The sequence below is a fragment of the Erpetoichthys calabaricus genome, chromosome 4 (genome assembly GCF_900747795.2).
Source record: "Erpetoichthys calabaricus chromosome 4, fErpCal1.3, whole genome shotgun sequence".
Lineage (NCBI taxonomy): Eukaryota > Metazoa > Chordata > Cladistia > Polypteriformes > Polypteridae > Erpetoichthys > Erpetoichthys calabaricus.
The window spans coordinates 265,588,228-265,708,087 of record NC_041397.2 but is presented as its reverse complement, the minus strand read 5'-3'; the positions used below and the strand labels follow the sequence as shown (position 1 = coordinate 265,708,087).

Sequence of the window (119,860 nt, the reverse complement as noted above, 5' to 3'; positions counted from 1 at the left end):
AATAAAACCAGAGTGCCTGGAAAACCCCTGTACACTTGTGGAGACTGTACATGGAATTCAAACTCTGGACACAGAATTTCATTAAGATTGTTACAGTATGACAATCTATTTACCCATACACTGTATATCCTATTAGACAGTTGCCTATTCAGACACAACCCTGGGAAAATTAGAACATATCTCAAATAGGATTTCAGTCACAGGACAATAATACACAAACAAAAAAAGCGGAGTCAAGTGTTGTACTTAATTATGGAACTAGCTGCGTCTCTGTTGCCACAATATGCACAAAAAAAGGTACTGCAGCAAAAACATCAGAATGGTTTCACAAGTTATTCTCTAGCCTCTGCAGAACTGTAGTTAGTAGTTATTTTCATTCTAAGCACCTGCTTAATCAGAAGTTGATCTCCACTTTTAATTTAAGCTATCATTAAATTAGATTCACTGTTTTCCTTATTTCTGCACTCAAACTAAAGATTACCATGACAAGTATAGAATAGCATAGTTCAAAAAGGGGGCAGTGGGAAGCTGTTTAGTCCAGACGTGTCTTGCAACTGTGGCTAGCCCAGTTGTTGGCAGACTTAGAGCAGAGATTCCAAATATCTATTTGGAGGTCATGCACTTTTCTGTTGATTTAAGCATGAATCACTTTGCCAGATTACCTGCTGCTACAGATGGTGCACTGCCATTACATGCTATCAACACATAATCAGATATATGTTACTAGGGATGTCATAAGAACAGATGTTTCAGTTCTAACTCAATATTAAAAAGTACTGAAAACATAATGGCACCTGCTTATTTATAGTACTGATACTGCTGAGAAAGTTGATACTGCTGACATGCGTGACTCCAAGTAGACAAATTACTCTGGAAGTTACAATAATACATGATAAAACTGTGAGTAAAAGCTACATATGAAAATGTCTCATGTTGGTGATGCTACAGCACCACATCAACTCATGTTAAAAAAAACAGCAGAAGTCATGTTTGGAAATGTTTTGTGTTTGCACAGGAGAATTCCTTGTGTGCAAGTGCAGGAATCATACTTGTTATTTAAAAGAAAAAAAGCAAAAACACACAACGCAGGCTGACGGTACTGCCACTTTTATCCCATTGTGGAATTAGTTCAGAAACAGGTTTGTGCAGTCTTTCAGAGTGAAATAATGTTCCCAGTTAGATGAGGTAAAATTGTTTAACTTGTATTGTCACACATTTGTAAGAGGAGATAAAAAGTTAAGACTAACCACTTTTAAATAGTGTCCTATACAGTCCAGATAAATGAATGGAGGCTTCACATTTATTCTGACTATAATGATCACCTCTACAGATGTCCATCAGTCCAAGCATCCATCCATTCTCTAATCTGTATATACAAATCAGGGTCGTGGAGGGGGGACCTCACATGCATCCACAGTTACACATACTGTATAGTACTGTGGGATGTGGGAGGACTGGCAGCACTAACAGCAGTTGCAGCAAGTAAACCCATACATTATTTGGCTTCTCTACACCAGTGATGGCATCAGTTGCTTTTGTTAATAACAAAAAATATGTATTTAGTGTTTCAATGCTTTGAACGACATTGTACATCTCCCTATTAATACAACATGTACTGTGTTGACAGACACATGTAAACACAGAATCACGCAGTTAGCAGGAGAAGTATACTTCATTGCTAAATATGAATCTGCTAACACTGAATTTGTTTAATTATTTTAGATTTGGACAAACTGATGTTCTTTAGTATAACCCATAATTACAAAACACATATTTAAATTACATTGAAGAAAGTAATGCTTTCTCACATTTATAAATTTATTGAGAATAGGGAACAACAGCCCAAGTAATTTTCTAATTCTGGATTTGTATACAGAATTAGGAAATATAGTCTAATCACTCATGCAAGAAACCTTGAAAACAGCAAAAAAAAAAAAAAAAAAAAAAAAAAAAAAGGCTGTTTAACAGGAGTTCTGAAATGATGGATTATAACGAACAAGTATGATTTCAAGGAGGAAGTTCTACAGTTGGAGCAAATGTAAAAAAATGGGGGTCAGATCTAGAAAATTGAAGCATCATGAGTCTGTCACATTTAAAATTATAATTGTTTGAGTCATCCCTTAAATATTACACTTTAACATTTTTTACGAGCTAATGATACAAATATAAATCTTATAATAGCATATGTACAAACCTAACACACTGGTTCTCTGACAACCAGACTTTAAAAGCCTATTGTTACAAAATGTTTGCAAAAATGGAAATATCCCAAATTATCTTGGAATTCACTAATTTAACAGTACATACAGTATAGAATAATGTTTGATTTGTTATATTTAGTGTGGGTTTTGAGTAATATTTTTCAGTTGCTAGACTGAAAATGTCAGAATAAAATTAGAATGTGCACATAATAAGATAAATCAGGTAGTTCATGATACATCATTCTTTATAAATTCTATGCTGAAATCTCCCCAAGATTATAAACCACTGACTTGTTGTTACACTAGGGGGATTCCCATCTCTGCCACACACTAAAAGTCAAGCTTTGCATTATATTTTGAAATTAATGAATGCCAAGATATATATACAGTGATCCCTCGCTATATCGCGCTTCGCCTTTCGCGGCTTCACTCCATCGCGGATTTTATATGTAAGCATATTTAAATATATATCGCGGATTTTTCGCTGCTTCGCGGGTTTCTGCGGACAATAGGTCTTTTAATTTCTGGTACATGCTTCCTCAGTTGGTTTGCCCAGTTGATTTCATACAAGGGACGATATTGGCAGATGGCTGAGAAGCTACCCAGCTTACTTTCTCTCTCTCTCTCTCTCTCTCTCTCTTGCGCTGACTAGGGGGGTGTGAGCAGGGGGGCTGTGTGCAGCTGCTTCCTGAAAGGACATGCTGCACGGAGCTTCGCATACTTAAAAGCTCAAAGGGCACGTATTGATTTTTTATCTCTCTCTCTATCTCTCTCTAACTCTCTCTCTGCTCCTGACAGAGGGGGTGTGAGCTGCCGCCTTCAACAGCTTTGTACCGGCGGTGCTTCGCATATTTAAAAGCCAAAAAGCCCTATTGATTTTTTTTTTTGACTGCTTGCTTTGCACTCCTTTGAAAAGGAAGATATGTTTGCATTCTTTTAATTGTGAGACAGAACTGTCATCTCTGTCTTGTCATGGAGCACAGTTTAAACTTTTGAAAAAGAGACAAATGTTTGTTTGCAGTGTTTGAATAACGTTCCTGTCTCTCTACAACCTCCTGTGTTTCTGCGCAAATCTGTGACCCAAGCATGACATTCTAAAAATAACCATATAAACATATGGTTTCTACTTCGCGGATTTTCCTACTTCGCGGGTGGCTCTGGAACGCAACCCCCGCGATGGAGGAGGGATTACTGTAGTGTACAAAATACTAAAAAGGCAAAGGTATTGAGTATGACAAAATTTCACCGGTATTGGAACACAAAAATTCGTATAGTGACATGCCCAAATGGCTCTAATTTCACTGTTGCAATTTCACAAACTTCCATTATATGTAGAATGTTGAACCATGCTGTCTACCATGATCACCTTATACTATGATTTTCAAAATACTGGGAGGTATTTTCTGCATCCCTTCATACAGCAGGTCATTTTGCAGCTGTCTATCACTGAGTTAGCAGGCTAAAGGCTAGTTGTATTGATTACTCTTTCTATGTGAGTGTAAAACAAAGTGTTATGTTGACTTATAGAGGAGCTGTCTTCAATACTTTTATTTATATTACAGTCTGTCTACTTTGATTTGAATTTGTTACCCCTTATCCATGAAGCACAGCCTGTAACAGAGGAAAACTAAAACATCTATCAGTCATGTTAGGATGCATCTGAGCCACATCTAGCTAAATGCGTTTTTTGTTTTAGGGTAAAGCTTGATCCAATAGTTAGAGAATACAGTCCATGAAAAAACATTTGCTAAATCCAAGTAATGTCATGTGTGTTAAATTTAAGCCACATAAAATTCTACGCCATGTCTAAGAATTTTATAGGAGGACTGCTAGCTTAATGCCCTGTCTGAACAGTTGTTAAAAATGCTGTAAAGTGACATCTATCTCTATATATAAAATCCCTATGTGCGTCCAGGTGTCCGTGTGTGGGTGTCTTCTGGTGAAGTGCGCATGCACGGGGCACGGTGCGATGCGCGATATTACTGTCAGAGAAAGTTAGAGGCGTTTTACGGAAATACAAACCAGTATTACTGCGAGATGAAATTAAAGGTACACAATACAGTGACGCATATTACAGCCACATACAAACCAGTATTACTGTCAGAGGAGATTAAAGGCATATTACCGACGGGCACGCCTGTATTACCGCCAGAGAAAATTAAAGGTATATTATGGACGTACAAGCCAGCGGACTTACAAGACGGTATCCTTCAATAAGGGTGCGCACAAAAAGGCGAGCCTCAAAAGGGCGACCTCAATTGGGCGCAGTGAATAAAGGCGCGTGTAAATAAAGATCTGCACCTTTGTTGCTCTTCACATATTCCAGAGCCATTTGAACTAAATTATCTACGAACGCCTTTATTTGCCGCGCTCAATTGAGGTCGCCCTTTTGAAGCTCGCCTTTTTGTGCACGCCCTTATTGAATAGAGCCGTACAAGACAGTATTACTGTCACAGAAAATTAAAGACACACAATACACGGCGGCAGCCCACGAAGAACGGTCAGCTCAGCAAGTAAACATCAACAAGAGAAAGGCTGAAAGAAAGAAAAATACGACCAACAAAAAGAATGAGGTCAAAGTCCCTTGCCATTTAATATAGACTGTTCCTACTAAAGTTTATGCACTACTGTTCTAGCGCCGTTATTGTAACGGGCTAAATGACTAGTCTATATATAAAATAAAATCCTGGAATGGAAAGCAAATGCAAGGCTACGATACGTGATAATCTCGAAAGACATTTTAAAGACCTGCGAGACCAAGGAGACTTGTCACAGTGCCTCTCGCGGGGACCGAAAACATGAGACTTGGTGCCAAGAGACTGTCCCAGGGCCGTAGCAAAAAGGACAGCGGCTGTACAGGCTTTAAAAAGATCGAAGGGCAGCGCGACAGCAGCTACCCCAACTGAACGCGAGCAGCGTTATACATCCTGCAAGAAAGAATTCAACCACGCCCGGGGCCAGTAATAAAAGACAGGTATTGCTTTTACAATGTCACGTGAGACCAGGCAGTGAGCCGTCATTTAAAACAAGTCAACAGACCTCTAAGCTAGCAGTTGCTGGATTGCTTTTTGCAGGCAAGCATCATGTGCTCTGAGCTCTTAAAACAACGACATGCAACAGGCAGAAGAGGCAGCTAGCAAGCAGCAAAAAGACAGCAAGTGATCCAAAGGCATATCCTTAGCGTACGTTCAGCCGCAACACCCTTCACAACACAAGCAGTATTCTGTGTCTGGGAAGAAAGAGATGTAACCTCACGCGGGGCAAGAAATAAAGAAACAAGTATTGTTTTTACAAAAGTTTTTAAAGTAAAAGTGAAAATGATGCATATGTAACAATTCACAAGAAAATAATCTCTTTAAATTGTAGATTGCCTGCCTAAGGTAAAATCATCCCTGATGAATGGGGACGTGGGAATGAGGGGTCCTTTCATCGGATTAGCGCTATTTCAGATGTGGAATGGCAAAATGGGGGAGGCAGCTTGATGAATGATGTCTCCAGGACTTAAAACAAATCCAAATCATATTATGTGATATCATCTAATGTGAAATTGTACTCCGTACTTCTAGAATTTTTATACTGTATTGAGGATTTATTCTGTTCTATGTATTGTACTGTATTGTATTAACCCCCTTCTTTTTGACACCTACTGCATGCCCAACCTACCTGGAAAGGGATCTCTCTTTGAACTGCCTTTCCCTAGGTTTCTTCCATTTTTTCCCTACAAGAGTTTTTTTTTGGGAGTTTTTTCTGGTCTTCTTAGAGGGTCAAGGCTGGGGGGCTGTCAAGAGGCAGGGCCTGTTAAAGCCCATTGCGGCACTTCTTGTGTGATTTTGGGCTATACAAAAAATAAATTGTATTGTATATCCGGTAAACCAAACACAGGGGTTGGCGAGCGAAGCGAGCAGGGGGCGGAGCCCCCTAGTCTTTTAAAAATAAAAGAAGGATTCCCTTAGATTAAATGTCACCACAAAATATACCTTTTTATAACTTTAACATAAAAGTTCATTATATCACGCTCAGCATAGTAAAACAGAAAAAAAACAATTCACCTAAGTCAATCCATACCCCAGAATTAGCATTTACACTGTAGCTATGAAATAGTCAGTAGTGAAGCAAAAAAAAATAAAAAAATAAAAAAGGTTTACCTGTACATGCTGGCCTTTAACACACACTGACACTGTATAGGTACCCACTTCCTGTGGTGTGAGGGTAATGCAGTATGAACCATCATTATTGTCCAAGATGGAAGGCTTTATGTGACTAAAATTAAAAGTAAGCATGTCAGCACAGAGGTAACATCAAATGTCAGTACAGTTAAATGTTATTTTTCTTGAAGAAATGCAAGTATATTTTACATTGAATAAATAAGGATTCTTTTTTAATTTATGATGAAACAATATCTGTTCCTCTATACCTGAGAAAGACAAATTCAAAAAACAAGAAAAAATGTCTCTACTGAAGTAAGAGTTCTAATGACAAAAATGAAGAAAAATATTTTGAGTTTGTAACAGGAAATTTACACATATGACACTAACAGAATCTAATAGAAAACAAATTTCAACAATATGTGGATCTCCTAAACAGACAGGGGCTTTATAAAAAGTTTCTGACCTCTCTTTTTTCTCCTTGTGAACTACGCCAACTCTGACATTCTCTCCTCCTCTTTCCATTTGTTCCCCAGATGAATCGATGCAGATCAGTGTGAACTCAGTGAGATGATCTTGCCGTCCCATCTGAAAACCTATAAAATAAGTGGGTATATTAACAACATGACACTTTGGGATTTGCACTTGATACATATGCACTACTGAAATGTAGGAACGTCACTAGTTACCTTTTATTGGTACATAGTTTTGTTCACATATACAATCCACGTTGTATAAAAAAAAAAAAAAAAAAAACATACTGAAAACAGCATTTCATATTAACTTCTTTTTATTAAGAAACCTTCTGTTTGCTGTATAAGTTGCACAAGGTCCTTGGTGATACCATACTTGATATTAATCTCTTAGCCATAACTTGAGATACCACAATGGTTTGACTGGTACCCTTTTATTTGTCTCTCTTAATTTGTGTTTTGCTTCATATCCCACAATGCCCATGAGGGTAACGAATTACAAAATAAATAAAATATTTTTTATATTTTGTCTTGTTCCTGTTTATAGAAATGCATATATGCAACGTATATAGACAGACAAATAGATAATGAATCAACTTGTTTTTATTCCTCAGCTTTCAACATCTATCAGGTATCATCATCAAAGGAAAATGATTAGACATATCATCTATATAATGTTACTGTATATATGATATATATACAAATATATATACATACATATACACACACAGACATATCAGAGACAGAGTAATTGAGCCTCACAAATCGCAGTCTCGCAGACAGATAGTTCATTAATGAGGGCACCATACGGTCATCCACCTGAATACATCTGTGCTTTCCCCTTAACAGGGATAGGGGGATGGTACTGAGAGCACTAGGGAAATCAAAAAACATAATCCTCACAGTGCTGCCACTTTGTCAGGGTGAGGATAAGCCTTGTGGAGCAGAAAGACAATTGCATCCACAACTCCAATCTTTGCCTGGCAGATAAACTGCAGTGGATCCAGGTAGTCTACAACAAGAAGACGCATATAGTCCAGGACGAGCATCTCAAAGGTCTTCATGATGTGCGACCTAATTATAACTGGTCTATAGTCATTAGGTGTAGTGGCACCTGCCCTCTTTGGAAAAGGAGTAATGATGGATGTTTTCCAAAGCAGCAGCAATTTCTGGAGCTTTAGGCACAGACTGAAGAGATGACATAGGATACCACAAAGTTAGTCACCACAGGCCTTAAGAACTTGAGGACTGACTCAGTTTGGTCCTGTGGCTTTTCCAGTGTGTGGCTTCCTGGGTTGTCTCCTCACTTGGTCTTCAGTTATGGACAGCCCATGCTGATGGTCAAAGGTGGACTTGTCACTAGCCATTCCAGTTAAAGTGGTAGGAGTTGCTGATGTGGTAGGGATGGTGTAGAGAGACTAGTCATTGGAATAAGGTGGCAGTAGAAGGGAAAATCTGTTTAAAAACTGTTTCAGGGTGTTAGAAGGGGATGCGGACAAAGCTATCACTTGAGCCCTGGATAGCTGGAGTCCAGTAATTATGCCCAGTCAATTCCAGGTACCTTTAATGTTATTCTGAATTAGTTTTTTCTGTATTACATATTTATCAGGCATTTTTTAATTTAATATAACAATGCTAAACTATTGCTATTCTATGAACATAAAGATGTTGAACAATGGATTGGGCAATGTCTGTCCATGAGAATGAATGCATCAAAGCATGGTAATATGTTTATGAATATTTCAAACTTGCGTTCTTTATGATGAACGACTCACATGCATACTCCTTATTTAGTTATAAAAAGTGCTGTATAGCACTTAACTATTTTAGATATGCAAAATTTGTATTGTGATTTACTATAAAAACCACTACATACACATATATAAATAAATACTAATTTTATTAAAGTACACTATCTCCAAAACTCATTTAGTATAGACATGAATTTGTATCCAGAGGGAGTTGAAGATACTGCCTACATTATGTTTATGGATAGACATTAAACTATATATGTATGAAATTGTGCAGAATTCTGGATCACCCTTATTGTGAAGTGTGGTACATAATAAATATAGGAATTATAATGATTTTAGCCATAAATGTGTTAAATATTTACATAACAAGAAAATGGTGAAGAATCCAAATTAGTTATCTAATCCTTTACTAGAGTGTTATGTTTGAAGCTGCTGAAGTTTTAACAAGGCTTCAATCATGAGACATCAAACGCGGCTTGAAGCTGTGCTCAGATTCACAAGGAAAGATTTACATTATTGTACTCATTCTTCATTTTAAAAATAATTAATCATCCAAGGCTCACTGTCTGGAATCTAAAAAGGAAAAGTAACCCAATTATTCCACTATACATGTACCAAGCACTTAACTAGTAATGAGTTCCTGTCGACTGTCAAAGTCCTGGGTGCTTCATAAAGTAAAAAACAAAGGAAAAACATCAAAGCATAATGCAAGTAGCTTCATCTGACTTACACCTATTTGTTTAAGTCTTCAATAGATGTCAGTAACAACAAAATTTTGCTCATAAAATTTTAAGGGACAGAGTGACTGGGGCTGATATTTTTTTTTTAATATTACACGAATACATATTTATTGGAAGTTATGCAGTTAATTCTAATCCAGTATCAAAGAATGGTTCATAAGGACTAACTATACCAGCTGACTTTAGACCAATCATTGTTTAATGCCTAATGACTTAGTAGCTTAATTTTATTTTATATATTTTAATTAATATTTATATTTACAGTGTATAGGATAATGAATTAAACATAATAAATCTTGCCTAACATATTGTAGCGTATGGCCAGGTGTCTTGCCTGGCCTGGATACCAGCTGGATGGAAGGACCAAGGGAGAGAAAGCGTGGTTAGGGCATTATCTCCCCCAGGACGCTAGAGAGCAGCACCCTTGGCAGTTCAGATCATTAAGACCCTAGAAAAACAACTTATAGCTCATACTGTTTATGTAAACATAAACTGCAGGCTAGAATGACATATGAACAGGTTACTAAAATTTCTATAACTCCTCAGGAATATGCTAGATTCCAAATTGGACCCTTCATAGGAAAAGGTCTCTACAATTGAATTGTAATCTTTTGACTACAAAAGAAACAGAACAATTTATCTTTAAGTTCTCCCCACCACCACTATGAACTTGGAGTAAAGGCCTATAAGCAAATAACACATTTAAGGAGTAGTAAAAGCCTTTATATTCCATAAATAAGGTGAGGCTCACATCAACAACTTCTTTGATTTTATATTATATTTATATATTTATATTTTATATCCAAAGACATGCTGATTAGGTGGACTGGTGATTCTAAATTGGCCCTAGTGTGTGCTTGGTGTGTGGGTGTGTTTGTGTGTGTCCTGCGGTGGGTTGGCACCCCGCCCAGGATTGGTTCCTGCCTTGTGCCCGGTGTTGGCTGGGATTGGCTCCAGCAGACCCCCGTGACCCTGTGTTCGGATTCAGCGGGTTGGAAAATGGATGGATATTACCATAGCTCGACACTCTGAGCATAAGAGCTTGATAAATATCTCAGGCTCTCTGAAATTCAAGATACCATTAACACATGGCAAAGTAGGGCAGTTGCAGGCCATTTAATTTTATATAAAGCTTCAAAATGTGTCATTGTTACCAATGCTTAATGAAGCTAGGGATAGAACAACTCTACCAAAAACATTATGTAAACCAACAATTACTCTCTTTCCAAAGATAAGGAATTGCAACAATGTCTATCAGTGTATCATATTAAGAAGTTCACTTCAAAATGATAATGTTCTAAATGATAATGTTCACTTCTCCTATATAATTTGAATTTCCAGAGGTTTTTCTATATTTCGATTAATTCCACCAAAGCCTTTGTTCAAAGGTGATATCTATTTACCATATTGTGCAAATCTGGGTGTGGCCCCAGTGTATCTGCATGGACCAAATTACTTTATACTCCTTCAAAAGGATCAGTCCTTAGTAATGCACAAAACCCACTGAATTTGCTTTTCTGTAAGTTCAGCAAAATCTTGGAAATGTTCAAGAACTTTGTGAAACTTGGCAAAATGCACTGAAGTCAATTGGGAAAAAGAAACTGAACTAGTTTTGACAGGATTATAATGGTACAATTGTCTTTCAAATGTCCCTAAGGACTAGAGAAGCATCTGTCAACTATGCTGGACAGATTATGGAGGTCAAAAATGTGACCTGACCTGTGATGCAGCAGTGCTAACTACTGTTCCAACCTGCCTCAAACAGCAAAAGTACAGATAGAACGAATACAACAAACAAAACATAAAGGCCATACTAGCAATAAGCAAAAAAAAATTATATAATATAATTTGGTAATTGTCCATGCCACTAAGTGTGTAGTGGAATCCAACCTTTGAGTTTCGCACCCCTTTCTCCTATATGAACCTAGTGTGTGATTGGCAAATAGACTGTGGCTCCAGCCACCAGAATTCAAAGATCACTATGTGCTGCTCCACACTGGCACTTCCCTGTTTGAGTTTCGGAGTACCGCCAGATAACGTTTGTGTAACAGTGAGTATTAACACACGCAGAGTGTCAGAAAGGCAAAGGGATCAGCGTTAACAGTAAACTTGGGTAAGGTTGTGTCAGGCACTACCACATCTGAACTACATATTAAGGAGCAAAACTTACTCAATTCAGCAGTAAAGATACAACATACAAAGAATCTATGAAAAACAAAAGTATTTTCATTATTTTCTCATTATACTTGGATAATGTACCCCCGTAACATGAAAATACAGCAAGTTTTTTTTTTTTTTTTTTAATAAATACGTGGAGTAGAGACATCACACATGCACAAAGCAGATCAGGCAATGGCATAAAATGTGAAGTAGAGTACACTCAAAGTGTATATGTGAAAATATCTGCTACAACTCTGTCGTCACACTGGCCTTGGCAGCTGGGAATAGAAACCATCTGTCTGAACCACACATCAAATTTCCAGGAAGACAGTAAGTGAATGAGGTCACTGACAAACGCAATACTTTTGTTGCGAAAAACACTTTAGTGAATTTTGCAGAGGAACGCCACTAATGCTATAAACCCACATTATTTTAAATAAAACTGTGGAACCAACCAAGAGACTCCATTACCATCAAAATTTCTTCCAATTGCTATTGAAAAACCAGATACTGTATTTATCTCTAGAAGCAGCGAGAGATAAAGGTGGTTATAAAGAAAGGAGAAGGAGAAGGAGAACGTTAGGAGCACATGCTGATACCAGGCATTGCGCACCCACCACATGGCAAATCAACTTCGGATCCCAGATTAGGACCCGAGTGCAGCCATGCAACGGGTGACACCTCAGCACCACACCAGTTCAGATGGAATGGAACCAGTGTTAGGTTTTTTTTATGGTGGCTGGAGTGCCATTCCTGCCACCAACCCCCAAGTTTTTCCCTGCAGGTTGGAGGACCTACATTCAGGGTTGGATGCAGATTAACGTCATATCCAGGACGGAGCAATTGCAGGTTAAGGTCCTTGCTCAAGAGCCCATAAGGAAACGGCTTGAAAATATCTTTTTATGCTGATGATATGGCACTTTATATCTCAAGACACAGATACATCTGTTAAATCAATATGAAATGTGCCTAGCATAGCGAAAAGCCCTCTTATTAAAACGGGCTTAATGATACAATGGTAAGTATCTGTTTCAATCATCCCCTGCATTTATGAACCTCTGTTCACCAGATATGCCAACATTTACATCCCTCTTTCTATCTGGTTCTTATTGCCTTTCATCTTTGGACATTCCAGCCCCATTTTGGATGGAGTGATGCCCGGACACATGAATGTTTGCTGCATGGTTTACTATCTTACATTGGTTACTTGCCTTTGTTCATCATACATTCCTGCCCTGCCCTCTTGTGGACACCAGAGAGACAGACAGACGTATTATCACTTTAATTTAAATAAAAGATTGTTTTTTTTCAGTGAATTCTCATGCATGCCAGATCACTTTGCACAGATTTTAGCAGAGCAGTTCAGATACCTTGGAATTATTGTTACAAGGAAATCAAAAATGGTCCTTAAAAGCGATTTTGACAACAAAAGGGAAAACATCAAACAAGATATTAATAGATGGTTCTCACTCCATCTTACTTTAGCTGTGGGAATGAATATTGTCAAAGTTAATATTATCCTAAAGATCCTATCTCTCTCTAAGTCCATATATACAGTATGTACAAGTTCTTCTTTAAGAAGTTAGGCCCAATTGTAACATCAGTTATCTGGAACTTCAGTTGTAGTACTGGGCTACAGATACTTGTACAATAAAATACTGGAAACTGGTGCAACTCACTACTGTTTGGTCACATCCTCACGTTCTCAAAGAATGCACAAATCACGTATTTGTATTACCAAAGTACTTACATTTTTTGGCCATGAAAGCAGTAGGAGTTTCCTGTTATGTTAAGTTAAACCATGCAGGATTTTTAAATAATTGGCAGAAGTTCCAAAATACCACAGTGAAATTAAAGCCCTGATGAATGCTCAATATAATATACAGTACTCTTCTGCAGCCACAGAGTTTTCGCAGATCATGCGATCTCTTGATGCAGAAAATGCACAAGAAGGAGTCGGATAAAAAGATCTATTTACTGTACTAATACACATAAATTTGTATTTGGATTAAATTTATGAGCATGGATTAGACTGTTTATTATTATTATTATGATGCCTAGAAGCATCAAATTGTGTGAATAATATAAACTCTGAAAACTTTACTTCAAAGTGCAGAACCAGACAGGGCTGCTCTTGGTTGCCAGTGCCATAGCTACTGAATTTCTCACTCCCCATTGTATTTTAAATTAATGATCTATATTTATTATTCCTAAATGTATTAGGCATGTCAGAGGAATTCTATTGAATTTTCTGGTTTACGAAAAACTTTAAAAAGAGCATATTATTCTGAATGCCCATGCAATTCATGCTATAGTTGAGAAATTTTCTCGAACTATTTCACAGCAGTTAAAATATCTTTAAATCCTAATTAAATCTCACTTATGCAAACTATTACAAAGTGTTAAATTGATATTATTAAATAATTATCTAGCCACCTTAAACTATTTGGGAGAATTAATAATGTCAAATCAAGCATCCTCCCAAAGTTTTGATATCTTTTCGGAATACTTCTACATATAATAGTAAATCCTACATTAAACCTACTCTTTTCTGGATAAACCTTGTTCATATGTCACAGCACTTTTTCTTCAGAGTCTTGAGAGCAGGTAATACCATCCAATCTCCACATACTAATGGGATATTGAACTGTATGAATGTTAACATATTTATATGGATTCAAGACATTGTTTTATATCTTTCACAGACAGTCAAATTGCATGACAATTTTTATAAAAGAAATTCTATCAAAGAGTACACGACACGTGTTTCGCCCTCATTCTGGGCTCATCAGGTGTACACACTTCACTGCACTCCCTCTCGGGAATCGAACCGCGGACGTCAGCGCCAGAGGCGATGCCCCTAACGTTGCGCCACGGCGTGTGGCTGTTTCCTGCCTTGTGCCCTGTGTTGGCTGGGATTGGCTCCAGCAGACCCCCGTGACCCTGTGTTCGGATTCAGCGGGTTAGAAAATGGATGGATGAAAAAAAATGGAAATTCTATCAAATACAGGTGCTCCTCAAGGCCGTGTACTGTCTTCATTAGTGTTTACACTGTACATAAGTGACCCATGACAGAACAATGATCACTAATCCATTATCAAATAAGCTGATTAACACCATGCTGATAGGACACATATCTGGGAAAGAGGAAAACCATTACTTTATATCAAAAAGACTAAAGAAATTACATTTGACTTTAAGAGGCAGAAATCTTCATGTTATCCCATTATTGTTTTGAAGGGTGGAAGTAGAAATTGTGACTGAATATAAACATTTAGAAACTATCCTAGATAATAAACGTAATTAGAAAATTAATACAAAAATCACATACTCCAAAAAAAAAATCAGTATTTAAAGTGAACAAGGACCTCATATTGTCTTTTTACTACAGTGTGATCCAGTTTGTGATTACTTTTAGCTTCACTTCCTGGTTTAATGGTCTGAAAAATCAAAATTAAAACAGCAGGTTACCAAAGAGGCAACTAAACTTATTGGGCAGACGTAGATGATTTATATGTGTCAGAGGGTAATGTTGAAAAAACAGGAAATCATCTGTGATGACAGACATGAACATGACCATTCCAGATTTACTGAGGTTGTTGTTTTAAAGACACATACAAATTGCTCCAGAAATTCCTTTCTTCTGAGTGTTACGCGGCCTTTAAATATGGAATATCAGATACTGAAATTCCAGAAGTGCACAGTTTTTCAAATGTATCATGTAAATATTTTAGGTAAAAAATGTAACCTAGAAGTAGTTATCATAGAATTTATTTTCAAAGGATGTAAATACAGGTAAAATTCCATTACAACAAATATCATTATTTTCATTACACGAATCTATAGAAATCTCGTTACTACGAAGTACATTCAGCAAATACTTTCATTACAATGAAGTGCACAAAAGACCTTGACATGCCTGAATGAATCATCCACAGAGCAGTTAGTTCTGTGGCCGCAGCTCAGTTGCGCACAATGATCCCCAAACACTAATTTTTTTTTCTTTCTTCGAACTTTCATCGTACTGTTTTGTTTTTTTTTTCGGGTCGCAAATGTACGTGTACTGCTGCATTTGAAGACGTCGAAAAAGCAGTTTCTATGTGGTTCAGTGATGCTCATTCAAGAAACATTCTTATTAATGTGGCACTCGATCATGTGAGGTTTGTAAACTCTCTTGGGACCTCCCACAACTAGAAAGCAAGCCGAAGAGCATCCTGAAGTGCAATTACTGCGTCTGTACGGGGCAAGAGCAGGCTCACAGATATGCTGCGTCTCTCCGCCAAAGTAAACAGAAAAGATCTCGATGGGTGATGCAAGGCACATAAATTGTAAATGCAGATAACAGGATTACTTGATCACTGACCCTCACGACCCTGCCTGACTGCTGTGTCTGTGTATAGCAGAGTGGCAGATCCTGCTACAATAAATAACTGCCGTTCCTGTTTCAAGCTGAATAAAGCTGGTTTTGCTAAAGTACTGAGACTCAGACTTGTGTTTTGGGGTGCAAGACAGGGACTTATAGCGCGACCCCGATCTTTTATGATTTGCTTCTGTGGCGCTTCACTGCAGCGCTGTGAGCCTCCTATTGCCATGCCCCAGCAATGGACAAACAATCTTCCACAGACGCTGCAATTGCACTTCAGGACGCACTTCAGCGTGTTGTTCCCGTTGGGTGGGGAGTGGGGGGGTCTCAAAAGAGTTCAGAAAACTTACAATATGAAGAAAAAAAAAAGGATGATTTGGCTTCTGATTGATAACCGTGCTGCCCACAACAGGCTTCCACATTTAGATAATGCTCGCATTGAATTCCTCCCACCCATTTGCACTGCAGCGCTTAAGCCATTGGGTTTGGGTATCATTCGCACTCTGAAAGTGTATCATTACAAGGAAATGCTGAGAAAAATTATCATCAGCATAACTTGTAGGCAGGAGGAGATTAAAATTAACGCGAAAGAAGCTATTGAAATGATTGCAAACGCCTGGATGCAAGTTACAGAAAGCACTATAGCAACAAGTACAGAATCTCATTACAACAAAATATTTGTTACAACAAAATATTTTTTAGATCCCTGGGAGTTCGTTGTAACGGAATTTTACCTGTATTTTACAATTTCTGTTTAAATTTAACCATTCTTGCCTCTGGAATGCAAAAAAAAAAAAAAAAAAACTGTAAAGATGTGAAGTAGTTGAGTGTAGGGGTGGGCGGTATGACCAAAATTCTATATCACGGTATTTTTCTAAATTATCCCGGTTTCATGGTATTCGACGGTATTTTTTTCCCCATGCATGAGTGGATGTTAACCACATTTTCCACTGCAATCACTGGCTAAGAATAACCTATTCCACTGTCAAGAGTATTGTACATTGTACAAAAAAAACATTTTAATGTGCACACAAGTATTAATACAGTTTTGCATTGCTCCATAAAGTGATAGTTTTCAAGGGGGTGGCACTAATGGAGAAGGTATCACATTGCACGACAGATGCAGTCAAAATATAGAACCTTTTTATTGAACAAATTTTGCAAAAACAAACTATAATTTTGACAACATATTTTCAACCATACAAAGAGGCATTTAGACTTAGTAAAATATCCAGAAGTGCTTGTCAAAAATTGTATTGCACCGAATATGTCTTAGAAAAGGAATAAATAGTAAATATTTTTTGTAAACCAACTACACTTTCGGTTAATGTTAACAATCTCTGTCCACTGACACGTTAAAGTGACTTTTTAAACAACTTTATCATCATTAAACTGCATAATATTTAAACTAATAAATAATAACAATAAAATAAATAATAGTATTATTACTGATAGTTGCACTATTACTTCAAGACTTCAAGCCCAGGTGCATTACACAGTATTCACCAAATTAAAATAAAATAATACAAGTGCAACTTGGTGATGACATCTTTACCAACTGAACCATCATTTACGCAAACTGCATTAATATGGACCTTGCTTCAAGCAAAGCTATACTGGGAAGAAAAAAACAAACTATATGTCGAGAACAAAGTCAACATTTCCACTTTAATCTCGACATAAACGGCGAGAATAAAGTCGACATTTTCACTTTATTCTCGCCGTTTATGTTGAGATTAAAGTCGACATTTCCACTTTATTCTCATAGTTTACTTTATAATTAAAGTAGAATGTCGTAAACTAAACTTCTTCCTAAAATCAATGTTTAATCAATTACTTAATTTACCCCGGCATAAATTAATGCAGCACATTAAATGCTTTGTGTTACATTCCCCGACCCAGTGGTTAATCACTACGCTTCTTAAACTGACTTACTCTGCACTAAGAGAAGACAGCGATCACCATACAGAATCTATTCACTTCATGATATTCCTGCTTTCTGAAAATTTAGAATGCTAAGATAAATACTTGATATCATTTTCATGATGAAATGCATTAAAGCAGGTATTACACATGCACGGTAGTGAGGCGGTAGTGCTGCTCCCTCGCAGTAAGGGGTCCCCAGGTGTATGTTCAGTGTAGAGAACTTTATGGTGGGTGTGACGAGGCTCCAAAAAACTGGATGTATGAATAGCTATCGAACAGGTTTAACTTAAATATTGTGTAAATGTTGGGTTTGTGATCTGCTGGTCGGAGACACGAACACAGAATTCAATGCATGTTCTTCTGAGCGGGCTATCTTTATTGCATGCATGCTGTCTCTATCTGAAATACCAAAACCCCAGTTCCTATCCTTCCTTTTTCTTTCACCACATAACCAATCACCACACGATAAACGTCTTTGTGAAATTAAAACTAGTTATAAACTTAGCCCACAGAGTGTTCAGAACTTTAAAAATATCTTCGTTATACATGTTTAATTATGCCATCCATTCAGAGTTGCGCTCATCTCTGAATGAGTCGCCAGCACATCGCAGGATGAATACAAGCAAAACATGCACTAGTAGGGTCAATATAGCACAACAAAACCCCACATCCTACATGACTTTGAAAGGAAACTGAAGCACGCCGAGTGAACCCACCAGAAAAACATGCAAATACAAGGCAGGCACGCCGCCGTGCCCCCATATGATTAATGCATGCTTTAATGCATTTCACCATGAAAATTATATTAAGTATTTATCTTAGCATTCTAAATGTTCAGAGAGCAGGAAGATCATGAAGTGAATGTATTCTGTGCGGCGATTGCTGCCGGCGCCTCCTCTTAGTGCAAGAAGTCAGTTTAAGAATCACTTAAAACAAAGCATTTAATGTGCTATATAACTTATGACGGGGTTTGAGAAAATCTAGTAAATTAAATATTCATTTTACGATGGAGTTTAGTTTACAATGTTCTACTTTAATGACAAATTACGAGAATAAAGTCAACATGTCGACTTTATTCTTGTCTTAAGCGTCAAGATTAAAGTGGAAATGTCGAGAATAAAGTCAACATGTCGTCACACTATTACACAGTACCCAGGTACATTACACTGTATTGAAAACAAATAAAACAAGTACAACTTGGCTTGCAGTATTATCCAGTAGTATAGAAACAGTATTTACACATCTGACCTTTTAAAACTAAAGTATCTCCAGGCGACGGACGTGACTCCTTTTTTTCGGCAAAAGTTCTTCTGTTCATCATGTTCAACTTTATCGTCGGCTTCAGTTTCGGAATGTTCTCTGTCCATTTTCACCGCGCAATAACTATGCTACCGCTAGTGCAACAAATCTGTGTTTAGCGGTGTAGCAGTGAAAAAGGTCCCCACTTGAACAGTTTCCCGCTGCACCACCTTCCGAACGTCGTTTAGGCAATTTAAACCGGTGTTGCGGTGTAAGAAAAATCCATATCATAAAAAAAAATTAAAAACGGTTTTCGGTATGAACCGGTATGCCGCCCAGCACTAGTTGAGTGTGTGGAACTACCCAAGTTTCAATTTTGTTAATGGGTCAGAAATATACTGTACATATCCTAATATTTGAAAGATTACACAGAACGAAATGAAACTGTATCTTCATAGTCAGCTGTGTAAATAAAATCCTGCTGTTACTCCTCTTATACGTGCACCTACTACAAGTACTACCTACTATTTATTAAACAAGAATCCAGTGGTTCAACACTCACCAGAATACGGTACCATTGTAGATGAAACTTTACATCTGAAATATGAATTGCAGCCATGCAAGATATTCATCTTTTCCAGCTGTCCTTAACTTATGCAAGATGCTAAGAGATTTTGCATTGGGACTCAGAGATTGACACATTAACTCTTTGTATAATGACTAAAGGTATGTAAACAAAGATCTATGTGGTTTTTTTTTTTTTAAATGCTGATCCTTTTGTCATTGCTGGCTGAAATACTACTATCCCATCCATCATCTACACTACCTCTCTGATAACTATCAGTTACCCAACCAGGTGTTTTGCAGAACACTGATCTCATTGTCATCCATATATAAGAGGTCATCTTTGGAATGTCTCCTGTTGTAAATATAGACCAAGTAGGTCAACAATGAAGAGGAATTGTTGCAGGAAGAGGGAGAGGCCAACAATGGTGAGGAAGAGCAAGGGCAGTGGTCACAGATTAAATAAGGGTTACAGTCATTGAGCATGTTATCAATCATGGACTCTCCTACAGAGAGGCAGGGTTATGAGTGCAGCCAAATCTGCAGCAAGCCACAGTTGCATCAATCATAAGAATATTCCATCAAACCAGCAGGTAGTATGCAGTCGTCTGTAGTGTCAGAACTGCTCATTACAGAATATGCTATATACAGTTTATTGACATGCATTGATGGATATAAAGATTACCTTGCACAAGGGGCAGAGGTAGAATTTTTAATGATGAGCAAGAAACTACCATTGTTGACATGGTCACTGCTGATAAATGCAATACGACTCCAAGAAATTTGAAATTTGCCCAAGAGATCATTAAAGGTCTGGATCTTGTGTTTTATCCAGGACACTGTCCAGACATTCCTTTTCCTCACTCAGTCTCTCAAGAGGCCCGATCAGAACCTTCCTTGACTCTGCAAAGATCACAGCATCGTCTGCAAAGTCAAGATTAGTGAATCTTTCTTCACCAACAGATGCCCCACAGCCGCTGGACCCCATGGCCCTGCCCAGCACCCAGTCCTTGCAAGCACTGAACAGGGTAGAGCAAGAACACATCCCTGACAAACAACAGAATCAACTGGGGAAAAACACAGAGGTTCTCCTCTACTCAGCACTCACAGTATCATTCAGAGGGGGAGGAACCCGCAAAATCTCAGGATGTTCAACATGGCAGCTCAATCAACTGAATTGAATGCTTTTACGAAAATTGGCAGAGACTGCAAAGATACTCTGCCAAAATTTGTATTTGTGCTCGATGAGAACCCTCAATGCAAGGACGTGTTCAGTGGTAGACCTCCTAGGCATAAAGCCAGATTGCTCTGGTCGGTGAGCAAGTGATCATGGAGTTTATTGAGGATCTGGTAAAAAGTGTACCACCTGTAATTCTTCTGATGGTGCCTCTGCATAACGTTTGGCTGTAGCCCTTGTAATAACCCTTGTAGAATAACATTAATATGTATCTCGCTGTGCACTGTTGTCCTTCAACAAATTAAGCAGTATTAGCTGTAATACAAAGTTGAGTGGAGAGATTTGAAATTTTGAATTTAATATCAAATATTAAAATGATTTGTGAAAGAAATTCAAGTATATTCTGATTCTAAACTTTAGTGGAACTGCTTTATTGGTAATAAATTTTGCACCCAGAAAAACCCTCCACAAAAACAGATCATACACAAAGATATCAGAGTTTTTGGTACAGCTGGAATCTTCGTTTCTCCACAGTCTAAAGTTTTTTCCACCAGTACATTCTCATCTTTTATATCAGAAGAATGCCTTTTTTATATAAACTTTTTTTTTTTTTTTTTTTTTAACTTCTAGGAAAAAGAAAAATTTTTCCTACAACCATTACGGACAATCCTATCTGCTAACATGATTGTTTTTCTAAAAAAACATTCTGCAATGCAAGCTAACAGAAGAAAACCCACAGGTGCTGAAAACTGTCAGCCCCAACCTCTTTCAAACAATAACCTGTTTGAGGCAGATAATCTTGTCATAAAGCAATGCGCAGAAAAAGAAAGAGTGTTAACAATAGGGGGTTCCAGACAACATAACTTCTCATTTTCTGTTCATCTAATTTTTCCAAACAGTCATACGCTCAAGATATGATGCTCTTCATGGTGCAACTTGCCCATTGATCCAATCTGATAACGTCTTCCACATGTCTATAAACAATGAGCTATGAACAGATTTATTTTCACTTGATTTGAATAGCTTACTTTTCACACACGTTGAAAGAGCAAAACTGAATACAACAGACCTTTATGTTCAGAGAAACATTATGTCTATATGTTTGAAATTATAAAAATACCTACTGCATGTAATAAACATACTGCACATTCTAGTGAGTATCTGCCTGAAACAAAGAGTGTCCTACTAAAATGTAAGTTGCCTCTCATTAATAGGAGGGAGGATTTACAGTACATATTAAAAAGTAAAAATTCCAAGTTTGTGCAGTCTCTGGTGTCATACTTGCTGTTAGGTACTGTATAAGAGACCCTAAATTGACCTTGAATCAACAAGTGTGTTTATGAGCCTGCACTGCAATGGACCAGCATTTCTTCCAGTGTTGGTCCTGTTTTTGTGCCCATATTGCAAACAAACTCTTGACTACCAATGACCCCAAAATGTAGATGTTGTGGGTCAAAACAGGGATAGATTCTTCTTATTATTGACATTAATCTTCTTAATCACTTTATTCTTAGTTATTAGTAATTTATTAGATTGACTGCTCAGCATATATTTCAGAATGATGCAAAACTAACATACATAATACTGACAATTTACCTCCTTTACTAAAACACTGGTACATACTTAAGACAATGTAATAAATCTAATATGCTCAAAGGTCGCAAAATAAAAGGTCCAATACCACCAGATTTTCACGAACCTTTGAAATACAATTTTTCTTCTTGACAAATGACACCCATCTATTCTTTAAGGATTTATTAGTAAAGCTATATTAGTTTAGAATACAAAATGCCATGTTTAGAGTAGCATTGAAGCTGACAAAGATTGGTTGGTCACAGTTAAAATTCTCACAGGTGCGCTAATAAAAATTTGACTCTTTCAAATGCTCTCTCTGCATGGATACAAATGATTATTCACAGCGACTTCAGGGTACTCCACTTGAAACCTCACTTTACCAATGAATAATTTATACATTTTTTCCCTCCACTTAAGGTCATCATATAATATAGGATGTACACAATGCATAAAATGCACTAAATATAATTATCTAAGCACTTAAGAAAGTATCTGGGAAAGATATAACAAAGTAAGTCTTTCTGGTATGCAAAGCACCTCCATGCACACATTAGCCTGCATGCATTAGACTAGAGATACTGTAGCTAACTGTAACTGCTTCAGCACATATGAAACATGTCAGTCAGGCAAAGAGCAAAGCTCACTACACAAATAATATGTTACTGCCTTTAAAATAACAAGGCATATTTCTTTGTAAATTTGAGACCTGTGAGATAAACAATGACAATCAGTCATGATTTAATTAATATTTTGTCTTTTCTTTTCAAAATTATAATGCTGAACTAATTCACATATGTAGTATTCTTGCAGGACAAATGACACAACACTTACTAATTGTTTAAAAAGAATTGGAGCTGTTTCTGTTAGTTTGCAAATCAAAGTGTTTAATAGAATATCATGCTACCTGGGAGACGTCTACAAAATCTGATGACAGGCCGACTCTCGTATGTGTGATAATAACCACCATCTTAACCAAAAAGGCTCCTATTCAGAATAATTTCTGCAAAATGTTTTGCTAAAGCAACGGGACAACTGGAGTTAATAGAACTGCCCGGCCACATTTTAAAATTTTAGCCACATTTTTCTAACCAAGACTTAAGCAATAGAAACAGATTTGACAGTCAGGTCAAATGATACTTTTCAATAAGCACTTCTGTTGCTTATTTTGTGTGTGTGGAAGGATTAGACATTCAGACAAAAAATACGATATTAGAAAAAATAAGTTAAAATAGATTGAAGCAATACAACAAGGTATAAAAAAAACAGAAAATTTAAAATAACTGCCACAATCCTGATTTTCCTTTTATTGCAATGCTTTAAAACTGCAACTTTAAAAAGCCTCAGACAACATGCTGTCTATGTTTTATGTAGCTCTGGCTTGACACAATGTCTAAAACAATGAGGTGTAATTAAAAATATTCAGACCACATTTATTAAACATTGCTGCATACTCTAAAAGCGAAAAAAAACGTAAATTGTGAGGACACTGATTTTTTTGTCAGTCCAGTATTGATGACAGTCGCAAAAAGGACCTCAGAAATTATTAAGAGTGACATGCGCTGGCACTGTGCTTCGTTACATCGTTATTAATAGTTTTTATTTATTTTTAACTCTTACATCTGCAAATCATGAAGTGCTTATGACAATGTTGCATATATCTCATTTGCAACAGTCAACTGAAGTCCTGCAGTGCAAACATATGGTGGTGTGTCTTGGTGCCAAACAGGCATAGGCAGAGTGTTTGAAGATCAAGAGGAGTTCAGGTTTGTTAGTTAGACAATAACAGGGTGAAAATAGGGATCAAAGTAAAACGGAAGGCAGGTGGATGGCGGACTTGTTTTATTGTTTTGGAGGTGTCCAATGGGTCGCAGCAGGGTACTGTTTATATAGCAGCATTCTGAACAAAAAACATGTCAGCACCTGTGGACTAACCTGGAAAAGTGAGATCGTCACTGTATCAAGGCAGTGCTGTTAATGATCGGGATTTTGATGGATCTTTTACTTAAATAACAGTTGTCCAGGGTTGGCTAGGATTCATTTTTATTTTTTTTGCTCTTGGAGTTTGTCTGTTACCAAAATAATAAAGAATGTAAAATTCAGACTCTTTAACCTGTTTATTTTTATTTTGAATATTCAAACCTTAGTTTTTGGCAAATTTTACAACCCTAAATAAAGTCTGTCAAAAATATATATTTAAAAAGTGTATGTATAATTACAGTATTTACAGATTTACTGTGTGGTATTTTTGTCTTCACAGGGTGTTCTTTCTTTGAAAGCCAACATTAAATTTATAAAAGACTTAAAAAAAAAATGCCACTCTCCATAAAGCTCTCAGTTTTATCTTTAACAGTTTGGAGCACCTTTTATGTTTCAATTAACACATACTGCAAATACAAATAATGTTAAATAACAACAATATTTTAAGACTTGTTTAATCCAATTTAGGGCCAGATGGATGTTCTGGTAGCACTGTCTCCCGTTTACTTTATTATCAATTAAAAATGTATGATCAAGTAACATCTACTGTTTTCTTACCTAGCATCCCTGTTGCTTTAAAATGGTGATGGAGCTCATTTCCACAGCTGGGGAAATTCTATGTAATTCATTTCTCCTTATATATTATATGTACATTCATAGTTCAAACTGGGTAATTAAAACTGCTAAATTGTACTTACAAGCTTATAGGCAATCTTTCATAGCTCGTTATTCCTTATGTCCCTATTTTATTTCATATTAGAGTAGGAAACAGATTTCCACAACTGCGGCTACACTGTGGATATCAGCTTCTCTTGTTTTCTAATTGCAAAATGTGTACTTAAAAAGCTTAGAGGTAACCATTGTGAAATGGACGCTGTATTGCGCCCGACCCGACACAGACTCACACTAAGGCACGTGTAAAACACAAAGGACTTTTATTTTTCTTCACCTGTGGGGCACATCTTCCCCGTGAACCCCACAGGCAATACACAGTCCCAAAAGCACTTAACTCCAGACAAGACAATCCTTCCTCTGGCACCACCACTCCTCCCAGGCAACCTCGTCCTCTTCCTCCCGATTCTGGCCCTGAGTGATGGTGGCTGGCCCCTTTTATAGCCCACCCGGAAGTGTTCCCGGTGCTTGACCACCTGGTTCCAATTGCACTTCCGGGTGGGGCTGAAGATTTGTCCAGCTGGGCTGTGGAATCCATGCAGCACCCCCTGGCGGCCACCCCAGCTCCCAACCGGGCTGTTGAGGACTCCATCTCCCATGGAGCCCTGCAGGAAACTGAGGCACCATCGTCAGCCAGGGAGGCTGCCACCAAGCGTCCCGGGGGAGGTACTGAGATGCCCAAAGTTGCTCCCCCAGAACATACGTAGAAGGGGCGTGCCAGCCGGGTCCCCACACCATACACAGCTCATCTTCTCAGTATATTAATGGATGGAGGTCATAATGATAATATTAATAAGATTATTTGTTGATTAACAACAATAAGATTACATAAGCTCAAGGACTATTTACACAGACATTTAAAAGAAAAAGTACTGAAACTGCACCACTCCATAAAGAATTGTTACAGGGCTAGGGGGGCATAAACAAACATAAGCCAAGACCTACTTAAACTCTATAACTAGAAAAAGATTGTCATCAAGTCTTGATTGGGACTCTGGTTGCAGTGCAAATGCCCCACATACAATATCAAGCTTTCACTGGTCTATTTGGTGGGGGGTGACTTTAAAAGCTAGTAAGGTCACATTCCTGAAAATTTCTCAAAATACAGCATTCTCATGCAGTTTTTCAGTTTCATCCAATACATGATCACAGGGAGCTAAAAGCACTGGGTATAGGGAAAGATCTCAGATTGGCCACTAGTCCATAACAGGGTATACCAATTCTCTGTTATACTGTGCCATACTAATTTAGAGTCACTAGTTAACCTAACACAAACATTACTAACAAACCAAAACACTTAGGCAAAAGAAAACTAGTATATTTCAAAAAAAAAAAAAGTGACTGGGGTGGGAATAGAATAAATGTCTTCATACCTGTGAGGCAGCAGCACAAACCATTGTACAAATTTGCTCTATGAAGAAAAAAATATATATTTCCAATATAAACAAGCAAAAATCAACTTTATATATCCAAAGTCCCACTTACCTGAAACAATAACAGCTTACTCAGTTAAAGCTTCTTTCAGTGAAAACCATTATGTATCATGTCTCTGGTGCTGCACTACCATATTATTGAAGACCTCAGCCATCCTGCATAGAAGTGCACCAATCAAGATTTGTGAGGCTGATTTCTAATCACTAGTTTTTTTTAATGGGAAATGAGCCAGAGTGAATCAAATTTCTGATTTTAAGCCATGCCCATTCAAATGTGTTACATGAACAATTCAAGAGCCTGAAACATTCCAATTCTGTTAAGTTTTTTTTTTGTACACATTAAAGCCCAGGGTGTTGTGGAATTTAAAAGTATAATTTATAAAACACACAAGATTATTTGCACATACAAATACCACATAATACATTTACAGAAGTATACTAAATATTAAGTCACAAGTTTTATGAAGAATGCATCTTCTTCTAACTCATTTGTATCAGAAGAAGTACCTTAAATTAGCATGAGTATACACAATTTTGGATTCTGCCATTCATTCAGTTTTGATGCTGCTTGCATTTAGCATTATACAGAGCAAATTAAACACTTAACTACCAGACCACATTTAGAAAAAAAGAAATTGCTCATGAAGTTTGCCTTTTCCCATAATGTGCAATGCTCTTAAAGACATATTCCTATATTCCAATAGCCAGTTACAAAGAACCATCCAAAAAGCTGCAGATAAAAGGGTAAAACTTCTCTCATTAACTTATTCACTTTGCTTTTCATGTCTTTTGAAACAGAGTCATAACACCATCACAGAACACAATCTGTGACAAAGTCAGCCACAATGCACATTTACTCTTTTTTCTTCAAGTAAAAGCTGTCTCAAGTCTAATGAGAGATGGATTTAAACCCCACTGTAGGCAATGCCCGCATGGGTTTTCCTAAAGTAGCTAAAGGTTTCTTTACATATCCTTAACATTAATTTCACTTTTTTATTTAAATTTTACTGTAGGTTAAGAAGATAGACCACTTCAAATTGGCCCGGTGAGAGTGAGTGAGTGGCTGTTTGTAAATGTGTCCTGCAACAGATGGTCCGAAACAAATTATTTTAGTGGGGGTTGATGGGGTCAGGAAAAAGACTGTTATTTTTCCGGCCCATTTTCTAAATATTTGTGGGCCCATTTTCTAAATGAGGTTGGTAGAGTAGGCAGGCATCGTGAAAAAATGCATATTTACATAAAATGATAAACTCAATTATTTTATTAGCAATAAACTATGATTTTTCATTGTTCAGGTCATATTTCTGTTTCTTTTCAAATATTGCTATTACTAATGGCTGAGACAGATTTGTTTTCTTAGTGGTTTTATTGCTTTGACTATATTGTTGAAAGCTGGCATGCTCTGCCAAGTAATGTACCCTCTAGCAAATGTCTAATCAAATTAGTCATGCCAAATGTCTTTGCTTTAAATCCAACACAACTTTTTCATTACTAATTTTACAGACAGCAATACTGTTAGTTTCAGACACTTTAAAATACTTCCACTGCAGTTATTTTATCCAGCAGTTTCCACTTGTTGAGCTCTGTTGGCAGGGTTGCCAAGTATTGAAAAAACTTTAGTGACAGCTAAAAACTTGTCTAATGGTACTGTGGTACACCCCAATGAATTTCAGGGATGGAGTTCCCTCTGGGAGTATTAAGGATATAGATAACCAAGAGGGGGGTGTTTGCCCTTTTAGGGGTTTTGGTGGAATGGGTACCCTTTAAAAATATGCCCAATATTGCACACTTCCAAAGAAATATTTTCCCCACACAATGCTTTCAAAAATAGACAAATTTGGAGAAACAGCAGCACATCTGGCAACCCTGCCTGCCAGTACTGTGCATGCCATCAGCTTAACATATTCTACATCACCAAACCAGCAGTCAGATCTGCCAATTACAACTCAATTGCCAATTACATAATAACAAGCAAAAACCAACCAATTTTTATCTAGGGCTGATTGATTCCTTCATCATTAATACTGCACTGGCACTAGCACCAGTACAGCTACACCAAGGATAGCTTATATCCACAGGTTACTGAACAGGCATTAACTATAACAAATATTGTAACACCAACAGTGACAATAATGCTATACCAACAAAATATTCATAGAAAAAATATGTACACATTTGCATGTATTTGTTATATACTGTATGTATAGGTGTGCATATATACTGTGTATATGTATGTGTGTATATTGTATGTTGCACTCCATTTATATTTTTGTATAGCAAAATTGCCACTGTTCTGATGAGATACAAGAATCTAGTTGTTCTATATACCCATTTACACATGAAAAACTTGGACTTAAACTTGATGACTGTTCAAGGATCTCAGACTAAAAAGAGATTTATGTAGTGTGGTCCTATTTTCTACTACCTGTGCCTTGTATGATCCAAGATAATTCATTGCACCTGTCACAGTGTAACCCAGAGTTCCATAATTCATTTTACCTGTCACTGCAAACAGCTATTTGATACTATTGGCATTAATCTGGAGTCCTCCCTACTTGTCTGGATGCTGTAGTTAGAGCAAAATCCATATTATGAATAACCAAATTAATTTATATAAAGTAAACAAGAGGATAAACCAAAGACTATTCAGTTATATGTAATTATCACCAAATAAAGTATTTATGTATTAAGTTACATAAACTCTCACTTGTACTAGAATGGTTTAATAATAGTAATATAAAATAAATTATTTTCATATTGTTTCACTTGTTACAATGAGTTCTATAGCAGCTTAATCTGTATAACAGTATATCACAATGCTCATTCAATTTACTTCACTGGTTCCTTGTGCAACACACTAGATAAATGGAAACACTTGTAAAAGGGTGATATGTAAATAGCTTAGATAAAAGTTCAGCATAATAAGTAAATACTGCATATATTAATGAAATTTAAAGGATACAAGGTTCATCTCAAGTGAAATAATATGGGCATGTTCACTACAAAATTCGAAAATGAATGACCACTTTAAAATATTGGCTAAATCAGTTACTAGCACTTTATGTAATATATGAATAATTTCTCCACTGGCTTGAATGGCATAAAGCCTGCACTCAATAAACTGAGCCAAATAAAATGGAAGTCTCCAGGATAAACAAGCCAAAATCAATTTTAGAACAGCAGGATCGTCAAGCCAAATTCAAAAAAGAAGCTCTAAACTGCAATGTGTGTGGAACAAAAAAAGTTGCCTTCCAGCAGCAAATTTATATCACAATGAATTAAAAGGTAAACATCTTTTTGGAAAACCCAGAACTAAACCATTCCCTTTCCCTGGCCATCATAGCAAGTGCATCTTTAACATGCTCTTTTGATCTACATAATATTAGCCCATGTGAACATGTAACTTTAATGTTGCACATTCATTCAGTTCATTTATATAATTTTAAAAAAGCCATGGCTCTTAAAGAGATGCCATAAAATAATCCTTCCAAACCCAAGGTAAATGTTCCCTCCTAAAAAGAGTAGCCTTTTCTCTTCAGGTAAGTGGTGAGTAGGTGCACCAAGTGGAGGAGTTCAAGCACCTATGAGTCTTGTTTACAAAAATGAAAGAAGCGATTCTGAGATTGTCCAACAAATTTGTTGGATGACAGCACTTTTGCATACATTATAATTAACTTTGGTGCTGAAGAAGGCTCCAAATCCTCAAAGTTTTCATTTCTGCAGTTTACATTTCCATCCCCTCTATGGTCATAAGCAGGTAGTGACTGAAAAAATGAAATCAAGTACAACCACTTTATCTTCCTTTGCAGGATTTCTGGACTCACTCTCTGAAACAGAATGAGGAACTCAGAAATATGGGAGGCTCTCAGCACAGAATCAATGCATCTCCATTTTGAGAGGAACGAAGTGACTGGGGTTTGGGCATGTAGTTAGGACACTTTCTGCGTACCTCCCTCAGACATGGCACACTGGGAGAAGACCCAGATCCAGACCCAGGACATGTTGGAGGGATTTTACCTCTTGAATGGCCCTGAAGCATCTAAAAATTCCCCTAAAAATGGTTTTCTGTATAAAGGCCAAATGAATGTCCCTCTGCACAATTTACTTTGAATTACTACTGCTTATTCTTTCAATTTTATCTGCTTATGAGGTAGTTATCAAAAACGCTTGAAAGGTCATATGGACAAGACCATATCATTACCTTTAATATATCAAAATTATCTGGCATTTACACACTTTTATTAAAATACTTTTTCTTAAAGAAATCACTTAATTGAATGTGGTTAATTCAAACAGAAATACTTACCATAGAGGAATGCCTGTGACCTTTACAAAATTAGTGCCTAATATTCCAGCTCACACTACTTAGAGCTATATTTAAAAATATACTGTTATTATACAATATGCAACAGAAAAGCAGCTTCCTTAGCATTAAGAATAATGTAGAATAATTTTACCTTCTCCACGGATGACACATTTAAAAGGATCTACTTCCTTGGACTGAATCACTCCATACATTCGGTAGCCATCTCTGTCCTCTGCTCTTTCCTGAGGAAGAAACCTTATAGTGTCATCCACCACTGGAATGGGGTTATACTTGACTTCAAGTAGCCTCTGAAGCCGACTAATTGGTACACTTTTGATCATGAGAATTTCCAAATCAGAGCCATTTGCAAGTAGGCGTTCTGTAAAATCCACTCCTGTCCTAACATCTGAAAGAATCTGCTCGAGTTGAATTCTCTGTAGATTAAGTTGGTTGCTCTTTTGGAATTGGAGATCATGCAAGTGCTTCAGGAGGTCATTGCGATGCTTTTCTATTGATTTTATGTAGCCATCTGTAAATGACTGGATATCAATGGAGAGTGCATTAGCCCTCGCCTCAATTGTGCTGTGCATGCGCTCAATGTCACCAAGTGCTCCCTCCAACATGTTGATATGTGGTTGAACACACTTGACAAGCTCTCTGACATAGTCTCCATGCTTGTGTATGATGTCAGCTGCATATTCACAGGAATGATCACGATGGCCTACAACCATACAGTCTCTACAGACAGGCTGGTCACATGTTTCACAAAACAGTCTCACCTCTTCGGCAGGGTGTACCATGCACAGGACTGGTTTTACAATTTTGCTAGTACCCTTAAGGTCTTGCAGACGCACTGTTCGATGGGAAGCAGTCTTCTTCTGACGCCTGTTTTGAAAACAAAACAAATAATTTTTTGCATACATATTTGACTCTTCATTTTGACAAATAAGCTTGAAAAATTATATAATGCATAGTTGTTTATATCTATCCAAGGCTGCACAAATGCTGTGATAGAACTCTTGTTACTTTATGTCAACATATCCATATGTTATGCAGATTCCATATACCAAATACAGTTATATATAAATATACAGTATTAGTACTGTTGCTATTTTACACTGTAGTAGCAGTGTTTATGGTAAGAAACATGCTAGTGATTCCTTTGAATAAAACAACCTTCAGAGAAATAGTTATAAGAGTGTAAACTTTCAGTGACTGAAAGGTAAAAAAATTTTTTTAAAAAGCAGCTGTTAACATTCATTGTTTTTACTCTTGTATCCTTAACTTTCTCTATGCCTGATTAGCACCAACATTGCATTTACACAGAAAACTAGGCACCATCTACTTGTATGGCAAACACATGTCTACCAAAAAAATCAATTCACTCATTTTTTTTTTCTGGACAGGATCATGAAGAGATATCACCAAAACCTTCCACCACATCACTGAAATCAAACAGCACAGAACTTACAATGATGACTACCCTACTCCATCACAGGAATGACTAGCATGCCATACTGATTCTGCCAAGTTTAAATTATAACTCAGCCAACAGTACAATAAAGGACTGTGGCATGAAACAGATGCTCTTGAAGAACACCCATGCAAATAAATTTGGAAATTCAAACTCCACAGAAAAGACACTTCTGCCATTTTCCCTAGAAAATGTGAAATAAATTATGTGGGGATATTGGAGATTTCAAAAAACAGATTTTTCTCAAAACAACTTTAACAGAGTATAAAAACACAAACTTCAGTTTAAGAATGGTATCTTTGTACATAGTTGAAAAATAAAAATCCAAATTATTGACTCCATATGACCATTTTACAAAGTGCCTCCACCCATCTACTGTATTTATATCCTAAAACCACTTAATCCAATGATGGACTGTTAGGAGTTGGAGCCTATCTTACCAGTACTGGGTAGGAACAAAATCAGGAAACAAACTATAAACAGGACACTGCTCTATTACAAGGCATACTCATGCCCAATCACATCAGGCCAAATACCAGTGACCATTCAACTTAACTGTCACTAGTGTTGAATCAGTACTAAAATTTTGACTTCAGTATCAATACCAGTTTTCAGACCTCCATACCATACCAAAACAGTTCTGAAGCAAATAACGAATAACTTCAAAACCAACCCATTTTATTCCAGCCTCCCTGGTGCGGCACCCAATCATACCAAACTACACACCACTTCCCTCTTTAAAGTTGTGAAGTCCGTGATGCAGCGGGTGGGGAGGCCCCATAAAGTCCTAATTGTGTTGAAGCAACAATAAGGAGTTGGTGTCCCTGTGAAGTTCCAATCATGTCGCAGCTAGCCTTTCCACTTCATGGAACGGACATTTTTGCACAACTGTTATATAGTGAGTGTTGAGGGGGCTGTGAAAATGCTGATACTGCATTGTTTTTAAATTTTTTTTTCTTTCAGTACTTTTCCAGTATCGGGTTGCAGTGTACACATTCAAGATTTATGATTCGATGAAAGGAAAGGAGCCTACATTACAGGGATAACTTGGATTCCAAAGGAGGCGAAGTAAAGATTTTCAAATATTTTAGGACCATCTTCCTGCTTATTGTCTATAGAAATATTTTTTAGTGTTACTTCTCAACACTTGACCAGATTCTTGATGGAGAATTCATATATTGTTTCATCAGTGAAGAAAAGCGGGATCCTTAGGATACAAGGATAGTATTCAGCCGAATAAGGATGCATGGTTTTAGTAGGACTATGGCAAATACCTCCTTATAAGCCAGGACTTGTTTTCATCAAATTGAGGAAAAGCCCCAGTCAAGACTATCTGAAGGATGTCCATGGACACTACAACACTGACAAGAGGAAGATCACCTAAGAAGGTAGCTCAGGTTTCAAGACATTCTTGCAGAGAGGGCAACCAGGCCTGATATTCTGCTGGTGCCTATGAGATCAAAGGACATAGTCCCGCCTGAACTGACTGTACCCCTCTAAAGAATAAGCTAACAAGAGTAAAGAGACAAAAGTAAGGCCTTAGTGGAAAAGTGGTACTAACTGGTGGTATTGTTGGCACATTGGGGTGGGTTGCTGAGATTTTGTAGGTCATTCCTGCTGTAAAGCTTTCTTTCTCCTTGGCATCAAAAATGCAACCAATGGAAAGCCATCAAGACAAATGATGAAGCAGCAATGAGGGCTGGGATATTTTGTAAGCAAATACTGAAAACTACAAAACAAGTATGACAACTTGACATAAGCTATGGTCTGAACTACTGTGATTACTTTGCTTGAAAGTGGGCATGTGATGATAAAATGTCACATTTCTAAAGTCAAAATAAACCAGTTTCTATATATATTTAACTGAAGAAGAAAACCTCAAAGGTTAGTGTTTGTATAAGTATACAAGCGCTACTGATGCTCCAACTGATCGTTTGTTCAGGTGCAAAAAACGAAGCATATTTTAATGAATGAATGTCACAATAAATTTTCATTAACTGTCAGCGTAGTGTATTTTTTTTTTACTTTTGCGTAACTTAGTGTGCTTCGTTAGGAATTTAAAAACTTATGATAGCTATGAACAGTTTCTGTAATATGGTATCTTTGTTACAATCATAAACTGATAATACCAAATAATTAAAGGTGGCTATAAAGAAAAAAGCTGAAGATTAACTTTGCAAGTATTACCAGTGATGGATTCACATGAGCTTGGATTTAAGAGTCATTTTGTAAAAATTATTTTTTCACTGGTATGACAGTGCAGTAGGAGCTTACTTCCCCATTGCAACTAGACTCTTAGTGAGTCCTTTACTGGTCTTCTATGTGGAATTTTCATATCAACCCTGTGTTCCATTATGTTTCCTTATGGAAAGTGAGTTTTCTCTCAAAGGTAAATATGTGTGGACTGTGAGGGACTGGCAGACCTTCCAGGGATGGTCCCTGCCACGTAACTGTTGCTAGTTGGATAGGATACAGATTCCCTAGCTGCTATACAACTTCAGAATTGCTTTGTATTGGAATAATTTAATAAATAAATATATTCTTCATACAGTATATATTTAATTAATGCATCTCCTGCATTAAAACAGTGAGTAACCAGTTGCTACTGTGGACAACAGCAGGTATTGAATTATTTCTAATACAGTATATGACAAGAAAGAAAATTATTTATTGCTGCCACCTAGTGAAGAAAAAAAAACTTAATTTCTGCAATTAATTTTAGCTTGGAAAGTTCTTGAAATTTTTACAGTGGATACTCCAATCTGATGCAGGTGCACAGAAAACAGCTCTACCAAAATCAGGGTACAAGTTTGTGCAGATACATACAGTACAAACACTGAACATATACACAAAATACATTACAGACTGATATTCATAAAACACTTTAGATATCTATACATAGACAGATATACAATGGTGTGCAAAAGGATTCAGTCCCATTGAAAGTCAATTTTTTGCATGACAAAAGATTTGTATGCATATTTATTCATTCAGTAGTTAAAATGTCAATTCTTATGTTGAAACAATACATTTCCAAAGTCAAAATAAACCATTTTCTGTAGGTGAAAGATGCATCCTACAGATTTGCTGGAAAGCATCATCAGTGATGTTTCCTGGGTTCACAGGGTGTTTCGGGTCTCAGAACATCACACACCCTCGCCTGGGAGACCCAGCCATGGAAGCTCAAACCTCGACTTGCACTCCAGTAGCATTAAGCCACGGCTCACCCCTCAATCCACAGTCACGTAGAAGCTCTTTCTTCTGCCTCAGTTGCAGTCCTGATGGCTGTTCATCTGAGCGGCCCACTCATGTCCAGCAGGATGTAGACTCTGTAGAGAGAACGGTTACCGAAGCCTCTGCAGCCTACATCCACTGAATGGCAGTGTGCTTGCCACCCATGTCTCCGGCAATCTTCCAGAAATCCCCAGTACTTTGCCAGCTTCCTCTCAAAAGCCTCCTCTATATCAGGGGTTCCCAAACTTTTCAGCTCACGACCCCCAAAATAACCGTGCCAGTGACTCGTGACCCCCACTATCCTCGGAAGTGGTTAAAATATACAAATGTTGCGCGCAACGGTGCACATGCGCCAATAGGCCTATCCAAACATGAGCATGACAACACGAAAGAACACAATGGTCTAACAACCATATAATTTTTTTTAATAGTAATTTACTCATTTGTTTAATTTCAACAAAATATCCTATCCAAACAAGAGCATGACAACAAAAAAAGAACATAACGCTCTAACAACCATATAACTTTTTAAAAAATTGTTATTTACTCATTCGTTTAATTTCAACAAAACACCTCACCTAATGAGATGGGTGGATTAATTAATTTCTAAAAAGTTTTAAAAAAGCCGCGACCCCTACTTTGGGAACCACTGCTCTATATGATCTTCCAAGGGCACAGTCAGTTCTATCAGGGGAGGTGATATGTGCCAGAAACTTAAGTTGCTTTCCCAGATCAACCATTATTTGCCAGTCCTATGAGGTGGAAAGTAAACCTATAGCAGCTCTAGGCTGCACTTTCAGCTGCTCTCATTCCTTGACAAATGTCATCTGCTTCCTGGGTGGAAAGTGGGACCTGCTTATTGTTATTGCCGAGGAGACACTCTCAGCAACTGCCCTCAGCACCTTGTCATGGTGTCACTGGTATCGACCCTCTCCTAGGGCCTTTGTACAGCTGCTCAGAATGTGTTAGAATGTCCCTCACCCAGAGCAGGATGGACAGGAAGGTGAGTCAGCTTTGCCCCAAAGCTGGAGATTTGCAGGGATAGGTAAAATGGTAAAATAGGTAGGTAAAATAGATAGGTAAAATTGGATTAGGAATTTAATGAGCTGGGTCTCTACTCGCCAAATGTCCATCCAAACGAACCTTCGCTCCACTGCACTCTTCCATATCATTCAAGCTCCCTGCTGCCTTATGCCTGTAATCCTGCTGGCTCTTTCCTCGTTCATTGCTGCTCTCACCTCTTCCTGGACAAGCAGTCATCTCTCCTTGCCCTGGACCTTGTTGTATTGAGGCACTGGAAAACTGCCCATCCCTGATCTTCCCATGGCCACTGCCCCCACTATAGCCTTGTGCCTCAACCTCGCTTCTGTCATCTTCTGCTACCTAGCGGCACTCAATTTCCTGCCAGTCCGGATCTCAATGCCTGACATGGAGAAATTGGGATCCTTGGAGTCTCTATACTGCAGTGCTTCTCTAGTATGGGAGACCTTAAACTCTTCTGTGACCACCTGAGGAAATATCAACTGATTCTCCTCTCCATTGTCCACTGATGTATTGAGCACATCATAAACCAGCCATGGCCAGGGGAACCGAGGTGGGATGCCATATTGGTATGCCCATGACTTGAATTCCCCAGGCAGTGCAGACTCTTAACTGAATAAGAAAAACTCAAAAGTTAATATTTGCATACGTATTCAAGCCCTACACATTAATACTTTGTTCAGAACCTTTTAGCTGCAATAAATTCTGTTGGGGGAAGTATGTACCAGTTTTGCACATTTTTCAGAAGTAATTCTTCAACATTTATCTTGGCAGAATTTATAGGATGGTGGGATTGCGCCTCTGGACGGCAGTTTGCAAATAGTGTCATTAAAACAAACAAAACAAATAACTGTCTAGTAGTAGATCTTATAAAAATAAGAAACTGCATATTTATGACCTTTATGTACATGTTGACATGAGTATTTTATTGAACTGCAATACTTCTGCCACTTGTATTTTTTGAATCACACCTGGTTGCCTACTGTGTACAAAACAACTATTTCAATAATTTGCCGCTTGCACTTCAAAGCCATCGTGGTTTGTGCGTATTAGGTGAATCTCAACTATATGACATTTTCTCATCACCTCCGCTCAAGAAAGAATTACAAAAAATATACAGTTGCCTTACTGATTAATATTTTTGAAAATAAATTATGAATAAAATTAAGAAAAAACTTCATAGATTAGGAGGTTCAAAGAACGATTCATCACAAAGACCTGACACTGATCAATATGAACATGTATTCTAATATTATTACACATGTACATACTGTACATAGTGATGCTATTTTTCCTTTAAGGATAACTCACTTCTTTAGCCATGCAGTTTTTTTGTATTAGGAATTTGTCATTTTTGCATACCCCAACTTACTGTCCTGACAACTGAGAGAGGGAGAGAGAAGCTTGGGGTCAGAGCACAGGGTAAGCTATTTGTACAGTGCCCCTGGAGCAATTTCAGGTCAAGGATCTTGTTCAAGGGCCTAACTGAATAGCATTCCTTCTGGCGCTCCTGGGATATGAATCGGCAACCTTTCAGTTAGCAGCACAGATTCTTTAGTCAGACAGCCACCACTCAAAAAACAAAATTGTGCTAATCCAAGTAATTACTTTAAAATACTTTTTTACATTTATTTTGACACAATACAATAAAACATTTCATTTAGACAAATGATGGTAAAGATATGCTTTGTAAATAATCCACAAAAAACTCAGCATTTAACAGTCAAAATAAATACATTTTTCAAATATAACAAATATAAATGTGCTGAGCAAGTGTGTAAAATGTGATACTCATCAAGCTTTATTTTAACACCTTTTGTTACGAAGGCCAGGTCTATCTATTTTAATGCATTTTTACAGACTCAAGACACCTAAAAATAGATGTAGATAGAAGGAGGATGACTTAAAAAAAATTAAACAAGCATAACATGGTAAAATGTGCAACTATTATAAGGATCCAGAGCTTTGGCTTCAAATCTCAGGAAATCCCATGAGTGGTTCTCATCTGCCTGATATTTGTATATTTTAACTGTTTTTATGAGTTTCCTGATATATCTGGGTAGTTTTCATGGTGAGTGTGAATGTGTGCTGGAGTGGACTCTGAAATAAACTGTGTACCATTCGGGGATGGGTCCTGACTTGCACCTTGAATGTTTTATGTGGGATTGAGAATGCTACGTTATAAAAATTAATGTTAAATATTGTGTTAAAAAATAAAATACAAACTGTCCAACACGAGATAACACAATCAAAATTCAAATTCAGTGTCACATGTAGCTGCAGCCTATCCTGATAGTACTGGGTGCAAGTCAGGGAACTTCCTTGGAATGGTGCTAGGATACACTTGTGCAAAGCCAATTTGTAATCACCATCAAAACCTAAACATTGTAGACCTCAGAAGACAGAAGATCACGAAATGGAAACCCATTCAGGAAAAGGCTCAAGCTCCAAAAGAAAGAATTTCCAGAGGGAAAAATACTCATTACATATGTATTTTCAAATGCAAAAGCAAGCCTGCAAGTTTTAATTTTAAGTCCATTTCTTTAGCTATTAATCCAGACTAACTGCACACGTGTGCTACAAACCGCTCGCTAAAAACACTTTAATGAGTTTTAAGCACAGGGAAAAAAATGAACATTTGAAAAATCCGGAATTTAATAAACCACCAAGAAAAGTAACATTGCAACAAATCACGCTATGAACCGATCGCTGTAAACAGAAGTGAAGTGGAGGTTAAAATCCAATAGAAAAAAAGTCTTCATTAAATAAAACGAGGTTGAAACAATGCTGGAATCAGTCTCTTTAAAAACAAGCCCAGTGCATTCTTTAACTGCCTTCTCGGCCTTATGCGGATTTTATATGTAAGCATACTTAAATATATATCGCAGATTTTTCGCTGGTTCGTGGGTTTCAGTGGACAATGGGTCTTTTAATTTCTGGTACATGCTTCCTCAGTTGGTTTGCCCAGTTGATTTCATACAAGGAACGCTATTGGCGGATGGCCGAGAAGCTACCCAATCAGAGCACGTATTAAGAATTAAATAAAACTCCTCAAATATATTGTGAGCAGGGGGGCTGTTCACACCCCTAGAGGATACAGACGCTCCTCAAAAAACGCTGAAAGGCTACCTTCACATTGCTCCCTTCCTTGTGGCTGCTTTGTCACGCGATATGCTTCCCGCATGGTGCTTCTAAAAGCCCGAACAGCACCCATTGATTTTTGATTGTTTGCTTTTCTCTCTCTCTCTCGCTCTGACATTCTCTGCTCCTGACGGAGGGGGTGTGAGCAAGGGTGCTGTTCGCACCCCTAGAGGATACGGACGCTCGTCTAAAAAATGCTGAAAGAATACCTTCACATTTCTCCCTTCCTTGCTGGGCTTACATGCGGCTGCTTTGTCAAGCGATATGCTTCCCGCACGGTGCTTCGCATACTTAAAAGTCCGAACAGCACCTATTAGGTTTTGATTGTTTGCTTTTCTTTCTCTCTCTCTCCCCCCATTCCACCCCCCCAAGGAATGCACAGGGAAAGAATGAACACGTGCGGAAATCATCAGCGCGCACAAACCGAAAGGGAAACTGGCTTGTTTGTATACCGAGTGTGTGGTCGTGAACAGATGCAAAAGTTTGGTGAACTTTTTGCTCATAACCAGATTTGTACGTGTTCAGAGACGTTCGTGAAACGAGGTTCCACTGTATTTGGAAAATAACACTGTTTAGACGTTTTGAAATTTTGATCATAAATCGGTAGAGGCTAGACATCCCAGATATGGTAATATTATTTTTACTACTATGTTATTGTTTTGTTTAGAGTATTGTGTGGCCTTTCCTCTAGTCCTGATTACTTGGTGCATTGCTCTGCAATTCATTTTTTATATAACAAACTTCTTATTTTCAAATTCCAGCCACATTAAACATTTACAAATGTTGTTTGCTAACTAAGGCACTGAACTTAAAACCACACAGCTGCCAGTTCAAGTGCCACATCCAACTCACTGTGAGATCCTGAGCAAGTCACTTACTCTGCCTATGCTACAATAGTTAAAAAATCAATGTAAACAATTGTAAGGTAACACAAATTTCCAAGATGCCTTGGATAAAGGCATCACCAAGTATACTTTATATATTAAAAAAAAAAAAGTACACTAGAACATCATGCAGTAAAATGCAAAAACAATTCATACTATCCTCTTTAATAAAATCCCTGTGTGCGTCCAGGTGTCCGTGTGTGTGTGTGTCTTCTGGTGAAGTGCGCATGCGCGGGGCACGGTGCGATGCGTGATATTACTGTCAGAGAAAGTTACAGGCGTTTTACGTAAATACAAACCAGTATTACGGCGAGGGGAAATTAAAAGGTACAAAATACAGTGACTCATATTACAGCCACATACAAGCCAGTATTACTGTCAGAGGAGATTAAAGGCATATTACCGACGCACACGCCTGTATTACCGCCAGAGAAAATTAAAGGTATATTACGGACGTTCAAGCCAGCAGATGTACAAGACAGTATTACTGTCACAGAAAATTAAACACACGGCGGCAGCCCACGAAGAATGGTCAGCTCAGCAAGTAAACAAACAAAAGAAAGGCTGAAAGAAAGAAAAATACGAACAACAAAAAGAATGAGGTCAAAGTCCCTTGCCATTTAATATAGACTGTTCCTACTAATGTTTATGCACTACTGTTCTAGCGCCCGTTATTGTAACGGGCTAAATGACTAGTACATAATAATTCACAATTTCTTTTCAAATTTGGTCCTTAAGCTTATAATTTAGTATGCAACATCAAACTGCAACATCAGTATATTTAGCACCATTCGGTTACTTTGGGACAGAGCATGCAAAAAAATTTTCTTCTGGGATAATAAAAGTCTACCCAACCTGCCTAACCTAAACTACTTTTGGTGTAATGTTTATTTACCAAATAAAAATATACTAAACAAATTTAAATTGTCAGTTTGGCACAGTAGGTATTCAAACTATGCTAGAAGAACAAAACACCATACACTGAATATTGATCTAAGAGGTGGTTGAAAATTGTTATTCTTCAAAAAACTCAGTACAATAATGTCGTTTGACTTTTCTACTACACTTTTCTCATAATGTTGAGAATACAAATGACTACATGTATACATACACCACATGTAATCTGAAATTTATCTTTTTTTTATATAAACTGCTTAAATATCCTAGAATCTAAAAGTGGCATCATGCAACTGCAAGCATAATTTTGACAAGACAATTGCCACCAAACTTGATTTGAGGGAAGCTGTATACAACATGTTCCGATAAAATAGAATCAGTGGCAGGACATCCAGTGTTTCGAGAACTAACCTGGCACCACTACATTGAAGAATATACTCACACCTGTCAATGCCAGGACAATTAAATCAGCAAATACCATAACACACTACATTGTTTCAGTTCCAGAAATTCTCCAAGAGCTGCTGGTGGCTGTTGCCAGGGCCATTGTGGCCTAATCTGTCCATCTCGGTATGCTGCATCCAGGTCAAGCTCTATCTCACACACCTCTTTGAGATGACCCATGCCAGGATGAAGAATACTCAGGGACAGATAAAAATAATGACCTACAAATTTTTGTGTGTGCATAATAAAAGGGGAGTGTTGTCTTAATCACCTCGAAACAAGCAGTCTGTACAGCACCTTTCTCTCTCTGTGTATCAGGTTTAGTGTGCCAATGTTACCATATTTTTAGGTTTGGTAAACTTATTTGCTGTATCATCATTTTCAAAAAAGTTTCAAAAGTTAGCAGACTAGTGCAGAAGAAAATACAAAAAGGAAGAAATACATTTTACCAACAATTAATAATAAAATGGGTGTATCTAACATTTCATTTTAGTGATATTAAAACAATAAAAAAATCAACATTGGAAACTAATGTCTGGTAATCATTGTCCTTCCTTAAAAAATTGATACAAGAATAGACAGAGGCAGAACTGGTCAGCCATTAAGTAGGCTCAGCCTTTACACTAACTTGGAATCATCTGCGAGTTATTTTTCTCTTCTTCTCGACCACAAGTTGTATGTAACCTGTAAGTTTACTTTTCTCCTCCGTTTGAACTGCATTCAATTGCAACTGTGTACTTTCTGTACATGCGAAGTACTGAAAAGCATTTTTATTCCCTAATAAAATTGCACTACTCTTTTTACAATAAAAATTATTACAAAAGCATTTGGTGTATGAATGGAAATTTAAAAAAGTCCCACAGAAAAAAAAAATCAATAACACCCTGTTAAAATTTCCAAATAAATATAGGGGGGGGGGGGGAACATATCACCTTTATTTGTGTCTAGTATGAATTTGGTACTTAATCTATATATCTCTATATTTATATAATGCAAAGTTGACTGAGTGACTGACTGACAGACTCATTCACTCATCAACAAAAACACTATTTCCCGTTTAGCTAAAAATCCCAAATCTGGCAGAATGGCACATCTAGAGCAGTAGGTATCAAGTAAGTGAGGACATTTTGTTATATCAGTATTCAACAGTAAAAAATAAAATTACAGATATAATATATACAGTATGTAGAGAGAAACAGTGTGAAAATATATACTAGATAAATAGAGTACTGCAAAATCTCAAAAATGACTTAACAGAATTGAATGAAGAAACAGAGCGTGCTGGTTCAAGTAAATGAAGGCTGTCTGTATTGAAAAGAGCAAATTTCGGAAAAACTCAAAGAAGATGCATTTTGCAAATGTGTTTGCGAGGCACTGTGGCTGTGAGCGCTGTTAATTTCATGCAACTGATCCAGTAGGAAAGGTATTTAATATGCATTACGCAACCCCCACTTATTATCTGCAAATGCTGAAATTGGGACTACAATTCCGATCAGCCAGTGCACTGCTCGCAATGATTTAATTTGTGCTCACAAATGTTAAATTAGAGCATCGACAAATGAGGCATGTCATCAAAGGCAGCAGCAACTGCTGCATTTTTGTTCGCTAACCACTTTGGGATAACATTTTCATTGTCTTGGATTACGGCATTTATCATGGAGCAGTGTTTCTCAACCTTTATGGCCTTAGGACCCAATTTTACCATTTTAAGTTCCTTGTTGACTCACAGACAGCATTTGAAGAGAAGGGTGGGGGAAGTTCCTCTCCTCGGGAATCAAGCACAATTAAAAAAATGGGGGAAGGGAAATCCCCTTGGTGAAATTAACACCGTTTAGAAATGGGGGGGAAAAAACACGAAAAATCACAGAGTGTTGTCAGGACACCAAGGGCGTGTCACATGTGACAATACACATTTTTTTTATCTTCGATTTAATCAGATTATCATGCATAACCTTGCATTTTTGAAAAAGTCAACACTGTTGTCCATATTCATATCATCATTAAATTTGCAATACCCATCAATGAATTACTTTTTAAAGTTAAAAAACAAAGAGGGGAAATAAATGCAACTTAACTAATAGGGCCAAGCAACAACTGAACAGCATGAACTGCTATTATTTCTATAGCTGATGGAGATAGTTTTTCAGAATGTGATAAGAAGAGAACAAAAGTAATTAGTAAATTATGTTTTTTTGTTAGTAGACATTGATTCAAACCCACTTAATACTGAGACAGTACTAAAAAGTAGGCTTCGATGCCAATGGAGTCTAAATTCTTCTAGTAGCTTTTAGCTTTGAATGAATCCACTTTAAACCTCCTTTTTAAAATTATTGAATACTGTTTTAGTTTGGTGTTCTGCTGCAATATTTTTCAAACCATCAACTCCAAGGATTGTATGTAGCATGTTCATTAGTGGGCGGCACAGTGGTAGCGCTGCTGCCTTGCAGTAAGGAGACCTGGGTTCGCTTCCCGGGTTTTCATGTTCTCCCCATGTCTGCGTGGGTTTCCTCCGAGTGCTCCGGTGTGTGCGTGTGGCTGGCGCCCTGCCCAGGATTTGTTCCTGCCTTGTGCCCTGTGTTGGCTGGGATTGGCTCCAGCAGACCCCCCCCATGACCCTGTGTTAGGATATAGCGGGTTGGATAATGACTGACTGACTGATGTTCAGTAAGCAGCTCAAGAAAAAAAAAATACAAATATTGTATACAGAATGATACTTTAGTTGCTTAGTACTTCTGATACATTCAGTTAACCAAAGGTAATATAACTTTGGCCCATTGACTTAGAAAATTTCCAGCACAAAGCCAGGAAACACATCCATTTTAAAATAAAAATTTGTAAATAGCCTGCTATAATTAAACATTTGCTTTGAATAACAGGTCTACTATGGTCCAAAATCATGCTGTGGAACTGCTGTTAGCAGAAACCAAGGTCAGGCGCCATGCACAACTTTGCAGCACTGGGTTTATACTTTGCGGCCGAGCTGATGATGCAAAATTCTGGGGGCCAGGGCTTACAATTTTGGGAACCCCATAAGCAGAGCAACACGCCAATAGTGTGGTCATCCAATCCGCATGCAATAGCTGTCCAATCAGCCTTACGAATTCTAGCAAAAGGACACATGTCATAAATAACTGGATAATTTCTTGACATCCCCGGAGTCTATGAAACACAAATTGAGAACAGTCAGTGAATTGGTGCAGCAGTGAGTGATATTGCAGCCACACGACTAACCGATTTTATTCACACAAAGGGTTGAGAGTGATTGTAGGCACGACAAGTAGACAACACGACGCCCCTTCTCACCTGTGTGCCTGGCAGCAAAAGCTGCAGAGGTTGACCCCGCAAACTTGGCAGCGCCTCTCAGCGCCCTCCTCCCCGCACAGATCGCACACCAACTCGCACTCCTCCCGCAGCAGGCTCTCCAGTAACACCTCGTTAGCAGCCAGCTGGTCAGTGGTCAAGCCGTCCACTCCTGTGGGCGGCAGAGACACTTCAGTATCGCACACCGGGCACAGTAGGGTGACGCACGAGCCCTTGGATCCCTGCCCGCTGAAGGTCTCCAGGCGGCTGATGCATTCGGCGCAGAAGGTGTGCAGGCAGGGCAGCAGTTTAGGCTCGCGGTACAGCAGCGCGCACGCCGCGCAAGTGGCTCTGGGGTTGTTGCCCGCTCCACGGAGTCTCAGCTTCGCGTCTGCATTAAAAGCCATTTCTTGGACGGGGATGAAGAGTACTCGCCGGTGAACAGTTTTTTTTTTCTTTTATTTTTGTCACAATCAAGCGAACAAAAAAAGTAAGTCAGTGTGGATTTACGTTGCACGAAGAAAAGAACCGCAAAACTGTCCAGGCTATAAAAAGCGCATACCTCCAAAGAAAACTGCCGGCACTCGTTACACTTCCAGCTCACTGGGCAAAAGAGCGCCTCTAAAAATCAACGAATCGGAACAGGGACAACTGTTTTGTTCTTTCCAAAGTTGCGCGGCGTGCCAAAGTCCGTTTTTATAACTTTTACAGCCGTGGGCGCTTCTCCAAAAAGTTCAACAAGATCGAGTTCTGAAGATCACAGGCAGGCCCTGTGCTTGTTAGTATGCCTGCAGGAATGCGTCGGCAGCTCCACCTGCTGGACGGAGACGGCAACTGCAGGGAATTTCGCCATTCATAAAAACCGAAAAAAGCTCAGTGAATGGGTTGTGAGTAGGTAGGTGGCAATAAAGTTCAAAGCACAGCTATGGCAGGATCTGCTATGAATGTGATTTAGGTGCACACCAGTGGATCCTGCTCTCAAAAGGGGCTTCATATATGCGACAGAAAAACTGCCTAACAGAAAAAAAATCAATACAGTCAGTCACAGCAATCCTCAATCCATTCTGCTAGCAGGGCCGTCTTAACACACGGGCATACTGGGCAGTTGCATGGGGGTCCCACGCTAATCTATGTAGTATGTTGTAACTTGCTGAGTGGTTGTGTAGGTAGGGACCCTAGTGCACTGCTTTGCCCAGGGGCTTATAATACTGTTAAGACGGCCCTGGGTAGGAATACATAATAAACAAAAATAGTTCTGTGTGATATATGAAATATTAAAATGTGTTCTTCCATTTAAAATTTTAAAATCTAACTTTTCTCGATTGTAATAGAAGTTTGTCATTTTCACCCACTAATAGAGGTCCATAGAGGACTGGATAGTAAAGGATCACAAGCCCATATCATACTTATATACTTACAATCACTGACCTTGAACTATTCAAAAATGATACCCCATATGCTTATATTTAAAATTTGGCATTTTTAATCATCTGGGAGAGACTCTTAGAGGGCCAGGAATAGCAGTTAAAAATCAAATATCCAAAATATAATTCTTAAAATAATCAGCAGTCATGAACAAATATTTTTGCTAAATTTGTGAATATACTGTAATAATGTCCCAAAATCATTTCCAAATATCTTATGAAATTAAAAGCAGAAAAATGAAAGTGACCACTAATTTGTGTTCAGGATTATTAAAATGTTACAAATCCGGTCATGTATTGCGCCTCTTCTCCTCCTTTGAGCCACTCTACCAAAAGGTCTGTGCACATCACCAAAGAAGTGGCATGCTTTTTTTTAAAACATAAAATGCATGGCATATACTGAATCACTGAAAAATGTTTCTTCAAAGACACATTAAAACTGTCAAGATGTTTGAATGTGTTTTTAAATCTGGAGTTTGCTGTTGACCAAGCCCTGGAATCACTAACAGGGTCAGAGGCAGTCCTGATTTTGCGACGGAGACATCAAGAATAGAGTACTTGATGTCCCGGCACATATGAACTTTCTGTTGCTTTGTAAGAGCTGTGCCACTAAGGAAAGTCATCCTGCTTCCTGTCTTCTTCAGAGCTCCCACATACTTCACTGGACATAAAGTGTGCACACCTGAACACAAAGCAGATGTCTGTTCTTTCATACTAAAGTGGTTGCTACACAGTTTGCAGAAACACACTTCTGCTGGAAAGTGCTTGTTTGCATCATTTACACTGTTAACATGAAAACAAAAACATGAAAAGAGCATGGACAGCTCAGTGGAAGAGTGTGGTAATCTGGATTTACCCTGAAATTACATATGACAAAGTGGATCTACATTCATGGAAAGTGTAAATTTACTCTTAAAGAGCAGCTTGGTCCTTGTCTTCTCAGCTTGGCACTGTGTGTTGCCCTCTATTGAGTTTTTTTTAAAACACTCAATCACCTTTTTCTCACTTCTCTCTATAAAGACAGTTAAGTTTCCTTAACATATGCTTTGCATCTTACCTTCTAAAATCCTGTTGGGACAATGCCCTTTCCTTCCTTGTTATTTTGTTTTCTTCTCTCTTTTCAGTGCTCCTGCCTGTACTTTAGAACTACCAGGGCATTCAGAGCATGTAAATGGATTACCATTGCTGTGTCTATCCTTCTGCACTGCCAGCTCAGGCTCCGGCTCACTATTAAACACCCATTCTGGTATGCAAACCACTTGATTATGAGACAGCTCATTATAATGCTGTGGATATATTTCACACGCTCTTGTTTATTATGGGCTACAGTGGTAATAAAAGCCAACACACAAAATATCTCCTGAAGACTGGAATCCGCAGTCATGTGAGATTTTCATGCAGATATAGACTTCCATGTATAGTCGCTGCTGGTGGGCCTCTCCTTGGAATTCCATTTTCAGAATTCCTTAAGGTAAACCATAGACTTCTTAAAACACGTCCTTGTGTCACAGTCAGAGTTATTGGACAGTGTGTGACATGATCTGACAAGTTTGGGCCCTCTGTGTGTCAACTTGTGAGAAAAGGAACCATTGCCATTTCAGACAGAAATATGACCTTTAAAAGTTCTATTTATAAAAATCTTTCAGTGGGTATTAAAAATGGTTTTCCGGATGGAATCTTCACTCAAAAGACATAACATTCTTTCAGAACTTTTTGTTTTCTTTTTTTTTAACAACAACGGAAGATTTAGCCAAACCCAGCAATTATTCTCAATGAGAACAGACATCAGACGTGTGATAAAACCTGTAAGAGAGTTTAACTGGCAGCCAGTGTAGCGTACTAGTTAGAGTGTTGAACTTTAAACTCCGAAAGCTGCTGGTCTCAGTTTGATTCCTTCTTCTAGTTCACTGTGAGAACCCTGAACAAGTTGTTCAAAGTGCTGTGTCCAAATGACATATGAATGTTTATGCAAACAACTGTAAAATATGAGTGACACAATGCATAGTGGTACTGTACTTTTGAAGATAGGCTTAGTCGTTGGAAATGCACAGTCACTCATCTGTGTGGGATTTTCTTAGCATGCTCTCACTCCTCCTATGTCCCAAAGATGTGTACAATAGGTACAGTTGGTTAGTGGCTTTAAAGTGGCTCATTGTGAGTGTCACACTTTATATTTGATTTCTGCATTGTGCCAGATGCTGTCAGGATAAGCTTTGTCTCCCTTGACTCTGAAATGAATTATTTGAGTTTAATAATGAATGGGTGGACAATTTTACTGTGGTTCTTCTCCTCTAAGTGGCTAGCAGTCATACATAGTAATGTAATAAAGTTTGGCTAACACTGTCTGTGACCAGTGATAGATACAAAATATTCCCCCCTGGATATTATATAACTGCAAAGTATGGTTTAAGTTACTCCTATATACTTAATATTAATGTCTATTCTTATTGTAATTAAAACAATACACAGTGGTGATATGTTGTGTTTTGGACTCTAATCCATTTTGAATTTTAAGGTTCACTCATTTTCATCCACTAAACATATATACTGTACAACTACAACTACACATTGCATTGTACATTTAGTCATACAGGCATATCTGTGGGCTGTAAACCCATTAATCTTTGGGAGGATGTGGAAAAAGCATGTCATTCATGATGTTTCTTTTTTTTTAAAATTTTATTTATTTATTAATTTTTATTGTAATCATTCAATACAAATAAATCAATTTATAACAAAACAAAATTGAAGACAAATCAAACCCCACCCCTGAGAAGGAGAGCTTAGCCAAAGGAGAATTGCTTAAGGCTTTTTAATAAGGCAACAATAAACAAAAGAAAGGGAGAAATATATATAAGTAAATAAGAAATGGAGAAGGGAATTAAATGCGGTAATAGTTATTTCTCTTATTCTAAAATATTATTGATTAGATCCTGCCAGGTTTTGAAAAAATTTTGTACAGATCCTCTAACTGAGAATTTGATTTTTTCCAATTTCAAATAATATAAAACATTGGTTTTCTACTGACTTATCAGAGGAGAATTAGGATTCTTCAAATTTAACAGAATAAGTCTGTGTGCCAAAAGTGTAGTGAATGCAATCACCGTTTGCTTGTCCTTCTCCACTTCAAGTCCATCTGGAAGAACACCAAAACAGCTGTTAATGGGGTTAGGAGGAATTGTGATACCAAGGCTGTCTGAGAGGCACTTAAAAATTTTGGTCCAAAATGATGTTAATTTGGTGCAGGCCCAGAACATGTGACCCAGTGAGGCAGGGGCTTGGTTGCAGCGTTCTCAGGTTGGATCTTGCCCTGGAAACATTTTGGAAAGTTTTAAGTGAGACAGATAAGCTCGATATATAATTTTTAGTTGAATAATTCTATGCTTTGCGCATATGGAGCTCGAGTGAATTCTCTGCTTTGCTACCTTCCACTCCTTTTCTGATATATTGATTAAGAGATCTTCTTCCCAATGTCCTCTTGGATCTTTGAAAGGTAGGGACTCTAATAGGATTTTATATAATGCGGAAATGGTGTTTAATTCCTCGAAACTGAGCAGTATTTTTTCCAGCATTGTGGAGAGTACGAGGTGAGGAAAATCAAGCAATTTCTGTTTAACAAAATTTCTAATTTGAAGATAGTGAAAGAAATGTGTAGCTGGGAGGTTGAATTTTGAACGTAATTGTTCAAAAGATGCAAATATGTTGTCTATATAAAGATCTCTGAGCATTTTAATCCCAAAACTTTTCCAGGTATTAAAAACTGGATATGTTTGCAAGGGTTGAAAGAGGTGGTTCAGTTGCAGAGGTGCCGCGGATAAAAGATTTTCCATCTTAAAATGCTTTCTAAGTTGGTTCCATGTTCTGAGTGAGTAAAGCACAATTGGGTTATTAGTATATTTGCAATAACTTGCATTTATTGGAGAGCAGAGCAGGGAGTATAAAGAAGTACTACACGATTTTACTTCTATTGCGGACCAAGCCTGTGTATGTTCATATATTTGAGTCCAGGTTTTTATGACTTGTATGCTTGCTGCCCAGTAATAAAACTGAAAATTAGGTAAAGCCATGCCACCTTCTGCTTGAGGTCTTTGTAGGGTCGCTGTTTGGATACGTGGGTGTTTTGAGTTCCAAATGAATGAGGTTATTGTTGAATCTAATTGTTTAAAAAACGATTTATTGATATTCAATCATATCAAATGTTTTTTCTGCGTCTAATGATAGTAATATCTCTGGGGTGTTTGATTTTGCTGGTGAATATATAACATTAAACAAGCGTTGGAGATTGGAAGAAAGGTGTCGGCCTTTAATAAATCCAGTTTGATCCTGTGATATTACCGAGGGCAGGACTTTTTCCATCCTTCTAGCTATAATTTTTGAGAGTATCTTAACATCATTATTCAGGAGTGCAATTGGTCTGTATGATGCACATTGTAACAAGTCCTTATTTTGTTTAGGAAAGACGGTGATTAATGCTTGATGAAATGTTTAAGGTAGTATTTGGTTGTCTCTAGCTTCTGTAAATGTTGCCAATAAGAGGGGAGCTAGCTGAGTGCAGAATTTCTTATAAAATTCTACGGGGTAACCATCAGGGCCTGCTGATTTCCCGCTTTGAAGTGACTTTATAGCATCTAGTAATTCTGTTAGCATCAGAGGTTTATCCAGTTCCTTAGCACTTAAAGCATCTATTTGTGGTATCTGTAATGTATCCAGAAATGCATTAGATTGTGTGTTGTCTTCTTTGAACTCAGTAGAATATAAGGATTTATAATAATCTCTAAATGCGTGCATTATATTTTTATGGTCAATGATTTCTTCTCCATTCGTATTGGTGATTACTGGTATTGCATTGCAAACTTCTTGTTTGTGAATTTGTTGAGCTAAAAGCTTATTAGCTTTTTCTCCGTGTTCATAGTAATGATGTCTTGACTTATAAATAAGTTGTTCAGTTTCTTTAGTTGTTAAGATGTTAAGTTCTGTATGCAGGGCCTGCCTTTTCCTGTGAAGAGCTTCACTTGGACGCCTGGCTTGTTCTTCATCTATTCTAGTAATTTCGCTTCTTAGCTCTGACACTTTCTTGGTTTCTAATTTATTTCTGTGGGAAAGATATGAAATAATCTGCCTTCTTAAGAAGGCCTTTAGAGTTTCCCAGAGTGTTCCTGCAGAAACCTCTGTGGGCGTGTTTGTCTCTAGGAAGAAGCTGATTTGTTTGGATATAAATTCTGAGCAGTTCTCGTCTGCCAATAGAAGAGGGTTAAGACGCCATCTGCGAGGTGAGTGTGAGGGGCTTAATGATTTTAGCTCCAAGACTAGAGGGGCATGGTCGGAGATAACAATCGTGTCGTATTTACATGATTTAATCGTAGGCAGGAAATTATTATCTATAAAAAAATAATCAATTCTTGAGTAGCTATAATGCACTGGTGAGTAGAACGAATATGTTCTTGAGTTTGGGTTAAGAAACCTCCAGGGGTCTGATAAGTTGTGGTCATTTAAAAACTGTGTAATTGTCTTTGCAGTATTAGATGTCGTCCCCCCTGTCACAGGAGTCCTATCTAAGAGTGGATTTAAAAGACAATTAAAGTCCCCAGCCATTATAATTTTATGAGTGTTCACATTGGGAATGGATGCAAATAGATTTTGCATGAATTCCTTATCATCGACATTGGATGCATAAACGTTTATCAAAATCATTTTACTGTTACATAAGATGCCCATGACCATCACGTATCTCCCTTCAGGGTCCGATACTACAGCTGATGCTACAAATGGAACTGTTCTGTGTATGAGAATTCCCACCCCTCTAGTTTTCTTTATAAAGCTAGAATGGAACATTTGGCCAGTCCAGTCTTTTTGTAGTCTGAACTGATCCTTGTTTAGTAAGTGGGTCTCCTGTAAAAATACTATTTTAGCGTTTAAGCCTGTTAGGTGAGAGCATACTTTCTTTCTCTTTAATTCGTGATTCAGGCCTTTAACATTCCAGCTCACAAAGTTAACTGTCCCATCATGGAGACATTGATTATGAGTTTTTAATGTCATTTTATAGTCTTAACTGGTAGTGAGGCAGTTTTAATCTTAATTTCAAAATTCCCCATGAGTTATTGCATTTTAGCCGATTGTTGCTTTGATATTTATAGTTATAAGGATTAGAAGAATAGATTAGATATAGCCTGCTGTCCTTCTCTCCCCCCTTTATCCCCCCCCCCCCCCCCCCCATTTTGTCTCCCCACATGAGGCTTGATCCCACTTCGCGATGTCCCGGTCCTCTAACATACAAAGAGACAGAGCACGTCCAAAACAAAACAAACCCCAACCCGCAGCGGCGTTAGAGAATTAAAACAAAGAGATATCTATTGCAGCTGAATTCTTAATACTATCTGCCGAAAATATAATCATTAACAGTCTTTAAGCTTAAAATAATCTTCAGCAATTTTAAGATATTAAGATATTAAGATAAAAAAAGAATGAACCCTGGGAATGATTTTAAAAAGTAGTCTAGGATAAACATAGTAATTCCTAATGTAATAGTATAAATGTATTAGTAATGTAATGGAAGAAATAGCAATAAACCAAGAGTATGATGTTAAACAGTCTACTTTAAGATAGTAAAAAAAAAAAAAAAATCCTACTTTAATTACTTCCACACTTCCACACTCACGTCTATAACTATAACAGCTTCTTTAGTCCCTTTTCAGCTTCTTCCTTGATTGAAAAAAATATAATATTGATCTTGAACTTCCACTTTCAGTTTGGCGGGATACAAGAGGCTGTATTTGATATCGGCTTTCTGTAGCAACTTTTTATTGTTAAAGTAGGTTGCGCGTTTTGCAGCTGTTAATGGTGAGAAGTCGGGGAAAATACGAATAAGATTATTTTCATATATAATCTCTTGCTTGTGTCTGAGAAGTGTCATCACATCAAGCTTACATCATAGTCGCTCGAAACGGACAATAAAAGACCTAGGTTAAAGGTGCTTGATCTGTATGTGCGATAAGCAGCTGCTATCTCGACCAGCTGCTATCTCAATGTCGAGTTTAAAGTCATCTCCAATTATTTTAGAGAGTAATTCTACTGCAAATTTCACTGGGTTTGAGCTTTCTTGTTTCTCAGGTATACCCTCAAGTCTTATATTGTTTCTTCTGTACCCATCTTCCAGGACTGCAAGTCTGTCTCCAAGTTTTTTGCATTCGGAATTTGCAGCTGTAGCTTTTTCATCAGCATTAGACGCCAATTGTTCCGCTGTTTCAACTCGAGCCGTGAATGCCTGCTTAACGTCATCCAGCTGATCTGTAACGTCATTAATCTGGTTGGCAAGCATTTTCAGTATGGATCTATTTTCTTCGATGTGTTCCCCTAATTTCTCCAACATGCCTTTAAAGTTCACATCAAAACGTTTAAATAGACGCGTTTCACGGTCTTTGTTATCCTTTTTAATCTCGATGATATCCTTCTTAAGCTCAATGTTAGCTCTCTTAAGATCATTCTTAAGCTCATTCTTGTTATCCTTCTTAAGCTCATTTATGGCCGTAGCCAGGGCGGCAGCCAGTGTAGCAATCATCTCTTTCAGTTCAGACAGTTCGCTTCGGATTTCGTGCTCTGTGAGTGGAAATGCAGCTCTTGTTACAGCAGGTGCTGCGGGCTCGCGATGAGTAGATGAGAGCACATCCTGCAGGGCCTTTTCTAGTCGCGGATGATCATCAGAAATCGGGGATTCATCACGACCTGTATCACTTGCACCTTCGCTCCCATTTTCACTCTCGACTGGAGACGAAACAATGGAGCGGGGTCCTAGGAAATCTGCGCATTCATCTGCCTGTTCCAGGTCAGTCTCCGAGAGGCCATACCTTGCACTCGGGCCGGATGTCTGTCCAGACTTTGAAGCACCTTTAAGTTTCTTTTCCAGTTCTTTCTGACTTTTCTTCTTGTTACTCATGCTTGTATATTGTAGTGGAAGTTCCTTGGTTGGGTTAAATACAGGATACCTGTAAATAATATGAAATATGTGGGAAAATAAAGCCGCTGCTAGCGGAGCTCTGCTTCAGACGTCCATCTCCTATAGCGGACGAGACCAACTCCTGTTTCATTTCATTCATGATGTTTCTTGATACACTTCTGTTGAATAATTTGTTGGCTGAAAGTCCTCAGTGTTAATGCATCATAGACAGGATGTGGAACATTGTTCGTAATGGCACTTAGTTTTGTCTTCATTCTCTATTCCGCCACTACCTGTAGGGGGTCCAGAGTGTGTCCCATAACTGAGCCAGCCTTCTTGATCAAGGCTGCTGAGATGGTGGGCTTCTTTTCAAATGATATATCACTGGCCCAGCACATCAGAGCTTAGAAACTCACACATGCTATCACAAAATTTATAGAACATGTAATGAATATCACTACCCAATTGAAGGAATTCTGTCTTCCAAGAAAAAAGTGTCTGCTCTGCCCTTCCTTATATACTGTAATCCCTCTGTGTTATGAGTACAATCCAACCTGCAGTTGATATGGACCGCCAAGTACTTGCTGCAGTGCACCACCTCCACATCCACTCCATAAATAGTCAATGGGCATAGAGGCGGAGCAGCCAAAAGAAGAAGAAGAAGAAGAAGTTCCTTGTGTAATGTACTTATTGTGTTACACTTGCTATATTAGTATAGTTTTGTTATATCCCCCTACAATATTTCATCCTCATCTTAAGTGTATGTAATACATCTTTGGTTTATAGTGTCCCCAGCTTTAAAAATAGCAATTTAATTATATTTAGTATAAATGTTGTCTAATGTGTAAGTCTGCAGACTAAACTAGATAATTTTAAAACTGACATGTTAGGAGATCAGTTGCTGCCCATTACTTAGAAGTAGGGGGCTTAGAATGGAGGGGCTTAGAAGGTAGGAGATTTTCAGCTGGTATAGAAGACAAGAAAGAGGATGCTTGGTTAGCAACAGAAAAGGAATGCGTCCAGTGGTGCTAGCAAAGAAATAAAAGTTCTAATTAAACCAGCAATACTTCTGTTGTTGAAAATAATAGAATGAAAGATGATTATCTCAGAAACTAAAGACTTTTTTTTACACAAATACAGTAATCCCTCGCTACTTCGCGGTTCACTTTTCGCGGATTCACGACTTCGCGGGTTTTTAAATACAAGTGATTGCCCGCCTATTGCGGAAGTTATGTTCCAGACCCATCAGCAACAGGAGAAAATCCGCGATATAGAAAGACCATATAAATAAACATTTTTTTAGTTTAAGCCTTAAAATACCCATCCCACATGCTTTAAACACATGTAAACTTATAAAACACACTTTATTAACACATATGATATGTGGATGTCGGGCTAAGGATATGAGTAACATCTCACTATTATAAAACATTTTAACTTCACGCAAGACAAGACAGTGAGACAGGAAAATTGGTGATGTACAGTACAGGCTTTTAAATTATTGACACGCAGAGCGACAACCAGCACAAAGCCAGCACAAAGTCCACTTCTCCTTAGCGTTCATTCAGCTCCCCACCCCCTTGACAATGCGAAGTGGCAGGTGCGTACTGCGCTTCCGGGGAGGGGGGGGGGGTTTGAGCGAAGGTGCGTTCAGCTCTCACACACCCACACACACACACTCCTCGCGCAGAGCGACTAGCAGGCATTTTGGCAGAAGCAGCACAAAGTCCATTTCTGCTCAGCGTGAGTTCAGCTGCCCCCCTTCACAAAGCGAGTGCAGACACATTGACGTCTGATCGCTGCGTGCAGTGTGCAGTGTTGGTCTGAGGTGTTTAAGAATGTAGAAAGTGTTTAAGAGCATAGGAAGTGTTTATAAGAGCGTGGGAAAGGTTAACAAGAGAGTGAGAAAGGTTTATAAGAGTGTGGGAAGGGTTTATAAAGCCTTAAAATATGTATAAATAATAAAATAAATATAGGTCGCTACTTCGCAGATTTTGGTGAGGGATTACTGTATACAGTGCATACAAAAAGTATTCACAGTGCTTCACTTTTTCCACATTTTGTTATGTTACAGCCTTATTCCAAAATGGATTAAATTCATTTTTTTCCTCAGAATTCTACACACAACACCCCATAATGACAATGTGAAAAAAAGTTTACTTGAGGTTTTTGCAAATTTATGTACATGTACATAAGTATTCACAGCCTTTGCTCAATACTTTGTCGATGCACCTTTGACAGCAATTCCAGCCTCAAGTCTTTTTGAATATGATGCCACAAGCTTGGCACACCTATCCTTGGCCAGTTTCGCCCATTCCTCTTTGCAGCACCTCTCAAGCGCCATCAGGTTGGATGGGAAGCGTCGATGCACAGCCATTTTAAGATCTCTCCAGAGATGTTCAATCGGATTCAAGTCTGGGCTCTGACTGGGTCACTCAAGGACATTCACAGAGTTGTCCTGAAGCCACTCCTTTGATATCTTGGCTGTGTGCTTAAGGTCGTTGTCCTGCTGGAAGATGAACCATTGCCCCAGACTGAGGTCAAGAGCGCTGTGGAGCAGGTTTTCATTCAGGATGTCTCTGTACATTGCTGCAGTCATCTTTCCGTTTATCCTGACTAGTCTCCCAGTCCCTGCCGCTGAAAAACATCCCCACAGCTTCCACCACCATGCTTCATTGTAGGGATGGTGCCAGGTTTCCTCCAAACGTGATGCCTGGCATTCACATCAAAGAGTTCAATCTTTGTCTCATCAGACCAGAGAATTTTCTTTCTCGTGGTCTGAGAGTCCTTCAGGTGCCTTTTGGCAAACTCCAGGCGGGCTGCCATGTGCCTTTTACTAAGGAGTGGCTTTCGTCTGGCTACTCTACCATACAGACCTGATTGGTGGATTGCTGCAGAGATGGTTGTCCTTCTGGAAGGTTATCCTCTCTCCACAGAGGACCTCTGGAGCTCTGACAGAGTGACCATTGGGCTCTTGGTCACCTCCCTGACTAAAGCCCTTCTCCCCCGATCGCTCAGTTTAGATGGCCGGCCAGCTCTATGAAGAGTCCTGGTGGTTTCAAACTTCTTCCACTTACGGATGATGGAGGCCACTGTGCTCACTGGGACCTTCAAAGCAGCAGACATTTTTCTGCAACCTTCCCCAGATTTGTGCTTCGAGACAATCCAGTCTCGGAGGTCTACAGACAATTCCTTTGACTTCATGCTTGGTTTGTGCTCTGACATGAACTGTCAACTGTGGGACCTTATATAGACAGGTGTGTGCCTTTCCAAATCATGTCCAATCAACTGAATTTACCACAGGTGGACTCCAATTAAGCTGCAGAAACATCTCAAGGATGATCAGGGGAAACAGGATGCACCTGAGCTCAATTTCGAGCTTCATGGCAAAGGCTGTGAATACTTATGTACATGTGCTTTCTCATTTTTTTTATTTTTAATAAATTTGCCAAAACCTCAAGTAAACTTTTTTCACATTGTCATTATGGGGTGTTGTGTGTAGAATTCTGAGGAAAAAAATGAATTTAATCCATTTTGGAATAAGGCTGTAAATAGCAAAATGTGGAAAAAGTGATGTGCTGTGAATACTTTCCGGATGCACTGTAAATTCAATTAAATGCAGAGAAAACAGCATTTACTTTACAAGACTCGGATAAGTATGGTTTTTATGCTATTTTGAGATATTTAGGAATAGCAGAATCATGGCTCTTATGAATATAAACATGAGTGGGTGAGAATGCTACTTTGCGTATCTCAAAAGCTAAGGACTATTTTGGCATAAAACCTGTTAGTGTGCACAGACAGATAAACCAAGATAGCGAGGCACTACCGAGGAGTTTGCATACCATTGGACAAGAGAGAGAGAGGATTAGAGAAAGTGAAACCTACTTGCCAAAGTGTTTAAATGAGGAGTTACATTATGGTATGTCAGGTGGTATTTTTTCTCCTTTAATGTGAAAGGTGCTTTACTTGAACAGTATGATTGTTTTGGGAGCTTTTTGAAGGAGCTGTGTGTTTGGGGGTGGGGGTTGTTTGTTTTAATCATATTTATTTATTTGGAGCTTCTGTAAAATTTTAATTTCTCATTGGGGACAAATAAAGTATAATCTAATCTAATCTAATCTAAGTAAATTTTGATTATTCAGTTAAGTAAGAACAATTACATGTATATTTATGATGTCTGTTTTTTTCATAATTCAGCTTAAATGGAGAGAACATTTAAGTAAAAGAAATACGGTAGCTTTATTAACTCATCACTGAGATATACTGTATTAGAAAGAAAGAACACTTCCATATTTGGAGGGGGTTATATAGTTATAATTACAAAGCCAATTTTACCTTTTGTTAATTAAAAGGTTTTTTTATCCTTTAAACAACTTGTTCATTGGTTATTTTGGAGGGAGGACAAATGTGGTCAGAAAAGAAATTTACTAAAGGGATTTTGCAAAGTCAAAGTAACAGGTGAGGATAAACTTAGTTGGATATAATTTACCAAGAGAAGGAATGCTGCATGTATTTCCTTCTTGTTTTTTTGTTGTTGTTTTCTGTGAATAATTTTGCACATAATTACTTTTTGTTTATGTATGAGGTTGGTTTTGTTGTGTCTTATCACTTAAATTATGTTCATGGTGTTCTGTATATTGAATCTACAGGACATGGGCCACCTGACCCTGCAGGTGGGGAATGGCTCCTTGCATTAGTAGGAGTAAGAAGAGTAGCTGCTACGGCATTGAGTTTATCTCCTGCTCTTTGGATTTTGATTTTTCATTGGATTCCCTGGTAAGTCTTTTGTATCAAGGAATTGTGTTTTGTTTCTGGATTTGATTTGTGTCATATTTCAGCCAGGGTTCATCTTATTGTTGGGGTTTAATTGCCATCTTCATGTTGTTTTGTTCATTTTTGATTCCAACATTTAGTTTTTATGTACAGTATCTGTGTATCTTCCTTTATGTTCTACGTGTTTTGTGTGTGGTTCCCCAAGAGGCCACCTGCCCATCACCAACCAAGTTCTGCCATTATCCCTGTAAAGGCAGAAACAACTCATAGTCCCTTGTGGTACATTTTGCATTCACTCGAGGTGGTGGTAAGTCCTTCTATTGATTTTTGTGTTTTTGAAATTACTGGATATTTTTTCAACCTGTACTCTGTTTTTTTTGGACCATTCTTGTATTTTCTGTACTAGGACATTGTTTGCCTTGGTTGCCTTTTGTTGTTTCAGGCAATTCCTTCAGTCTCTTCTCTTCTTCGGAGTTTATTTGTTGTCTCACCAATTGGGGTGTGATGGTTTCCCTCTCTAGTGGGCATTGACTTATTTTGGAGCTTACTGTGCTTTGGAACTCTTGAATTCATAACAGTTTGTTTGTGAAAGCACAAACCTCTAGTTTTCTTTTGTCCTTATTCCTGCCTGTGTTCTCATTTGTATAATAATTTTTAAAATAAATCTTAAAACCATCTTCTTTTTTGCAATCAATTTTTATTAAATATGTTGAATAGTTACATGAGAGAAAAACATGAAAACTTTTTTGTTTTGATCTTATTAACAATAGTGAGAAAAAAAAACAAAAAACACACACACACAAATACTCCGCTAAGCCTTAAGAAGTGGTGAACACTAATTAAAAGAAATAAAAAAACGAAATGGGAAAGTAGTCAAACAGTTGGCCAGCACATAGAGGAGTCTAAGGCACAATGAAAAACAACAAAGAAACTACATCATGGAGCAACTCCCACCCATCTGCCGATCAACTGAACTATACTGAGCCTACTCTGAATTGTAGAGTTGTTGATTCACAATGCAGGAAGTTCCAAGAAGACTAAGTTACTGTCTCCAGTGAGATGAAATGACAGAGTTATGTGATTTTCATGTTTTAGCCAGCATGTCTCCCCTGGCTGGAGTCCAAAGTGGTGTTTCTTGTTTGTTTTGTGTTATTTTATACCATTTATATGTATTAATGTTTATTTTGTTTATTATGTACATTTTTCTGTGTGTTCATTTGGAAATGAATGTGGCCTTGATTTTATCCCTTGTTTTGTGGGTGGCTTCCAAAGGGTGCAGCCACCTGCAAATCACTGATAGGAACAGTCCTCCACCATATTTAAGGGAAGGCCTCCCATGGTTCCTGGTGGTTCATTTCTAACACACTAAGGAGTGGACTGTTTTCTTTTGTTTACTGTGCCTTTTGCTTTGCTTTTGTGGATTTCGTGGATTTTTTGAGCCTGTGCTTTGTTCTCAACTTCATCTTTGGATTTTGTTCTGGAACTGTGATTATTGATTTGTTTAACCTTCGCCCTGTTTTTGACCTCGCTACTGGATTCTGTATTAGGACTGCATTAGGCAATTCCTTTGTGCTCTTCAGGGCTTTGAGGTTTGCATAGCCTTTTGTTAAAATAAACCTTTTTATTTTATAAAATTTTCTCTTAGCCCTTTGGGTTTCTAGTCAGGGTTTTTGACAGTATATTACCCCCTCTAGTGGGTAATTATTGAAAGCATTTTTGAACTTCTGCTTTTGGAACTCCCTCAGATCACAACAGTTATCTCTAACTAGTAGGCCAGCAATAGTTTTGCAGCAACAGTAGCCAGAGTGATACAGAGAGGGACAAAGTGCAGAAATCCAAAAGAAGGAGAACCTGAGGTTCACAAGGGAACATGCACAGAAAGATGTGAAAAGGTATTTGGCTACAGAGTACCAGAATGAAAGGGGCAGGGGCATATAAGGAACAGAGATCACACAATGGTCTGGATCCACAAATGGTTTTTCTGCCATTGTGTATAATCTTTGTGTAAGTATGAACTGAGTATGCTGGTGATTGAAGTTTTTTGATGAATTTTAACATTTAACATTTCTGAATACAGAATTCCTTCACATGGTGGTATGAGAAAGAAGATCACAAGACCATACAGTGGAAAGTCATAGGGGTTTACAGGACATGTTATTCAGCTAGGTGTAAATAGATGCTACATGTCTGTATTTGGGGGATATGGGAACTGAAAAGGGGAAAGTGAGTGACGGGGGAGGGAAGAAGTGACAGAAATTCCACATATTCTAACAACAGACCTCAGCTGGAGATAAGAGAAAAAGGAGGAATCCAGAAAGGCAAACCTGAACTGCAAAGACTGGAATGATTTGAGGCCTGAACCACTGAAGATGTCTTCTAATATGCAAATACCTCTTCTAGACCAATTGTGAAAAACATTTGGCTTGCCACCTACATTTAATGCTGAGCTATTAAAGAGATAGGCATGAAGATGCTAATTATTTCTTAACATGACACTATGTTTGATGGGCATAAGAAATATGGGAAAAGGGAAAGGGAGGACCTTGAGGAAATGCAGTCTTTAATGTCTTTCAAAATATGGCAGCAGCTAGAGGATGTAAACTCACATAGAAAGGCAGAGATGCACACATCCAGATATCTGAAAGCCCCTGCCCAAAGAAGAGAAGACAGGAAACACAATTGATTAAGGGGAAGGAGGGAGGACTTATTCCAGTTCATTCTGTAGCCAAACAGGGGTTCGTTGATATCAAATAGGTTAAGTACATGGGGTAGGTCAAGAGGTGCATTTCCCAAATATAACAGAACATAATCTGCAAATACCGGTAAATATTTTTTTGTAGAGAACTACATCTATGCTACATATATTGTGGACACCAGGGGCACTCCATCTCCCCATATCCAACACAGACAGACACAGGGCACAAGTTCAAAGCACAAAGAGCCTTTAATACGGAAAACTCTTCTTATAACCAGCATTTCCCACGAATGGCATAAGTATCAGAATAAACACAAGTACAATTATTTCTTTCTTCTCTCTCACTCTGTCTCTTGGTGTCTGCCTCCTCCTCTCCTCCCAGCAAGCTTTGTCCACCTTCCACCCAACTCTGGTTCATTAATGTGAAGCAGATAGTCCCTTTTCATTTTAGCCATGCCAGAAGTGCTTCTGAACATCCGCCCACTTGGTCTGTCACCACTTCCTGGTGAGGCGGAAACCCCATGCCACAAGGCTCCTCAGTCCTTGCAGAACCATGTCTGTACCCACGGCACCCAAAAGGGCTGAGTTAAAAAACTCCAAGTAATAAGGAGATAAAAACAGAAAAAGGTTTGGGGCACAAACAGGAGTCCAATAAAGAACTAAAGGAAGAAACTTGAATGCTGGCTTAGGAGGAGTAACAACAGGAAGGGGTGATCACACTGGAGATGATGTCAGTGGTGAAAGCGTTGTCAGTCAGCTGGTCTGCAGAGGGAGAAAGAGAGAAAGGATCAGGAAAATAATAATATTATGAGTCATGAGTAATGAGTAATGATGTCATGTGCAATCAGACATTTTTTTCAGGGTCGCTCATTCACCACTTCCGAGCCAGACAAGATGGCTACCTTGAGATCTTGTTGCTTAGTGGACGTCAAATTATGGCCCGAAATTAAGGTGTTCTTTTGAGTGAAGTAGTAATGAGGCTGTCCGGAGTAGGGATCAGGGTCCCTGTCCTTCCACGGTTTCAGCAGATTCACATGGTATACTTGTTCGGCCGGTCATCTATTCAGTTCTTTGACAAAATAGTCAACCAGCCCCTTCCTCTCCTTAATTTCATATGAGCCTTGCCAATGTGCCAACACTCTGGAGTGGGAATTAGGAATCAAGACCATGTCTCAATCTCTGGGCTGGAATTCCTAAAGTGTTGTGTGGCGGTCATAATAGCAAGCTTGGGATGCCTGCTAATGCCCCATTTTTTCATTTAGGATTGGCCAAATTTTTTCAAATCTATTATGTAATTGTGCAATATATTCTATAATATTAGTAGAATGAAGTGTCTCTCCTTTCCTACCTTTTTTAAAATGTCCAATAGTCCTCAAGGTTGGTATCTGTATAGTAATTCAAATGGGGAGAAGCCCATGCAGGCCTATAAGCAAAAAGCACGAGGGGGAGTAGCTGATCCCTGTTTCTCCCATCCTCACTGACCACCTTACAAAGCATTTGTTTGAGTGTTTGATTAAACCGTTCTGCTTAAGAGAGAGAGAGTAATTTAGCAACTTCCCTGAAAGTTTGCAAGGTGAAGGGTGTCCTCTGGCCATGAGTATTTTTTTCAGGATAACAACACACTAATAGATTGACACTATTCCGTGTACCTTGAAGAATCTACTGATGGTCTTTGTAATTCAGAAATTTTAAAATAAGAGACCATGGATGTACTGGGGTGTCACACCTGGGATAAATGCTGTGGTATCTCTCTATCTCTGGATCAAAGTCATTTAAGCCTAGAAAGATATTCCCGCATAATTTTTTCTAGAAGGATAGCATGTCCTCACCATATAAATCTTCTTTTAGACTCAGGATATGGAGGTAAATGGCAGACTTTATCTTCAGCTTCAGTGAGCTTAGCCACAAGAGTAGTGACTTTGTATCAGAGGCTTTTGGGTTCCTGCACATGGCAACTTGTGGCCATTTTTTTGTGGCAATCTCTTTTGCAATTGTCTCTTGCTCTGCCATTATCTTGGATATTTCAGCTCTCAACTCAGATAGGCTTTCTTATATGATCACATTTATCATGGAGACTTGTTCCAAAACAAAAGATTTCTTGTCCTCAATGAAGGATACCATGCCTGCTCTAGTAACTCTGTCATAGACAGATGCATCCTCCACTCCTTGGAGAGTTCTTTATCAGACCGTGGAGATCAGCATGTGATCTTCTCAAAGCAGTCATAGCAGAAATGTCTGAGTCCAAGTGAGTGTCAGAGTTATTATTTTAACCTGATTTTGAAGACATTTAATTGAGTTCTGTTCGGTTTTATTCTGTGGAAAATAAGGGCATGCTCAGAATACAGCCATCAGATCCTGCCTTGTTTTTGAGGCTTTAACCTTTTCAAGTTTTATAAACAGGGGTAAATCATAATAGTAATTTACTGTTCTTACTTGAAGTGTGCCAGTTAACGTAAATTGTATACATTTTGTTATCTGCTTTATACTGTAACAATTTTCTATCAGCTATATTACATGAATCTTGCAAACGCCCCATACCCCATTCCCTATATACCATTCTTCCATCCATGATTATAAATCTTTGGACCAGGACAATGTCTTCTCTCCTATCAGTTAGTACATGTGTAGCCATCAAAAAGGCATATCTGAAGGATTACCCACTTTTCGGATTTTCCAGGCCTGGGAAAGGAGCAATAACATGTCAATTTTCCTCGGACTCCTTCTGATTTGCAAGACTTGGTCAAATCAGTACTAGATTTGGAATGAAGCTGAAGGAATTACTGTAACCATTGCATGTACTAGGCATATATGACAAAGTGTCTGCTAAATAAATAAAGCTGTTATTGGATAAAGGTGTCTGCTAAATAAATAATAAATAATAATAACAGAGCATAAAACTATACCAGAGTAATTGTTAATGCCAGCCCTAGCTAAAAGTCTCTGTCACCGTACGAGTTTCAGGGAAGCCTACTAAGTTTTTAATTGACATTGCGGCAACTTGCTCTACACTTAAAACATCAGAACTTTCCAAGATCCAACTGCAGAAGCACTTCTCTCTTATAGTAAGAGTAGAAGGCATAAATGCCTTTGTCCCAAAAAATGTGAGCAACCCTATTCGGGTAGGCTCACTGCAGGATGACTACTCCTTTTTGTTTTCAATAAAAACTCCAGCAAAACCTAGTAGGAAGGAACCTACTAGGGGCTGTAAACTGCAATTTAACCCCAAAGTGGTGATCCAGTACCTCCTAGATCTGCATGATTCATTATACCCTCCAAGAAAAAGAAAATATTCCTGTATTAGTTCCTCCAAAGTAAGAAACTCTCTCTTGAGCAACGCAATGAATTAGGTGGCCTCTTTTCCCACCCACAGTTGACCAATTATCTGCTCCCAACCACACTGAGCTGAGTGTGTTACCATATCTCATATGTCACTACCAATATCTGACAGCTTGATCATGTGGTTCTTGCTAATCCTGTGTGTCTGTGTGCAGATGCTGATCCGCCCAACCTTTAAATCTTTCTTACCTAACTTAATTACTTGTTCATTACTCAGTAGCTTTCCTTCTTACTTGCTCTGCCACTCAGCATTTCAACACATCAGCTCAAATGTGAAATTGCTCTTTTTGGTATGTTTTTAACCATTTGAAAATATCCACATCGACAGAAGATGAGACCCATTACTGTTAACAGGTGTGGTGCCAACTGGGATGCCTAAATAGTGGAAGGACCCAGGGAGAGAGCATGTTCAGGGCATTACCTCTCCCGGAACACTAGATGGTAGACCCCCTGGGTTGTAGTGGTGCCTCGGACTCTCACAGGGCTCCTTGGGAGTTGGAGTTTGGAGCTACCCTACTGGGTTCCATGGACGCTGCCAGGAGGTGTCGAATGAATGGCTGAGCCCCTTGGTGCAGCATTTCTGCCACACTGGAAGTGCTGCAGGAAGAAGATTACCAAACACCTGGAGCACTTCCGGGTGCCCTATAAAAGGAGCCTGCTTTCCAGTCTCTTGAAGTCGACAGGATATCTGTTATTTTCTGGAAGTCATATTAAAGGTGGACCATTAGTAGCTAACCTTATACCTGCAATATGTTAACCCATTTCTCTTACCTTAATAAATGTGAGTGGCAGTAGTATTTGATTTGTCACATGTACAGAGTATAGTGAAGATATTACTTGCATGTGTTACCACACAACTTTAGACCACACTGGTGGAACTAATAACATCTCAAAAAGAATACTTTGGATGATTATCACACCAAGTAGCAAGCTGTGCCTACGACACATCCATGATCTGACTTACCTTGCAGAATTCCAAGTTGCACCTACCTCCAAAAAACAGCTGTGGACTACTTAAAGCTGTTATTTGGATGATGCCTGTCAAGTGAGATTTTCTAATGACGGCTACACAGTGGCGCCCCAGTCTCTCCTTCTGAGGTTTCTGACTGCTGCCAATAGAATTGATGATGTATCTAAGAAAGGAATTTCAGTGCTAATTAATCAAACAAGGTTTGCACCATGGCCCATCCACCTAGTACAACACGTTTGAGCAAGATGTGTGACAAGGTGGTTATTTAATGTTCAAAAATATCACATATGCCAGCTGCAACCTTTTAAAAACCATTGAGAGCTGGCTAAATTTTTGCTTGAAAAAGTAATTCTGTTGTTCAGGATGCCTTACATGCTAGTCAGTGAAAGAGGTACATGTTTTATTAATACAATCATTCTGGGTGTGTACATGGGTGCATACAAGGTGTGTGTAGGGATGCATGTTTACAGGGTGTGTCAGAACCTTCATTGTGCTTAATTATCCACACATCTACTAGCGTGATAAAACAAATTAAAGCTATTTTGAAAAGCAAGCTGGCAAAAATTTACAATGAAATAGAACTGAAATTACTCAAGGCTTTGCCCCTAGCCTTGATGTTAAACCAGGTTAGATATTATCTCAGAGTCTTATGTGCTGACCATTATAGAAACCAGACTCAACCCCACTTTAAGTCAAACTGATGGACTTACATTTGCTAACTGAAAGAATGCACTTCTCTTGCTAACTACACATCTGAAATCCATTTGTGTACAGGTTAAAGAGGTACTACCATACCTACTGTGGACTGCCATTCCTTTCAGTCCAGGACCTTTATCTACATAAAGGTGAACTGAAGAAAATCTGCCCAACTCCTCATTGGAATAGACTCTCCTGTGTCCATATTTCTTATTGTTGTCTAGTGCCTCATTCATATGTTTCTGTATGATACCAATTTTCCCAACTCTTCACATCCTCAGGACTTTTAAGGGAGCAATAAAGGCCATCAATGGCCCTGAAGCAAGTTACTTTAACAAGGACAATATGCTCAAAGACTGGATCTCGCAACAAAGGCATGTTCCACTAACACCTTTTTGACACTTGCCCACTATTGCACCACTACCACTACCATTAACTGTTCCTGAGTCTGTGTATCCCTTTCTTACAAAGTCCACACTCACTCTGTCAGATTACCTTGAACTATTTTGATATATAAATATCTCTTCCAAAATTTTTGAGGATTACTGAAAAAATACCTGCCATTTCACATCTGCTTTAGCATCAACACCTGATGGAAAAATGGAACGTTTCACTCATGAAATTCATGCTTCACCTGAGTCTGGAAGTGATCTCAACCTTTGCACAATCCATCTTATAACCAACTATCCTGTGGTCCTCACTGGGGTTGATTTTATTTATGGACAGAATGCCTATCATAATTACACAGAGGATGTTATATGTTACTAGCTGTGTAAGCCTGTGCTGTAAAAAGCCCAGGGTCATAGAAACTTGAAATTGTCAGAAAAAAAAATAAAATGTAGAGATATCAGCTAATTGAAAGGATCTACTCTGGGCATCTCTCTCCTAGGAGGTTTCATTTTGACGACTTGCTCGCCTCGCTTGTGTATTAGCGGCTAAGCGAGTGTATCTTTCTTCATAAGTTTCGTTTGGCTGACGTGCTCACCTTGCTAGTGTAATAGCGGCAGGAGGAAAAGTAAAAGGTATAGCATTCTTCCGATGTGCTCGTCTTGCTTGTGTATTAGCGGCTAAGCGAGTTTCTCTCTTTTCTCAGCAGTTTAACGTTGATGACAGAGTTGCTTTCTTTGATCTTCACGCTGTAGTCTCGCACTTCCGGGCCAGACAGATAGACACACACACTTCCATGCGTAGATGTTTACATATAAGATGTGTTAACCAGGGTTCCTCCTCTGGCTTATATTTAAATTACTTTTTTGTATGATTTCAATTCATTTATTAAAATAATTTATGTTAATGTTTTTTAAATTATTTGTCTAATTACATATTTTATGTCAGTTTTGTTTATTATTTTGTTTTACGATGTGCTTAGATTTGTTTTCTTGTGTTCCAAGAATTTTGTGGGTTTCACTATGGAGGGACTGCTCAGAGGCCTATAAAGGTGAAACAGAAATGCAGTTGCTTGTTGCTAATTGAATGTGCTTGATGGTTTAGATTGCTCATTTTGAATGTTGCATCTTTGGATTTCCAATTTTTTGTGACTTTTTGCTACTGTATAATAATTCAGTTTTTGACAGAATATATTTTAACTTGTTTAATGAGGATTGTATTTTAGGCAATTATTTTGCCTCCTTTTTGCTTGTTCAGTTATTTGTTATAATTTCTTATTTTTGTATTAATACATTTTCAATTTTATGATGATTTATTGAGGACTTGTCTGTAATCCCTGCTGAAATTGTTACGGTTTTCCCCCTGGAGAGATGTACCTAAAGCTTTTGATAATTTTGGCTATTCCTTTTGAATTTAAAAGCCTGACATCCATTTTGAAGCCTAGAGAGTCCCATAGTCTCCAGTTTTCCTGGGGCCAGGCTTGCCTTGGGTTGGGACCAGCTTTGTGGACTATTTTTGAATAGTCCCTTTGCCATTTTGTGGATCCAGAGAATTCATAACTGGGGATGATACGGGTCATTTTACGTATATTGAGTATTGTGGAATGAGCTCCAGACATAGACAGGCAGACATGTTGAAACACCACCACACGTTTATTTTACAGCTAATATTTACAGTCTTAAAGTGCCACACAACCCCAAGACTCCCCCAAAGTCCAGGCCTCTCACTATGCCTTCTCTCTCTCTTCAGGCCGCCTCCTTGCCTCCACCCAGATCTCATCCTTACTATCTCCCAGGTCCCGTCTGTCTGGGGAAACGTCCCTGGCGTGGCCTCGCTAGGCGACATGCCATCCCGGGCGCCTTCTGCGGCAACGTGCTAGCAGGAGCCCGCTGCACTCTGGCTATGCCCGTCTTTGTCCCGCACCAAGGGAAAACGGCCCTTCTGCGGACTGGTGGCGGTCCGTGGGGCGAGTCCCTCTCGCGGGGCTGTGTGCACATCGCTCCTGCGGCACGTGGGTGGGCTCCCCTGCTACGCCAGGCCGTCCACAGACTCATTTTTTACTACAGGTCCCCGCTTTGAACCAGGCGGAGCATCCTGCCGGCTATGCCACTGTGGAACGAGCTCCGGCCACAGACAGCCAGACATGTTGAAACACCACCACACGTTTATTTTACAGCTAATATTTACAGTCTTAAAGTGCCACACAACCCCAAGACTCCCCCAAAGTCCAGGCCTCTCACTATGCCTTCTCTCTCTCTTCAGGCCGCCTCCTTTCCTCCTCCCAGACCTTGTCCTTCTCCTCACCCGACTCCAGCCCTCAATGAAGGGAGGCAGCCCCTTTTATAAGCACCCGGCTGGGTACCACACCCAGCCACGTGCCACAGTATATATTACCACATGCGACTATCATTTTCTACAGCTACCCCATTACAGAAGAAAAGAGAAGTCTTCTCCGAAAATAGAATCTTGAACAGGTTTCCACTCCTCAAGCTTTTTCCATAAGACATTTAAGTAGGACTCATTTTTTTAAAAACATGTTGCCAGTTCCATCACCTCTGATTTGAAACAAATATATACTGGCTCAGTGAGTCTATGGACAATTGCTCATCTAAACCTAATGGAACTAGATATACTTTTTGCCTCCCAAAGGGGCATATGTGCAGCAATAGCCTTGAACGTTACACCTATATTTCTGATGCCTGATCAGGTATCCCCACTCTAGCAGATCTTATTCTGCAACTAGTAGCAGAACTGAAACCTTTTTCAGATTGAGCAACAGCCAAACCTTTGTCTTGGTTGTTCTGGTGGATTAAGGCTGTACTGTGGACTAAGATTTCTTGTTGTAAAAGCTGTGATAATCTGTTTCCTCATGTTACTCATCTGCTGTGTCAAAACCATCCGCCTACAGTCTCTGTTGCCATGAACTGATCCTTCACTTCCAGTTACCTTAACTGAAGTCTCTCAGATTGAACTGAACTATGATAAGTTGGTCTATGAGGACCAAAATGGGGGAATATGAAAAAATATGTCAGACTTAAGAAGACATTAGTCAAGTATCCATTAAGTCAGTGCAATGTATAAAGCTTTGTGAGCTAAGCTTGTGTTGACAAGAAGACTAAATGTCCTTGCTATGGTAAGAAAACTATTAACAGCGTACGCTTGGGTAGCATACTGACGTCAGAAGAATAACAACACTCTCTGAAGCTTCTTGACCAGGGTAAAAATACACTGGTCATACAGTCTCCTTTTATTACAAAAAAAAATCTTTTACATTCACATATGCACCACCATGCACCAAAATCACACGAGTACTTAACAAGGGGAACACATCTTTCAATTGAGAGCATTTTACATTTATATGTCAACAGATTGTCATATTAAGTGACCTTCCTCATGTAAATCTGTTTAAACATACTTGAGGAAGATTTGATGTTATCATCTTTTATTTGTCAAATTATTTACTGTTCTTCTCTAGAAACACCTTTTAGACTTAATAAACAAAATCACTTTTTATGGGTGTGGGGCATATTTTGTAGTTAAAAACATAAATATGTAATTCTGCAGTTCTGAGTCAGGGATACTTGTGCATGGGTTTCTAAATAGCCAATTTATTGTACCAGAGTAAGATGTCAGTTTTCAGCCAACACTGAACAGCAAATAGGACCCCTGTTTACCATGACTTATTATTGTGCACACTAGTTCCAACACAAAAAAAATGATTAATCCCTTGAGTCCTCAGAAATTAACCAAAGTCAAAAATTTTGGAGCTGTTTCAACCTTTCCATCAAGTGAAGTTGTGCAAGTGGCAGAGATTTTTCAAGAGCAATTAAAAATAGGTCAGTCATAGAGAGAAGGGCACTTAACATGAGACTCAGGCCATCATACCAACCAAATTCAAAAAGGTTCAAGTGAAGATATATTCAATGATCATCTAAAACACAGTAAAGTAATTATAAAAAATGAAAAACAAAATGTGACAATAATCTGTATAATGTACTTAGAAACAGCAAGGACATTTTGATTCAGCACAGATTACTTTGATAAATGATGAAAAACTACATACCAGAAAACAGGTGGAAAGTCAAGCCAAACACCAAAAACCAAAATTGAAAATGCATGAGAAATTATTGTCTTTGTTTCCTGATTCTTTATTTAGGACAAACAATGCAGAGTATTCACCTCACCCATAGATTAGGCGGAGACCAGAACAATCTAATTATGTTCCAGAACATTCTGTATTCCATAGTGACTCAAACAATCATACCAATCATACTAACAATGGTTGAAGTAAAGATATCTTCAATGATTGCCCAAAATATAGTAAAGTAATGGTAAAATATAAAACCAAGATGTGACAAAAATCTGAACAATGTTGGGAAACAGCATGGAATTTTTTATTCATCAGAGAGTACTTTGAGAAATAATGAAAAATTACATACCAGAATACAAGGCTGTTTTGCTTCATAGCCTAACATTAGCACTGAAAACCACTGATACACACCTTAAAACAGGTGAGGTATGGAAAATACTCACACATTAGAGAAAAATAGCATTTAACTTCACTTTTACTGCTTCGTAGTAATGAACTAAACAGCTGAGTTTAATTTTGGTCAGTTTCATGAAAATGCCCACAAAGTTGTTTTTTTTCATGTGATTTTACAGTTGTAAAATGCAAAACTTACTAACATTAATTTTTTGGATGCATTTCTAAAGGTTTTTGGTATGGAAAGCAAGGTATTTTGCTATTCTGCAGCCAAATCCACTGTCTCCTTCCAGTGCCACCCTGATCTTCCACAGCCCCTTCCATCTGATTTCATGCGCTCTTTCCACACCGAACATTACCTTTCCAAACAGGCTACATTAAAATATTAAACTACAAAGAGAATTTATGTTTGTTAAATTCCATACATTTAACAGTGTCTGTTAAATTCTTTGCTGCTCAGACGTGTATATATTCTTTCTCTGACTAAAGATTCCTTATTAACTTCTTCTCAATTTGTTCAACTAAGGTTTTTTGAGTTATGATTTGGATTTGACAGTCTTTCTGAATTCTTCCTGGTCTTCCCAAAAATTTGGATGCATATTGGTGTCAGGATGCATATTAATATTTTAGATGTTTACAGTATATAGCAATAAGCATAAATGCAATGATTTGCAGTGCAACTCTCCAATAAAAAACACTGTTACAGTAATATTCATGGAAAAGTTGGTCTACGTTGCTTAAAAAGAAAATATTCAACCAAGAACATGATGAACACCTGTTACATCAAAAATCTATAATAATAAGAAAACACAAAAAAGAAATGTATTCCTTTGGATGAAAAAACACAAAATTCAGAACTTGAGTACTGAAGTTCTGGAAATTAATGGAAAGATTACAATAAAAAAATTCTTTGCATAATATATAGATATTTTAGAGCAGGTTATATAAATCTTTATTCAAAAGTACCAGCTTCTAATTTTTTTTTAAATCCATTCAGAACTGCAAAACAATGTCTAAAGACATTGATAAGGAAATAACTGAAGAAGAGATAGCTGACTCTATTGTGAAAATGAAGAACTGTGATGAGATAATGACAGAATTATATAAACTATTTTAAAAAGAACTACGGTATCTCCTTTTGTTCTTAATGTTTTCAAAGAATGTTTAGAACCTGGAATCCTTCCCCTTACTATGACACAAGGATTAATCACACTCATTCCAAAAACTTAAAAAGATTTGCAATTTACCAATGAGTATCATTCTATTTGTTTATTAAATAATTATAATAAAATACTACATCATAACTACAGTATGCCAAAAAACATATTCTGTGCTCTGTTATTGATGAGACACATTTGGGCCTTATGAAGAACAGATGTATTGAAAATAATATTTGACAGGTATTAAACCTTTTGGATTATTCTAATTTCATTAATGATTATTAATTGTTTTAAGAATTCTACAAAGAATGATTCGTTGGAACACATTTTTATTTTTCCATCATTTAAAAAAATGTTTTGGGAATAATTTTTGTTAAGACTATCAACACCTTATATAGAAATGAAATATGATACCTCCCTTCGATCTGAGCTACTTTGTGTGAATAAGACGCTGTTCTCCTAGCTCTCCCTATCTATTTTTGTTAGTAGCTCAGCTACTTACTAGGTTCATTTTTATAAAGAAATTCATTTTGTTGATAAGCAATTTATTATTAGTCAAATGGCATATGACACAATATTGCTTTTAAAAACATGCATTACACAAACTTCAAAAGCTATTGACACTATTCTAGTATTTTTGAGACATTTTGCCTTTTCTATCACAGTACTGTAAAAAAATGTGAGCTGATGGCAATTAAACAATGTAATGATGAACCCATATGTGATAGTGCAGCCAAAAATCAGGTTTCTTATTTGGGAATTATAATTACAAAAATGTAGATAATTAATGTATCTTAAAATGTAGCCCATTAATTGACAAACCACAAGATTCAATTAATGGCTCCAAAGGTGTATCCCTAAAGGAAGAACTTTGTTGGCTATGGCTGGGGTAAATCACCTCTGCAAATCAACTGAAAAAATGCTTTTTGTTTTTGTACGGAAAATACAAAACTCATTAAATTTAGAATTTGGTAATCATGAATTCCACTGACAGGCAGTTTGAATTTTCTTGATTTTTTTTCTCTGAATTATACCTTTAAAAATTAGATGGATTAGGCCATTTCTTGCTAACCCCAAATTTATGTGGAGTTTCATTCCAAATTTTATTTTTCCCAAAATGGGCGGTGTACCCTTTTAATTGATATATAACTATAATATTAATAAGATACCTTGTAGACTAACTAATTTTCATAAGCAGATTATTTTAGCTTGGTGGGTACAATATCGCTACTATTTGTATTTGTTATTTTGCCAGGCATTTCCCATGACACGAAAAAAACAGGAAGGTTTAGTGTGTGTATCAGGCTGCAGCATTGTAGACTGAAATAAAGCTCCACCAGTACTAGCAGAATTTCAAAAGATAAATGGACCCAAAATTAATTGGAACACAAGTGTGCTTTTTCCAGTGAATTCTCTTGCAAACAACATCAGATTGGACACCATCCCTTTTATCATAGCACATCAGTTTAAATACCTAGGGGTCAACATCACAAGTAAATATAAAGCTCTCTCAACAAAATTTTGCTGTTTGAATGGACAAAATTAAACAAGATTTGTATAGATGGTCTCTCCTCCATCTTACTTTAGCAGGGAGAATTAACACTATTGGGATGAATATTCTCCCTAAGCAATTGTTTCTATGTCAAAACATCTCCATATACATTAACAAATCATTTTTTAAAGAAAATTGATTCAGTCATAACTTCACTTATTTGTAATTTGAAATATCCATCCATCCAAAGGACGACCCTACAATGACCTAATACAGAAGGTGGAATGGCTCTACCTAATTTTCAGTTTTATTACTGGGCGGCAAACATACAAGCTATAAAAAGTAAAAAAAATAATAAAAACTAGCTTGGTCTGCAATAGAAATGAAATCCTGCAGTACTTCTTTATATTCCTTGCTTTGTACCCCAGTAAATACAAGTTATCATAAATATACTAACAACCCAATTGTCCTTCATTCACTTAGAATATGGAACCAATGTAGGAAGCACTTCAAGATAGAGAAGCTTTTCTCTGTGGCACCTCTACATGATAACCACCTTTTTCCACCCTAACAAACTTACAGTTTTTAATGATTGGAAAATGTATGGGATTAAATCATTTAGAGATTTGTATATAAATAATGTATTTGCTTCCTATCCACAATTACAATCCAAATTTAGTTTCCCATCAACACAATTTTTCCACAATTTGCAAATTAGAAACTTTGCTAAATGAAATCTGCCCAATTTTCCTCACCTGCCACCAGTTTCTATTCCAGAAGAAATACTGGTCAGTTGTGAAGACTCAGACAACATTTCTATAATATTTCAAACATTTTAAAGTTCCTTCCTTTTAAAGATCCCAGAGTACAGTGGGAAAACATTTCAGAAATGGAGTGGAAGCAGTCATACACAGAATTCATTCTAGCTCAATATACACAAAGCATTCAATTATTCAACTTAAAATCTTTTAACAAGCACATCTATCTTGCTTTAAATTGTCCAAAACGTTTCCAGGGCAAGATCCAACCTGCGAACGTTGCAATCGAGCTCCAGACTCTCTGGGTCACATGTTTTGGGTGTATACCAAATTAACATCATTCTGAACAAAACTTTTTAAATGCCTATCAGACAGCCTTGGTGTCAAAATCTCTCCTAATCCACTAACAGCTGTGTTTGGTGTACTTCCAGATGGGCTTAAAGTGGAGTAGGACAAACTAACTGTAATTGCCTTTACTTCACTAATGAAACGTAGACTTATCCAGTTCAAATGGAAGAATCCTAGCGCACCTCTTTTACGTCAGTGGGTAACTGATATTATATACTATTTGAAATTGGAAAAAATCAAATTCTCACTTAGAGGATCTATTAAAAACTTTTTTTAAAACCTGGCAGGATCTAATCTATAACATTTTAGAATAAGCATTTATATTGGGGAGAAAGACTCCTGTCTCTCTTTACTACTCTCAAAAGTTTTACTCTGGCTGTTGGTCTTCGCCCTTTCTCATGGGTGGAGGTTGATTTGAATTTAGTTTTGTTAACTTTGACTTGATTGTATGGAATGTTACATGCTTTTAATACATTCAAATAAAAAAAGAGAAATAAAGAGTCCCAGTTCAGGTCTAACTACATTTGGCTTTGAAAATGTTTGTCTGAATATTGTAATAACTGGAATTGACACACAGAAGTAGATGCTCACTCTGCCACCTCTGTTTATCACAGGTTGGGCCTGGTTTCAGTGTGAAAAATTCATGTGCCTTAACAGTCAAATACAATAAACCCCCTTTAAATTACCCTTTTTATTAATAAGAACTTGGGGTTCCTTTTGACAACAAGGTTCTCTCTAAAGAGAATAAAAAATGCACTAATGACCTACTAAGTAAACACAAAATGTTGCATATAACTTATTATATATAATAAGGTATATATATTATAAGAATAAACTATTATAATAAAATCATCACTTCCACAATCTTAAATAAAAGAATAAAACATCAACTATGAGTTTCACAATCACAGAACACCTATCTTTGAGACACTCCAGACTTACTTAAAACCACCCCACATTTTAATCAATCCATCCCACAGTGTGTCTAAAATACACTTCACTCTCTCACACATCCACACACAAACCAATTAAAACCAAACTTCCCTTCTTCAGTGAAAGTTGGGATGTTCCCTTCATGGAATCTTGCTGTCCATCCTTAAAATTTTAACTTCACTTAAGACATCCTGATGTCCATGAATGTCCAATCTGTGATCACCTTAGTCCAAAGTAATTTAAGATGATCAATTCCACAGCTGTAGTTAAAAATCACTCAGCACTAAAATCTCTGATTGTCTGGAAGCCTCAGCTCAGCCAGATCACTTTATCATACATCTCTTCATATTCAAATAACGTGTCCTTCACCCTCAGAACTTGCAACCCATCCTTAAATATTCTCCTTCAGCAAGGAATATTATATGCAGCTGTCACAAAAACGAGACATACACAGATAAAGGGTTGGGGCAGCCACCCGTATAATATGGTATCCTGGCTGCAAAGTCGTTTTCTTAGCAAATAACAGCACTGATGTGCATACAATTGAGTCCAGAACAAGACTGAGGAATTAGGAAAAAGGGCAGGGTTTTAAAGGGGAAAACAGGACGTGTGGTCATAAGGATCAGGCTCGTGTTCTTTACCCATTGGTTCGAGCCCGGACGTGACGTCAGAGGGGCCGGAGCCAGTAAGGTCTCCTTCCATTGGCTCGGTCCCAGAAATGATGTCAAGAGAGCCAGATGGAATCTCCCAGGAATGGTCTGCAGGCAAGAGAGAAAAAGAGTCAGTGCATTCTGCCACCTCCTGGCATGCCTCAGAACTGCCGTCACTCAAGCCCTTTAGCTGCCTCCCATGCACACGTGTGTGACACAGCATAATTACTTCAATTACTCAATCAGTCTGTCAGCCAGATCAACAAGTTCTTTACACTATCCTCTTCCTGAAAATGAAAAACTCTTTCTCGAGTCTTCCTAATAAAACACATAATCACTCATCCATAATGGTGGCCTCCATGACCACAGAGGGGTCGGGACTGTAGTGCCTCTGAAGAAGTTAGAATCATATTAGAATTGTTCTCAGCAGTGGGAAATGTCAAAACTGAGGACTTCTCTATAGATGAAATAATAGGCCAGCCTGGAATCATTTGTGCAACAGGTAACACAGTTGAAACAGTCTCATTAGCAGGAACATACTGAGCTGATACTGATTCCACAACAGGCACAGCTAACAAAACTAGAACTATCTCATCAATGGGAACAGACTGAGTTGAAGCCATTTCCACAATAGGAACAGCAGGTGGCACTTTGGCAATCATAGCAAATCAATTAGCAATTCAACTACGTCTGTCGCTAGATTCTGGTAGCCCACCACCTCTCTTCCTCTCCGGTTATATCCTTCCAGCTGTTGAGGAGGGAAGCCTGTCCAGTTCATAGTGCTGAGGGCCTATTGTGCCTGAAATTGTAGAAGAAACATTAAATTCAAATAACCATTTGTTTTGTAACAGAGGCTGCTTTAGTCTTATTTTTAGGGGACACCTCAATCTGCTAGTAACAACAAGCTAAATCAAGTGTACTAAAGCACTTGGCACTAGCCAAATGGTCTAAAGCATTAGTAATCCTTGGCAATGGATAAGCATCCTTCCTTGTAACATCATTTAGCATCATTTAACCTGCAATAGTCTACATAAAAGCAAAGGCCTCCTTTCTTTTTATACACAGAAACCACAGGGGCAACCCAAGAACTAACAGATAGCTGAATAATTCTCGGTTCTTGCACAGGTGATGGAGGTGATGAGGTACCTATCTAGGTGCCATTTTTAACAGGTTTGCTGTACCTATATCAATCTTATGTAAAACTAGGTGGGTTTTCCCCAAGTCAGCATCAGTCCTACTAAACACCGAAAAAATAGCATGTAAAAACTTTCTGATAGCTTGTATCTCATATATTCCAAACCCCTTTTTCTCACAGTCCTAACTCTACAACCATATAATTAATAGTCCAATCAGAGCTTCTGTCACACTGCCCTACCTCAGCTGCCACCCTACTTCCAACCAAGGGTCATCCCTTGTCTCACTGCCATTGGACTATCAGTGGCATTTATCACTCTTAATAGCTAACAATCCCTTCTATACCATAACGACCACTCTTGCATCCATAACATCCCCATGTAAAGAAAACTCAAGCATGCCTTCAATATTCTTTTTAATCTCCTTCATTACAGCCAAAGATAAGCACTTCAGTCCTAGGGGGAACACCACCCTCATACACCGTCACTGACAAAAGATGACCTTGATCCTATAAAAATTGTAGAGGAAGCTTCTTGCCCAACACACTGAAATGTCTGCATTAAAAATTAAACTTATTTAAATTAATAACTGTTCCAAATGCTTGCAAAAAAAATCAGTCCCCAATAAAACCTCTTTGGATGCAATATCAGCAGCTAGAAATTTTACAACCTATGCCAATACTTCAAACTGACAAACTGTTCATCGTTTCCCTAAAATATATGTTTCATATCCATTTGCCACCCATTCTTCATAATTAATAAGCTTAGACCCACCCCCAGGTAGCCTCCAAGCAAAATGTCTGAGAAACAACTCTTGTGCCACTGTATCAATCAATAAAGGGAAAGCTGTTCCACCAGCTTTAGCTACAACATGCACACCTGTTCCATTCTTCCAACCAGAAGATACTGTCTTCAGTCCAAACTTTAAAATAAGGGGATTGGCAATATACTTCCCCTACCGGCCCCCATTGGTTTCCCAATAAATAAAAGCAGTCTTTCATAATGTACCTATTGCACCCACATTCCTAACACAGTATATCAGAGGCTTTTCCTCAAACAGTCAAAGTTCTTTCCTGATTAGAGTGTTCAAAAAGCTTAATCCCCTTGATAGGCTTTAATGTCCTCTGAATGTATTAAACAGTAATTTAAAGAGACTTTATTTATAAGACTTTTAGTTCATATGTCCTAAAGTCTTGTTCCTTTTCCAAGGTGCTCACTTCAGCAATATGTAACTGAACACACACATCTGTCCTTGCAAAATTAGCAATAAAGTTGTCTTTACTTAAAAAGTTCTTAGGTAGCAAAATCAACTGATGGAAACACTTTATCAACCAAATGTCTTAAGGTATTATCAAACTCTCTGACAACTTCTTGGGGATATCGCTTCCTGGATGAAACAAACCCTATTCAACTCATTGCTCTCACAGGATTTTAAACACTTTGTCATGGCTGCTTTACGTTTTTGAAAATTTAACTTTATCCTTTGTAGTATACCCACTATTTATAACTCTTGTTCTCCCACATAGCAAAAGACACAGTGATTTAAGTTTCAGACCTTCATCCATTCACCTCAACTGCCACTTCAAACTGTTCTGACCAACCAGACAACTCTCAAGCCATACTATTAAAAGTCTCAGGTAAAACAACTGGCCAGGCCTGCTTCCAAATACACATACCTGAGAAGCATAATTTTCTCTTTTTTAAATTATTATTGATCTATCCCACTTCTGCCATCAGTGTAATAATTGGTATTACCCGACAGAAGCAGATACTCACTGTCTCACTGTCTCACTCGCAACCCCTGAAGATTTTGTTTTTTTTTTTTTTTCTCCAGCCCTCTGGAGTTTTTTGTTTTGTTTTGTTTTTTTTTTTGTCCTCCCTGGCCATCAGACCTTACTTTATTCTTTGTTAATTAGTATTGCCTAATTTTTATATTTTTTCTTTTTTCTTTCTTCATCTTGTAAAGCACTTTGAGCTACATCATTTGTATGAAAATGTGCTATATAAATAAATATTGTTGTTGTTGTTCATTTAAGACACCCTGGTGTCCTGGGTGGTCTAATCTGTGATCACCTTAGTCCAAAATAATTTAAGAGAATCAGTCCCACAGCTGTATCTAAAAGTCACTCAGTCCCAAAATCTCTAATCACCTTGAAGCCTTCACTCAGCCAGACCAGTTGTTTTGTACATCGCTTTCTCAGCTTCAGATTACTTCAGACTTGAATATTCACTTTCAACAAGGAGCATTATCTGCATCTGTGTGATTAATTGTAGTAATTAATCAATCAGTCTATCAGCTACTATACATCAACATGTTCATTACAGTACTTAAATTGTGATAAATTAAGCATTTTCTTGTTGCAACAATAGTGCAACAATTGGGTAAGACTTAGTTAACTGATTTGAAAGTTTGAGCATTCTCTGTTTTTATTTGCTTCATCAAAGAGACAGAAGACATTTTGTTTTATATATTTTGTAACTGCGTGAAGTTTGTTAGAGATTTGTTCACACCACCGTGGTACTGTTTGTACAGGCAGGCTTAAGCCACAGCCATGCACACTACCGTTTCAATCACTCATGCTGACTGCTGAGAATCTGTTTTGCTGATGGGTGCATCTATCAATGTGTAAAAGAAGAAAACACTGTAGGCAAAATATACAAGCTGAACTAATCTCTCTCAAGCAAAAGCTGAAACGATAAACTAATCTGTAATTGTATGGAGTATTTCTCTATCTGTTTTAAGGGTAGGCAACGGGAAAGTGAGGGTTGCTTGTGGCAGGACAGATAATAATCTGGTTTGGGTTTAAATTCTTTTGTTCTGTACTTTTTGTTCATTTTTGATTCTTTTTGTTTATCAAAATATTTACTTTTGCTAATTATTTGGATAATTCTGTGTTTTTTACTAGTTTTGTGTATTATTTAATTTCTTTGTGATTATGCTTGTTCTATTATGTTCCATGTGTTTTATGGGTGGTTCCACCTGTCCATCTATATCAAGAGACTACCCTCAACCATATAAAGGCCGAGGAAACACACAGTCCCTTCTGGTACTTTGTGTGTGGTGCTGTTGGTGAGTTCTTGTGATTATTGTTTCTTTATTATTGACTGTTTGAATTTTTGACTTCTCTTTCTGGATTTGTGTTTTTGGGACTTTTTTTGCCTTGGATTGCTTTTTTTTTAAAGCAACTTCTTCTTGGTCTTTTGGGCTCTTCAGAGCTTCTCATGCTGCAGAGCCTTTCTGAAAATATATCTTATTTTATAAAGATTTTTGTCTGCCCTTTATGTTTTACAAGCTGAAGGTTGATCCTTCCACTTGTCAAGCTTTTTCCAACAGTTTTTGGGACTTTGTGCTAAGAAACACCGTAGTTCGTGACACTCTAAGCCCATTTATCCATGGCAGGGGTTGATGGAGCCTATCCCAGCAATGAACAGGTGCAGGCAGGAACAACACTTTGACAGGGCACTACCTGTTGCAGATTGAAGACACACACACACACACACACACACCAGGGGACAGTTTAGCAATGCCAATTCACCTAACCTGCATATTTATGAACTGTGGGAGAAAACCAGAGCAAACCCATACAGAGAACACACAGGGCACTACCCTTGGACTCCTTAAGGCAGCAGCACTACCATTGTGTCATGGTGCCCCTAATTAGTTGAATATTAACATATATACTGTACATTATACATTAAGTGCAATCTTAAAAAACTGATGAAAAAATACTTATTATCTGAGATTTATTTTAGTAACAATGTGCATCCTTTGATGTGGAGTTCACTCCTGGCAAACCCTTAAACTCTGTCCATGGTATTAAGGTATCCTTGGACTATTCCACCTCTGTCACCAGAAAATAAGAAACTGCACTCTCTTCAGACAGTTGCCTGCTTTTGCTTGTTAGTACTATCCTTGAGACATCTTCCTTCTCCCACAAACAGGACTTGAAGTAGGCAAGCAGGCAGTACACACTAGTACAGCGTCCTGACTTTATTCCATTTTTCACATAAATAGTAGCATAGTGCCAGCTGTGACCTCCAAGTGGGACCAACCAGTGTTTTCCAAAGGGAGAAGGGAGGATGCCATCCCACCCTGATCTATAAAGAAATCTTGTCAAATTTACAACACATTCTGGAAGAGAAGCAAGACACCTACAAAAACAAAGAGTACTGGCACTTTCTTGTTTCCACTTCAGGCACTGCTCACTCTCAAAGGCTCAAGACTCCTCAGAGTCAAATCCCGTAAGCAGCACAGTGCAAATCAAGTAAAGTTTACTGCCCAGTGTACTCAGTTGACAATAAAACATTACCAATAGAAGACACACATAAAACAACATGCAGCATACATAAAAACACGCACGCACACACGCACACACACACACACACATATATATATATATATATATGGCAAAGTGTAATTAATTTATGACGTCACTCGGACTTATTGTTCATTGTGTAGTTTATGGTTTTATTTACTTCTCAATGCGGTGTTGTTTTAAATTGCGACTTTCATTATTTTTAGACAAGCACGCCCCTTTAAAAGTTTTTTTTTTTTCAGGCGTGGTTTCGCTTCATCTGTGTGATGTTCTCCCTTCTCACCTGCCTTCTCACAAGCCTTCAAGAAACTGACGAAATTACTTAGGGAAGAAACTAGTGAGGTGTGTGAGTGTACGTTATATCCTGCTGTTCGCTGTAAAGAAAGTGGCCCAAGACCTGCACCTGTGGACATCTTCGAGTTGTGGAAAAAACGAAGATAAAATGAACACAGACAACAGTTCCAAATCCTCCTCTGGGTATAAAAGGTATTTTATGGTTTTTGATTAAAATCTTATGCAGTGTGGGCTATAAGTGTTGTGCAATTTTTATTATATTAAAAAAATCAAATTTGTCTCTTTGTTATACAGTTTAATACTCTTCTGGCATTACGCAACTACTTGAATATGACATTTTCTGTGTTATTATTTGTAATATCACTACAATGTATAAAATACTTACTTACACCTGTATTGTATTGTTAAATGAATACAGTACACTTATAATTTAAAAAAATCCAGAGGACGTCAGTTTCTCTTTGTAGGGTAGTGAAAAACGAGTGCAGCACTCCATCCAGCTAACAAGAGCACAATTTCAGGAAAGCACAGTGGATTTTTTATAACAATTTGTAGTGTCTGTTCATTGCTATGACTTGAATTAGAGAGAAGGATTTCAACGTCTGACTTTTATCACTGTGCCAGTTTGCGCAGCGATGGACAGTTCTGCCCAGTTACGTTTGCAAAAGCAAGTTTCACCAAGCTGGTGAAGTAAACGAAATGGATGAGCAGTTCTTTCATTTGACCCATTAGCGTTTTTAGAGTGACCAGAAATCCAGTTTTTAAGACATAGACTATTAATCTCGACGATTTGAAAAATTAAGAAATTGATAAAATTGCCAGGGATTTTGTTCTGCTCATTGCTAGGAAACGCGGAGGAGTTAGAAAAGCCTGCATGTCACATTTGAGAGGGCAGAGCCGCGTTAACACCAGGTCTTAAGTGCAAATGATGCCCAAACGAAAGTGTACATCTACAGAAGATAATTATTAATTAATATTAATAACAACAAAAACAAAAAAATCCTATAGGGTGACCATATTTTTGGCTTTCCAATAGGGGTGATGCCTCCCAAGTAATTAATCTTAATTGCTTTTGCCTGATGATGAATCTGAACAGTTTAAACTTCTTAGTTTTTAATCAAACTTAATCGGCTGAATTATTTATGCTTCCCTAGGCAAAATGAGAAAAAAGATAGCTCAGTTTTAAATTAGCTTTATTTTCTTTTTCATACAAGCACGTCTTAAAATCAGAGGAAAAAGAAAACAAGTTATCATCATCATAACTCAGAGGAAGTTTTCACGGGTTACAAAATTCATCTATTTTAAAACATAATGAAACAAATCAAACGTTGGTATTCCCTGTGGCTGCAAACTTTACCTGCTAATCAGCCCCTCAGGTACTTCTTGTGATGCTTAGCACCATCACGACCTGCATTTGCAGTATTCTGTTTCACATGGTCTCACAAAACAGTCTGTCACTTTTACTGAGCTCTCTCCCTTAACAGCAGTTGGTGCGTTTTAGAGTGAACAAGAGCTTCTCGGTCACTTGCACCTGACAGATCTATCTTCCCAAATGTTGCGCCGAATCGGAAACGCATATCTTTTTTAACTGACTTATTTAAGTCGCACAACGAAATGGGAAATGATGGCGAAAAAGAAGAGATTAAAGTATTTATTTTCATTGTCTGTAAATTTACACTTTAATTTGTGCATCTTTGTCACTTATGTCTGGAGTCCTAGCATAAGCCGGCTCTGTCTTGTCTTCTGGCTCTAAATTCACAACACGCGCGCTTGCTGTTCTCGCTTCCACACAGTAATAATTTACGCCGCATTCACGCTCAAAACATAAAACGGTAATGCGTGGAATAAAGTAAAATATGCTGTCGTATGCTTGTGCGAGTAACCAGCAAAACGAAATCACGGATAATTTTAAGAACTTCGTAAATCCTATCCACACCAATTTTTTGTTCGGGATAAAGAGCAGTGGTTCATCAGTGGGCAGCATGTTGGCGCAGTGGTAGCGCTGTTGCCTCGCAGTTCGTCCCGTGTTCACTTCATGTGTCCTCCCTGCGTGGAGTTTGCATGTTCTCCCAGTGTCTGTATGGGAAGCGTGGGTTTCCTCCGGGTGCTCCAGTTTTCTCCTTGCAGTCCGGGGACATGTTTGGTGGACTGATTCTAAATTGCTTGGTATGTGTGCATGCCCTGCGGTGGATCACGGGGTTCTGCTGGAGACAATCCCAGCCAACACAGGGCGCAAGACAGGAAACAAACCCCGGGCAGGGCGCCAGTCCACTGCAGTCTACTGTATACCTTTATAGTAAATAACTTTTTTTTTCATTTCAATACATTACAATAGAAGTGAACGTTTAACCATAACCCGAAATCCATTCTCTAAACACCCCAATCGTTAAACCATCAGAAAATGTTTTCAGGATCAAATACCACTAAACAGTCTGTATTAATAAAGTAACAACAACCAATAGCAAACGTGTTGTATCATTTAATTATATGCATTGAAAAGAATTAAATGTTTAAGGAAATTATGGCACGTTTTCTGGTGCAGAAGTATGCTTTTGTGGTGTATGTCCTACAGGTGTGCCAGCTTATCCAATATCATAAATCAGCTTCCATTCGTTCAACACACCATCAGCACGCGGGGAAAAATAAGTCTGCTAACTTTATTTTTTTTCTCTACTGTGCAAAGGTATATGGGTCACCAGGAACTATATGGTAAAGAGGCGTTTCCTTATGCAAATATCGTAACTTCTGTGTTACTGAAACAGAGCTTTACCCTTTAACATTTTACTGTTGTTGTTTGCCTTCGCTATTTAACAGTTTTACACTGTAAAATGATCCATTATTAAAATTTAATTTTCAGCGTGGTTTCGAGCTTTACACAATTATTCGAAAGTTGTATTCACGGTCTGTTCAGCTGGGAACGTGTCCGTGGCAAATGAAAGAGTCAGCGACTTTACTAAGCTCATATTAAAAGAGCGCTCATCAGGAAATATGCCAGACACCTTTATGAGTGGCTGGCGCAGTGGTAGCGCTGCTGCCTCGCAGAAAGGAGACTCGGGTACGCTTGCGTTCCTTGCGTGGAGTTTGCATGTTATCCCCGTGTTTGCATGGGTTTCCTCCCACAGTCCAAAGACATGCAGGTTAGGTGCATTGGCGATCCTAAATTGTCCCCAGTATGTGCTTGGTGTATGTGTATGTGTGTGTCCTGCGGTGGGTTGGCCCTGGATTTGTTCCTGCCTTGCGCCCTGTGCTGGCTGGGATTGGCTCCAGCAGACCCTGTGACCCTGTGTTAGGATACAGCTGGTTGGAAAATGACTGACTGACCTTTATGAGACCAGCTAATGCAGAGTGTTGCAACTGCAAGCGTTTAGTCAAATCGCAAGGTTAAGCATTACAATATTTATAGATTAATAGAGCATACCCGCCTTGACAAGCGTCCCATTAATGGACATGAGGTCGCAAAAAGACAGAAGCAATCATTAATACTTTAATTGCATTGCATTCTGTTGCAACAGCTTTAAAAGCACCTGAAGATATATAATACTTTATAATTTACTGTGGCTTTACAACTGACTGCAGCAATCATGTTACAATCAAATAACCTGTGTTTTGAAACCCAAAATATGGTCACCCGAGTTTAACATAAGCCATCAAACTCCATGCTGAGGGGATCTCAAAAGGTGTTATATTCGACTGAGACGAGGCATTTCCCCAAAGCCCAAATAATAAAGTAATTAAATCCTGTTTCATTTTTTAGGGAGAATAGCAGGCTGGTCTGACTGAGTTTCTGGGGATTTTAAACAACACCACTGTCAGTCATGGATTTGCAAACATTATGTAAAAGAAAGCTATCACTGAAATTTGAAGGCAAATACATGTAGTGTGATGGGGTTTTTACATGAACATGTTCTAGAAATATAAAATTCCTTATTAGTCAATATATCTATAAATATTGTCATGATTATACTACTCCCTATCCTAAGTCCACTTTCCCAAGGGTAACACAAAATTTTCAAACCTGGCTGTTAAGTACAGTATATCTGGCACCTTGACTCTTTTGGGATGGTAGCAACTGCTGTGTTTACTGCAGGAGGACTTGGATTTGTAGCTTTCTGGCCCAGATCTATTGAACAATTTGATGTGACCACTGTAGGGATTATGCATGGTGGCTGGTGTGCTTGAACTCAGAGTGACAGCAAGTTGGTGTGGATCTGCTTCTCATCTGGTGCAGCTGCAAGGTCAATCTTACCCTTGTATGGAGCAGCAAATTGATCCTGGTGTGAAATGACCATCCTCCCAAAGGGAGGACAGCTAAACTCAGTAGAATACACCCCCCCCCCCAAACACACACACACACACTTTCCAGCACCTGGCAAGGGCTATCCCAGGGATTCTCCAGTTTAGGAGACCGGCCTTTCTTCTTTTTGGGGCTATTCACCCAGATTGCTAGCTGAGAATCATTGTCCCTGCATACAAAATTCATGTCTTTTCTGAGTGATTCGGGTCTCCTGTAATTGTGTCCTGGCAAACTCATGTGTGAATCAATTATGCTTCTTTAGTTGTTTAGTGTATTCTGAAACTGGGTGCTCCCATATTTGTCCAGGAAGAAGCCCTGGAGCTGTTGGAGTCCACAGTTCTGGACCAAGCTTCAGAAGAGAGGACATGCAGTTAGAAGATTCCTGCACTACAGAGCAAAACACAATCAAAATTGAATTAGAATGTGGGCCCCAGTTGCACTGATCTTGCCCTTTAACTAGCCCCAGTTGTGTGATTAAAGTGCACATTAGGCACTCAGCTAGTTCATCGCTTTGAGGGTGAAGTGGTGTGGTGCAAGTTTTCCTGGTGCCAGGTTTTGTGCACACAGCCTAGGAGGCATGGCTTTCAAAATGTTGTCCTTGGTCTGAGTGTAACTCCATCGGCACTCCATACCCACTAATCATCCCCTCAATTAAAGCTTCTGCCACCATTTCCACCTCCTGGTCTAGCAGTGGGTAAACCTCCAGACATTTTGTGAAATAGTCCATTGCTACTAGAACATAGTGGCTGCCGTGGGTGGACCATGGGAAGGGCCCCAGTGTATCCACTCCCAGCCACTCCCTAAGCACCCCTACAGTACTTGATAATTGCTGGAGGGGCACAATAAATTGTCTCAGAGGTCCTGTCTTTGCGGTGCAGAAGTTGCTGCAGTGACAGAAGTCTTCTACTTCATGTTGAGAAAGGCCCCAATAAAAATATATCAGTGGTTTTTTATGCAACTTACCTATATATACTGTATAATACACAGAGATTACTGCAGTAGGCACTACCACAGGAAATGTTACAGGAAGCTTGTGATTGGTGTTCAATTATATTGCAAAGATTAATAATTACAGTACTGATTCAAATTTAATTTAATTAAAATTAAATTAAATTAAACCTTGCTATGAATAATTACTTTGTATTGGTTGAAGAACCTAAAAGCAAAATTGCCTCTTCATAATATGGACTTAATAAATTTCTACTAACAAGAAACATTCAAAATTATAAATCAGATTATCTCAATCAGACCTGCCACCCTGAAATCATTTCTCTGTAATACAGTATATGCTCAACAACAGCAGCTTACTTACAGTATATTACATAATCTGAATTACTGAGACCTCCACAACTCTGCAGCGTTTTCCATTTTCTCAGTATTTTTCTTATAGAGTACACATCTCACAGAAAATGTATAATGTCAAATGTTATTTGTCTTGCAAGCTTAATAAGTACATATTGTGACCATTGCTCTCAGTTCTTTAAAAAATAAAGTAATGTTTTGATTTGATACATTTTTTTCATGTAGTATAATCAGTTCCAGAGTGATTTATTGTCACAATTCAGCTCTTTTAGGTATGCTTGAACGACACACATCTACTGTCCAGCAATGGTAAACTCTCCTCAATAGGTGACATGGAATAGAAGAGTGTACAATAGGCCTAAAGTAGCTCTAGCCCAGGTGCCCTCAGTTCCAGAGTCTGCATTATTCACAGCAGCATCCTATCCACACTCTGTCAGTGTTATATCTTAGCCAGGGTTCCTCCCCTGGCTGGGTTTAAAGTCTTGTTTTCTTCATTTTTTGGTTCAATGTTGAGTCCTTGAGGTAAGTTAGCATTACTTTTTTGTTTATTGTCTAATTTGTTGTCTCTGGCCATGATATATTCCATGTGTTTTGTCGGTAGTCCCCAATCTTTGCCAGGAACTGCCCTCCATCCTATCAGTCTGGAGGGTCTCCCACAGTTTCTGGTGATTGATGTCAGATGTGCTAGGGAGCGGCAAGTTTACTTGTGTTTTTGCTGTGCTTATGCTTACCATAATTTTCTCGATTTTTGACCTTCTGCTCTGTTTTTCGCTTTTGATTGCCTTTGCTGTCAGCTACTCCTTTATGCCTTTTGTGTTCTTTGGAGGTTCACAGTGTAACAGCATTTTGAGAGAACAAAACTTTTTAAAGACCCTGCACTTGCCCTTCTATCTAGATGGATTGTGATAGGAAATAAAATGATATTTTTGGAAGTGTTTTTGGGACTCCTACTCATAAGTTTGCTTGTATTGTGTAGTACTATGCATTTGTGGTGTTTTCTGGGATTCAATTACTTGTGATTTTAATCAAGTTTGGGGCTCAAATATGTGCAAAGTTAATTATAGTTAATTGTGTTCACGTGGTGATTTCTCAAGTCAGAAGAAGGTTCTATGGTATAATGAGAACAAAACTGAGCTAACCAACAGGTATAGATTTTCCCAATTAAATTTTTAATATGAACTAACAATATTTTACAGGTGCCTTTTCGTACAAGGCTCTTATTCTGAGACAGATCTGAATGTTCTGTCACTGGTAAACTTGTGGCTTATGTTTTCTAGGATTAAAACAAATCCTGCTTGTGAAGGGCAAAAAAGAATTCTAAGGAATGAAGAATATTTTATGGCAGTTGCTGTTTTGTCAAAGCTAAGGAGCGGAGATCCTAATACCCAGGTAGGGTTGAAACCACGTTGATTCAATTTTGATTGATTTCTTCAGGGTTGCCATGGTCATGGAAATCATGGAATGGTTTTGCAAAATAATTAATATCATTTAATCTTTGAAAAAGTCATATAATATTTTAAATCTGTCAAAAATTATTATACTAACTCTATTATGTATGTAAGAGCCAAATCTTTCAATTAATTTTAATAGTAAATTTACAAAAGTTTTTGATTAATTTGAATAGAATGTAAGTTTCACATAGGAAATGGAAGATAATGTTCACTCCCTATAAGCTAACAGTTTAATGGAATGTTCTTAATACTCTGCTCTATTTCTATATTTAAACAATAGAATGATTTCAGACTGATTTTCTGACTGTTATGTACAGTATGTAGATCAAACACAGGTTCTAGTGTATGTGATAACAGATGGAAACTTTATGAAATTTATTCTAGACACTTAAGCCATAAACAGAACATTGCAGGCAATAACTTTTTACTTTTTTGTGTATGTATTATCAAATGTTTCTTTTTAATTTCACTAAAACATTTAAAATGAAGACACTTGGACTGTGGAGTTTTTATGCACACATTGTGTTCACGAGTCATACTAACTGCTGGAATGCCTTTCTGGGTAGCTGTATTTTGAACCACAGTATTCTGAGCAATTTGAAAACCATTGACAAGTGCAGCTACAATGTAGTTTCGTTTGCAAGTTAGCAAACTATTAAAAGGCAACTGCGACATTGTTCCTAACATTACACTTTAGTGTTGCACTACCTGACCCTTTAGCAGGAATTTTATTCTAAGCCATTAACTACCTTAGCACCAATGTCAAAATGCCAAGTAAATTGGTTTTGTTAACCTCTGCTTAGCAGATGAAAAATTCAAGCTGTGACTCCCAACATGTTGTAAGGCATTACATACAGGAATAGCATTGATGTGAAAAATACAGAGTATTTTAGTAACAGTGCATCTGTTTGGGGCAGCATAGGGAGGGGTCAGCCACAAGTTGCCTGAAACAACAAAGGAGAGCCAATGCAAACAATTCCCAATACACTGTCACACATGCGTGCATGGGAGGCAGTCTAAGGGCTTAAGTTACTTAAGAGTAAACTGACTGTTGACGAATGGTACTAATGCCTTTTCTCCCTCTGCCACAGACCACCAGCAGGAAAGCCCAGCTAAGACTCCACCCACTTCCTGTGCTGTGACACGCCCTCCTGCAGACCTCACTTCTGCCCGAGTTCCCACCCTTTCCTGTCCTGCACCTATAAGCCCCTGAGGACTCCAACCTCCTGATCAGTCACTATTTTGACTCAGTCCTTTATGATCACTCAGTCTCAAAGTTCATTTTGTTTGTTATCAACAATATACGGGGTGGATCCCCCCAAACCATTATCAATTTTCTCTGTTGATTCCACAACACAAATTCCAAGAATGGTCAAAGACAGAGCAAAGGGGTCAAAAATCCAAAATATCATGAAAAAGCATAATAGAATTCACCAAATACAGTAAAAAAAAAAACACAAGGTACTGCTAGTGAAGTGAAAAAGTGTATTGTACTACACATGGAGAAGGTGTGAGAATAAAAATAAAAAATCACTAATTTAGTAATATCAGTTGGCCTAATATGCACAGCTCCACATTGTCTGGCCATTTTATGGCTTGCTTTAAAGGAAGTTGAGTAACCAATGCAGTTGCAGTTTTTTGTAAGGAAATGGATTTTACTTGTAATTCTTCTTTTACTAAGGATACACACATAGTCCATGTGTGTGAATATATGTGTAAGTAGCTAATATTGATTATAACTATCTGATCAATCGTTTTCTAAAGCACATATCCAGTTCAGGGTCACGGAGATGACCTTGCAGCCATAATGTTACTTTAGATTACAATGTCAATTCAACTAAGACATAATTTTATTTTTTATAGTGCCAGCCTGTACTCTTTGACATTATTTAATTCCCTTGTAATGCTTCTTTGCTGTGAACAGGATGTAATTAACAATGGAAAGAATGGGTAGATATTGAGTATGTACAATTAACATAATTTTCTAAAATACTGGAAAATAGGTGATTTGTATAAGAAGATAGTCTAAAATTGTACTGAGAAACAAATCCTACACTGAAAATTTCATATGATATTTTTATTTTAAAGCACTAAAAATCAAAATGAGTTTTTATGTGACATTTGTTTTTAATTAGAAGAGTGTTTTATTAGTTTCTTCACACAGATAAATTATACCCAAGCCATTTTAATAGTATGGTATTCCTTAATGAACTCTGTTTCCCAAAATGAAACCAAAAATGGCTGCTTTAATACATTTTACAACTTCAGCACCTTAAGCAACTTGGAGAGCAGAGATCAGAGCAGATGAATAAGTGCTTCACAATTATGGACAAAGTTTTTTGGACAGGTTTGGCTTAAATCTCTGTCTAATTATTGTGATAATCACTAATTAGATAAACTATGCTGGGATCTTGTTAGTTCATGATTTGTTCCCAGTCTGCGTTTTACTGACCACAAGTACAAGAATGAAAGATATTTAACAAATGAGAGGAGACAATTCAGCCTATGGAGCTTGTTTGTTTAACTAGTAGCTTAGCTATCCCAATACCTCTTCCAGATTCTTCTTAAAGGTTGTCAAGGTTTCTGCTTTAACTACATGACTCGGCAGTTTCAGATTGCCCCAACTGTTTGTGTAAAAGAAGTGCTTTTTGGCTACAATCCTAAATGCACTTCCCCTTAATTTCCACTGGTGTGATCCATATTTAAGCTGAAAGAAGTTTGCTGAATCTACAGTATCAATGACTGTAAGCATTTTGAAGATCTGGATTAATTTCTCACATAGCATCCTGTCCTTGAGACTAAACTGAGTATATCAGAGTACGGCATGTCCCTAAGTCCTAGGGTGCACTTGGTTGCTCTCCTCTGCACAGCTTCAAGTGCTACTGTGTCATTTTTGTAGCATGGTGTCCAGAACTGCACACAATACTCCAGATGTGGTCTTACTAGTAAAGTATCGTTTACACTGCAAACATTGAAGCCTAAATAAGTGAAAAGTTTTAAAACCAATCCATTAAATCTTGGTTTCCTCGTTGTAGGATTTATTGACTTATAGAGAATTTTGTATTCAAGATTATTTTGCTTATTTTAAAAAATCTTGTCAAGTAAAATTTACTTATCCTATTGTCAGATTAATTTTTTGCTAATAAAATACCTGTTTTGCTTTTATTAACCAAACAAATCTGCCAATGGGTAAGCAAAATTTACTTGGCAAAATTTCTCAAGGGCTACTCCCATAGGGCTTCTTCCTAACATACAGGCTTACATCAAACTCCTACACCATCATCATAATGCTGAATAACAGAGCATACATAGCACCTGCAATAGTGTATCATTCACATTTACCATTCGTGCATTCATATCGTCAAATGCTAATGTATAATCTGATGTTACGGAAAGATTTATCACTTGCAACATATTACATTTATTTTTAAAATGTACAATGAGGTCTCTTCACACATTTGTATATCTAATAACATTTTTGAGGAGATTTTCTGACTGTAGATGGTTTATTGTAAACAGAAGTTTACTCTCTGTCGGATCAAGTTAATGAAAGCACCTCTGATATTTGCAGTTTAAAATCATTATTTTGAGTGTCGCCTTCATGAGGTTTTGGATTGGTTTAGAAATGTTATACTCGGTGAGCCATCTAATTGTTCCCACCCATTTTTAAGCAAAATTCACTCATGGTTATCTCCAGATGCGGCTTCAGCAAGACTACAATTGGGCTAACTGGCTGGCTAAACATCACCACGTAAGTTGAACAGGATGATCGTTCAGAAAGCAGGCCAACACCAACTACTGTATATGTTCCCTCTCTCTCAATTTAAACTAGAAGCTATGTATAAATACATAGTAAAGACATAAACACTAAGAATATAAAATAACAAATTAAGATATTTTGAAATAGATCACAATTTAAACAGTTACAGTAAAGCTCCCCCCATACCCTCACAATCTTAGTAATTCATACCCATTACGATACAACATTTTTGCAGTTTTTCTACATTCTTTGACAAATCATACATTTAACACATGTCCCCATACCCTACCAATGGAAAAGTCTTGTTAGAAAAAGTTTGTGTCAATACACATAATTTCTAGCTTGATTGCAAAAGCCTTTTTCAATCCAATTCTTGAACTGAAGTTAAAGTTAATGAATGAGGCAGTCACTCAATGTACTGTACTGTATCTCCAAGATACACAAAAACTGGAAAGTAACAAACATGTTCCAATGAAAGTCCACTGTCAGCATATTATCCAAATTAATCGCTGCTGGCATCTCACCGGTAAAGAAAAACAACATCTTTCCTTCAAAGATAACTTTCATTGGTCAGATCTCACCTTGCCGGTATCTTTCGGCTGGTGATCATCCATTTGTATGCTGATTATCCTTCTTTCTCTCCTGTGTCTATCCATGTGACTCTTTTATTTACTTTACTTTTCATTATTGTGGCAACTTTAGACTCCGACTCATCCACTATTGCCAGGAAGACGTGTGATCAATCCTTACTGCCACCACCCCACACCTTACATAAAGAAGAGATATTTCACAGAGACTATAAATACATAGCAATACACAGAGCAGAATAATGTATGTAATAGCTATGTAACTGTATTAACAACATTGTGTCAACATAAACCCCTAGATCCTTTTCACTGGTTGCTCCCTATAGCTCAGTGATGTATTTTGTTGGCTTCGTGTATCACTTTGCACTTTTCTACAACTTCAAAGCAGAGGAACAAACCTAAAATATGAAAAAATGCATGACACTTTAAGGCACTAAGATTATGATGGATAGTTCCTAAACTGGGGGCTTAATAAATACAGAACATTCACTTTATTGTTGAGAGTTTTCTGTTATTTTTCCATAATAGTTCAGTGATATTTTGCACATATCATGTGAGGAGGAGCATTTTTACAAGACTGAAAGTAACACTGAATAACTCATTCATTTTCCAAACCTGATTACTCCAGATGCTGAGACATATGCTTGCTGCACTGACACAAAACAGTAATCAACTCAAAACAGGTTGTGCCACCATAACACGATATGCTCACATTCACGCCTACACTCTTTCACAACAGTCAGCCAACACTATGGGAGATGTAGGAGAAAACCGCAGTGTTCATTCAAAGCTACACTACGTACAAATGATGAAAATGTCCAGACTCAGATATTGTGGATTTAGTCTTTGGACAGTATTGCACTAGTTAGTAATGTTCTGACTGTTCAACAGTTTAAATAGGTCTTTGCTGTTTAACATTTTAAGTACATTATATTTAAGCTTAATTTAAGGTGTTGGTTGATTTCTGTACATTTCTGATTGAGCTTGCTACTCAACACCTTTCATTCATGACACTTCTTTCTGATTTGGCATGTAATTTGTACATGTTTAGTTCAGAAAATATTGTCTTAATAGAGCTTTTCAAAATGTACAGAATATTTTACTTTTAGTTTTGCTTAGTGTTTTTTTTAATCTATATTTTAATTTTGAAAAATTGTTTTAAAATATCTGACTTCCTTTTTCTAGCCTTTATATAGCTTTGTGGATTTATGGCTAGCCCTTTATAAATGTTATTTTGTATACTGCATTATACGCATTTTATTGTAGAATTTTTGGCTTACAAATCTGTGTGAAAGGCACTAAAATTTTTGACTGATTGGAAATCATTGTCAACTTGGATATTTGGAAATTGAAATACTATACATGATCTTCTTATTTTTTTTAATGCATATCATGTTTAATGAAGCCACAGTCTAACTTGTGCTCAGAAATTGGTCATTTAAGTTGTTTTTCTAATCTTGTTTGGCTCAAAAGCACCTTGTGTTGGTACTCATTTTCAAAGGTGTGTTAAATATTCATATAGTAAAGATGATTGCTATATAGATTACAAAATATAACATATTATATGTTTAAATATTACAATTGATTCAGAATAGACCGGTTTTTCAGTTTTATGTTAGGCAAAAGTAAAGCCATTTCACAGTTGATAACAGTATTCATATATAATTTTTATGTTCTTTTACACTTAATATAGAGTTTATAATGTCAGCATTAGTCTGAGTAACAGAATGTAGCACTTGCAGGTGAGTTATGTGACAGCTGAAATCTTAATATGATTTTTTTTTTTAATATATATAGGTGGGTGCCTGCATTGTTAATCCTGACAATAATATTGTTGGGGTTGGCTATAATGAAATGCCACGTGACTGTGAAGGTCAGTTCCCATGGGACAATGAGCTGAAGAAACAGAAAGACAAACAGGATGACAATAAGGAAAAGCCATGTCTCTGTGAATGTCACAGACAACACCTGAACACCAAGTATTTTTATGGTAATACTGTTTTGGTTGTTATTGAAAAATCTTTTTAAAGCTATGTGCTGATTTTAAGTGACCTCATTTTCTCCTTACCTCAATGTGCCAAGTATTGATTAGTCATCAGTTTATACTGTCTAACAATTTGTAAGGTAAAAGATAAAGAAAAATCCAACACAATATTAGACTGACACTTTTTATTCACTGGGGCTTGTAGCCTAATACATTATGAAACGCAATGTCTCCTCCTTTAGCAACCCTCCAGCATGGCTGCTTCTACTCTGATCAACCAAATATCCTTCCAGGTGACTCTAATAGTCTTTTCTCTACTGTGTCTCCTGTCTGCACAGTCATGCCACTGGTTCTGACTCACACAGTAGGCAATTTTATCTACTGTACACCAGGATGGGCAAATTATGGCTTGCATTCATTTAATTTCTTCCTCACCTTTCCCCACAATAGCACAATGTCTGCAGTTTACTTTCCCTTCATAGCTGCTTTCATTTGAGACCATTGTCACTGTAAAATACGTGTTATTCTTGAATGCCCCCTTACGGTGAACTGCTCACCTACAAAATATAGCTTATTTGTGCTGATACTGTAGGCCCAGTGCACACCTCTAGATTTCCAACATGTCACAGAAAAGAAAGATTGATGCGCAGGGTCCTAAATTTTAAGAAAAATGTTCAGAAAAATACTTGTGTGTAACCCGGAAAGAAAAAGCAGTTTGTAACTTTTGCAGAAGTTAAATAATACAACAGCAAAAGGCATTATGAGGCAAAACATCAGGAACAGATTTTGGAATGCACAGAAGTCAGGCGGAGGGAAAAACTTGAACAAAAATCACTTTCAGGACGGCAAATCCTATTTGGAAGAAAACAAAGAAAATGTGGTGGTGGTGAGAGCTGGCTATGGAGTATTGCAACTTGTTGTTACATCAGGTAAACTGTTCCCAGCAGGCAAGTTAATTAAGCAATGCATGTAAGAGATTGTGGAGGAGGTGTGCCCAGAGAAATGGGACTTGTTCCATTTAGAACAGTTATCAGACAAGTGGAAGAAATGGCAAATGATCTCTTGCAGCAGCTCAAAAACAGAGCATTGAGGTTCATTAATTATTCTATTGTCCTTGATGACAGTACTGATGTAGAGGACAGCGCAGAATTACTGGTGTTTTTACAGGACATAAATGAATCGTTCAGTATCACCGAGGAGCCAGCTACTCTTCATAGTTTGAAAGGAAACGTAACTGGAGAACTATGTGTGTAGATAAAACACATAAGCAGTGTGATTTGGAATGGGAGAACTTAAAATGCGTTATGACCGATGGCACAAAGAACACTGCAGGAAAAAAAACTGGCCTAATATGGAGAGTAAATAATCACGTCACATCAGTTGGTATAAATTGTATTACCCATCAGCAAGGGCTCAGCAGAAAAGCTCTCATTCTTGAAGATGTAATGACAGTTGTTACATCTACTCTAAATTATTTGCTCACATGCACAAAATCTCCACAAGTTTCAACGCACAGTACAGTGATAAGGCATGGCAGGTGATAAGGTAAGTGAGGTGCCTGAGCCAAGGCAGGGTGCCAAGGAGATTTTGTTAAAAATTATGCTCTGAAATCATCATGTTCATGACAGAAAAAGGAAAGCCTGTCAAAGAAATGTCCGATTCTGAATGGGTTTGAACGCTGGCATTTGTCACTGATCTTACCCAGCACATCAATGAGTTAAATTCCAGACTACAGGAAAAGGAAAATTCATATGGAATTTGTATACAGTAGTAGTGTCAAAGCCTTTGAAATGCATCTGCAGTTGTTCAAGGAACAGATATCAGAAAAACTGGATCATTTTCCAGTCTGTGTAGAATTGAAAAAAGCACATTGCATACATACTTTCCAAAAGACTTAGTTGTCCAAAAATAAAATCTAATTATTGCATGAGCAGTTTCTTCAGAGATTTCAGGATTTTATTGAACTTGCAGATAACATTGTTACCCCATCTTCCCTTCATCTGCAGCTCATTGATTCTCAAAGCAACAGGGCTTTGAAAGACAAATACAAAGAATGTGATCTGATTACATTTTACAAAGAAGTTTCCAGCGACAATTTTACTACTCTGAAAGCAATGGCACATGGTTTTACACCTTTTAAAAACAGACAAGACATTCTCAAGGATGAGTACTACAAAGTGAGCCTCTCTGATGATCATCTGCATGCTTGTCTGTGGAATGTTGACTTCTGTGTCCATTAACTACAGGCATTGGCCATTTTGTAGCTGAGGAGCAAGCATACACTTCTTACTAATGGTGTTGCCTGGCCCCCAAAGGGGGGTTGAGTTTTATTACTGGCCGTTGGGGTAAAAACTTTGCCCACCCCTGATCTACACTCACTTTTCCCAACCCTCTGAGCCGATGCAGTATAGGCTTTTACTTGAGACTGGCCGTTTACCACATCTTTAGGCGAATACAGAGGAGTGGATCTCATAAGTGCTGCTCTTTTAGGTGCTTGATCATCTCTCCCTCTCTCCCTCTGACACACAGCCTTTCATTCATACACATGCACACACACACACCCCTTCTGCACAGACTCCTTTTAAAACTGACTTCCCAGAGTGGCTCCCCCCTTATTGCAGTCCACAAACTCCTCTGAAGATTCTCTCTCCCAGGTTCATGTGACTCCAGAGGTCTCATGCCAAAAATACCTCTGATACAGAAACTGCAACCAATGCAGTAAGACAGTGTTCATGATAAACACACATGCATTAAAGATGTATCACAGTGTTTTTTATATGGCAAGTTCTACATTTCAGAACTGTTGGGAATTAAATTAGAAAAAAACAAAATGTGCCTGGTGATACTATGGAGTGTATTGTATTTAGATGCAATATTCATATGTGGATGTTAAATCTGCTGTATTTTGCTGCTGTTTTTAAGCAAAGATTTTACTTGTACCAACTACAAAAATTGTATGGACAAATGTCTTCACACACAATTCATTCTATTATTTTTATGTAATGCTAACATTAAGCACATGTTTCTTCTTTCTGCAACATGAATTTGGTTTGGCTGGGGAGCACTAAACAGCAGAGCTCAAATTGTTCTGTTCCCATCAGCGCATGCTCCCAAACTTTTACATTCTGCACCTAAAGGCAGTGAAAGCCTTCTCCACAAGTCGGACATGGCTGTTTTTTGTTTTGTGCAATACTGACTGGTTTTGATTTGTCTTTACACATCTCCCTCTTACATTTTTGCAATAAACTTTGAATATCTGGTGCACGTACATAATAGTATAAAAAAGGCAATATGATCGTATTTTTAATACAGAAATAAGACATTTTAAAATTGAGTGATTTTGCTTGTATTTACAGTAATACAAATTTTATTGGAGTCTTATTGCACATTACAGGACATTTGTCATTCCATATATCTCAATGCTGACCGCTAATCCTTAGCCACGTAAGCGTGAAAAGTCCTATACACACAATTTATGTTAAGTTTAGGGAATCCCAGTTCCAATACACACTTCTATCACTTTCATTAGCACCCTCATTTGCTGTACAGTACATGAGACAATGGTGTTTATTATTGTTATTACTATCTTCTTCTATAATACGCTACCGTGGCTGTTCGTTTGCCTGTCCAGGATTTTAAATTACTTGTAGCTCGCAAACCGTTTCATCTATTGACTTGAAATTTGGTACACATATACTACGTGACGTCTACTAACCGCTTTCGGGGTGATGACTTTTATTACTCTTTTTATTTTTATTTTATGTTATTGTAGAATCAACTCTTGGCAGCGCGCAGAAGGGCAGCCGTGCGGCGCTTGCATATGGGCGCCGTTCTCATTGCTACCACCTTCGCTTGTCTCTTCCCCTACCTCTTCATATCTTTTATCATTCTTGAGGCAGATTGAAGATTTAAGTGCCAGCTTAAGTGAAAAATTAAGAAAAACATACTAAGTAACTGCAACACAAACACTGACTTAATCAGTTTTAACGAGAAAAGATGCTGACGAAAGAAGAAAAGAAGCGGGCCGCCAGGGTGGAGAAATGAAGAGCTGCTCAGGAAGCAGCAAGCGTATCAACTCTGAGCAAACGAATGATAAACATACAGAGAAAGAGGATGAAAAGTATGAATGCTCAAGTCAAGTGTATTCACTGCACGTTATCGTGCAGTACGCCGTTACTGGTGAGCTATAATTACCATTCAGAACAAGACTGATGTCTATACAAACTACAGTTTTAAGCACGGCATAATCTAAAACAGGAGTTTCAGTCAGAGTTGTATTTTTTTAAGCTTTCTGGAGATTTTACAAGATTGCATAAACGATACACATATTACCAGAGTTTCAATTATGATATATATGACTCTTGTGAATTGTAATTTTACTACTGAACAGACAGTTTTGTTGTATAATAATGCAAAATAAATAATGAACAATGGGACAAAGCATAATCATAACAGGAGAAAAAACACTATACACAAATAGAGAGAATATGTAAAATCATGTACAGTAAATAAAAGGGTAACTGCACTATGTAATTTATAGCACCAGCTTAAGTCTAAATGCAGCACCGATCCATATGCTGTAGGTGGTGATTAACCTGGACATACACTATGTGGCCAAATGTTTGTGGACACCTGACCATCACACCTATTTGAGCTGATTGGACATCCCATTACAAAACCATGGCACAAAAACATTATTATGGAATTGGCGATAAGAGCCTCCACTCTTCTAGGAAGGATATCCACAAGATTTTCGAGTATGTCTATTGGAATTTGTGTCTATTCAGGCAAAAGATCATCTGCAAGGTCAGGTGCTGATGAAGACTTGGCTCACAGATGGCATTCCAATTCATCTCAAAGGTGTTCATGAGGGTTGCGGTTAGAGCTCTGTGCAGGCCACTCAAGTTCCTCCACACCAAACTCAACAAATCATGTCTTAATGGACCAGGCTTAAATAGTTTCCTCAAAGTAAAAGGCACACAATTGTCTAAAATATTTTTGTATGCTCTAGCCTAAACAGCAATCTTTACTAGAATCAAAGGGCCTAAACCAAATCCAAAAAACAGCCCCAGGCCATTATCTCTCTTCCACCAAACTTTACAGTAGGTCCACCCCAGATATGTCCATCAGACTGCTAGATAGTGAAGCATGATTTATCACTTCAGATATCATGTTTCCACTCCAGAGTCCAGTAGTGTCCTGCTTTACACCATTCTAGCCAATACGTGGCATTGTGATCTTAGGCTTGTGCATAACTTCTCTGCCATAGAAACCCATTTCATGAAGCTCCCAATGCACAGTTTTTTGCTGATGTTACTTCCAGGGGTAGTTTGTAACTCTGCTGCAAGTGATGCCACATAGGATAGAGGATTTTTACGAGCTATGTGCTTTAGCACTGCTCTATGTATTTTGGTATTCTACCACCTCGTGGTTAGGCTGTTGTACTCTTAGACTCTTCCACTTCACAATAATAGCACTTTTGAGTTGACCAGGGCAGGTCTAGCAGAGCAGAATTTTCTTGCACTGACTTGTGAATCCTATAAAAAGTACCACATTTAAAGTCATTGAGCTCTTCAATATGACACAGTCTTTGTCGTGGCGAAAAATTATCACCAGAAGGCCTTTTACCTGAAATGAAGGCTATCAGGAGTCTCGGGATAGGCAAACAGAGTATAATTTTATTGCAATAAAATAACAATAAAAATAACATGGACTCAACCCAATACGGCCAAATTGAGCTGAGCCCCGAACAGTTCTGGACTCAAAACTTGGGAACTGTTATTATCTCCTGACTTCACCCTGCAGCTGGCCCCCCTGGTACTTTCACTGTCTATTGTTCATTTCTAGTTTCTGTTTTGCTTATTTTTAATTAGTCTACAGCTGGGCAGATGCCTTCCTTTTACCATATTTGGGCTTTTTTTTGTCATTTCCTTTTCTAAGCCTTTCAAACTATGTTATAATGGTGGCCTGAAGCTAAGCTTTAGTTTAAAAAGAAATATGGCATGTGCCTTTATTTAATCATTTGTTTGGCATGCTTGATTTACATTTAATTTCTGTACTAAGGTTAAATGCTAGTATAATTCTCTAAACTTATTTATGCTAGAATATATTTTGTTATTTTTCATACATTACATCATCTTCTGACCTTGGAAGCAATGCCTTTTTGCCATCTTTGCTGATTCACTATTCCAGCTTGCTTCTTACTGCCTACCAGAATCATTTTTCCTACATTTTGTTACTTGTATCGTTCCTTGTTTTCTGGCCTTCATGTGCTCTCATTCGTCCTTATCCTGTCCTAGGTTAGTTTCTGTGCGTCATTTTTGTCCTGTCCTATTCTTCCTCTCTTAATGCTGGTTATTTTCCTTTTTTACTAGAAAATGCAATATGACGGATTTTTTAGTTAACCATTTGCTTGACCTATCTTATTTGCTTAACATTCTAATTTATGCTTAATCTAGTGTTTCAGACGCTTTTAATTACTTTTATGGCTATTTATGCTAATATGCTATTTATGCCTAATGTAAATTTTTTTTCCTTCTATATCTTCTGTTTGCCAATGAAGCCTGCCTGGCTATGTGCCAGATTTTATGCACTTGTTAAAAATGGATGTGGCTGCACTCAGTAATTTGGATTGGTGTGCACATATTTTTGGACATATGATATTTAAATTTTGAGGCAATGTATTCACAAGCCCTTAAAAAGCAGTAGGAATGTCATCATAAAGCACAAAACTTAATGCTAACAACATTCCAATGGCCACAGCAAACAGTATTAAAACGTCCATGAAAAAAATCATGTTACTTGCGTTGCTTAATCCACATGCATAGAGAGTCACATGCATTTTTAATAAAATATTGTTAATACCATCAGAAAGTCAGAGTAGTGTATGCGCATGAAGCAGGTTCAAATGGGATTGAGGTTTTGAAGTGAACATCCGCCCCTCATTCATTGGTCAAGACTCCTGTCTTAAATTCAAAAGCAATTTAAATGTAAAAATTACTTTTATACTTCTGTTGTATTCTGTTGAAATTGTTCTTGATTGGCTACCATTAATCCTACAATGGAAGGCTGCCCTGTCCAGGGCTTGTTTCTGCCTTGAGCCCAATGCTTGCTGAAATAGGCTCCAGCTTCCCAGTGACCATGCTCACTATTAATTTTCTTTCAGGGATACCAGTATATGATGCACAGCAGGTACTGTTTTTTAGAGACAAACCATAAGAAGTCACTATAGATCAATCAGACAGCACAGTAAGATAGTAAGGTCACATCCAGCCATCTTTAAACTTATCCCAGACTGTAGTGTTAATAATTATTCTTTCCTTTAACTGTCAACTGCCTCAGTTTTTTGTAAATAGACAGACGTTCACTTTGTGCAGATTAGCAATAACCGAGTATTAATTTGGTTCTAATCTCGACTCTTATCATGAGTTTGTACAAGTATAAAACTTTCCTCAGAGCAAAATGGTTAAAGTTCTCTATTATTGGGGTGAATGGTACCTTAGCATCCGTAACTACACTTCTTATTTCATTTTTGTCTAATGTTGTATGTGAGCAAAAATATACATTTGTTTTAAATCTGATTAACAGATATTTTGCCAAAAAAAAAAAGATTCAAAATAGTCTATGGAGTCTATAAACTCCATACTTCTCTCTGTACCATATGATTTTTCCTATTTTGTAATCTCCAACAATTAAATTTCCATTTTGACAAAGTCATTAAAACTAATGTAAATTTGTAATCACTTTTTCAGTGTGCCATGCAGAGCTGAATGCAATTATAAGCAGTAATGCAGCGAATTTGAAAGGATGCACAATCTATGTCACCCTGTTTCCTTGTAACGAGTGTGCAAAACTCATCATCCAATCAGGTGAGCGAAAACAAACCTTAACGTTTATTTTGGTGTGTAAAAATGTCCAAGAAAGAGACTGTAACGTCCAAGGTTCTTTTTATATTGATGGACAAGTTAGTAGTGGAAATGCATAAATTATTAGCCTTGATTTACCTGTACAACCCATGACACCCATTTATCACTCAAGTACACAAATCAAATCAAGCAATATGGCCACTGGAAACCTTAGCTTCAAAACAGTGCACCTTAGAGGTGGCAATGGATCACTGCCCCTGGGCACTTCTACTGAAAGTGCTGCCCAAATCAATCAAAGCAATACAGACTGGCGACCTGAGTTTCTGAATGCCTTCCGAGGTTTAGAAGTTGGACTTCTTTAGCGCTGAATTTGGCTGCACAATTCTATCAGAACGTAATATTTCTCCCAGAGTTTTGTTTTGGCAAGTCTGTTTGCATCCCAGAATTCAATGCTGTATTCAAATACATTTTGTTCCCTTCAGTTTGTGTAGCCGATTGTTCAAAATAATAATCTGTTGGATCTCATTTCTAAAGTTCATGCAGAACTTGGCACTGAAAGTTTGACTCTTCTCACTAGCCCCTCAAATACTTATCTTCACACACTCGCATCTGCCCCCCCTCGCCCGGTTCAACCTGACACATTGTAGTGTCATCATTGAGCTAAATCGCCTGCTTATCAGCACTTCTCCGGTGCTCTTGACCTCTGGCTGCATTTAACGTTCTCCATACCTGTTTATGCAAATTCTCACAGTTAAAAGCCATTCCAGTTTTCCCTTATGAGCTCTAAACAGTATAGTTATAGTCTGGTCAATCATATTTTAGTAGTATGTATATACGAGTGATAACAAAAATAATCAAGAATACACATATGTGAAAAATAAAATAAAGCCAACAACAATTCCTTCCCCAAACACAATCTTACATTCGGTTCAAAGTTAACATAAACATCACTGGGAGTAATAATAATAAAAAAATAAGTCTTTAAAATAAAACAGCATCAAAGCAAAAAAATTTAGTATGACAACTGCTTAGAAAGACAATTAAAAATACCTTTTTAAAACATCTTACCCATTTACCAGGCATCAAACTCTCTCTCCTCCTGTATATGTTGGTCTTGTACTATTTCTTTAATTAATATCAGGTGTGACTAATTAACCTTATTAACAATTAGGTCTCACCTGTACGGAAGCGTATTAGGGCCATGGAGAAGAAAAAAAATAGTTGATGTTGAGAATAAAGTCAACATGCCGACTTTATTCTTGACATTTATTTTGTCATTAAAGTAGAACGTCATAAACGTTATCTTAAAATCAATGTTTAAATTACTAGATTTTCTTAAACTTAATCATAACTAATGTAGCACATTAAATTCATCATATTAAGTGTTCCCCGACCCATGGTAATCACTATGTGCTTAAACTGACTTCTCTTGCACTAAGAGGAGCCGCAGGCAGCAGTCACCACACAGGATACATTCACTTTGTGATATTCCTGCCCTCTGAACATTTAGAAGGCTAAGAGAAATACTTGATATCATTTTCATGATGAAATACATTAAAGCATGTAAACTGCTCAAAAAATTAAAGGAACACTTTAAAACACGTCAGATCCCAATGGGAAAAAAATCATGCTGGATATCTATACTAATATGGACTGGGTAATGTGTTAGGAACGAAAGGATGCCACATTGTTTGATGGAAATGAAAATTATCAACCTACAGAGGGCTGAATTCAAAGACACCCCAAAAATCAAAGTGAAAAAATAATGCGGTAGACTAGTCCATTTTGCTGGAATTTAATTGTAGCAACTCCAAATCATACTCAGTAGTTTGTATGCCACCCACATGCTTGTATGCATGCCTGACAACTTCGGGGAGAATGCTCCTAATGAGATGACAGATGGTGTCCTGGGGGATCTCCTCCCAGATCTGGACCAGGGCATCACTGAGCTCCTGGACAGTCTGAGGTGCAACCTGGCTTGCGTCGGGTGGACCAAAACATAATGTCCCAGAAGTGTTCTATTGGATTTAAGTCAGGCGAGTGTGGGGGCCAGTGGATGGTATCAATTCCTTCATCCTTCAGGAACTGCCTGCATATTCTCGCCACATGACGCCGGGCATTGTCGTGCACCAGGAGGAACCCAGGACCAACTGCACCAGCAGAGCGTCTGACAATGGGTCCAAGGATTTCATCCTGATACCTAATGGCAGTCAAGGTGCCGTTGTCCAGCCTGTAGAGATCTGTGCGTCCCTCCATGGTTATGCTTCCCCAGATCATCACTGACCCACCGCCAAACCAGTCATGCTAAACAATGTTACAGGCAGCACAACGTTCTCTACAGCTTCTCCAGACTCTTTCACATTTGTCACGTGTGCTCACGGTGAACCTGCTCTCATCTGTGAAAAGCACAGGGCACCAGTGGTGGACCTGCCAATTCTGGTATTCTATGGCAAATGCCAATCGAGCTCCACGGTGCCAGCCAGTGAGCACAGGGTCCACTAGAGGACGTCAGGCCCTCAGGCCACCCTCATTCACACCAGTGGCCTGTTGGAGGTCATTTGGTAGGGCTCTGGCAGTGCTCATCCTGTTCTTCCTTGCCGAAAGGAGCAGATACCGGTCCTGCTGATGGGTTAAGGACCTTATACAGACCTGTTCAGCTCTCCTAGAGTAACTGCCTGTCTCCTGGAATCTCCTCAATGCCCTTGAGACTCTGCTGGGAGACACAGCAAACCTCCTGGCAATGGAACGTATTGATGTACCGTCCAGGAGAAGTTGGACTACCTGTGCAGCCTCATGCTACCAGTAGTGACACTGACTGTAGCCAAATGCAAAATTAGTGAAAAAACAGTCAGAAAAGATGAGGAGGGAAAAATGTCAGTGGCCTCCACCTGTTAAACCATTCATGTTTTGGGGGTCGTCACATTGTTGCCCCTCTAGTGGATCTGTTGTTAATTTCATTAACACCAAAGCAGCTGAGACTGATTAACAACCCCCTCTGCTACTTAACTGACCAGATCAATAGCCCAGAAGTTTCATTGACTTGATGCCAAACTCTGATTAAAAAGTGTTCCTTTAAATATTTTTGAACAGTATATTAAACATGTTGGGGCATGGTTTACGACATGGCAAAGTTAAACTAGAGGGAGAAAAAACAAGGGTTTAAAGTGGAAATGTCGAGATTAAAGTGGAAATGTCAACTTTAATCTCGACATAAATGGTTACATTAACAAATAACTTTATGATTTACATACGTATTGTACAAGCTACGTTTTCGAGCATTTCCCTCAACCCCTCTTAATGAGTCATTTAATAAGTGAAGATTAAGTACTAACTTGTTAAGCTTATACCTGAATTTTCCTACAAAAAAACTCATAAGTTGATTAAAAAACAATGATTGATAGAAAAAAACAACAAACACAAAAAAATCATTATATGGTGACACTTAGGTCATATAGTGGGATAGAATAAATTTGTGTAAAATTTACATCATTGTTTAATAAATAATTAATCCAAAACATAAAAATAAGCACAGAATAGGACTATCCATATTACTAACCGAGAATGTTAAACCGGAAGGCATGGACGCAGGTACACCGCGATGGGACCATGAGGCATACTGCACAGGCGCCTACAGTGTGCGTCTCATAAACCGGAAGCGAAGTCTTATCCATCGCGAACGAAGGAGTCACGGCCCAAAAACGAAAGAGCTCAACTAACGTGAATGAGAAATAAAGCAACAACGCGCCCATAGCTAACGACTAACGACACAGCCACACAAAAAAAGAGGATTCTGCGCTGCACCCCAGAGTCAAACGGAAGAGGCTACGGAGGCCCCACAAGTCCATAAAGATAGTACGGAAAGCGCGGGAAAGTACAAAAGGCGCAGGCGCCTACAACACGCTTCTGAATAGGACATGAAGCAACAACGCGCCCATAGCTAACGACTAACGACACAGCCACACAGAAAAGAGGATTCTGCACTGCACCCCAGAGTCACACGTAAGACACTATGGCGTCCGCAAAGGTCCACAAAGATAGTACGGAAGGCGCGAGAAAGTACGAAAGGCCCAGGCGCCTACAACACGCTTCTGAACTAAACGTCCACACTACACAGCATGGTCCAGGTAATGAGAATAAACAAACTCTCCGTATTAAACGTACGGCATCCTCACATGTCCAAACCATATAGCATATGTGAATCACATTACAGTGATGCATTATTAACGGTACAACCACAGAAAACGCTCCGTATTAACAGTAAGTGCAATGATCCATATTACTAATGGTAGACAACGGATAACTAATGGAGTCACGGTCACATCTCCAAAATGATCCAGCTCAACTAACAGAGCTACAAAAGCGAGCCCGCATGGATAAAAACAATAGACGTGGGCGCCTACAACGTGCGTCTGAAACCGCGGAAGCAAAACTGTCTCGGCTCCAAAACCAAACAGCTCCGCATGGACAAATACAATGTACATAGATGCCTACAACACGCGTCAGAAACTGTGGAAGCAAAGCAGGTACGGGTTCAAAACGAAAGACCACAACTGACGGAGATACAAACATGAGCCCGCCTGGATATAATCAATGAACGCAGGCGCCTACAGCGCGCATCTGAAATGCCGCTAGCAAAGCAGGCACATATCTCATACATTCATCAATGTATTTCGGGTTACCCAACACCGGGGGTAGGCGAGCGAAGTGAGCAGGGGGCAGAGCCCCCTTGTTATTTCTAAGACAAACAAATAACAGACACACACTGTAAAAGAAAAACATACTTTTCTGAGCAAGAGCGGGTTCTTCTTTTAGAAGACAAGAATATAGTTCTTCAATAAGGTGTGCGACAGTCTTTCCAACAGAGAAAGGAAACACAAGTGAGATGAGATAGCAAATAGAAGAAGTACCTGCAATTCATAACCAGACTTGATTTCTCTTTTCAGATACACAGACACCATCTGTACAGCCTGGATGCAGTTTGTAAATTATATATATTTAATATATAGATTTTTTCACAATTGTTAAATGAAGATGAATAAATAAATCCCATCATATATGAATAAAAATGCTACATTTGTTTTCAGATACATAGGGAACAACTTAAGTACAATGTAATAAAAAGTCTTTAATTAGCAACCAAAGAACCATGTTACACTAGAACCCCAATTATCCAAGGTGATGTGCACTGAGGTTACCTAGGCTAAACAGATGGCCACAGCCATTTTGGAATAAAGATTACAGATATAGGGGATTAAAACATTGTACCAGATGCTAGAGATAAAAGATTTTGACAATTTATATAGTACAATATCACTTTTAATCCTATTTTCATACCTTAGTAAATTCCATGTTCCTCACATCATTTCTGCAATGTTCCACAGCCACCTCGGCATCGAGATATTGGCAGGTGTAGCAGAGTCCTGCTGCTATTCAATACACAAAAGTGCTGCTTCAATGGCATTTAGACCGGCTGTATCAAAAATCTTCTGTGGATTTTCTGTGCAGTCCTCATCATCGCTTATACACAAAAATCCTAAGTGAATGAATGAGAGCATGTATAGGTGGTCAACGCTGGTGACACACTCATGGGGGCAGTTGGGGAGGGGTAGAGAATCACGCCCACATTCCCTGAGTCACCCTCTCCTTGACCGCCCGCTCAGTACAGTTTTGGTTAAAAGTATAATATTTACTCTCTCAGTACAGGATTCACGGCAATGTTTTTATGAATTATGAGAAAAGTAATGCATTACACTCACAGGATCGTCTCAGATAATGTGGAACCTCAGTTAATTGGGGCTCAGATAATCAGAGTCCTAACGTATGTAAAAACAGTAGTGATGATGTCCTGCATAGCCTTCACACCAGCCTGGTATACACTCACTGCTCTAAGATCAGGAATTTAGACATTACTTTCTTTCTCATCCTTATTGGGCAGCGGTACACCTACTCTAACAGCAGTAGTGTACAGCATTTTACCCACAACCAACCAAACACAGCTGTTGTAAAAATCTAATGCCACCGTACAATTTGTAAACACAGCTGAAGTACATTATTCAAATACCTATATTGCATTCCATTACACTGGGGGTTTGATGATGTGCTGTTGTTTGACCACTGTCTAGGTATTAATTTTCAGATGAGAAAATGTATAAAAAAGGGCATGCTTGCTTTCACCCTGTAGCTAATTCTTGCTTTCTAACCTGCCCTAGAATTAGGCCAAATGAAGTCATTGTGGGTACTCCCAATACTCTTTCCCATAGTTCCTGTATAAAGTCCTCTGTGATTGCAAATTACCTGTGAATGAAATATAAAAAACTTTTAGGGCAGGTGTGACTAGGTTCCAAGAGAATGGGAGTATAAATTTACCAGCTACAATCCAATGATTTAGCTTAATTCATTTATTAATGTTAGATTTGTGAGATGGTGGTCAAAGACACAGACACAGACACAGAATTCAATGGACTTTCTTTTCAGTGGAGTTTCTTTTTTTTTTGCAGCCATGCTATCTCAAATCAAACATTCCAACCTCTGATTCATTTAAAAGAGCAAAGACATTTTATCAACTTATACATGTTTAATTATTAACAATACAAATAATTTATGTTTACTTAATAAATAATCTGTATAATATTGTAATACTCCTTGGTCCGGACTCAAGAGGGACAACATGGGACCATAAGGGATGAGACCATGTCAGAGGGTATAGGAATACTTGGAGAAGCTGGCAATATAAGTAGCTCCTGAGAGTGTAGACAGGTAGGGCTCCTGAGAACTCAGTGGTATTGTATAGTGTGGCATATAAAGCTGGACAGCTTGTATGTGTGGGGAGAAAGGGACAAAATATCTGGGTGTATATGGAAGCACAGAAGAGACAGAGCACTGAGTCAGCAGGAGGAATCAGTGAGAGCTGTCTTTCAATCATTCAAATAAACAGCTTCAGTGCCAGCCATGGGGCAGCCTATAAAGAAGGCAAACCTGTCATGATCACCATTCTTGAGTGGCAAAATAAGCAGTGCTTCTAAGCTAGCTGAAAGAGCAATACAATGATTAATAATCCATTGGGCCAGCAGTTACTAGCAGGATGCATACAGAGGTGCTGGGTAGTTTGTGAATGTGAACACTTTAATTTATTTTTTTGGAATTTGTGCATAAATGCAACCTAAAATGTGATTAGATCCATGTCATAAAAATAAAGAGAACACAGTAAAACAATTAACACAAATATTAAACTTATCAGAATGATCTAGTAATACATGTCTTTATTAGACAGAATATGCAAAATTCCAGGACTATCGGGGGGAGCCTGCAGTGTCAACAAATTGAATGGAAATCAGCTATGAGTCTGAGGGGGCCCTGATGTATTAAAAAAACCCCAAAAAACACAGACCTGTCTTCATTCCCAAAGTGTTGTCTTCAGCACAGAGGTTGGAGAATGCATGCTATACCTCAGTCAAAAGAAATTTCTGATCTCTTCTGGAAAGATGTACTGTACAGTATATAGCACTTAAAATATATAGAAGAAATCCTGTTTTACCAAAGAATTCTATAAAATGAGTAACAATATATAATTTTAATTTAAAAATAATCATACTCTTTGATAATCGTTAACACTTTTTTTTTAGCTGTGTCTTTCAAGTAATTGAAACATAATTCAGCACAGCCGTTGAAGTGGTTATTTGGAAAGACTCCCTCTCAGCTTTGAAACTCTGCCTATCTGAGTAGCCCACTGTTTGCCAAAGATCAACCAGCTGCATCAGATTATGATTTCTTCCAATTTACCAGTGAATTTGAGTGTTCCAGAATGAATGAGTGCTCATTAAAGATAAACATTATATAATATTTACTCCTTATTTAGACAATGTATTATATTTAAAAGATAACAGTGTCGTATCCAAGCTCTCTATATGCCTTGAGACCATAAACCTTGATTGGTTTTCAAATAGACCGGAAGACACCACTCTGTATTAACTAAAGCAAGGAATTCCAATTTTCAGGTATACTCTGCATAACAATTTACTTTGTTTTCTTTGTATCTGTAGGTATAAAAAATGTGGTTTATTTGGATAATAAATACCGTGCTAAAGTACAAACAAAAGCATCCAGAATAATGTTGGATAAGGCAAACATTGAATACACGTAAGTATCAATTAGGGTTTAAAGTGCAATACAGAAAGTACTTTATGAAATCCTACCTAAGTTGTTTTAATAATTGTGCCTTTGCCCAACATGTTTTTGGATTGTGAATTGTTTCCTTTCAGACAAGATCAAATATCTGAATGAAGAGTATCAATAAATCCTCTCAGGATCATACTGTAGTTGTCTATACATACACATGACATTTTATTTGCGCAACTTGAATAAAACTAAGAACAATTTTAGAAAATTAGCTGAGATTACTGCACAAACAATACAATACAAAACCCTTAAACAACTTAGAAATTACATCAAATAACAATGTAGCAAATTGTAAATATTTAACCTAAATCATATGCTAGGTGACAGCTGAAAAGAGAGAAACATTAGTTCCACTGAGAAATAATTTCACACTGTGTACCAGATATTATCAAAAATTATAAATTCAATAGGTCATTAGCCTTCTTCCTTTACCTCTTGAATCTACCAACAAAGATACTGCTTTCTTCTCCATTTTGAGTTATAAAAGATTGCCTTCTGTTAGAATCCAAAGAGCATGGTGCTGGGAGAAAGTAAGAATTCTGCTTTACTCTAGTAAAGTGGTGGTACTTGGCCTAGTTGTTGGAGAAAATGGTGATAAGAAACCTTGTTTTCTTTGTTTATTGCAAATTTCAAATGAAATAAATTTCTGACTTCTATATTTACAACATCTATATAGTAATTTCCCTTTCAGTTCATATATTTGCACCTTACTTCCTCCAATTACATGTCTGACAGTGTCTTTTTAATTTCTTCCATTATGATAATTGCAACTTTTAAAATGATAGCAGGAGCCTGCCAGCTTAAAGTGTGTATCTGTCCTTCTTGGTCAATGTGTCCTGCATCATTCCCTGCTTTAACAGTCCTAACAGAGAAACAAAAAATATATACAGTACATTATTTCGTTTTCTAACCCTTTCAACTTACCTTTCTGTTACTGTGTGTTTTAATCAAGATTTGCATGAATGTGTGCTTATGTGCTTAGCACATAGGCCACATTACTGGAAAAAATGGAAATGTCTATGTGAAAAAAATTATATATATATCTACTCTATATAAAATCCTAAGCCTAAAAGTGCAACGATTTATTGCAACGATTTTATGTGACATTTTTATGTCACATTTGTTGTTACGCTTTAAATCAGGCTTATTTTAAAACCTACATATATATATTTGGTATCATTCTTTTCAGAATTTATCAAAGTTTAATGTGATGTTGTTAGATTTTCAGATTCTTATTCCGTTTATAAATTATAAACTAAAAAATATCAAGAACTCATGTCCTGCGAGATGAGACTTTGTGCCAAAAGATTTAACCACGCCTGGGGCCTGAAATAAAAGACAAAGAGTAGGACAGCTGCTGTACAGGCTTTTAAATGTTCGAAGCACCGCACGAGATGCACATCACGTGGCACAGCAACAGCAGCAATCCAGCAGCTGATTGAGCAAAGAGGAGGTAAAAAAAAAAAACTGCATTTGTTTCCCATTGTATCACCGTTTAAGAGGGGTGTGTTCAGCAAAACGCAAAGTGGCTGGCTTGTAGCGCAGGCTGGGGGTTGGCAGGCGAAGTGAGCAGAGTGCAAACCCCCTAGTAATATATATATAGTGTTAAGAGAGTGTTAAGCTCCACAAATGAAACAGGTTCATTCTGGGAAAAGCGTTGTGGAATGAGTATTCTGAAAACAGTTCTCCCTTAAAGCCACAATTGTGACTAAACACAGTAACTATAACAATTAAAATCACAGCACACATACTAATTTTATGCATAGTTTGTTTGAAAGAATCAATTAGAGTGTAATCCATGTCAAGCCCTGCTGGAGACCACCCATGAATGTTGGCAGGATGAATGTTTCTGTAGCAGTCAGAACATTCGGTCATTCCCTCCCTCTCTCTCTCTCTCTGTGCCATTTAGCTGAGGTGCTGTTGGTTCTCTGGCTGTTGTCTTGCCCAGGTGCTGTCAGGGCATGTAGAGAGGTCTGCAGTGTTGAAGGTTATGGATGGCTGCAATTCAAAAGATCCAGAGTGGAGCAGGTCGGCAGTTGTCAAGCTCCACAGGGTTCAGTGATTGTGGGGTCTCAAATGCCAGGGTCCCAAACTTGATAATATTTTGATACAATATACCAATCAATCGTTTTACTAAGACCTTTGCTCTGCTTATGCTAGAAATCTCAGGAAACAAAGAACTTTACCAGTTTATCTCTCAGCAGAGCCATGAAATGCTTTCTCACAGACTGATACAGCATAATAATGAAAACAAACAGCAAGAATGTGCAATAAAAAAAGGAAAAGTAAGCAATGTCACATAATAAAAAGCATAATATTTCATAAGTGGATGGCATGGTGGTACTGCAGTGCAACAACGAGACCAGAGTTCAAATATCGGGTGCTCCCTGTGTGGAGTTGGCATTTTCTCCCTATATCTGCATTGGTTTCCTGCCACAGTCCAAAGAAATGATGGTTAGGTGAATGTATGCTGTGGTGGATTTGTCCAGCGACTGTTCCTGCCTTCAGCCCAGTGGGTATAGAAAATGGAAGGAAAGATGGATATTTTATAAGCAGGTTATGTACATGAATACAAAGCTTATTGAATACACAGACTACAGTGGCGTGGAATTCTGACTGAACTTCACAGCTACCTACATATGAACGGAATCATGCAGGACAGATTGACAGAGAAGGAACTAAATTTCAATTTCTACTAAAATAAAGCTAAAATCAATGTTGAGAACTATTTTTTAAAATTTATATCAAACGCATCAACAAAAGTAAACAGCTAATATAAAGGATCTTCTGTAGCTTGTACTTTTTTCAAATGTGGAGTAATATCAGCCAGACTGTAAGTTGAACTCAGGTCATTATTCAGCTGGAAATATTAAAATTAGTACAACTGTTTTTATTCAACGCACATTCCATTATAAAATGATGGAGGGGGTTGGGCAGTGTACAAATTTATAGTTGAAAAGGGTAAAAGTATTCAGAAAAAAGACAAATCAAAATAGTTAAAGTGAGTTCCATCTTGTTTCTAACCAGTACCTAAGAGAATTAGAAATAATGACGTCTATATAAATCTACATGATCGGCATATGGAGCAATGTCAATTATTTATATCAGAAAGACGTATCATGTGGTCTAAATATTATCTCAGAATACTGAGACAGCAGTGCTGCATGCTAAGAGAGTTCAGTGGCTTAGACTAAATATCTTTACCTGTCATTAAAGCTTGCTTTGAAATGTTTCTGGTTTGGAAGCTTTGCTACATATAAAGTATTGGTTATGTTTTGCCTTTGTGATTACAAATGATATTGTTCATATGACCGCCTGTATTTGATTATCTTCTTTTTTGTGTAGTTGCCTTGTCCATGACAATTGAAAGTGCCTGGAAATAATTAGTTTGTTTACAAGCCTCCAGCTCTAGAGATAATATTACTCAAATCTGAAAGCAACATGTCATTGACTTAAATAAAATCATTGATAGTATTTTATGTGGCTTTTTTATATGTTGACCTATTTGCATCCTAACTTTCTGTATTCCGTTTGACAGGAAGTTTCAAGCGTGTGAGAACATTGTCATTGATTTCAACTCAAACAAATAATGAAAACAGCAAGAGCCCCAGTGAATTGTTTCATTTTATCTGACAGAGCTTTAAATGTATTTTATGGTTTCACATTACTGCAGGGGTGTGTGCTATAATTCATTATGATATCTTTTAATTTGCAGTTTGCTTTGTTATGTAAAACCATGGTGTAAAAATACAAAGTATAATATTCTACTGATTTTCTTTAAAAAGTTCACTGCACTATTTTCTGTAGAGTGATATGTTAACTTTGTAGTGCAATTAAAATTGTTTGACTATGAAAAATGTAATTAAATGCACTTTTGAAATTGTTGACTAGTTAAGAAGTTTGCTATGTAAAGGAAACGGATTTATAATATAATAAAATTAAATTTAGAGTTATTTAATGAGCATTCTTCTAACTGAATGTTTTTCACACAAAAACAATAGATTTAGGTTTTATCTTGACCTGCACTGTCTACTAGTTAGGAAAAAGGTTCATTATATTAAATCTCTTATAGTAGATTTGGGGTTACTATTATACAGTATGTGAACACCACCAACAGTGTATCAATAAAAATAATTCTGCCAACTTCCATGAGCTACAACTGCATTTTTGTCCTTTTCAGACTTCACAAAAGAAGCTGGAGAAAGCACAAGGTTAAATATGGATCAAGACATTGTATCACGTCCTCCGCTCTCAATATATGCCTAAGAATAATACTTCTAAAATGTTTTTGATGGTCAGAATGCATTTTTTTAATAGTGCAAAGTGCATCACATTTACATTGAAATCTCAAAGCATGCTATTGTACTTGCTAGGTTATTTTCATTTATTTGATTGAGCTGTGTTCTGTTATACTGTTTGGGTTCCAAATTTTAAAAAAAAATAGCATTTTTAGCATTAATGACTTTTTAATGAAAAAATATGGTAGGATTTTAGGAAATTTTCTGGAAAGGTTCTAAATAACTTTTGATTTGATTTTGGTTTGATATAGTTTGTTAATCACAAGAGGAACTTTGGGGGTCAGCCATTGTACAGCACCCTTGGAGAAATTTTCAGGTCTTGCTCAAGGGCCCAACAAAGTAAGATCCCTTCTGGCAGGAACGTGATTTATGTAAGAGATTTTTCATTTATTCTCTCTGTTATATAATAAAACTCTAAGGTCTGTGTGTGTGTGTGTGTGTGTGTGTGTGTGTGTGTGTGTGTGCGTGTGCGTGTGTGTGCGTGTGTGTGTGTGTGTGTGTGTGTCAGGCTCCTACAAGTGATCTGATTGGTCAGTTTGGTGATGTAATCTAATGAGGAAGGGAAAGTGTGGGACACGTGAGGAGAAGTAAAGCCTGTAGGAGGCGCACTCAGAGTCACTTTCAGAGATGGCAAGTATAAAAGCAGAACAGAGGGAGCAAGGCACATCAGAAATAGATAGATAGATAGATAGATAGATAGATAGATAGATAGATAGATAGATAGATAGATAGATAGATAGATAACCTAATTTAGAGTAACTGTTTTGAATGGCAAAAAATATGTCAATGGTAAGAACAGAGGTTATGTTACAACATCTATTGATGGCTAGTAAAAAAGACAATCCAATAGCGCTCCCTGGAGCACTGCAGGAGAATCAACATTATGCTCTAGGTACTCCACAGGTTGACAACAGTGAAGTGCCATCGAAGACATTGCTAAGGCTGCTGCACCTTTAAATATCTATAAATATTTATATTAAAAAATGTGTTTGTTAAATGCTAATAATTGTACAAAGTTATGTGGTTCTATCAAATAAGCAAGATTCAACAAATACCTTACAATAGAACACCTACACAAATTCATTTGATGATGATACACAGCTAGTTTATTGATAGTGATGTAAAGTGTTACACACAGAAAAAAAACAGTGGGGGTTTGGGCCTAGAAAGAGAAATACAAGAGTCCGAGTGAACACATGGCTCTCCACAAATGCCAACATAACAGTGATTGAAAATAATGACATGGTACTTATCATTAGTGTAGGGGAGGAACAATCTCCTCAGTCTGTCAGTGGAGCAGGACAGTGACAGCAGTCTGTCGCTGAAGCTGCTCCTCTGTCTGGAGATGATACTGTTTAGTGGATGCTTTGGATTCTCCATGATTGACAGGAGCCTGCTCAGTGCCCGTCGCTCTGCCACAGATGTCAAACTGTCCAGCTCCGTGCCTACAATAGAGCCTGCCTTCCTCACCAGTTTGTCCTGGCGTGAGGCGTCCATCTTCTTTATGCTGCTTCCCCAGCACACCACCACGTAGAAGAGGGCGCTCGCCACAACCGTCTGATAGAACATCTGCAGCATCTTACTGCAGATGTTGAAGGACGCCAGCCTTCTAAGGAAGTATAGTTGGCTCTGTCCTTTCTTGTGATGTAGAATGAGAGAAGCAGAACGTGCTTAAGAAAGGGAGAGCCGGTCAAGAAAAGCTTAGACACATAAGGATAAAAAGGAAAGGCACTAAAGGTACAAGTAGGTCAAAAGATATCAAATATTTTAAAATTTATTCTATTACCTGTCTTTGACAGATAATGTGGCAAGTAAATTAAAAAGTCAGTTCTATTTCTCTTTGATCTATTTGGATATACAGTATGTGATAACTTAAAGTCCACTTTTATGAATAGGGATTAGCTTCTGTAGTTTAGTTTTCTGTTTTCTGTTTTTTCTGATCTAAAATCTGTGTGTTTGTGATGTTTTTGTTAAATACAAAGTTTGTGTTGAAAGCACCACAATATGCTTATTCTGCTGGAAAACTTAGGCAAATCCACAGTCCTATTCATAATCGTTTATCTTAATAGCATTAAAGGGACAGCTATGCATGAGCAGTGCCCATCAAAAAGGGTCACCTGCTCACAAAATCAGTAAAAACAAAATTTTATCGTTAGGTTAACACCCATTTAATGCCACAGATAGTAAGTAGTAGTATATAAACAGTTGTAACTGTAAGTGGTGTATATATATATATATATAAATATATATTGTGAACAATAAAAAGACACAGAGATAATATTAAGGGTTGGGGGAATTCCCCGTATAATATCAGCCTTCATTTTCTCTTTGTTAGAGTTGGAATCGCGTCGTAAATGTCACAAAACACATTTGACAGAGGCATTGAGATTTCTGAGGCATTTATATAGGAAGAGAGGAAGCAGGACAAACTATAAATGGAACTGAGTTGGCAGGAAATGATGAGGTGGAAACTAAGTATTCTTCAGTGGACGGCCAATGTCATCAGATAAAGCCAGAAGTGAAGTCATTTTCGTGGCACCGGAACTGACAAGCTCGTTACGGGACAGAGGTGACGTCTTGGATATCGGAAGCTGGAAGTGTTGAGATTGTGGAGAGACGGAAGTATTGTAGTTGTGTGGAAATGAGGTATTTTACGGTTGTTGTTCTTCAGTTTTTCTGTTGATGAGAAGAAAAAAGCCCGCTACCTCACATTAGTAAGTCAGTGTCGGGAGGCAGCAGGCAACACTCATCTGGAGGATGAAAGGAGGAAGATTTGTTTTAAGTTATTGTTTTGTGGTCGATCTTGTGACAGTGTTATGGATAAATAAATATCTTTTATTTTATCCTAAAACTGTGTTGGGCATTACTGTCTGTGGTTTGGAACTCAGTGGTGCACCCCACTGGTTACTATGTATATCTATACTAATAAAAGGCAAAGCCCTCACTGACTCACTGACTGACTGACTGACTGACTGACTGACTGACTCACTCACTCATCACTAATTCTCCAACTTCCCGTGTAAGTAGAAGGCTGAAATTTGGCAGGCTCATTCCTTACAGCTTACTTACAAAAATTAGGCAGGTTTCATTTCGAAATTCTACGCGTAATGGCCATAACCAGAACCTGTTTTTTGTCCATACACTCTAATGGAGGAGGCGGAGTCACGTATCGCATCATCACGCCTCCTATATAATCACGTGAACTGAAAGCAAGGAAGAGATTTACAGCACGAGTCAAACGCG

The 119,860-nt window shown here is 38.0% G+C and overlaps 2 protein-coding genes across 4 annotated transcripts in view; one reads left to right on the top strand and one right to left on the bottom strand.

Moving 5' to 3' along the window:
* trim45 (tripartite motif containing 45) overlaps positions 1 to 45,919 on the bottom strand; it is a 71,548-nt gene extending 25,629 nt beyond the window's left edge. The window contains exons 1-5 of one of the 2 annotated variants that reach the window (XM_051926767.1): positions 45,124 to 45,919; positions 30,857 to 31,590; positions 6,813 to 6,942; positions 6,347 to 6,461; positions 3,458 to 3,812 (exon numbers count right to left, since the gene is read on the bottom strand). In XM_051926767.1, coding sequence (XP_051782727.1) covers positions 3,795 to 3,812; positions 6,347 to 6,461; positions 6,813 to 6,942; positions 30,857 to 31,590; positions 45,124 to 45,527 — 1,401 coding nt within the window. In that variant the 5' untranslated portion in view covers positions 45,528 to 45,919 and the 3' untranslated portion in view covers positions 3,458 to 3,794. Of the gene's footprint in view, positions 1 to 3,457; positions 3,813 to 6,346; positions 6,462 to 6,812; positions 6,943 to 30,856; positions 31,591 to 45,123 lie in introns of those variants that run through there. The other variant, XM_051926766.1, reaches the window with a different exon arrangement.
* A 13,212-nt stretch (positions 45,920 to 59,131) lies between these two features.
* On the top strand, positions 59,132 to 116,453 carry LOC114650848 (deoxycytidylate deaminase-like). 2 transcript variants are annotated; one of them, XM_028800740.2, is made up of 7 exons: positions 59,132 to 59,253; positions 82,850 to 83,093; positions 89,775 to 89,886; positions 96,093 to 96,285; positions 104,031 to 104,147; positions 112,184 to 112,280; positions 115,858 to 116,453. In XM_028800740.2, the coding sequence occupies exons 2-7, from the start codon at positions 83,050 to 83,052 to the stop codon at positions 115,907 to 115,909; spliced, it is 615 nt and encodes a 204-aa protein (XP_028656573.1). In that variant the 5' UTR covers positions 59,132 to 59,253; positions 82,850 to 83,049; the 3' UTR covers positions 115,910 to 116,453. The 2 variants fall into 2 exon arrangements, with proteins under 2 accessions (XP_028656573.1, XP_051782734.1); XM_051926774.1 differs by lacking the exon at positions 59,132 to 59,253 and having other exon boundaries at positions 82,735 to 83,093.
* The last annotated feature ends 3,407 nt before the right edge of the window (positions 116,454 to 119,860 follow it).

Excerpts from the sequence above, each read along its gene's own strand:
- LOC114650848 (XM_028800740.2), top strand. The coding sequence starts at position 83,050 with ATGAACACAGACAACAGTTCCAAATCCTCCTCTGGGTATAAAAG. Across the intron at positions 89,887-96,092 it reads GCGGAGATCCTAATACCCAG|GTGGGTGCCTGCATTGTTAA; the intron begins GTAGGGTTGAAA and ends TAATATATATAG. Across the intron at positions 112,281-115,857 it reads AAGGCAAACATTGAATACAC|GAAGTTTCAAGCGTGTGAGA; the intron begins GTAAGTATCAAT and ends TCCGTTTGACAG.